The 102,718-nt window shown below is 54.2% G+C and overlaps 2 protein-coding genes across 9 annotated transcripts in view; both read left to right on the top strand.

Moving 5' to 3' along the window:
• MCOLN1 (mucolipin TRP cation channel 1) overlaps nt 1-15,096 on the top strand; it is a 38,804-nt gene extending 23,708 nt beyond the window's left edge. The window contains exon 14 of the mRNA XM_038378661.2: nt 5,049-15,096. Within this exon, the coding sequence (XP_038234589.1) occupies nt 5,049-5,085 (37 nt within the window). The 3' untranslated portion in view covers nt 5,086-15,096. The remainder of the gene's footprint in view (nt 1-5,048) is intronic.
• Nucleotides 15,097-23,482: 8,386 nt separating this feature from the next.
• Nucleotides 23,483-81,384, top strand: LOC119845724 (patatin-like phospholipase domain-containing protein 6). 8 transcript variants are annotated; one of them, XM_038378390.2, is made up of 37 exons: nt 23,487-23,605; nt 34,255-34,336; nt 35,090-35,158; nt 38,064-38,151; nt 38,651-38,733; nt 42,236-42,333; nt 42,782-42,922; nt 43,985-44,144; nt 44,529-44,609; nt 45,174-45,302; nt 45,394-45,474; nt 46,479-46,629; nt 46,970-47,053; nt 47,525-47,631; nt 48,159-48,350; nt 49,181-49,258; nt 52,505-52,710; nt 53,123-53,254; nt 53,838-53,961; nt 54,565-54,678; nt 62,178-62,253; nt 62,945-63,085; nt 63,169-63,232; nt 64,481-64,649; nt 67,178-67,360; nt 67,756-67,874; nt 68,289-68,445; nt 69,241-69,357; nt 69,564-69,633; nt 72,773-72,892; nt 73,454-73,570; nt 76,326-76,474; nt 76,988-77,140; nt 77,786-77,902; nt 78,473-78,569; nt 78,757-78,857; nt 79,739-81,384. In XM_038378390.2, the coding sequence occupies exons 1-37, from the start codon at nt 23,505-23,507 to the stop codon at nt 79,784-79,786; spliced, it is 4,299 nt and encodes a 1,432-aa protein (XP_038234318.1). In that variant the 5' UTR covers nt 23,487-23,504; the 3' UTR covers nt 79,787-81,384. The 8 variants fall into 8 exon arrangements, with proteins under 8 accessions (XP_038234322.1, XP_038234323.1, XP_043362745.1 ...); XM_038378391.2 differs by having other exon boundaries at nt 72,776-72,892; XM_038378392.2 differs by lacking the exon at nt 73,454-73,570.
• Nucleotides 81,385-102,718: the final 21,334 nt, after the last annotated feature.

The following is a 102,718-nucleotide window of genomic DNA, read 5'->3' on the forward strand; positions in this document are numbered from 1 at the left end:
ATATGGCTATAAAACCTTTTACTATTGGTTTTAATTCCCTTTGCAAGGTCCAACTCTACTAAACTTTTAGCCCGTCTCACTTTATCCCTACATGTTCTGACCTCAATTAGGTAGCTTTCCTTGCTGATCCCTCCCATCTTCCACTCCCTGTATGCTTTCTGCTTCTTCTTAATCACCTCTCTAAGATGCTTGCTCATCCAGCTTGGTCTACAACTCCTTCCTATGAATTTTTTCCCCTTTCTTGGGATACAGGCTTCCGATAGCTTCTGCAGCTTTGATTTAAAGTAATCCCAGGTCTTCTCCTACCTTTAGATCCATAAATTCTTCAGTCCAATCCACTTCCCTAACTAATTTCCTTAATTTTTGAAAGTCAGCCCTTTTGAAATCAAAAACCTTAGTTGAAGATTTATTTTTGTTAATCCTTCCATTTAGTTTGAACTGAATTAGCTCATGATCACTTGAGCCAAGATTGTCCCCTACAATCATTTCTTCTATGAGGTCCTTGCTACTCACCAAAATTAAATCTAAAATGGCATCCCCTCTAGTCGGTTCAGCAACTACTTGATGAAGGAATCCATCAGCTATCGCATCTAGGAAAATCTGAGCCCTATTATTATTACTAGCACTGGTCCTCCAGTCTATATCTGGGAAGTTAAAGTCTCCCATGATCACGCAGTTTCCATTAGTATTTACTTGATTAAAGACATTAAAAAGGGCTCTATCCATATCCAAATTAGATCCCGGAGGTCTATAGCACACCCCAAGCACTATTGTAGGAGAGGCTTTACTAGTTTTCTTCCCCAATGTAATTTTTGCCCACACGGACTCTCTTATCCATTGCATCGCTTCTTATTTCTTTACATTCTACCTCATCATTGATATACAATGCTACTCCACCCCCTTTACCTTTGTTTCTATCTTTCCTAAACAGCACATACCCTTCAATACCTGTAGTCCAGTCATGACTACTATTCCACCATGTTTCTGTTATCCCTATAATATCTGGTTTCACTTCCTGCACCAGTAGCTCTAGTTCCTCCATTTTGCTACCTAGGCTCCTCGCATTGGTGTATAAACATCTTAATTTTTGCTGTTTGGCCTCGCTCACATTTTGTACCCTATTAGGCACAGTCATTCTACAGCCAGTATAACCTATTAGATTAGTATCCACACCGCCCTCGCTCCTTATATACATTCTCCTACCCACAGCTGTATCCTTTCTTACTTCGTCTTCTTCCCTCTCAATGCTAAAATCTGGCGTGGAGATTTCCTGGACATCTCCCATCCATCTCCCCCTAATTCCTAGTTTAAAGCTCTCTTTATCAGTTGGTCCAGCCTCGATCCTAGAAGTCTATTTCCTTCCCTACTCAGATGAAGTCCATCCCGAGAGAACTGTCCTCTGTCCGTGAATGCCTCCCAGTGGCCATACATCCCAAAGCCCTCCTTATAGCACCACTGCCTAAGCCATCTGTTGACAGTCATAATCTGGTCACACCTTTGTTGCCCTTCTCTAGGAACAGGAAGGATCCCGCTAAAGATCACCTGAGCCTCAATTTCCTTAAGCGTCTTCCCCAGCCTAGCATTGTCTCCCTTAATACTTTCCAGCGAGAATCTAGCCGTATCATTTGTTCCCACATGAAGGATAATTAGGGGATTCTTTCCCGCTCCCTTTAGGATCCTTTTCAACCTCAGGTCTACATCCCATATCTTAGAACCCAGAAGACAGCACACCCTTCTATTCTCTGGATCAGCTCTAGTTACAGGCCTGTCTATTCTTCTCAATAAAGAGTCCCCGATCACATAGACCTGCCTTTTCCTGGTGACTGTGCTATTCTCGAGTCTCCCCTGTTCCCTCTGGCTGCAAGTTCTTTCCATTCCTATTTTCCCTTATAATCTTCTTCAACCCATCCTGTATCCTCCTGGGGCTCATATTTGGTCTAGTCTCCCTTGACTCTTCCACTTTTCCTATAGGACTAGCCTCTCTTCTCTTCTTCCTTACCCTTCCACCTTCAACAAGTACCTGCTGAGCCCCTTCTTCATTTTCCAACTCTGCAAACCTGTTCCTAAGCTCTTTCTCCTTCACTAGCCCGTCTTTTCCTCTGCCTGGTTCTTTTAGTCACATGTTTCCACTGACCACTTTCCTCACCCAGTCTCCCCTCAAAATTCCCCAGCCCTGCTTCCATCCGTGAGTCTGAGCTTTTCCCTTCAGATACCTCATATCTTTGCTCCATCATCTGCTCAAACCCCTTCCTAAACTCAGCGAGACTTTCCACCTGCATCTCCAAACCTCGGATCTTTTCCTCCATCAGCTCTATCAGATGACATTTCATGCAGAAAAAACTCTTACCGGTTCCCCTCTCCAGAATCATGTACATACCACAGCTTCCACATCCAGTCATCCTCAATGTGTCTTCCACTACAGGAGTCACTCCCACAGCTGCCTCTGTATTTGTCATCTCCTTCCCACCTAAATCCTGTTAATCTGGGAAACACAAGGCACACCAAAAAGACCACCCCCCCAGCAAAAGCAAACCCCAAACCAGCACCACAATCCAAACTCCCACTCAAACTCCCCTGTTTAGAGCTCTGTTGGCTAGCTCCTGTGCCGCTGCCTGACTGGCTGGCTACCTTTATAGGACCCCTAGTCAGAAGCCCCACCCCCTAATCAGGGCTCAGCTGCTCTCCCAGCACAAAGCCCCTACACACACACACACACACACACACACACACACACACACACACACACTAAAAATACAAAACCAAGTACAACTACCTTCTCCTCCAACAGAACTCCCACTCAAACTCCCCTGTTTAGAGCTCTGTTTGCTAGCTCCTGTGCCGCTGCATGTTACTAATGGTGGTATGTAATCTATCACTGAAAGAAGCCTCTGTACCAGATGATTGGAAGGTAGCTAATGTAACGCCGATTTCTAAAAAAAGGTTTACTGGCCAGGATCACTTCTGGAGCTTAACTTCAGCACTGGGCAAGTTGGTAGAAACTGTGGTAAAGAACAGAATTATCTGAGACACAGAAACATGATGTGTTGAGAGAGTGCCAACATGGCATTTGTAAATCGTGAGGCATGATTATGAGGGGTCAGCAAGCATGTGAATAAAGGCAAGCCAGTGGATAGTGTACTTGGATTTTCAGAAAGATTGACAAGGTCCCACCAATGGCTCTTAAGGGACTAAGTTGCTACGGGATAACAGGTAGGCACCCTCATCGATCAGTCACTGGTTAGACGATAGGAAGTCACGTGTGGGAATAAATGGTCAGTTTTCAAAATGGAGAGAGTTAAACAGGGTCCCCCAAGGATCTGTACTGGGACCTGTGGTGGTCAACGTATTCATTAATGATCTGGGAAAGACATTGAACAGTGAAGTGGCAAAGTTTGCAGATGATACAACATTATTCAAGATGGATAAATCCAAAGTAATATGCTGGAAAAAATAATCCCAACTACTTCTATATAGTGATGGGTTCTAAATTAGTTGTTACCACTCGAGAAAGAGTGAACCATGGATAGGTCTGAAAACTTCTGCTCAATGCACAGCAGCAGGCAAAAGTGCTAACAGTGTTAGGAATTATTAGGAAAGGAATAGAAAATAAGACCGAAAATATCATAATCTACTATATAAATCCAAGGTGTGCCCACACCTTGAATACTGTGTCCAGTTCTGGTTGCCTGATCTGAAAAAGGGTATAGTGGAACTGGAAAAGGTTCAGAGAAGGGCGAGAGAGATGATGAAGGCTATGGAATGGCTTGCATGCAAGGAGAGTCTAGAAAGATTAGGGTTATTCAGTTTATAAAAAAGATGATTATGGGGAGATATGACAAAGATCTATAAAAACCATGAAAGGTGTGGAAAAAGTGAATAGGGAAATATTATTTACACTTTTCCACAATACAAAAACCAGGGGTCACCCAATGAAATTAATAGGCAGCAGGTTTAGCATGAACAAGAGTGAGTATACTTTTTTCCTCACACAACACAATTGACCTGTGGAACTCATTGCCGTGGGCTGCTGTGATGGCCAAAAGTATAACTGGATTCAAAAAAGAACTAGATGAGTTTGTGGAGGATAGATCCATCAATGACTATTAGCCAAGATGGTCAGGGATAGAACCCATGCTTTGGGCAACCCTAAACCTCTGACTGCTAGAAACCAAGAGGGGAAGACTGAGTAGATCACTCCAACTGTCCCATTCTGTACATTTCCCCCTGGGGCTCTGGTACTGGCCACTATCCAAGACAGGATGCTGAGCTAGATGGATCATTGGTCTGACCTAGTATGGCTGTTCTTATGCTCTTTTGTCTCCTCGCTGACCTCTCCTTTGATAGCAGGAGACTGCAGGTTGGGACTGAAGCCCACTGGCAGAAGTGGGAGCAAAGGATTGAGATAGCAAGGGGCTGTTGGATGGGACTGAGGGGCACTGGCAGGGCTGGGATAGCCAGGGGCTGTAGGTCAGGACTGTGGGGCACCAGGAAGCCTGTAACCTTAACAAATGTATTAGTCCTTCACTTTCATGAGCTCCATATCAAACTACTGGCAGGAGCATACTTATAGCCTAGAGATGGGAGGCAGCTCTTGAGTCTTCCCCAGCTGGTCCCTAGGACTTGGGGTGGAAAGGGACATCTGGACAGATTGTTCTGTCTGGTTATAAAAGGGCCTCAAACATCAGGCTAAACAGCAGCAACCTGCTCAAGAACCTCCTGGCCCAGCCCTTTCTCTGCAGCAGGCATCACTGCGTAGGGAAGTCCTCAGTGCAAGGCGCTGTGCAGATCAGTTCCTGCTTGAGCTGTGCAGCTGGCGGCAGGCTAGTGGGAGGGACATGATGTTTCCAGGTGTTGCAACTGTTTCCTTATGGTGCAGGCTAGTCCTTGTGCAGCCTGAGCTCCACTGTACTGTAGGGCAGCCTCACGGCCGGCTCTGCTCTGCTCTGCGGCTGGATTCCCCCTGTCATCAGAGTGCCCACTGGTGCGTGTGTCAGAGGCCAGCATCTAGCTAGGGCTATACCACTCAGTTTCCTCTGCTCACCCTGCAGGGCTCCACTGCAGGACAACACGCTGGTGGTGAATTGACAATGCAGCTGCGGGAGAGCCTGATCTGTGTACCTGTGCGGGAGAGCACGCTCTGCTGTACTGCTGGGGAGCTGAGCCTGTACATGAAACTGCATGGAGGGCATTGGTCATGGGGACAATCTCAGCCCTGCGACCACACCCAATGGCAGCTGCCTCCCTGGCTGGACTCCAAGGACCGGTAGCAGGAGTGGGGCTATGTGGCCCCCAAGCAGAGACATGGGTGAGCTCTATCCACCAAGATGAACCCTGGATCTGCTGAGTCAGCCCTTAACCTATAATACCAGCTGGCTTTGCTCAGTATGTGCTGGCCACATGGGCTGGAACCTTGGGCCATAGTTTTTATGTAGCACCTTTTTTATTTATCTTCTGGCTTCTACCAGGCTGTGTGATCCTGGGGGGGGGGGGTGAAGCGGGGAGGAAAAGGGCTGAGGGACCCCCTTTGTCACTGCCACGGCAGTGCTACCCCTCAGCGGCACCCTCCCCTTTTTCCTCCCAGCCAGGGGCCCAGTATAAACTCAGCAGTCTCTGTAGCAGAATGAGTTCCTCTGATGGAGCTCTTCCTCCCTTAGGCAGGGAAAGCCCAGCTTTGCAGGGGGCTAGGAGAGTTCGGGAAAGATGCTGCTCTCCAGACCTTGTTTCTGCTCTTAACACCCCCCTATCCCAGTTGGGAACTGGTGCCATCCCCAGAGCCTGTGTCCTGGGTACTCTGTCATTCTGCATCTTGCTTTTTCCAGTCTCGGCTGTCTTCTCTGACTGCTGCAGAGGTGCCTCACTGAGGGCATCACTGAGTTGCGCTGTGCTAGGTGCTGTCTGCAGCCTGGACTCTTGATAGGTTGGCTTTAGTTTTGAAGGTGTTTTTTAAAATGTTTTCAAGCTGCCTCCCCCTCCTGCAACATGCAGTGCCGGGGAGGGGAAGGAACACCTGGGCTCTTCCTGCTGCCTCAAGATGTAGGAAAAAAAAAAAAATAAAATAAAGGCCCCAGTGGCTTTTTTAAAACATTTGTTACCTTTAGAAATAGTTTGCTCTCCCCTGTTCCTACTGGAGGTTTCCTTGGAGGAGCAGAGAGTTTGGCGGGGTATGGCTTCTGCCTGCCACTGAGGGAGGGCATGCTGGGGCCTTGCACAGACCTCTTCCACCTTGAGCGTCTGGCAAAGCCTTGGGTTCTGCACCAATCCCTTCCTATTCAAAGGGCTGTGGCTCTTGCTCTCTGATGTCACAATTCTGCTAGACCCCAAGCCCTTCAGAATCCTCCAGCGTAGAGGAGAGGGGAGCCCTGGTCTCTGGTGGAAAAAGCTGTGGGAAAGGACAGGTTCTTTCCGTGCCAGCAGCGGCATAGCCCCAGGGCCCTTTTCCAGTCCCTTGCAGTTTTAATACTTTTAAAATCATGTGTTTTTAGGAATCGCTGCAGTGAAGACGCCAATCTGTCCTGTGTGTTGTTTGCAGCCGGACACTAGTGTGTGCACTGAGAGTGGCTGCTGGCTAAGCCTCTGTGGACCGAGATCAGTCAGATCCTTCCCCCTAGGCCTAACTCTAACTCCAGGGAATAACTCTGCATCCTCCAGATCCAGGGCCTGCTGTTTGTTCTAAATCCCTCTCACATTGCCAGGGTCTCTAGCATCTCCATGAGCAAGCGGTGGCAGCAGAACCTGCCTCCCCTGCACACAGGCTCTCCACTCTGTTTGGCTTGTGCTGTTATTGGTGAGCACCCAGGTCAGGCAGTGTAACTGCCCCTCCCCAGAGGGCTGGTAAACAAAGGAAAGTGGACCAGGAGATCTCCCCTTCCCCACCCATTCTCTGGAGTGGACTCCTAACAGCTGCAGGTACAAAAACAAGTAGATGGAAAGGCGTGATCTGAAGGGGTGTTGTGTGGTGCTCACATAGTTACATGCTACAGTGAAAAGTGGGCTGTGACTGGGGAGGCAGAGCCTTTCCCTGCAGCTGGAGACTTTTCCTGTAATGGAGGAAGGGCATCAGCAGCAGGACACTACCCTGCTAAAAATAGCAGTGTAGACAGGGAGGCACAGCTTGGGCAAGTAAAGCTGTGTGGGGTATGTACTCAGTACAAGTGTCTTTACTCACCTAAGCCATGCCTCATGGTCTACACTATTTATAGCCACGTGAAGGGGGCTACATGCTGCTGAGAGATGGGGGCAATGTAGACATGCCTTTAATGGTTTTAAGCAGCCTCTGTTCCTTTAAGGCCATGTAGCTAAAAGCTCAGTGGGGGAAGACTGTGTCTCTGGTACCCAGCGGAAGCCCCCATAATCTATAACTGGGCACAGGGACCAGATCTCCTTAGGCTCCCCATCTCCCTTGCAGCATTGTTCAGCTTGAGCTCCAGGCCCTGGCTGCCTGTTATCGGTGCCAGAAAGTCAGGTCTGCCACCTGCCTTGTGCACTTGGCACTCATTGACCCACTGTGTGGAGAATGAGCTATGGGCTGCCCTCCACTCCCAACACCAAATGGAGCTTGTGTCCTATGCAGACTGGGAAGGCCCCCAGGGCTGGGCGTGCTGGAGCCCAGCTGGAGTCCCTGCGAAACGGGGTGTGGACAAATTGGCAGCAGCTGGGGACAGACTTGGCAGCATCCTGCCTCCATCTCCTGTGAAATCACAAGCCTGTCCACTCTGAATTCATTTACAGCTTGGAACTTTGCAAGAAAGGGCCTCCAGCAGGGTCAGGGCTGCGGGCTGGCAGCAGCACTAGGAGCATTTAAATCTTCCTCTGGCAGAGCCCCCAACTCAGGAAGCTGGCACCTCTTTGGGCTTTGGAGTGTGTTCACTTTGCGGTGTTGGGGTCAGTGTAACCAGCTTTGGAGCTGGTCTGCATCCCCTCTCCCTGGTCAGGGCTGTTAGTGCTGGTGATGTCAGTAGTACCTGCTCATCTGTTGAGGGAGATCCAGGTTCAAACAGGTCCTTGGGCTGCTGAATGCCACTGATATGAATCCCCATGAAGATGAGTGTGGCTGGGAGCCAGCCCTGGTGATGCTAGTTCAGACTGCGGCTCTCAACGAATTGCACTTCAATCAGATTGTTACCCAAACCCTGGTCAACTCCCACTGCAGCAGGCAGCTGGGTTCCTAGAGGCCTCCCTGCCTGATGGCTTCTCCCAGCAGTGCCATTGGTGCAGCATCTCAAGTGAGTTCCTCCCCCTTGCTTAGGGTGTGGCGCTCTTTCTATTGACTGGCAGGAGGCTGAGTGGCTTGTACATGTTTTGTTTGGCTTGGAGCATTGCCACCTGTGCTCAACTCCTGTGTCCCAGGACCGCAGCGGCTCTGTCCACGCTCTGTGACAACCCCGCACTCTGGACCATGGGCACTAGATCCAGGCTGCATGGTAAGAGGGTTCTCAAGTCTGGGGCTCCTTTCCCATGTGCATGCTCTGACCATTGCTGCTCTGTTGGGAGCAGAGTTAAGCTGACAGGAGCACTTTTGAACAGCTTCGCTGGCCCTTCCACTGTAGTGTCCGTTCCTCCCTGCTGAAGGGCCTGGTGCACAGCTGGCCTAGGCCCTAGTGACACTGCTCCCATGATCTCTCTCCTCTGTGGCTGGCAGAGGCCTGTGCTGCTGGAGCTGGCTGAAAGGCCTGTTTATGTTGCTCTGCATGTGTTGGACAGGACGGGTCAAGGGCATGTTTCATAACACAAGCAGCTGTTCCCCTCTGGAAGCTGGCACGGCGACAGCTCAGCATTATTAGTGTCCTTTCTCCCTCTTGGAAATCTCCACTTAATACTGGCCTCCTGCAGCCTGTGCTGTCCCTCGGCTGTCTGCATGGGCCACTGCTGTCAAGGGAGGAAGGGGGCCCTGTCTCTTCTAACAAGCCCCTTGCATTCAGCCCTCTCAGTAGCTCCCCGTTGCTGTCTGTCCCCCTCAGTGTAATGGGCTCATGTGCCAAACCCCTTCACCCCACTCTCTGGCTAGCAGGTGGCCCTGCTAATAGTGCCAGCAGCTGAGCCTGGGTCTGTGTTCCAGACTGTACAGGATGCATCTGTAATAGCCCTGCCCTGGTGCCAGGACTGCTGTGCTGGGGACAAACTGTTGCTACAGGTATCTCCCCTACACTCCCCAAGCACGGGCTGTCACTCTGTCTGCATTGCTGCTGGGGTGATGAGCTTATTACAAGCCTCTTTGCACTGATGAGTTGGTGCTGGGGGAAGATGAGGCATCTTTCAGTGATCCAGCTACAGAAAGTGATCCTGGCTGCTGCCTGCCTCTGTTTGCTCATGCAGCCCTTTCCTCTAGGGGTTGGCAGTGCTGCTGAATTGTGACTTTAGCATAAGCCTTGCAATATTGGGTGTGACTTCTCTCCCCCTCCCCCCCCAAACTCCCTGCATCATGTGCTGTCAGGGGACTCTCAGCTTTTGTTTTAAAGAAAGTTTCTAGCCTTCCTGGTTGTGAAGAAAAAGCCTAAAGGCTCAGAGACCAGCATGTTTGTGGAAAAACCCTAAGTCAGAACCCTCTTGATGTGGGGGGATAGACTGATGATTTTTGAAGGTGGGTGTATGTGGTGAGGGAGGAGGCCACGCTGGGCTGGGAATGGACCTTTTCATTAGTACATCACTACAAACTTATAAGAAGCTGTATCATGCACCTATGTCTTGGAGTGTCACCTACCACTGACCTTTCACCTGCTTTCCTGGTGATGCGGGACCAGAATGCTGTCTGTCACGGGCATGCACAGTCTCTGAGCAGGCACGCTGGGGGGCTGTAGAGCTGCCAGCACACTACGCCCTCGAGCCAGATAGGGCTATTTGGCTGCTATTGTAATGCTGCTACTATTACTACACCAACTGCGCCCAGTGGCTGAAGCCTTCAGGTGTGCAAGGTTGTACCTGCCCATGGACCTCTCTCACTTTTGTTTGTCTGGATTGGGCTGTGAAAGCTAAAGCAGCCCTTGCACTTCTGTTCATGGCAGTGGGCAGCACTAAGGCTGTGGGATTGGTGTAAATAGTGTGGTGGGATTGTCACTGGCAATTGATAGATAAAGGCAATCTTGGAGAAGGGGCTGTGTTCTCTGGTGGGTGTGTGCAGCTGCCCTGCTTCTTAAGGGCAAACTGCACCAACTTTGGCTTGTCTGCTTTTTAACCTAAAGCACTTTTCCCTTTTCTTCCTCTTCCCCTCCTCTTACATAATGTAAAAACATGGATGCAGCTAGGTAAGTTCTATGGTGCCCTGAAGCGCTGAGCAGAGGCCAATGGCAGTAACAAAGTATCTGCTGTCCAGGAGATGTTTACAGGCAGCTGCATCACTGTCTAACTACAGTAAACTGCCCTGTGCAACCCAGCACATGATCACCTATGACCTGCACCCAGTGCAGGCTGTGTCTGAGGCAGGAAAAAAGCCTCTGTCACCAAAGCAACTTTTGTTTGTCCCCCTCAAACAATAAGACCTATTTTAAAAATATCAACTTCGGGATCCCACAAAGCTTGTCTGATAAGGTCCCCTGTCCCTGAACATGTCAGCTTAGGTGTGTGGAAGCGTGGGGGTTTGTTGAGGGTGCTGGCTCTGGGGGCAGGTCATGACCCCTTTATGGAGGAAGCCATAGGGCCAAAGCAGCTCGGGACAAGACACCTCCTTGGCAACAAAGTAACATCTACAGCCTGAGGGCCTCTTACTTTCAAGGTAGTAACTAAAGAAGAGTTGCAGGTCAGTGGATAATCAGCTGAACGTGAGCTCCCTCTGTGCTACTCTGGCCAAAAGGACTACTGTAATCCTGAGATGCATAAATAGGGGCCTTTTAAGTAGGAGTAGACAGGATATTTTATGTCTGGATTTGGCAGTGGGGTGACTGCTGCTGGAATTGTGTGTCCAGTTGTGTCTACAGTTTAAGAAGGATGCTGATAAATTGGAGAAGGGAGGAGGAGAAGAACCATGAGAATGATTAAAGGATTAGAGAACATGCTACTGATAGACTCAAGGAGCTCAATCTTAACAGATGAATAAGGGGTGATTTGATTCCAGTCTAAAGTACCTACATGAGGAACAACTATTTAATAAGGAACTCTTAAGTCTAGCAAACAAAGGTATACCATGCTAAAATGGTTGGAAATAGAAGTTAAAAAAAAACCCAAAAAACAGGCAGCATATAAAGTAACTTTTTTTACAGTGACAGTAATTAATCATTGGAACAACTTACCAAGGGTTGTGGTGGAGTCTCCATCACTGGCAGTTGTTAACTCAAGGTTGCATGTTTTTCTTAAAGAATTGCTGTAGGAATTTTTTTGACATGTTCTTGGCTACTGCTCAGGATCTGCTACTGCCTGGTCCAGGGGTTGCAAATTAGGAGGGATGGGGTTTTGGGTTGAAAACACTCATGATTTTCTTCTTCCTTGCTTGGGGATACAGAGCACAGACATGAGCCCAAGGTGATACCAGAGTGGCCCATTTGATTTTTTTCATTGGCTTCTTCCTTGCTTATTTGCAATGACTTGGCTGTCCATGCACCTGTCACCGGTCCAGGGATGGTAGCGAATTAGGAGGGATGTGGCTTTGGGTTGAAAACACTATTTGCTGCTGCTTTGCTAATGTGCAGTTGATTTATTTGATGATTGAGGGCAAGTATGTGAAAAGGGAGATGAGACTTGGGGGTACAGAGCACAGACATGAGCCTAAGGTGATACCCGAGTGGTGAATTAGGAGGGATGGGGCTTTCTGAAAAATAAATATAGCGCTATGAAATGCTGCTGATGTTATGACCACCACTCAAAATGCAAATTTTTATTTATTACTTAATGTCAATATTTTAATCCAGTCACTGGTTTGAACATTTTTTTTTCTTTTTTGAGAGTCATATTTTCTCAAATTTTTACTTTACTGTAGCTGTATATAAAAATACCTATTTCATTTAACTGGTCTATCAATAGCAACCATTCGCCCCATTCTAATTTTTTGGTACTTAAAGATATTTTTGATGCATAGTCACCATTACAGAACCAAACCTGTGAGATGTCCCACTTTAGGGGTATTAAGATAACAGTCTGCTACGTGACATAATTCCACTCTTCCTGTTACCTTCACATACACCTAATGAGTCCATAGTACATGGGAGGAAGTTATTACCTGACTCCTTCATTAGAATAACTGCTGTTTGTCTTCTAAACGCAGTATTAGCCTCTTGTGTTGTTTCTACCATACTGATGTCTTTCTGCTGCAAATACATATCTGCAAACTAACAACACTTCTATTTAGGAAAAAAATCATAATTACCAGAGGTGAAAGTGGGCTGGTCCAGCATACCGGTAAGAACTGGCCACCGGTACCAGCCCGTACGCTGCTGATGTTATAGTGCTGCTGTGGCAGTGCTTTATGCTTTAATGTCACTGCCCTCTTTACCTCCCCCTGCATCAGCAGCCCTGCCATAGGGTCTGGCAGTACTTTTGGACGCTATCAGCAGGGCTGCTGACGGTGGGGGACAAAAGGGGCTGCCCTGGATTCCGGTGATTTACAAGGGCCTGGTGCTCCTAGCCACCGCAGCAGCAGCTTTCAGGAAGGGCTGGTGGGGGGGAATCTGGCCCCCACATCTTCTGCCAGAGACCCCACCCCTTCTGGGGGCCACGAGCCCACCCCACACACCTTGGCAAGGACGCCAGTGCAGTGCACACCAGTAATCTCTGGCATTTACTTTCAACCCAGATAATTACACATAAATAACAAATGATAATGGCAATTTGGTATTCAATACCTTTAATATGAGTGGTCCGCAAGTTGCGGCCATCACTTTGTCTGGTATGCTGAACAATTTTACTCTTCCAATCAGATGAGGATTTGCTAGTTAATCGTTTTGATGAAGTATCTGAAATTTTTAGAGTACATTAGCGGATTGCATAAATGAGCCACACACACACCCACCCACCCCCGGTTTCTGGACATAGATACAAATCCACTCTAATTATTGCAGTGACTTACTGCTTGTGTGTGTGTGTGTGTGTGTGTGTGTGTGTACACACAAGCTTTCATATTATTGTCTCACTCTTACACAATGTATCACCTGATTTGCTTTGCTGGCTAGATTGTCGGGCTCAACGGGTAGTGATCAATGGCTCCATGTCTAGTTGGCAGCCGGTATCAAGTGGAGTGCCCCAAGGGTCGGTCCTGGGGCCGGTTTTGTTCAATATCTTCATTAATGATCTGGAGGATGGTGTGGATTGCACTCTCAGCAAATTTGCGGATGATACTAAACTGGGAAGAGAGGTAAATACACTGGAGAGTAGGGATAGGATACAGAGGGACCTAGACAAATGAGAGGATCGGGCCAAAAGAAATCTGATGAGGTTCAACAAGGACAAGTGCAGAGTCCTGCACTTAGGACGGAAGAATCCCATGCACCGCTACAGACTAGGGACCAAATGGCTAGGCAGCAGTTCTTCAGAAAAGGACCTAGGCGTTACAGAGGACGAGAAGCTGGATATGAGTCAACAGTGTGCCCTTGTTGCCAAGAAGGCCAATGGCATTGGGATGTATAAGTAGGGGCATTGCCAGCAGATCGAGGGACATGATCGTTCCCCTCTATTTGACATTGGTGAAGCCTCATCTGGAGTACTGTGTCCAGTTTTGGGCTCCTCACTACAAGAAGGATGTGAAAAAATTGGAAAGCATCCAGCGGAGGGCAACAAAAATGATTAGGGAACTGGAACACATGACTTATGAGGAGAGGCTGAGGGAACTGGGATTGTTTAGTCTGCGGAAGAGAAGAGTGAGGGGGGGATTTGCTAGCTGCTTTCAACTACCTGAAAGGGGGTTCCAAAGAGGATGGATCTAGACTGTTCTCAGTGGTAGCAGATGACCGAACAAGGAGTTTGGTCTCAAGTTGTAGTGGGGAAGGTTTAGGTTGGATATCAGGAAAAACTTTTTCACTCAGAGGGTGGTGAAGCACTGGAATGCATTACCTAGGGAGATGGTGGAAACTCCATCCTTAGAGGTTTTAAGGCCCCGTTTGACAAAGCCCTGGCTAGGATGATTTAGTTGGGTATTGGTCCTGCTTTGAGCAGGGGGTTGGACTAGATGACCTCCCGAGGTCCCTTCCAACCCTGATATTCTATGAACACCATCCCCAACATCAAAGGTTATTTCCCCATCTTTAGAAGTCTTTCTTTTAACATAATGTCTTTGTTGTTGTTCTTGTGATTTAGAAATGTTACTTAGAGCCAGTGCACTGTCAGCATCATGTCTCAATTTCATATTTATGCTGTACTCTGGAGAAATCTTCCCCAAATGTATTCATATCTGGATTCTTTGTAAACAAATGGAGAAGGGGTTGTATTTGCAAAATGAAGACTCACTGAATGCCATGTGTATGTGAAAGATGCTGCTGGTAATAAGCTTACTGTGTAATTCTCTGAGACTTCTTCTGGGTCATCACAAAACATTAGTCGAAAGGGTGACATTTTTGTTGTTGCATGTACATTAGTTCGCAAAGAAAACAAAATGGGCTTAAGTAATTCATCCTAATTACTCCCATTGTCATCAACCATCTTCCGCAATGCTCTGTAACAAATGCTCATTGATTTGTTTTGTTTAAAAAAAAAAAAAAAAGAGTACGGTCTTCACTGAAACAGATTTTCATTAAGTATTATACCTTTTGGATTATGTATAAAGACTTTCAACATAACACATTGCTTTTGAAGACTTTTTTTAGTAAGTTGCATCTTCTGACATCGCACGCTCTACTTGCCATTAGTACTGTAATATTCCTACCAATTCACTTATCTTTTGATGGATTTATTAGCATTTTCAGCCAAGCCATTGGTTTGTGGGTGGTATGGGCTGGTGAAGCTATGTTTTACTCCCAATCTTTCACAAATATATAGATTAAACTGAAAGAAAATAAGTTACACCATAAACTTGCATATAGACTTGTGTTAAGGAATGTTCCTTCATGTATTTGCCACTACGTTTATGTGTAATTAGCAGCAGGAATAGCCCCTCTTTTAGTATTTGTATTCAAAACAAGTAGTTGTGGATTTCTTTGATGGATATGAAGACACCGAAAAATAATTTGACCAACAGCAGTTTATTTAAAAAAAAAAAAAGTATGGTGATTGAGATCAATGTGTGACTTTGACTACATAGTGAAAATAACTAGAAAAAAAACAGTCATTACCTTCTTGAATTCTGGACCAAGATCTGTCAATATCTGCTGTGGGCATCCACATCGAACAGCCATTTTGTACATGCATTTGTACACCTTAGATGCGGACTTACTTCTATGTGGAAAGGCTTCCACCCATCTTGAAAGATAATCTATGCCTGTCAGTATATACTGGTATCTATCCTTTGGTACTGGTAATGGTTCTATTAAATCTATTCCCACCAATTCCCAGATCCGAGTGACCAACATGCAAGGGTACCAGTTAGTCATACTTCACATGTTTCTAACTAAATGTTCTCAATAAACTCGTATATCATAAGCAGAGTACATAATGTAATATGGTTACAACAGCCATAGAATCAGACTGTAAAGCCCACTTTTAAATAAAGAAAAAACAAAAAAAAGTACAGGAATGGGTTAGGAAAAACAATACAAGAGTAAAGCTGAAGAAATATCCCCAGCCAGTGCAAAGGGCATTAGAGATAATTGCTGCACTATGCTGTGCCACTTGTATGCATTGCGCTTGTTTCCAAATCAAGGCCTCATTGTACAGCCCAAATAACAATGAATAATGATAAACAATAATGTCTGGTTCCAAAATTCACCTTTATGCTTTTCAAGGTGGTATCCAGATTTAATTTCTTTCCCTCTTTCTGGCAAGTCAGACCTCATGCAACGTATTTTGGATGGAACAATATGATATTAACATTTTGTTATGGAAATAGTATTGCAAGGGAACAATGTTCACATTTGCACACCAAATATATTTTTATATTTTTTATACATTTAGAACTTGTATTTCAATTGTAAATAGCATTCTTCAGGATTTAGTTTCATTAATTTACATACCCAATTGGCAATGTCTTTTGTCATCCCTGGCCAATAGTATTTTGATGTCAGAATATTCCTAGATGTCCAACCCATACACTGCTATGATACATTTTGAAGAGTTGCAGGTCTTCTTTCATGGTCTGCACAACGACAACCTTTTCTTTCTTTTGCCAAATGGAACAATGTCCCCTCTGTTGATCATAGAAGATGGAACACGGAGGATGATCAAAAAGAAAAGGAGTACTTGTGGCAGCTTAGAGACTAACAAATTTATTTGAGCATAAGCTTTTGTGAGCTACAGCTCACTTCATCGGATGCCTATGATGATGATCAAGGTTTCTCGGGGCCACGGGCCAGAGCAATTCCTGGGACCCTATCCACCCTGTCTACTTGCTGCACCACCCATGGCCCTACCCCTTTCAGCCTCTTCCCCAGGATCTCAGCCATATTCCACGTAGGCTCCCCGCCATTCTGCCTCCCACAACTCCTTTCCCAACCACCATCCTCTCCCACTTAGCCCCGGGACCGGAGAAGCTCTGTCTCTGTGTAATGACCCCATGGCTGTACCAGGGAGTGAGAGCTCCTCCAGTCCCAGGGCTGCAGCAGTGGTTCAGATGCTGGGCTTCTTTATGGGACCAGACGTGGGGTGCTACGGATTATCCTGCCCCACCTGGCACTTCTGCTGGAGATGGGGTCGGGCATCCGGGCTTCCCCTGCTGCCTCACGGCTTCTGCTAGGGCTGGGGTGGGGGCGATGTGGGAGGCCTTCCCTTGCCCCACTCACAGGGTGGAAGCCAGGGCCCCCCCCTTGACCTTGGCCCCTCAGCCTGGGCTCTGTAGTCATAGTGGCTAATCTGCCATTGAGGGAGACATGATGATGAAATCAAGTGTTGCACTTAAGCTATGACTGGTTACTTGCAAAGCCATTCATTAATTATAAGGCATATGCATATCAAAGACATCTATATACGCTATGGTTCGTAATGCCTTAAGTACAAGGGGGGAATTTCACTGTATGGTTATAACTAGCTGTTTTGTTTTTTTTAATTATAAATGATTGCTTAGTAAACATATAGTGATTGTTGTTGGTGCTTGCAGCAGAATGGATAACATACTTAAGAAATGAAGCAAAGTCATAGGGCTTTTTGGTAAAATTTATACTCATTTCTTGTGTAACTGCACAATGTGTTTGTTGCACCACCCGCATAGATAACAGAGGAGATTTTCTGGAAAATTTGAATAAAACTAGAGAGCCCAGTCCCATTGAAGGTAAGGTTATCACTCCAAATAATCCCAGTGTTGGGGGACCAGGACCAGGACCATCATTTACAGTCTGAAGTTTCCAGTGCAATGTGTCAGTATTATCTGAAAAAAAGTATTCCTTGTCTTAAAAAGAAAAGTTGACAGCAAATCGATGCAGGTTCAGTCTGCTTGCTTTATTGATTCCTTCAGGATATGTGCTACTCCTTAGATATGCCAAAACATTTGCAATTTTTTCCTCAAAAGATTTCCCTGAGAATTGTTTACAAGAGAAAACAGTTACTTAAGTGGAAATAGGGAATATCAATCCATATAAGACTCAAAGTTCAATTAGAAGATATGAGAGGTACATTGCAGACATATAAGCAGGGTAAACCTAAATCAACAATGCATCATTCATAAGCCAGTCACAAGGCAGACATTAATTGCAGGCATGTATATTTTGCAGATATAATTTTGAAGTATTGGTGGCTTGCAAAATATGGCTGTATTCGATCAATGCAGATTGAATGTTATTAGAGATAAGGATATCACCTACAAGACTGTAACCACGTTTAGACATAGTAACTCAGTCAGAAAATGTTACAGCACAAAAATGTCAATATAAAAAGATAACACAAGCAGAGTTGCTTGAAGATAATGGGTTCCAAAAACAAATGAATACACATGGAAACACTCTACTTACCTGCCATTACGTGTGTAGTACAGGTAATTTTTTGCTTGGTGCAACTTTCTGGGAGAAAATAGTTTTCTGAAATTCTGAAGAATCTGAAATAAAGAAACCCCTATAAACAATGTTTCCTCAAATTTTTGACAGGCCATGTGCACAAAAAATTTCTTCTGTGTAAATTGTTGTGCTTCTGTGCAAATTTTTGTGCATGTGGTGTTTTGCCATTTGCGCTGAGTTTAGGATCTGTGTGCACACACAGCTTAGAGGGAACAGTGCCTATAATATACACTTATCAGTATCACCTCATTTTCAGCTATGCCTTTCATCAGTCATGTTACTGTAATTTAACTAATCAATCGTAACATAATGTAACTTGATTATCTAACAAAACTAGATCTCACCACCTTAATTGGTTTTCACCCAGCAAAATCACTTATACATCAGCCAGAAAAAATCAAAGAACCATACAGAGACCATACAGATAAACAATAGAGAAATGGGGATCATAAAGACCAGACAATAAGTAAATCACCATGATTACAACCATGCAAACCATTTAAAAAATGACTACACAGTCATTGTTAAGAATCTTGATGAGTCATGCAGTTAGCCAGCAAGACCCTTAGTGTTTGGGTACTTTTAACAGATTTGCCCATTAGTTGGGGTATGCTCATTTATTGGGGTTACTTGTCTGGGTTTTTTCCCCCTGATAATTCTATTACTCTACTGCTTGTGTATAACAATTCTTAACAGAAGGTTAAGAAATATTCTATGAGTGAGAGAGAGAGAGAGAGAGAGAGACCCCTTGCTAAAGAAGGTTGGTCTGAAAAAGGAAAAGCTTGCGTGGGTTTGTGCCTCAGTTTCCCTACTCCACAGCAACTACTGAACAATTAACACATGATTAGGGCCACGCGCTGCCTGTGTTTCTTCACCAATTTGTTTCCAGATTTGCCCATTACTTTGGGGTATGCTCATTTATTAGGGTTACTCTTCTGGGGGTGGGGTGGTGGTTCTGTAATTTTATCAATGTACTGCTTGTGTGACTTGTGTTGTCATATGGAGCTCTACCCCCTCCTTCTGCAAGTCCCCTCCCAATGGAGCTATCCTGCAGAACCTAGGTTCCCCAGGGCTGGGTTCCTCCAGCCCCAGAACCAGATGAACACACACGCTAGCAGAGCAAGTCTGAGTGGACTGGGTCCAGCTGATCCCCTCATATGCCCCTGTAGTCAATGGGCTAGGTGAAGCAGCACTCTCAAGCTGAACCGCTTATCTGCCTGGGCCTGGTCTCAATATGCTGGGTTGAGAAGCACTTTCAGCTCCTTCTACACCCCCCATATGCCACAGGTTTAACACGTCCCTATCCCACTTTCACGTCACAATTGTACTGGCAGTAACCTACTTGATGAGCAAACCCCACAGTATTTTTGGGTGCTACAGGGATCTGTAGCTTAGGTAAAAGAAGCATTGTTGCAGAATTAAATGTGGAAGATACAAACACAAGAGTAAAGTTGAGAGAGAGTGTCAACCAGCTTAACCATAAAAGTTATTTATTGAATAATAGTGATAACTACTCAAGGAGAGCCTAAACAAAATAACAGTTACATTATTAAAGGTTAATACCTGAGGTAGAAAAGGAAACAGAGAGAGAGGGAGGGATCTCACCCACTCCAGGAAGCTTGAAGTCATCAGGGGTCCCAGGTGACAGTGGTAGCTCAGGGTCTTGGATCTGTCAGGAGTAGATGAAATCGCAGTGTATCTGAGGCAGAGTTTGGTCTGCATCAGAACACTTACTGGGGTATGAGTAGGGGTTTTTGTAGAGAAAATACAATGGTTGAAGGGAGGACACTAGATTTGTTTATGGGTAGACTGATGACTCAAGTGTTTTCTTTAGGCTAGACGAGGAGCTGATCACTCCTAGTATGGCTGATGTTCCTTCAGGAAGCTCGCAACGAAATTGGGCTGCTTCAGTATTTTGGACATCAATCAAGGATTCCTTACTAGAATTGGTCTGATAACTGCTGAGCTGGGTGTGTGCAGGCATAGGTTCATTAACATTTGGGGCACAGTTTTCCCATGATGCAGTTGTTTCCTGCTTTTTTGGTCCCAGAGTTCAGTGCCATTCTCTGTTCTCCATTCTGTATGCTAATGAGATGTCTCTTTTCCCCATCTTTCATGCAGATGAGGCTAGGGGAGTGGCCTCTGTTCTACATTCTGTATGCTAATGAAGATGGCTCTGTACTCTTGTCATGAGGGGTCTAGGTGTGTGTCACACCGCCATTCACGGATTGGTATCATCTGTGACTGCAGAGATGTTAACAGGGCATTGAGCATGAAATGATCTTTAACAATATGTTAGGTTTCAGAGTAGCAGCTGTATGAGTCTATTCGCAAAAAGAAAAGGAGTACTTGTGGCACCTTAGAGACTAACAAATTTATTTGAGCATAAGCTTTCGTGAGCTACAGCTCACTTCATCGAATGCATTCAGTAGAAAATACAGTGGGGAGATTGACCAATAAGAATCTGGTGTTGCATGTCCTCATAGTGCAATTATATTTGATTCTCCATTGTCAGTGCAGCTTTTATTTTGGTGAGTTTTGCACACAGATGCAGAAATGTGGACTTGTGCATCCAAAAGTTCTGCAGCCACTGCTCATGAGCCCAAGCCATCATTGTTGCAGAAGATTTCTGCCTTTGGGAAGGATGTAAGATGACACAATATAATACACTTACTGAATATTTGTGAATCAGCTTCTACACACAAGCAATGAAGTGTGAACATGGGACAATAAGGGTTGGATTCACAGGCAAGATAAATGCAGCGAAAGGCAATCCTCATTGCTGGATCAAATGCAAAGGAATTATTGAAAACAGTACAGGAAATCAGTCATACTGAAAATCACATGACCCAACAAAATAAAGTAGTGCTATAAAAAAAGATATAATTAAAAACTCCAAATTACAAATCAAAGTACAAAAACCATACCAAGTGCTATAATAGAAACACAGATGGAATTGCTAAAACCAATAACAACTTACATTTTTTTGATTAGCATAAGCTATTAAAATAAAAAATAAACAGCACAATGACATGCACTGATCAGTGATGATACAGATAAATGACAAAGTGTTCAGAGTAATAAGAGTAACAGAAATAACATTTTTAAAGGAGCAAAGCTATAATTAAAATGGATTACAAGGAAGAGAGTGCAGTTCAGGGAATCAAGCAGCTGATAAGACAAATTTGTGAACTCTTATGAGACTTCACATAGACAAATAGTTATAAGAGACTCTTTTGAATACTCAAAATGTGTGACGCAGAGTTTGAGGGAATGTAGAGAAATTATTTCACTGCATCAAGTCTCCTGTAGCAGTAAAGTAGCACCAGCTTTTTATATTTTTTGGTGGTGTCCAGAAAAGGTGCAAGGGAGTTTTGCTGTGGGAGGGAGCTTGGGGTCAGTACCATGTTTGCAGTGGTGCCATGGCAACAGGCCCACCCTGGGAAGTTGCCCATTACAGACCCCTCTTACCCATCCACACAGCCAGTTCTGGCCCCTCGCCTGGGGCAGTCCCGCACACAGGCCTTGCTGGGTGAGCCACTCTCAGGCAGCAGGTTTCACTCGCCTGTCGGGGGCTCATCACCCAGCAGCTGGGGTCCACCATGCGGGCTGGGCAAGGCTGCTGGGCTGGGTGGGATCTCCGGAGTCAGGTCACTGGGATCTGCCATGCTTCTTCGCACTGCTCCAGCTCTGAGCTGTCTCCGCTGCCTGGGATCTGTGGGGCCCCACCTGCTTCCCTGGGGGCAGAGCCACCTGGGACTGGTGCAGAGACCGGGCCAGTCTCAGCCTGTCACAGGAGACAGTGCTGAGGAGCTCAGGTGGGTCCTGCCAGGCATGTGGGTCCTGAGGGAGCCTGGCCTAGGCAGGCTCTGCTCCACTTCAGGTTGGCTGATTGCAGCACTCCCAAGGGGCTGGAGTTATCCTGCCCCAGGACCAGCCCTGGCTGCGCTGCCGGCTCAGCCTGGCAGACACAGTCACCTCCCATCAGAGCCAGCTATTGTGGACAGGGATCAGGGCATGGGAAAGCAGGATCTCTAAAGGGTCTGGGGGGGTGTATGCTGGGCAATGAGGGAGATCTGTGTGTGTTGGGCTGTGAAGTGGGGGAGATCTGTGTGTGTCAGGGCACTGGGAAGCGTGGGGGGTCTGTGCGGGGCATTGTGCAGTTGTGGCGGTGGGGCTATGGGGGGCACTGAGCAGTGAGGGGATCTGGGTGGGGGCTCTGGGCGGGAAGGTGCATGGCACTGTGCAGTTGTGGGAGGGCTGTGGGGGGTGTTTGGGTAGGGGAGTACTGGGCAGTGAGAGGATCTGTGAGGGGGTTTTGGGTGGGTGGAGGTGTGCTAGGCATCGTGGTCTGTGGGAGGGCACTGGGCATAGGCATTTGTGGGGGTCTCTGGGCAGTGTGGCACTGTGCGTCGGGGGTCAAAGCCGTGCTAGACAGGGGGTAGCATGGTGTGGCGTGGGCCCACCCACAAGGGGAAGAAGCATGATGGCAACGCAGGGCCCGGCAGGCCAGTGTCCATCCGGCAGCTGCTGGTTTGTAAACAGTGCCCTTGTACTGGGCTGGGTGGAGTGGGGCTGTCCCTGCTGTGCCATGACCCATCTCCCATTGCTCCCGGCCAGCCCCTCACTCTGAGGACTCTGCCCCCCCACCCCATGTCCCCTTAGCCCCCATGGGGGCCCACAAATATATTTAGCACCAGGCCCACAAAAGAGTAATCTGGCTGTGTTTGGGGTGCAGGATCTGGGACAGAGTTTGGGTGCAGGCTATGGGGAGTTTGGATGAGGGGTGCAGGCTCTGACCTGGGACAGAGGATTGGGGTATACAGGAGGGGGTGTGGGCTCTAGGAGGGGGTGTCCGTACAATATTTCACAGCATGAAGTCTCCTGGTCGTAGCAGTAACATAGCCCCGCAGCACTTGTATAAGATAGAGAGGAGCTGTGAAAAGAAAAGGAGGACTCGTGGCCCCTTAGAGACTAACAAATTTATTTGAGCATCAGCTTTCGTGAGCTACAGCTCACTTCATGGGATGCAGTGAGGTGTCTGAGCATTGAGTCTAGGAACTGGGAGGCCTGTGCCTTTAAGATCCCAGCCCCAGGAACCCGCCCTCTGCCTCGGGGCTGACCTACAGCCCTGCTGCTGTGAGAACTAGACAAGCCTCTGCACCCCCCACCCCCCTAGATTTGCACGCACAGCAGGTGGCTCATCCCATGGGGTCACGGTTACTCCCTCGGCCCCTCCCCGGACGGGGGTTTTGTCCCCCCACGGGGTCTGGCCGCGCCAACCCCCTGGGCTTTAACCTAGGCTCCCGCCCCCGAGTTTTCCCCTCCAGCCCCTCTACTGACGCTACCTACAGCTTGATCCCCCTGGACAGTAAATTTCTGGCCCCTGCTCAGACCCGGGCCCCCCGCTACGCTTTGCCCCCTCGATCCTCTCGAGCCCCTCCAAAGAGCGGGCAGCAAGGCGGGAGGCAAGTAAGGGCGGAGAGAGGGCAAGTGCAACAGTGAAGGTTACTGCGCATGCTCAGCGCGGGGGCGCATGCTCAGTGCAGCCGAAGTCGGGCATTGGACGAGGGAGCTTTGTGTGTCGTAGCGGGCTGGAGGCTGCGGCGGCCGCTGAGGTAGAGGGGAGGGGGGGTCCCGGGGGAGCTGCGTCTTCTGGGGTCCTCAGGGGGGCAACCCATGGGGTGGGAAGAGGGACGATGGGGGGCTGGCGGTGCGGACGGGGGAAGTGTGTGGGGTCGGTGAGTGGCCGTGCGGGAGGGGCGGGGGCGGGGGCGGGGCTGGGGTGGGGTGGGGGCGGGGGGGAGGGGCTGTGGCGGGGGCGGGGCCGGGGTGGGGTGGGGTGGGTGCGGGGGGGAGGGGCTGTGGCAGGCCGGGCCGGGGTGGGGTGGGTGCGGGGGGGAGGGGCGGGGGCGGGGCCGGGGTGGGGTGGGGGCGGGGGGGAGGGGCTGGGCTGGGCTGGGCTGGGCTGGGCCGGGCCGGGGTGGGGTGGGTGCGGGGGGGAGGGGCTGGGCTGGGCCGGGCCGGGGTGGGGTGGGTGCGGGGGGGAGGGGCTGGGCTGGGCTGGGCCGGGGTGGGGTGGGTGCGGGGGGGAGGGGCTGTGGCTGGGCTGGGCTGGGCCGGGGTGGGGTGGGTGCGGGGGGGAGGGGCTGTGGCAGGCCAGGCCGGGGTGGGGTGGGTGCGGGGGGCTGTGGCTGGCCTGGGCCGGGGTGGGGTGGGGTGGGTGCGGCGAGGAGGGGCTGTGGCAGGCCGGGCCGGGGTGGGGTGGGGTGGGTGCGGGGGGGAGGGGCTGGGCTGGGCTGGGCCGGGGTGGGGTGGGTGCGGGGGGGAGGGGCTGTGGCTGGGCTGGGCTGGGCCGGGGTGGGGTGGGTGCGGGGGGGAGGGGCTGGGCTGGGCTGGGCCGGGGTGGGGTGGGTGCGGGGGGGAGGGGCTGGGCTGGGCCGGGCCGGGGTGGGGTGGGTGCGGGGGGGAGGGGCTGGGCTGGGCTGGGCCGGGGTGGGGTGGGTGCGGGGGGGGAGGGGCTGTGGCTGGGCTGGGCTGGGCCGGGGTGGGGTGGGTGCGGGGGGGAGGGGCTGTGGCAGGCCAGGCCAGGCCGGGGTGGGGTGGGTGCGGGGGGCTGTGGCTGGCCTGGGCCGGGGTGGGGTGGGTGCGGGGGGGAGGGGCTGTGGCTGGGCTGGGCTGGGCCGGGGTGGGGTGGGTGCGGGGGGGAGGGGCTGTGGCTGGGCTGGGCCGGGCCGGGCCGGGCCGGGGTGGGGTGGGTGCGGCGAGGAGGGGCTGTGGCAGGCCGGGCCGGGGTGAGGTGGGTGCGGGGGGGAGGGGCTGTGGCTGGGCTGGGCTGGGCTGGGCCGGGGTGGGGTGGGTGCGGGGGGGAGGGGCTGTGGCTGGGCTGGGCCGGGGTGGGGTGGGTGCGGGGGGGAGGGGCTGTGGCAGGCCGGGCCGGGGTGGGGTGGGTGCGGGGGGGAGGGGCTGTGGCTGGGCTGGGCCGGGCCGGGGTGGGGTGGGTGCGGGGAGGAGGGGCTGTGGCAGGCCGGGCCGGGGTGGGGTGGGTGCGGGGGGGAGGGGCTGTGGCAGGCCGGGCCGGGGTGGGGTGGGTATGTGGTTGGCAGCACAGGCAGGCGCAGTGCGTGGGGTGAGTGTCTGGGCATGGGGGAAGGGCGGTTCATGGGGTGTGGTGCTAGGTATTGGGGTAGAGGGATGGGGTGCGGGAATATGTTGTTGCCTAGGGGTGTTGTCGCAGATGGTGGGGAGTTGGTGGGGGTAGGTGTGTGGGGAGGATGTAGTACTGGTTAGCAATAAGGGTTGGAGGCAATGCGTGACTGGCAGGGTGTAGGGGTAAATAGTTCGTTGGGGGCCAGTGTGGGAGGTATTAGTACCTGACTGGCTAGCAGTGTGTCTGATTGGAGGGCTTATTGGGCTGAGTAGTGTGTGCGCATGTAGGGGGTGATGAGCAGATTTTTTTGTCTGGGTCCATAGGGCTGGGTCACTGGCTCTGGGTGGGAGGCCAGGGTGCCTGCTTGTGCAATGAGGCAGTGGCTTACTGGGAGAGCTGGTGTTTTGTGTTCCTGATGTCACTGGCTGGTTTGGGTGCAGTGAGGCTGGGGTGTCTGGTGGTGGGCCCATTGATGGGGTTGGTTGGCAGCTAGTGTACGTTGGGGCAGTGGCCTGGGACATTGGCAGTGGCTGACTCGGGGCAGGCAGTAGTGCTGAATAGTTTTGTTGGGGCAGTACTAGGGAGCAGCCAGGAGGGGATAGGTCGCCAATTGGTGCTGCGTAGCTGGCTGAGGCTACTTACAGGGGGTGGTGGGCTCTGCTTGGTTCTGGGGGAGCCAGTGCTAGGTGCTTCAGAGAGGTGCTGGGGGAGCGGGTGGCGCTGGGCAGGTGGGGGAGGCACTGGGAGGGGCAGCTCAGGAATTGGGCTACAGTGGAACTTTGGTCAGCTGGCCAGCAGGTGTGGCTGGCACTGGCGCAGCAGCAGGAGTCCAGGGGTCACTGGCTACTAGATGCCATTGGCTCAGCACATGGCATGTATGGAGAATGCGCTGCCACGCAGGATGGACACATCTCTCTCTCTCTGTCCCTCATGATCCGTCTTCCCTGGGCTGCTGCTCTTATTAGCCCTGTAGCAGAATGCTCTCCAAGCCCCGCCTTGGGGCCTGCAGGCCCAGCTCAGTGTGACTGTCAAACAGCTCCAGGGCACTGATAAATCCCCCTTTGCAAGGATTTTTTCCTAGGCTCCGTGACCCACTCTCAACAGCGAGTAACTCATCATCTGCATCCTGTTGAGTTCTGGCAGCAGGATAGAGGCTCTGCTAAGCTGGGCACAGGCCAGAGAGTTGATTTCCAGGGGTGAGCACTTCTGTTCCCCCATCCTTGCACCAGTGCTCACTGTCACAGAGCAGTGTGATTGACAGCTCCTCTCATCCCAGGAGGAGCCAGCTGGTACACGTAGAGGGTGATGGGATCCATCCTTGAGTGAACGTGGGAGTGACTCATCATCAGCCCCACCATGTCTGGGAGGGATGATCTGTGAGGCTGTTACTCTCCGAAGTGCCCCCTGGGCCTGCAGCTAGACAGTGGCTCTGTGAGCTTGCAGGCAGCTGACATTGGTGCTGCCCTTCTAGCCCTTAGTGACACAGTGGGCCTGGCTAGTGGCTCTGAGAGTGAAGGAGCAGCCTGGCCAGTTGGAAGCTCGTCCATGAGATCTCTGTGCTTCTCTGAGCCATATGGCTCCTGATCATCATCAGCTCTCAAACACGCCAGCATGACCCCCGTTCTGAGTCCTGTAGGCCTAGGAGAGCGCCAAGCCCCTGCTGTGCCCAGTGATTCTGCTACAGAGAACGACAACCCCGCCCTCTCAATGCAGCTCTCCCTTCTCCTTCCCGGGAGCTGACCCTTTAAGCGCGCTTCCCTGGATTTGTATTAGGTGTGTTTTGTAGACTGGCTTCTCTGTGCCTCGGTTTCACAAATGACTCTGCCAGAGTCACAGAGGGAGTTGGTGGCAGCTGAGCATGAAAACCTGGAGTCCTGGCCCCCGCCCACCAGGTGATCGTGCTCCGCAACCCCCGGTGTCTTATTTGGTTTGACCTACATGCTTCCAATGAAGACTTGGCTGTTCACCTGCCTTTGTAGGGCAGTGTGCATGAAAGGCCAGGATTCTCTGAGCCTAGGACATGTAGCTGTTACCCTGAGTAATGGTGGGGCAGAAGGGGATTGAAGGCCAGAGCCTGAGAGGTGAGAGTCGAGAGGCTGCTCACCTGTGTCCACTGCTAACTCTCCCCTTTGAGCATATTGCTTTGGGCCAGGTCTGGCAGAGCTGCACCCAGTTCTGCACTCTGCAAGGGCTGGCCTAGCGATGGGTGTGTGATGCGATGAAAACCCTAATCTGAGCTGACAGTGCCCAGGAGACAGGCTCTGCAGCACCAACTGACTCCCGGGTGACCTCAACTCAGTTGCTCCTCTCAGTCACATGGGGCCAGTCATCCCCCCAGTAGGGGCACTGGGGTTCAGTAACTAGTTTGTGGTGGGTGTGGCATCTTTGATGAAAGGCCAAGTATTAATAATAGGTGCCCACCATATTGGCGAGCTGCCTGAGTGCCAGCGTCACAACAGTGCTGCTGCCTAGCTCTGCTGTGGGTCAAGGGCCAGGAAACTTACTAGGGAATGGGCACTCGTGCAGCCCATGGAGCTAACCTAGGGGCGGCTGTGTGGGAAGAGCCCAGCTGGGCTGTGCCAGGCACCCTGTGTCTTAGTGCATGTGCAGCAATGCTGATGCACTGACAGCCAGGTGAGAGCATAGCCTGGGTATTGGGGCTGCCGCTCACAGCTGGTGTGGACACGCTGCCTGCTTTGCTATGGGAGAGACATGCCTGGCACTTCCCATGCCAGACGCCCCGTGGCAGCTCTCAGCAGGAGCCCTGCCTTGAGACAGTGCTGCAGCTGCATTTCCTGCTCCTGCGGCTGCTGTAAGGTCAGATGCTGGTTCCTAATGGGGAGCATCGGGCAGGGCCTGTTCTGCTGGTGCCAGTCACCAGGGCAAAGTGTACTTGGCAAAGAACTGAAAAGAAAAAATGGCAGAATGAATGCCAAGCCTGATACCAGTGCTTCTGGGAATGCCAGCCTGGGCCCCCAACGACAGCTAAGGAGGGTGGCAGATCTCATGCCTTCAGAAGCCTGTGTGTGGCCAACTCCTGCTTCTGTCTGAACAGCGGCATGCAATGCTGTCAGCCCCTCTGGGGGTGCAGTCAGCGTCCATCTCACACATGTCTTGTGCCTGATCTGCCCAGCGTGGGGGCTGCGTCACTGGGGTGTTGAGTTCCCTCCTTTGCCAGGCACCAGCTCTCACTAAGGCTGTTGGCCCTCTGGAGCATCCTCCTTTGCATCTAGCTTGCAGCCGAAGGGACAGACCTTGTGCACAGGAGCAAGTTGACACCTCACTGCCTCCCACGGGGCATTGCCATCCTGTGCAGGGGTGAGGTCGCTCCCTGAGCAGTTCTCCTCACAGGTCGCTGCTCCCCACTTGGGAGTCTCTTTTTCACATAGCCCTTCTCAACTAATGTGTTGTGTGTGGACGCAGCCCTTAATCTGAGCAAAGACCTGGACCCTGCAGCTCCAGGCCAGGCCATGATTGAAGAGATGCCATCAGTGTGGGGCTCGCACCAGCTGCTGGGCAAGAGGGACCCTGGCTTTGATCCCATCTGGCAGTTCCTGTGGTCCTAGACAGCAGCAGGGGCAGGTTCAGGAGGCTGGGTGCTCTGCACTTGTCAGACTCTGCACTGAGCTCTGGGAGCGGGCGGAGAGAGTGGGTAGGTAGGTGGGTGTATGGGGGGGGGATGTCTACACTGCAGTGAAACCCACAGCTGGCCTGGGTCAGCTGACTTGGGCTGAGGGGCTATAAAACTGCTAGCTGGGGGACCTGTGCTCTGCTTCCCTGCAGAGAGGTGGGGGAAATCTCCTTCTTGGTTGTTAGGTGTGACTTCCCTGGCTTTTGGGGCTCCCTTTGTTTTTTCAGATCCTCCACTGACATGGGTCAGTTTCAACCAGTCCTAAATGAGCCATTCATTCAACTGCAGACAGCGTGACCCAACACCTCTTAAGAACGGCCATACAGGGTCAGACCAAAGGTCCATCCAGCCCGTATCCTGTCTTCCAGCAGTGCAGAGGTGCTGGAACTAGGAGTGCTGGGGGTGTGGCAGAACCCTCTTGCTTGAAGTGGTTTCCCTCTGAACAAAACTAAATGCAGTTTATGTGGCTTTCAGCACCTCCACTATAAAAATGGTGCCAATGTCCCTACAACAGTGGCCAGTGCCAGATGCTTCAGAGAGAATGACCAGAACAAGGCACTTTCGAGTGATCTATCCCCATCATCCAGTCCCAGGATCTGGCGTTTGGTGGTTTAGGGACACCTAGAGCATGGGGTTGCATCCCTGACCATCTTGGCTAATAGTCATTGATGGACCTGTCCTCCAGGAACTTCTCTCATTCTCTTTGAACCCAGCCATATTTTTGGCCTTCACAATATCCCCTGCCAATGAGTTCAATAGCTTGTCTGTGCACTGTGTGAAGAAGTACTTCCTTATGGTAGTTTTAACCCGCTGCCTATTAATTTCATTGGGTGACCCCTGGTTCTTCTGATATGTGAAGAGAGAAATCACGTTTCCTCCTTCATTCTTTTCACACCACTCATGATTTTATAGACCTCCCGTCGTTGTCGATTTTTCCAAGCTGAAAAGTCCCAGTCTTTTTAATCTCCCCTCATACGGGAAGCTGTTCTACCCCCTTCATCATTTTTCTTGCCCTTCTCGGTACCCTTTCCAATTCTAATACATCTTTTTTGAGATGGGTCAATCATCTGCACATAGTCTACAACTTGTGGGCATACTATGGATTTATATAGAGACATTATGACATCTTCTGTCTCAATATCTGTCCCTTTCCTAATGGTTGCTAACATTCTGTTTGCTTTTTTGACTGTTGCTGCACATTGAGCAGATGCTTTCAGAGAAGTATCCACAGTGACCCCAGGATCTTTCTTGAGTAGTAACAGCTCATCATTGATATGATAAACCCCCCTCATTTTATATGCATAGTTGGGATTATTTTTTCCAATGAGCATTACTTTGCACTTACCAACATGGAATTTCATCTGCCATTTTGTTGCCCAATCACCCAGTTGTCTGAGATTCTTGTGTAATTCTTCACGGTCTGCTTTGGACTTATCTGTCTTGAGTAAGTTTCTATCATTTGCACATTTTGCCACAACACCATTTACCCCCTTTTCCAGATCATTTATGAATATGTTGAACATCACTAGTCCCAGTACAGAACCCTGGGGGACACCACTATTTACCTCTCTCCATTCTGAATATGGACCATTTATTCCTATCCTTTGTTTCCTGTCTTTTAAGTTACTGATCCATGAGAGGACTTTCTCTCTTACCCCATGACTGCTTACTTTGCTTAGGACCCTCACCAAAGGCTCTTTGTCAAAGGCTTTCTGAAAGTCCAGGAACCTCATGTCTCCTGTTTTGCCCCATGAGCATTTTAACCCTTCTGGACCCATTGGATAACTGTGAAGTACAGAGGGAAACTGAGGCATGCATAGGATTAATTAAAAATATTACAGAAAATTCCCACTTTATTACGCTCTTATAGGTTTTAAACCTGATGCTGCACGTGGAAATGTGTCCAACTGTCTCTCAGGCGCGGGCCATGCCCCTTGTGTGCTCCTTTCTCCCCAATATGAATGAGGGAGGCAAGCTAGTGACAGAGGATGTGGAAAAAGCTAATGTACTCAATGCTTTTTTTGCCTCTGTTTTCACTAACAAGGTCAGCTCCCAGACTGCTGTGCTGGGCATCACAAAATGGGGAAGAGATGGCCAGCCCTCTGTAGAGATAGAGGTGGTTAGGGACTATTTAGAAAAGCTGGACGTGCACAAGTCCATGGGGCCGGACGAATTGCATCCGAGAGTGCTGAGGGAATTGGCGGCTGTGATTGCAGAGCCCTTGGCCATTGTCTTTGAAAACTCGTGGCGAACGGGGGAAGTCCCGGATGACTGGAAAAAGGCTAATGTAGTGCCCATCTTTAAAAAAGGGAAGAAGGAGGATCCTGGGAACTACAGGCCGGTCAGCCTCACCTCAGTCCCTGGAAAAATCATGGAGCAGGTCCTCAAAGAATCAATCCTGAAGCACTTAGAGGAGAGGAAAGTGATCAGGAACAGTCAGCATGGATTCACCAAGGGAAGGTCATGCCTGACTAATCTAATCGCCTTTTATGATGAGATTACTGGTTCTGTGGATGAAGGGAAAGCAGTGGATGTATTGTTTCTTGACTTTAGCAAAGCTTTTGACACGGTCTCCCACAGCATTCTTGTCAGCAAGTTAAGGAAGTATGGGCTGGATGAATGCACTATAAGGTGGGTAGAAAGCTGGCTAGATTGTCGGGCTCAACGGGTAGTGATCAATGGCTCCATGTCTAGTTGGCAGCCGGTGTCAAGTGGAGTGCCCCAGGGGTCGGTCCTGGGGCCCGTTTTGTTCAATATCTTCATAAATGATCTGGAGGATGGTGTGGATTGCACTCTCAGCAAATTTGCGGATGATACTAAACTGGGAGGAGTGGTAGATACGCTGGAGGGGAGGGATAGGATACAGAAGGACCTAGACAAATTGGAGGATTGGGCCAAAAGAAATCTAATGAGGTTCAATAAGGATAAGTGCAGGGTCCTGCACTTAGGATGGAAGAATCCAATGCACCGCTACAGACTAGGGACCGAATGGCTCGGCAGCAGTTCTGCGGAAAAGGACCTAGGGGTGACAGTGGACGAGAAGCTGGATATGAGTCAGCAGTGTGCCCTTGTTGCCAAGAAGGCCAATGGCATTTTGGGATGTATAAGTAGGGGCATAGCGAGCAGATCGAGGGACGTGATCGTTCCCCTCTATTCGACACTGGTGAGGCCTCATCTGGAGTACTGTGTCCAGTTTTGGGCCCCACACTACAAGAAGGATGTGGATAAATTGGAAAGAGTACAGCGAAGGGCAACAAAAATGATTAGGGGTCTAGAGCACATGACTTATGAGGAGAGGCTGAGGGAGCTGGGATTGTTTAGTCTGCAGAAGAGAAGAATGAGGGGGGATTTGATAGCTGCTTTCAACTACCTGAAAGGGGGTTTCAAAGAGGATGGCTCTAGACTGTTCTCAATGGTAGCAGATGACAGAACGAGGAGTAATGGTCTCAAGTTGCAATGGGGGAGGTTTAGATTGGATATTAGGAAAAACTTTTTCACTAAGAGGGTGGTGAAACACTGGAATGCGTTACCTAGGGAGGTGGTAGAATCTCCTTCCTTAGAGGTTTTTAAGGTCAGGCTTGACAAAGCCCTGGCTGGGATGATTTAACTGGGACTTGGTCCTGCTTTGAGCAGGGGGTTGGACTAGATGACCTTCTGGGGTCCCTTCCAACCCTGATATTCTATGATTCTATGATTCTATGAATATCATGCTTGTGACAGAGTGCTCCCAAGCAGGGCACAGCTGGGCACCTGGGAACAGAGCTGAGCCTCCCCTGAGCACAGCCAAGGTCACTGACTCTCAGGAGAACTGGTGGCTTTCTTAAAGTCTCAGCTCCTGGAGTCATGTGAATTTGTGAGAATTCCAGCTTTAGCTTAGCCAATGAAGTCAGTGTCTAGCGCTCATGGCTGGGGAGCACGGTCCAGCGGCTTCATGGAGGAATGAATAAAGAACCCAAACTGATCAGTTTTGTAATCCCATGATTTTGGGGGCCTCACATCTGCGCTTTGAAGCTGGCGACACTGCATAGATGGTGGATTCTATGTGCCTATGAGCTCCAAAGTACGCTAGTAACAACCAGCACAGAGATCTCCTCTGAAGTAGCTGATGCTGTTAATGAGGGGAGCTGCAAGGCTTAGCTGACCCACTGGGTTGGGGCAGGGCAGGCTGGAGAGAGTGAGCTGGCAAGTGGGGAAGACTGACTGGGCCGGGGGGAGGGAAGGCTGGCTGAGGGTGGCGGGGAAGAGGGTGGGGCAGCGGCAGCAGCAGGTGCTGGAAGGAGGGTGGCAGGCACTGGGTGGGAAGCCCCTTCCCCGGAGTCTGCCGCGCCCTTGCTCCTCCCCCTCCCCCCCGAGCCTTCTGCACACCACAAAACAGCGGGTCGTGGCGGGCAGAAGGCACAGGGATGGAGAGTTAGGCGCTGAACGGCCGTGTTGCGGGAGGCTGGGAGGCACTGGGGGCAGGCGGGGAGCTGACGGGGGGCTGCTGACGCGTTACTTGGCTCTTTGACAAGGCATATTGGTAAATTCTGGATCCTTCTCAGGCTCAGGCTGGTCACCCCCGGTCTATCTACACAGCAGCTAGGAGGTTGCTCCCGAGCCAGGTGGAGAGAGGCACAGTTTTATGCAAGCTAGCGCGCTAACAATAGCAGTGCGGCCCCAGTGTGCGGGTGGACGCCATAGTACAATCCCGCTCACCCCCAGGGAACATACTCAGATGGGAGTCAACCGTCTGCCATGGCCGTGCTGCTATTGGAAGCAGGATGACTCCTGTGTAGCAGTCTGCCCATGCTGGGAAGCAGCCCTTGCGTCTCAGTACAGGCCTGAGCCCCAGTGCCCAGCCCTGTCCTGAGCTGGAAATTGCCCACTTCCACAGTGCGAACTGGGACTCTCTCCTCCACACCCCGCACTCTGCACTGGCTGGCAGGGGCTTGGGGTCAGAGTCATGGTGCCTGTGTTCTTGGGCAAAGCATCTCCGGTCTGTGTCTGGTGATAGGCAAGGAGGTGACTTGGAGGGCAGGTGCAGAGGGCCCATCTGCCCTGGAATGGGGCAGGGACACCACTGGCTCAGGAGGTGAGTGGGCAGGGTCTGGACTCTGCTTGGGACTTTTCTCCTTGGCAGATGTCAAGCAGCAACACTCCTGCCCCAAACAGTGGGACTAGCACTGGTGGGGAGCCCCACAGGACCAGCTGCTCCCCAGGTGTCTGCAGTTCAGGTCAAGGGCAGTAGTGTGAGGATCATTGAGGGAAGGGCCAGCCCCATGTTGCCCTGTGACCTGTGCTCCCAGCCAGGAACCAGCAGGAGGTAACAGGCTGGCTGGGAGGGTGCTGTCTTGGGGAGGTGGGGTGAGGGGAATGGAGCCCTCTGTGAGGGAGGGAAACAATTGGGAGGGTGAGTGGGTGTGGTGCTGGGGGGTCATAGGAGCTGTGCATGGTGGACCCTGGTTTCCCCCAAAGGGCACAGCATAAACATCTCTACTTGTTCTCAGGCACCTTTCTGGGACAGGCCTGGGACCCGGGCCGGCAGCAGACATGGGGCAGAGTGAGTCCGAGCCCCAGGATGAGCAGGAGGTAGGTGCTGTCTAGTTCCTTGCTGGGGCCCCCGGCAGTTTGTCCTCTGCAGCGTGGCAGTCACTGGAGCGAGCGAGTTCCCAGCCTCTCAACCCATCGCTCCAGAGAGCTCCCCCTTCTGGTGCTGTCCACTGACTGGAAAAGGACCTGAAGAGACCCTCCCCACCAGCACCATTTCCTGGGGGCTGGGGACACTTCCCTAGTGCAGGGCACCTTGGCTGACATCCCAGTCAGAGTCCTCCCCAGGACCCCCACTTGCCCCAGCAGGGTGCCCCTCCTCTCTGACTTAGGAATGTTAAATCCAGCATCCAGGTCACGTTCCAGCTCCAAGGATCCCCCATCTCCCATGGGAACCTTCTTCCCAGATGTGGTCCTGAGTTTGGCAGAAGCCTCTCCAGAGCCCAGCGGCCCTCTGGGATGTGTCTGGGTAGGTGTGGCCTGCTGGGGCCTGCCCAGGACACAGTGTCCCAGGATTGCTGGAGTCTTGCCCTCCACTTCAACGTCCTTTCTACTTATGTGCCCCTTGAACAGCTGTCAGCCTCACTCCAGTGGTGGCTGCATTTCAGTGGTGGGCCAGTGGTCCCTACAGACACTGCACACTCAGCAAAGTGTGTTGGGATGGAAGGTGCTATAGACAGACCCTTATGCCTAGATGTTGGGTGAAGCAGCCATAGGGCTGGGCCCATGGGCTTTGATGGCAGCATCAGCCTGCCTGCTGGTGCTGAGGCTCTGTCTGCATCTCTCTCCACACAGGATGCAGCGCTCGCAGCCGTGCTGCCCAACTTTAAGCTCTTTGTGGAAGATCAGCTCCAGACCAGCATGGTGAGGAGGGACGGCTGGGGGGTTATACCTGGGAGGTGGGGCCAGGTTTGGTGTCTCCTGGAGGGATTGTGTTCCTGGGGGATATGGAGCAGTGTAGTGGTCTCTCCTGTGGGCAGTGGAAGAGCTGGCCCGTTGGCATAGCCCACGGTCCCCGGCCCAAGGCAGCACAGCTCCTGGTGGGATGGGAGGCTCTGGTACTTGCCCAGGAATGCGCTGGCACTTTTGGGGCTCAGCCATCCCTGGGCAAGTCTTGGCTGGTGGGTGGAGGGGCTGATGGGGTCAGACACTGTCCTTGGACTGAGGGAGGGGCTGGGAAAGAATTTCCCCCTGGTTTGAGCTGTGGGGAGCCTGCTGGCTTCCAGTTCCTCTAGTGCTGTGTGTGGCTGCCCTGCCCCAACCACACTGGTCCCTCCGTCAGCAGGGGTGGGGTGTGTGGCAGGCGGGAGTAGCTACTAGCCAAAGGGCAGGCTGTGGGGGGTTCTCCCTCCTCTCCCAAGACCTGGCCAGGTGCAGCCTTGCTGATGGAGCAGCCAGCCCAGCTACTGTACAGCCCTGGCACCCTGCAGTGCAGCCTCCCTCCCTGTGATGTGGCCCATGCAGTCGCAGCCTGTGCAGGTCAGTGCTTGGCTTGTGGTGCTGCACGATGTGCTGGGACCGGTTGTTACTGACTCACACGGTCTGGGGTCTGTGCTGCGCCGCGCCCTTTGCAGAGCATCCTGGGGTGAGCCCCCTAATGCATCAGATCCCAGGGGTCACATTGTCTTCGCAGGGCAAGCTCCACAGCCTCAGCACCTCCGAGTCTGGGCCTCTGGGCTCCAGCGTCCATTGCTGCTCACAGTGAGCCCACGTTTGGGGACATTTTCCCTGTCAGGGATTGCTGCATAAGCTAGTACCTGCAGTGACACTGCGCGGCCTTTCCAGAGCGGGGGTAATTACTAATCCCCTGCAATATGGTGTGGGGGACACTTAGGTTAGCATGAGACGGGTGAGCATGGGACAGTTTGTCTTGTTGGGAGCCAGAGCTGTGCCACTTCCTGATCCTTTGAGCTCCATCCTCGTGGTCTCCCATTTGGAGTCTCTGCTCCCAGAAGCACCCTCTCCTTCCCTGGTCTCCAGCCCGGCTGCATGCCCACACCCAGCCTGCCTCCGCTTAACTGTGAACGGCCCAGTCCTTGGGGCTCTGTTGTCTCTTTGTGATCCTCCACCACTGGGGCAGGAGTGACAAAATGGGAATTTTTTGTTATATTTTTTGAGTCCCGCTTGCCTCAGTTTCCTCTATATTTTGCATGACTACCCATTGGGGGGAAAGGATTGTTTGCTTTCAGGGCAGACTGAGAGACATGAGGGGGAAGGGTGTGTGTGTGTTCTTACTGTCTGAGTGGACTGAAGTGATCATTAGACAGGACTGGCTGAGGCCAACCCATACCAATGGAAAACCCCGGTCACTAGGACATGGACAACTGGCAACCAGTGCCCCACCGCCTCTGAGCAGGGAAGCTGAGCAGAGACCGAGGCCTGAGACCAAAGGACTGGGTGGCGGGAGGTGGGGGGAGAAGAGTGCTCTTCTGGAAGAGGCTGGGAGCTCTCACTGCTTGGCCCAAGGAAGGGAGTCGGAGACAGTTGGCATGGCATTGCTCTGGGCTGGCGGGAACTGCCTCTGCTTTAAGGCTTATGGTGACCTGAGCATTTCCCATGCTGGGTTCCAGCTGCCAAATCAACCTGCCCGGGTGAGTGTCTCTGGTGCATTGGTCCTGTGGAGTGGACTCTGCCAGGAATCTCTCTGTTGGACTCGCAGAGCAGAGCTCAGGGGGTGAAGCCGGGGTGCTGCCAGCGCCGCAGCAGTTCAGCCTCAGGAGGTGGTGAGGCTACCTGGCCTCCCCTGAAGGAACCTTGGCAGCAGAGGTGACACATGGGGGAAGCATGCCATATGCCCTGTGGGCTGCCGCACGGCCTCCCAATCCCTCACTGCGCCTTCTTCAGTGCCATGCAGGGCCACTTCCCAGCTCAGAACCAGCTCCTGCCCCCCTCCCCCACAACCCTCCTTGGCCAGCCCCACCTTTGGCCGCAGGCTCCTGGTCCTGCCTGGCCTTTGGCTGCGGGATCCACCCCCCCATACTTATTCCTGGCTCTGGGATGGACTCTGTGAGTTTGGACACTGGTGTTGGTGCAGCCCCTGCATACACACGTGCCCACACAGCTGCAGGGGGTTAAATGCCAAGGCTTCCCCGTCTCTCTGATGGGGGATCCCCACTTCGCTCCCAGCAGGGCGCTGTGGCTTGCAATGCACTTGGAGCCCCTCAGGGCCACACTGCCGGAGCAGGGCAAGCTGCTTGAGGGAGACACGCCCTAGGAGCCAGCCTCGGAGACCATCCCCGCTGACCTGAGCCCTCCCGGATTTCTGCAGGGCAGAGGCGATGCCTTTCTATTGCTTGGGCCAGGGTACAAATTAAAGGTTCTGGTGTGAACCCTGGTAGAAATTGGGCAGGGGGGGTGGCACATGATTGCACGTGCCCCCACCCATCTCTTCTGGAGGTTTCCACGTTGAAGGGCTTCCTCCAAGAGAGTGGTCCAAAGCTGGGGGCCTAGCACTGATCCTGTGGCTCCCTGAGAGGGGGATCGGTTCAGTTCATGTGAATGCTGGTCTCCAGGCAGGTGGCTTCTTGAGTTAGACACTTTGTGCCTTCCCTTTCCCACTCGCTGCATAGCAGGACAAAGCCCACAGGGAAACTGAGGCGTACGCTGCTCGTAAAAATATTGCCTGAATTTCCACGTCCACACAAGTGCTCCACAGGGTGAGGGCTACTCTCGCCTGCCCCGTTCAGTCCCCCAGAGCATGGCTGGTGCTGCCTTGGACCCACCTGCAGCCTGTCTGGAAGCCTGGTCTGGAACATGCCTCTTCCCATAGGTGCTGGGTGTCATGATTGGCGTTGGTGTTTCCATGTTGCTCATCGCCACCTTGATCCTGGTGCTGGTCCGTAGGCTGCGCCACAAGAGTAAGTGCCCAGCCCTGCAGGGAGCAAATCTGATCCCTTTCACAGCCATGGCTCTGGCACGCTGCTGCCCCTCAGGCCATCTTGGGCTTAGTGTCTGCATGCCTGTATAGGCAGTGAGACCGAACTAGCTAGAGCAGGGGGCTGGCAACCAGGACTCCTGGGTTCTCGCCTACTGACTCACTGCCCTGTGTCTCAGTTTCCCAACATACAAAGGGATTGTGAGGGGTATCCAGGGACTGGTTGGGAAGGGCATAAATCTCCTGGGGTTCTTTGCGGGCAGCCCAGCTTCCTGGGGCTGGAGTGGGGGTGGGGTCAGGCAGGACTCTGCCATCTGTACCCCCAAGGCCTCTGCACCTCTCCCTGGGCTGGGAGGTGGGTTGCAATGGGGAGTACAAGCAGGGAGTCAGATTGGTGGGGAAGGGGGCAGGCTCCAACCCTTGCAGGAGAGAGGCGCTGGGTTCCCTGCACTGGTAATCTTTCATGTCTCCCTCTCTTTCAGGGATTCAGGCTCAGGAGACGCCCAAGTATCGATTCCGCAAGCGGGACAAAGTGCTGTTCTATGGGCGCAAGATCATGCGCAAGGTATGGGGCTGGGGCAGAACACCATGCGCTGGCCAGGCTGGGGAGTTGATGCTGGCAGTGAAAGCGTTGATGGCTCTGCCAGCTCCAGTGTAGTGCTCCAATCCCTGTCCCCTCCCTGCCCAGGAGAAGGGCGTCTCTGGGGGTAGTTCAATTTCGCAGTTAGACACTGGTGTTGGACAGGGTGGTGGCTCCCGGCCAGTACGGCCAGGGGCTCCGAGCTGCAGAGATTGTTCTGCCACAGGGTGTTGAGCCCTGGCCTTGGCCTGTGCCCCTGTGAGCTGGCCCCATGGCACCTCTCCCAACCCGTGCTCCTTGCCTCCCGCTGCAGCTGAGGAGTAAAAGCTCTGGCAGGTGAATCATTGCAGGTGGGCCTGGTCTCCCGGTCATCCTGCCTGTCACAGAGCCACAGGGTCTAGCCTATGCCCCCCTGCCCACCCCCGTAACCAATCCCTTGGGAGTGACCCCTTCAGTGTGATGGGTCCCAAGGACCACACAGTTACACAGGGGAGGCCCAAAACTTGGTCCTTGGGTGCCAGCCCTGCCTGTCTCTCTGCAACAAATTTGGCTGAGCCAGTGTGATGGGTTGGATCACAGAAACCCCCTTGTGGTTGCCAACTGATGTGCCAAGACTACTTCTGCCCCTGCTTTGCTGCCCTGGCAACTTGGGACTTTAGTGCCCTACCCGGTTTGAGCCAGACCCACTAGCCTGCTGCAAACCCAGACCCAGGTCTGAACCACGTCCCCTAACAGCTGTAGGCTCAATTGAAAACAGGTTAGGAAGTGTTCCTGTCTTTAACACTCAGATGCTCAACTCCCAATGGGGTCCAAACTGCAAATAAATACATTTTACCCTGTATAAAGCTTATACAGGGTAAACTCGGAAATTGTTCACCCTCTGTAACACTGATAGACAGAGATGCTTAGCTGTCCCCTCCCCCTCCCCCGGTATGAATACATACTCTGGGTTAATTAATAAGTAAAAAGTGATTTTATTAAATACAGAAAATAGGATATAAGTGGTTCCAAGTAGTAACAGACAGAACAAAGTGAATTACCAAGTAAAGTAAAATAAAATAAAACATGCAAATCTATCTCGAATACAGTAACAACACTGAATGCAGATAAAATCTTACCCTCAGAGATGTTTCAATAAGTTTCTTTCACAGACTGGATGCCTTCCTAGTCTGGACACAATGCTTTCCCCCGGTACAGCCCTTTTTCCAGCTAAGGTGGTAGCTAGGGAATTTCTCATGATTGCAGCCCCCTTTGTTCTGTTCCACCCCCTTATATGGCTTTGGCACAAGGCGGGAATCTTTTGTCTCTCTGGGTCGTCCCGTCCCCGTCCAGTCCCCCTTCTAAATGGAAAAGCACAAAGTTTAAGATGGAGTTCAGTACCAGGTGACATGGTCACATTTCCTGTGAGACTCCAAGCCTTCATTCCTCCCAGCCTGACTCACAGGAAGCCCCCTGCCTGCAAACAGAGCCATCCACAGTCAATTGTCCTGGCTGATGGGAGCCATCAAGATTCCAAACCACCGTTAATGGCTCACTCTTCGCATAATTACAATAGGCCCTCAGAGTTGTATTTCATATTTCTAGTTTCAGATACAAGAGTGATACATTTATGCAAAGAGGATGCCCACACTCGGTAGATTGTAAGCTTTGTATTGATACCTTACAAGAGACCTTTTGCATGAAGCATATTCCAGTTACATTATATTCCTGCTCATTAGCATATTTTCATATAATCATGGAGAGTGCAACATCCCAGCCAGACTCCTGGGGGAGGCCTGTGCTGTGCCCTTTGGGGCACTGTGCTCAGTGAGACAGGAGCCTGTTCAAGCCAAGGGGACACTTTATTACTCAGCTCAAGGGCTCCCAAGAGATCCTAGCTTGGTAGTGGAGACCAAGTTCAGGCTGACCAGCGCCAGGCCTCCCTCAAGCCAAGCTGTTGTAGGAACCATTCCTTTCCCTGTCCCTTTGTCTGCCTCAGGTCAGCGCTGTGTGTCTGGGGACACATCGACACTGCAATGAAAAACCCACCGCTGCGAGGCTGGGCCCGGGCCAATTGAGTTGGGCTCACAGGGCTAAAAATCACAGTGTAGGCGTTTGGGCCAACGCTGGAGCCTGGGCTCTGAAACCCCACAAGTGGGGAGGGCCCCAGAGCATAGACTCCAGCCCAAAACATCTACCCTGCAATTTTTAGCCCCACAGCTTCAATTGGCTGACCTGGGTCAGCTGGGGTTGAGCCATAGGTCTTTTCTTGCAGTGTAGACATAGGCTCTCCCCACAGCTCAGCTCTCCCCCAGCCACCTGGTTTTGTTCTCTGGACCCAGCCACGCTGTGCTCACCTGCCTCTGAACCAGGTGTCTGTCTTCGGGCACTGAGGGTCTGCTGCTCAGATATGTTGATTCCAGTCCAGAAAGTCCTAGCAACTCTGTCTCAGATCCCTGGGCAGCTCTCCCATGGCCTAGGGAGAAAATGAATTCTTTCCCTCAGTGGGTAGTGGTGCCAAGGTGCTAGGTGCAGAATGATGCAGACAGCTCATAAACACCTTCCAGAGCTTTGTCACACTAAGTAACAGCAGTGGGGTTAGCAGACAGGGCAGGGCATGTGACCATCTGCCCAGGCGGCCAGGAGCTGGGCCCTGTCTGGAGGGAGGGACAGGCTCATCATGTGAGGCCCCCAAGAACCTGCCCCGAGGGGACAGTCTGGCTGGTGACAGGGACCTATCCACGCCCATGCTCCAAAGGTGGGGAGAGTGTTTTCAAAGCACTAACATCCCCAGCTTCTGCCAGCCCCTCTTCTCCCTGCTCCCCCCACCCAATTGGCCCTGCCTGGGGGCAAAGGTGGGACAGCACTGGCAGAGATGCGGAGTGGGGGTGTTCATGGATCAGTTTGGGATGCAGGGGCAAGTCTCCTGGTGCTGGTCCTCTCTGCAGGAAGCAGTGAGGGTGAGCTGGGGCAGAGCTGGGGGCGGGGAGTGAACTCTGTCTGGGAGCAATGACGGGAGATGGGCTCCTGCTGGGGGCATGCTGCAGCCCAGCTGGGTCATGTTGCCAGGAACTGGGGCACAGCAGCAGATAGCTCTGCCAGAGCTTGGGCCTTGGGAGGGTCCTGTAGGATCACTAATCCCAGAGATGTGAGCAGGACCCCATCCCCACCATTGGGAGTCCTGTCCAGCAGTCCCCGCTGAGCGGGTCGGGGTGAGGCAGCAGGGTGCTGGGCTTTCCCAAGGCCTCTGTCCCAGGCCCATCATCTGACTGCCTCTCAGGATTCAGGGGGGCAGGGAACCAGGCACGAGGAGTTGGGAGGGCTGGCACTGGGGCGGGGAGTCCTGCAGGAGAAGGCCAGTTCCATGAGGACTCACCTACTGTGTCTCCTGCCTGGCTCGCTGGCAGCATGTGGCTGGCTGAGTGCTGAATCTCCTCTCCCAGACCGCTGGCTCTAGCGGGCGCTGTCTGTGGGAGTGGCTGGTGGCTTACCTGGGCTGTCTCTGTAGGTGTCCCAGTCCACCTCCTCCCTTGTGGACACAACCATCTCCAGCACCTCCCGGCCCCGCATGAAGAAGAAGCTCAAGATGTTGAACATTGCCAAAAAGTAAGTGGGTTCGCTCGCCCTCCATGGTGTGAGACAACTGGGGCTGGCCCAGCCCTGCCATGAAGGGTAGTGGAGGCATCCATGGTTCCAGCCCTGCTGCGGGAGTGAGTACTATGTCTCCCCCCGAAGCCATTAGCACTAACTCTGACCTCTCCTTGCTCTGCAAAGCAGCTGCACCCCATCCTGTACACCAGCCTCGAGAACCCACCCCCAGAGCAGTTGACCAGCACGGGACCAGCCTGCGGCATGGTGCTGCTCAGATCTCTGGGTGGGGCCCTTGGGCCTCAGGCCCCGGGCATGAGCAAGTGCCATGGCTCAGGAACAAGTCCTGCCTCGATGCATGATGCAGATTCTTTCCTGCCCTGGGTGTGTGGGGGGGAATCTGCCCCTGCAGGCAGCTCTCTGGTTGGCCCCATCTATCCCCTCTCCTGTCTGTCCCTGTGCCCAGGATCTTGCGCATCAAGAAGGAGCTGCCCATCCTGCAGCTGAAGGAGCCACCGCCTTCGGTGCTGGAAGCGGATCTGACTGAGTTTGACGTGGCCAACTCCCACTTGCCGTCTGAGGTGCTGTACATGCTGAAGAACGTCCGGTGAGTGCCCCCATGCACCAGGGCCCCGAGCCCAGACTCAGCTGCAGCCACGTTTCCCCCTCCCCGCAAGCAAGCTTGAGCTAGGGTGGGCACCTCTGAGGTTCGAAATCCAGGAGAGCTGGGATGATCCTGAGCCCATGACCTGGCCAGCTGGCTGTGTGCATTGGAGCACTTTGTCCAACTGATTTCCCGGCATGGTCCTGGGAAAACCTGGACAGGAGGCCTGGACGTAGCGTGAGCCTGTCAGATCATCTAGAAAGATTGAGACCCACTGGACTTCATTTGCGGATCCCTCTGGAAATTTTGAATGGAGGTGCGGACACCTTGGGAAATCTGTCTGTACATACAGCTGAATTCTGTTCAGTCTATTTTTAACCTGTCCTTTGTGGACCCCTTAGGCATAGTGTGTGGACCCCAGGGGTCTGCGGACCACAGATTGAGAACCACTGGTCTAAGCTGTGCAGGCTCCAGCCCAGGCAGACCATAGGTGGGAGAGTTGCCAAGAATGCTCTGGAGCAGCAGGAATGGTGGCCCTGGTTCTCCAGTAGGGAGCACTCTTCCCTCTTGGCTGTTACAGAGCTAGTGCTCCCCAGGGTAGGGCAGCTGGAGTCAGACTGTCAGGTGAGAGCAAATGCCCTTGTGGGCTCGTGGTGGGGACTCAGCATAGCGTTAGTCCTGGCTGAATCCTGGCAGTGTTGCTGTGGGGCTATTGCATCAGACAGTCTCTTCCCCAGAAGTGGCTGTGTTTGGGGTCAGGGAGAGATCTCTGTCCCTAGGGGTGACAGCTTGTGGGCACTGGGATCCTGGAGGAGGGTAGTGTCACTGGAGGCTTGACCATCTGGGGCAGCTCCCACTCCCCCATGCATTGAGATGGGGGGTGGGAGGATGACTGACCGAGCCCACCTAGCCAGCTGGGCTCTGGGCAGGTGCTCTGGCCCATGTGATGCAGGAGCTTGGGCTGGGCCCCAAGGGCCCCTCATGACATGAGCCCCAAGTCACTGCCATGAGTTGCTGAAGGCTTTGCTCCCCATTCTGCCCACCATGACCCACCCTTCCTTGCAGGGTGCTGGGCCATTTTGAGAAGCCACTCTTCCTGGAGCTCTGTAAGCACATGATCTTCCAGCAGTTCCAACAGGGCGAGTACGTCTTCCGGCCCGGCCAGCCCGACACCAGCATCTACGTGGTGCAGGATGGCAAGCTGGAGCTCTTCCTGACCCAGCAGGTGAGGGGGGCATGTCCCAGCCCACCCTGCCGTGTCCATCTGCTGGAGGCACCTGCCTGCTCAGCAGCCACCAGCAACCCCTCCTGCCCCAAGCCAGCTGGGGAGGCTGGTTGTGGCCCCAGTGCTCTGCACCCCTTGGCTGGGTAGTTCCCTGCACCTGGGGACACCTTGGGGCAGAGGGGCATACGGGACACAATGGCTGAGGCCAGCTGCCTTCGGGATCACCGTGGCTGTAGGCATGGAGGCTCCCCAGGGGCAGCTTCCCTTCCAGGGAGGGGCTCATGGAGCAGGCCTCCACAGAATCTGGTGCCAAGCGAGTTTTGATGGCAGGGATGACTAGGGTGGGTGATGGGGTCCCCTAAGGAGGGCGTTGCTGTGTTGCAGGACGGGAAGGAGACCCTGGTGAAGGAAGTGTTCCCTGGGGACAGCGTGCACAGCCTGCTCAGCATTCTTGATGTCATCACGGTACCAGCCCTGTCCCTCCAACTCCTGTTGACCAGTTGGCCCCATCCCATCCATCCCACTCCCCTGCCCCTCTGCTGCTGGAGTGAACAGTTCAGCTCACTGAGTGATTGGCAGCCATCGGCTCCCCCCAGTTCTGCTCATGCCCCTCAATTCCAACCCGGAACCCCCTGCTCTCTTAACCCTGGGTCCTAACGAAAGGCTAAATCTGGGTAGGCCCTTTGGGATGTGTGCACTGACCCCCGCCCCCCCCATGATGGGTTTGCAGCCTGGGTCCCAGGTGGTGACATACCCTGCCCCATGCTTGCCACCTTGCCCCACATGAAGTCTAGAGGAGATTAATCATTCCTCCACAGGGCCTGGGTCTTGGCCTTGGCTGGCTGCTGGGCTCGGGTGAATGTGGCTGTAGGCTGCTCTCTGGACCTGGCCTGAAGCCATGGGGTAGCCCCCCAGATCCCAAGCTGTCCTTGCCAGTGCCCTACACTGGAAGACTGCTCTACCTGAAGGAGGAGGCCGAGACACCCCAGCCTTGGTGCAGGGACCTATGGGCATCCGGTTCTCACACAGGGGCACCAGCGGCCATACCGGACAGTGTCTGCGCGAGCGGGCGAGGACTCCACAGTGCTGCGGCTGCCGGTTGAGGCCTTCTCTGCGGTCTTCGAGAAGTACCCCGAGAGCCTGGTGCGGGTGGTGCAGGTAAGTGCGGCCTTGCCCCCCATCCCACGTGCTGACGCCCTCCCCTCCTCTGCATTGTGCCCCATGCTCAGACTCTCCCCTTTGCTTCCAGATCATCATGGTGCGTTTGCAGCGGGTCACCTTCCTGGCCCTGCACAACTACCTGGGGCTGACCAATGAACTCTTCAGCCATGTGAGTGATGGGCCCTGCCCTGAAGCTCCTCCTATGAGAGTGGTGGGTCCTGCACCAGAACCTTCGTCCTTCCCATCCCTGGTTCCTCCTGCCCATGGCAGTTTGGGCCAGACTTGGGCCAGTGTCCAAACCCTGGTCCCACTAGTGGGTCTGGAGGCCGGCACCCGGCTGGGTAGGGGACAGGAAGAGCTAGAACCTCCCGAGCAAAGTCCCTGTGTCTGCAAGGGGGGGATCCCGGTGCAGCAGGGATGGAGCAGAGCTTGACAGGGTACCCCCTGCTTGCAGCAAGTCACAGTGAGAGGCCTTAACACCCGGCCTAGCGGCTCTGGTGGGGTGGAGAATCCTGTGCCCAAGCAACCCCTCCCCCTGGCACAGACCTGCTCTGCCCCCCAGACTTGGCTGCTGGAGCAGCGTTTCCTGCCTTGCTGGGTGGAGCTCCTGGCTCAGGGTGGAGCCAAGGCCTCTGGGAACAGCCAGGTCCATCCTCTGATGTCTGAGGAACCAGCCCAGCATTCAGATGGGTCACTGGGCTGGCACTGTGACCCCCTACGCCCCAGCTGCCAGGGAGTCAGCAGCCCAAGAGCAAACTTTGCGGGGCTATCGTGTGGCTGCAGCACTTGGCGCTCTGGGCTCTGCGCTCTCCTTGCCTACAGTGGCACATCTGGCCCCTCCCACGTTTCGCAGCTCCATAGACACGGGTCTCCCCCACACAAGCCACGCGGCTGCTGGCGTGGAGCGTGTTCTCTCCTGGGCCATCAGCCAAGTGAGGGGCAGCCAAGCCGTACCTGTGCCCCTCCCCATCCGTGTCCTGCCCACTCTGCCACAGCTCTGCTCTGGGGTGGGGGCAGGACTCGCTGGGGGAGGTGTTGCCCCCTGTGTGATGGGGGAGGTCAGACAAGATGCTCTGAATGGCTCCTATTGGCCTTGAGTGGTGGGTGTGGCTGGTCCATGGGCTGGCATTGCCCAGCCTGGCCTGGTGTTGATGCCAGCTGTGTCTGTGGCAGGAGATGCAGCCCCTGCGGCTCTTCCCCCAGCCCAGCCAGGCCTCACGCACCAGCCCTGTCAGACACAACAAGCGCGTCATCAGCATCTCGTCCATCGACGACCATAAGGAGAGCTCTGGGAGGCAGCCAGATGCCAGCGCCAAGGACCTGGGTAAGGGTTGCCCTGGCTCAGAGAGGGGAACGCAGCAGCTGTGCTCCCCCTCAGAGCAACTGAGATGGGCATGGACCGGACGGGGTGAAAGAAGTCAAGAGTGCAGAAGAGCTCAGTACGGGGTGCTGTGCTGCAGGGATCGGGGTGGAGGCCCTGGCACTCCCCTTGCATTGAACTGGTCCACACCTGCCATATGCCATGACAGCTGTGGAGTGGCTCTCGTCGCCAATCCTGCCCCTGGAGGTGGCCTGGCTACAGGGTCCGACTCAGGGCAGGGGAGGCTCTGGACTCCGTGTGCTCGCTGTGCCAGTGTAACGGGATGTGTGTGTCAACCTCACAGCTGATCAGCTCAAGCTGGGGTCCCTGGAGCCCTCTGCAGTGCCACTGCTGAGCCGCTGCATCTCCATGCCAGTCGATATCTCAGGTAAGTGGAACTATCCCAGGATGGGACCAGGTTGGGGATGGGACCCATGGGATCCTGAGGCAGCAGGCGATGGTGGGGAAACTTCTGGCAACCGCCCTGCCCGGCTGCAGGGTGGGGTTGCTGCCTGGCCAGTGGGGATGGTGGTTGCTGCCCCAAGTGAGCTGGGGAGGGGTTAGACTGCTGGAAGCAGGCTCAAGGCACTCGTGGGTTTGGAACCAACTGGGAAGAGCCCAGAGGCCACAGGTGCCAAGGGACCAGGGGGCAGGCGGAAGGTATGAGATGTGCAGCCAGGACGTGGGCGTCCTAGGGAATGACAGTGAAGGAAAGTCAAGGGGCTAAGCTGACTAAGGCGCTGAGCAGCCTGGCCTTTGCAGAGATCTCTGTGGTGCTGGCTGTGTTGGGCACCCGGCGGGGAGGGGCGGGCATCGTGGCTCTGCAGTGAGCGCTGCCCCTGGCTTCTCTCCTGCACAGGCCTCCAGAAGGGTCCCCGCTCAGACTTCGACATGGCCTATGAGCGTGGCAGGATCTCGGTGTCCCTGCAGGAAGAGAGCACTGGCACCATGGCCTCCTTCTCCAGGGTAGGTCCCCCGCACACACCTCTCCGACTGGGCCAGCTCTTGGTGCCCTCCAACCAGCTGCAGAGCTGGGGCTGCTCCCTCCCAAGGCGCAAGGTGCCCAGCAGGGCCTGGTGTGGGGCAGAGGCTCCTCACAACGGGGTGTGAAGGCGCACTGCCCGCTGGGGGGTGGGGTCTGCCTGTGCTCCGTCACACTCCCTTGTCCAGGACAGCAGAGCTGGCCGTCAGGGAGCAGGTGGGCAATTCTTTGGGTAGCAGAAACAGCCTGGGGGCTGCCTCCAAGGGCAGCTTCACTTGGGGATACCCGCATAGAAGTGTGGGGGTTTGGCAGCCGGGCACAGAGTTGGAGGGGCGGGGGGGGGGGAAGAAGGGGAGTTGGCAGCTGGCAAAGGCCCAGGCAGAACTGAGTCACTGCAAAGGATGGGGAGGTACCCTCTGGGGTCTGGGCAGTGGCAGGGGACGGGGGCAGAGCCAGAGGCTGTGGCAGGGCAACCCTGCCACGCTTTGAGTGACCACCCCCGTCTCTGCAGTCTGCCTCCCAGGAGCCCAAGGAGCGCAGGTCAGTGATGGTGGAGGAGCAGCCACCTGGTACTTACCACTACAACTACTGCGAGGATGACTCGGCAGGCGGCGCCTGCCCCTTTGGGCCTTACCAGGGCCGCCAGACCAGTGCCATCTTCGAGGCTGCCAAGCAGGAGCTGGTGAAGCTCATGAAGATTGAGGTGAAGGGGCAGGGAGGGGCACAGCCACAGGGGGGCAAAGCAGGGTGGACTCCCAGGGTCTGGTGAGCGCAGGGCAGAGTGGTTCCCTGGGGTCTGCCTGGGAGATGAGGGGGCAGGGCTGGGTGGTTCCCCCAGGCAGGGTGAGTCCCCGGGCTGTGCCTGGGGGATGGGGGGGAAGGGCCGGGTGAGTCCCCGGGCTGTGCCTGGGGGATGGGGGGGAAGGGCCGGGTGAGTCCCTGGGCTGTGCCTGGGGGATGGGGGGGAAGGGCCGGGTGAGTCCCTGGGGGATGTGGGGGAAGGGCCGGGTGAGTCCCCGGGCTGTGCCTGGGAGCTCCAGCTGCCCTTAGGGAGCCTGGGGTTATTCTGGCTCTGGTGGCCATACCTGCCTCATGCCATTGGTTCTCCCTCTTCCAGAGCCATAGGTCCGCCAGATTGTGGCCAGTCCTGCTCTTGGCTGCATAGCCACTGCCTCCCAGCTTGGCCCTGGGCAGCTCCTGTGCATAGGCTCTGTGGAAGAGCTGGGCTGGGATGTTTGGCGCCTGGATTCTCAGTCCTTGCGGGAGGAGGGGTGGCCCAGGTTGGGATGGACAGCTGGGCTTTCAGGTGGGGAGGGCTGAGCTGCCCTGTCTATGCTTGGAGGGGCTGGCCAATCCATCAGGCCAGCACAGGGGCAGGAAAGGACTGGAGGGGAGGCCCCAGCATGGAGGGCAGCTCTGAGCAGCCCCCAGTTGGTGCGGCAGAGCTCAGCACTGCTAGGGCCCTGCCTGCCAGCCCCTCCGCCCCCATTGCTGGGTGCTCTGCCTGGTCCCTCACTGCTGCTCTCCCCACAGGACCCCTCCCTTCTCAACAACCGGGTGCTGCTGCACCATGCCAAGGCCGGGACAGTCATCGCCCGCCAGGGGGACCAGGTAGGTGCCAGGGGGGTGCCAGTGCCCAGCAGCCACGGGGTGAAATTGGAAGCAGGTGCTCTGAGCTGGTGCTGCTGTTGTCTCTTGGCAGATGAGGCCTGGTCCCCTCTGCGCTGTGGCAGCCCCAGTGTGGAGTGGGCAGGACATGCTGCCTGCTAGGGAGGGGGCACCTCACCCACTCTGCATTGGTGCTGTTGGCTGTGTGAGGAGCAGGGCAATGGGGCTGCCAAGCTGCGTGGAGTGGCTCACGAAGATGTGTGCCAACCTCAGGGCAGACTTACAAACCAGGGCACAAACCCCAACTGGCTATGTGCTCTGTAAAGATTTCACCAAGTAACAAGTGTGAACTCCTAAAGCACTATAACAGCCTTTCCATAGAATCACAGACAGTCCCGTGTAGCATCTGGATTTAGCTTGCCACCCAGGCAAGCCGGCCTTTGTGATAGATGAGCCCTTACACCAAGAATCACAGCAGTATTCAGGTTTCAGAGTAGCAGCTGTGTTAGTCTGTATTCGCAAAAAGAAAAGGAGGACTTGTGGCACCTTAGATACTAACAAATGTATTTGAGCATAAGCTTTCGTGAGCTACCGCTCACTTCATTGGATGCATTCAGTGGAAAATACAGTGGGGAGATTTATATACATAGAGAACATGAAACAATGGGTGTTACCATACACACTGTAACGAGAGTGATCACTTAAGGTAAGCTATTAGCAGCAGGAGAGCGGGGGGGGGGAGGGGGAACCTTTTGTAGTGATAATCAAGGTGGGCCATTCAGTCTCTTTGGTCACTCGATTACAGTCCTAAAAGTTGCAATTCTTCAACAAAAAAAACTTCTTCAAAAACAGACTCCAGCGAGAGACTGCTGAATTGGAATTAGTTTGCAAACTGGATACAATTAACTTAGGCTTGAATAAAGACTGGGAGTGGATGGGTCATTACACAAAGTAAAACTGTTTCCCCATGTTTAACACCCCCCCGCCCCCTTCCTCAGATGTTCTTGTCAACTGCTGGAAATGGCCGACCTTGATTATCACTACAAAAGGTCCCCCCCCGCCCCCGCTCTCCTGCTGGTGATGGCTTGTCTTAAGTGATCACTCTCCTTACAGTGTGTATGATAAACCCATTGTTTCATGTTCTCTGTGTGTGTGTATATAAATCTCTCCTCTGTTTTTTTTCCACCAAATGCATCCGATGAAGTGAGCTGTAGCTCACGAAAGCTTATGCTCTAACAAATTTGTTAGTCTCTAAGGTGCCACAAGTACTCCTTTTCTTTCTCCTTACAGTGTGTATGGTAACACCCATTGTTTCATGTTCTCTATGTATATGAAACTCCTCACTGTGTGTTTTCCACTGAATGCATCCGATGAAGTGAGCTGTAGCTCACGAAAGCTTATGCTCAAATAAATTTGTTAGTCTTTAAGGAGCCACAAGTCCTCCTTTTCTTTTAGCAGTATTCAGGTTACTCCTGGACCCAACGGATTAGTCACTTACCCCCGGTCAATTGTACCTCAGATCTCAAACCACAGACAATGCTTGTAGCCAATCCTGTAATAGTAACTAAAGATTTATTAACTAGGGAAAAGAAATGAGAGTTATTCACTAGGTGAAAGCGGATAACAGGTGCACACCAATGAGGTACAGTCAGGTTCCAAAAGGCAATAGAAGCTGCTGTAATGTGAAATCTCTATACCAGGGTTCTCACACTGGGAGCCGTGAACCCTGAAGGGGTTGCAAGCTTATTACCTGGGGGGGCGGGGGGGGATTGCAAGCTGTCAGCTTCCACCAGCATTTATAATAGTTTTAAATATAAAAATGTTTTTCATTTATAAGGGGGGTTGCACTTATAGGCTTGCTGTGTGAAAGGGGTCACTAATATAAAAGTTTGAGAACCACTGCTCTATACGACCTTTAGGGCTAACCCAAGCTAAGCTGCTTGTGGATCCCTTGCTTATGCTTAGAAATCTTGCCTTCCCTGAATGCCAACCCCTGTATGCAGATCTTTCTGGTCAGGCATTATTTCATTCCCCCAGAATTCAAACTGATGTAACGAGTGTCAGTCGGTGCTTGGCTCCCCTTCATGGGTGTGTCCAGGGGCGGGGGGGCATGGAATCAAGGAAGTTGAGTTGCACAATAAGAGGTATACAATGCAAACGCTTGATGTAACTTTATACCATGGGCTCCAGTGATGTGGTAAGTGAGATCAGCATCCGACAAGTATTTCAGCATTTCTAAACACCAAACACAATCTCATCAACTTCACATCTATTCTAACTGTGCGAACAGACCGGTGAGCCAGCCTGGTTCCCGGCTCTGCATTTGTCAGTGTTCAGTGAGGCCTGGGGGCCTTGGCATGAGTTGGCACCTGGTCTGCCAGTGTCACAGGGTTTTGCTGCTTTCTCAGCCTCTCACGCTGAGTCCCTCCTTGTGGAGGTCAATGGCACTGTGACCATACGTGCTGACTTCTGCTGGCACCGATGGGTGCTGCCCCCCTCTGCACCTGGCCCCGCCCTGACTCCACCCCCTCCCTGCCCCATTCCAACCCCTTCCCCAAATCCCCTGCCAACCCCCACCTCTTCCCCTGAGTGCACCACGTTCCCACTCCTCCCCCTCCCTCCTGGAGCTTGTTACACTGCAAAACAGCTGTTTTGCGGCAGCGAGCACTGGGAGGTAGGCAGAGGAGCGGGGATGCAACACGCTCGGGGAGGAGGCGGAGGTGAGGTGGGGCAGGGAGGGAAGCTCTGTCCTCTCCCCATGGGACGTGAAAGTCTTCCCTGCAGCTCCTACCAAATGGATCCAGGGGCTGCTGCCCCCAAGTGTCCTGTCCCGAGACCCCATCCCTTTCCTTTGCGCTTTGTTAGCCCATTACAGCGCCCTCACCAGGGGTTCCCTGTGCGCGACTCCTCCCCCTCAAAGGGCTGCATGCCTATTGGGCAGGTGGGATGGCAGCCCCCCCCTTCCCTCTCCCATGAGTGCTGGGATTTAGGCCTAGGAAGCATTAAACCCCTGCACAGCCGGAATGGGGAGGGGTTGGTTTTCATGGAGCTGGGGGAATTTATGCTGGACTGTGGCTCTGCCAAGGCTAGTGGGGTGCTCCAGAGAGTTCAGGCTCAGCCGGAGCTGTAGGCTGTCCCCCATGTCTCTTGGCAGCCTATCTGTGGGTGTGCAACTTGGGGGCAGGCCTGCCCCTTACCCTGGGGCTGGGGCTGACGTTCCTCTCTCTCCTCCACTCCACCCCCCAACAGGACGTCAGCCTTCACTTCGTGCTGTGGGGCTTCCTACACGTCTACCAGCGCATGATCGACAAGGCGGAGGATGTGTGCCTCTTCCTGACGCAGCCCGGCGAGATGGTGGGCCAGCTGGCGGTGCTGACCGGGGAGCCCCTCATCTTCACAATCAAGGCCAACCGTGACTGCACCTTCCTCAGGATCTCCAAGTCGGACTTCTACGAGTTGGTGTCCCCCTTCCCCTTCTCATCCTGTGGGCAGGCTCTGCCCACCCCACATCCATCTAGACTGGTGGCCCTGCCCTGGGCCAGATTGGGGCCAGTGCTCCCTAGAGGGGAAAGGCACTGTGTCCCATTCCCCACCCCATAAACCAGCCAGTCCCCTGCCCTGGGTTGGATTGGAGCTGCTGCCCCCTACAGGGGAAAGGCCCCATGTCCCAATCCTCCAATTGTGCACCTGTTCCATGGGCCTGGATTCTCCTGCCCTGGGCTGTGATCTGTCCTAGCGCCATGTTTTCTTGTCTGGCTCTGTTCCAGAGGAGGTGGGGTGACTCAGGGATGGGGCAGCTGCAGTCAGCAGCACACTGGCAGCAACGGTGCCACCTGTGCACTGACGAGCTACCTGTTCTCTCCCCAGGATCATGCGGGAACAGCCCAGTGTGGTGCTCAGTGTTGCCCATACTGTGGCCGCCCGCATGTCCCCATTCGTGCGCCAGATGGACTTTGCCATTGACTGGATGGCAGTGGAGGCCGGACGGGCCTTGTACAGGTGAGTGAGGCCTGTGCTAGGGGGGTGCTGGGAGACCCTGGCTGGGGAACCCCAGCTTCTCCTCCTAGCCCAGGGCACAGCTGGGACCAACTCTCCCTGCTGTGTTTAACCCCTTCCGCGCCAGGGTAATGGGCATCCGTTACTCTCAGCCTCGTCCATGCCCTTCCTGCAGCAAAAATGACTCTGGCATCCCAGCGCCCTGAGCAGGCACTGTCCAGGCCAGCAGCCAAGCTGTTTCCAGAGGGGCCAGGCGAGACCTGCCCAGGTGCCTGTGACCCCTCCATGAGACTCAGGTTTTCACCTGGGCTGACCTGACTTCAACCCCTTCCTGGCTGCAGGTGTTGGATTGGGAGCACCCCTGGTGCTCTGGGGATGGGGGCATCCCAGCCCAGGGTGGGTGCCAGCTGGGGCTCTCAGACTTGCTGCTCATTGCATGTGCTCTTCCTGGGGCAAACACCAGCTCAGCATCCAGACTCACCACTCATTGCATGCGCTCTCCCAGCCCAGCCTGTAGGGGGTGCTCTCCCTGGGGCAGGCACTGGCTCAGCTGGCTGATTCCCCACTTGCTGCGTGTGCTCTCCAGGCAGGGCGACAAGTCGGACTGCACCTACATCGTGCTGAATGGGCGCCTGCGCTCGGTCATCCAGAAAGGCAGCGGCAAGAAGGAGCTGGTCGGGGAGTACGGTCGTGGGGACCTCATTGGAGTGGTGAGCTTCCTCCCAGGGCACTGCTGGGGTGGGGGTGTCCCCACCTGACCAGACCCTATCACTACTTTGCACTCTCCCACCAAGGGAATGGGGCCAGTCTCTGCAGACAGCGCTGGGGTGCTGGGTGGGGTGGAGTGGATAGGTGGGGCCCCCTTAGGCTTGTTCTGGTGATGAGCGGCTGCAAGTGCTCAGGCCAGGCTGCTCCAAGGTTGCAGCCATGGGGTACAGTGTCCATTCCCTGCTTCTCCAGACCCTCCTGGCTTGGGTGTTAGGCAGATCATCACCCTCTGCTGCTAGCAAGTGGCACTCCATCTCCAGCCAGAGACTGTCCCTTATGCTCTCACACTGCTGGCTGCTCGTGGGACATGGCTTGGCCGAGTATTGGAGACTGGCAGAGGAGTCTCCTGGCTAGAGTGAGCGGGGTGGGGCTGGGCTTTTGGACTCCTGTGGTTCTCTTCCCAGCTTGGGGATGGCTAGAGAGCCAAGACGCCTGGGTTCTGTACCTCTCCGGGGCCTCTCCCTGTGATGCCAGGCAGCCCTTGGCTGGGAGGGCAAAGGACTCCCCTCCCCGGTCTGTAATGTGGCCTGTGTGCTCTTCTCTAGGTGGAAGCCCTGACCCGGCAGCCCCGAGCCACCACTGTCCATGCTGTGAGAGACACAGAACTGGCCAAGCTGCCTGAGGGCACCCTGAACAACATTAAGCGCAGATACCCACAGGTACCAGGGCAGGGTGGGTGCCATCCCTCTCTGCAGGAAACAGCCCCTCCCAGTGCCTCAGCTGGCCACAGCACTGTGGGTGCTGCTGTCCAGGCAAGGGCAGGCTGGGCTGGGGGCAAGTTGTGGTGAAGCAGGAGCTCTGTGCTCTTGTGGAGAAAGCTGCTCAAGAGCTAGGCCTGAGAATCACACCACCGCCACGAGGAGGCAGGTCTATATGACTGGGGTCTCCCCTACTAAGGAGGACAGACAGGCCTGTCACCAGAGCTGATCTGGAGCACAGAGGGGTGAGCTGTCTGCCAGGAGCTAAGATTCAGGATGTGGATCTGAGGCTGAAGAGGATTCTAATAGGAGCAGGAAAGAATCCACTGATTGTCCCTCATGTGAGAACAAATGACACTAGATTCTCGCATCAAGGGAGACTGTGCCAGGCTGGGGAAGATGCTTAAGGAAATGGAGGCTCCGGTGATCTTCAGTGGGATCCTCCCCTCCCTAGAGGAGGAGAGCGAAGGCAAGACAAGATTAGGATGATCAATAGATGACTCAGGCAGTGGTGCTAGGAGGAGGGCTTTGGGATGTTTGACTGCTGGGAGGCATTCATGAACAGAGGACTATTCTCATGGGATGGACCGAAACCTGAGTAGGGAGGGAAATAGCCTTTTGGGATGGAGTTGGTGCAACTGGTTAAAAGAGCTTTAAACCAGGAACTCGCAGGAGAGGTTGGGAGATGCTCATGTAATCTCCATGTCTGATTCTAATATTGACTTGGAGGAAAATCAAGAAAGAGAGGACACAGCAATGGAGAAGGGACCAGCAGTGGGTTGGAGAATGCACATTTAGAGGAAGGACAGTGCCGATACCATTTAGGAAGGCGATACTGGAAGCAGAATGACTGTACCCAATTGGGCAAGGAATGTGGGTGAAGCCAAGCAGCAACAATTAAGATGCCTGTACACCAATGCAAGGAAGCTGGGTAACAAAATGGAGGAACTAGAGCTACTGGTGCAGGAAGTGAAACCAGACACTGTAGGGATAACAGAAACCTGGTGGAATAGGCATGACTGGAGTACAGGGATTGAAGGGTATGTGCCGTTCAGGAAAGACAGAAACAAAGGCAAAGGTGGAGGAGTAGCACTGTGTGTTAATGATGAGGTAGACTGTAAAGAAATTAGAAGTGATGGATGGATAAGATCAAGTCTGTTTGGGCCAAAATCATTCTGGGGAAGAAGCTTCCAGAGGATCCCCTGGGACAGTGCTTGGGATGTGCTACAGACTCCCAGGATCCAATCTGGATAAAGACCTCTTTAATGTTTTTGATTAAATAAATACTACTGGGAATTGTGTGATTATGGGAGACTTTTTAATTTTCCAGAGATAAATTGGAGGACTAGTGCTACTAATAACAGCAGGGCCCAGGTTTTCCTGGATGTGATAGCTGACAGATTTCTTCACCAAACAGTCCCTGAACCTACACAACGTGATGTCATTTTAGATTTGGTATTGGTGAGCAGTGAGGCCCTCGTAGAAGAGCTGGTTGCAGGAGACAACTTTGGTTTGAGTGATCATGAGCTAATTCAGTTTAAACTACATGGAAGGATAAACAAAAATTGATCCGCACTGAGGGGCCTTGATTTCAAAAGGGCAAACTTTAAATAATGAAGGGAATTGGGGACGTGGGCTGGACTGCAGAACCCCAAGGATCTGAATGTGGAGGAGGCCTGGAATTACTTTGTCAGAGTTAAGAAGCTCTCTGAAGCCTGCATCCCAGGCAACAGGGCTATCCCTAGGCATACACGGCTGCGTAGGGCATCGTACGCGGCAACACCAGCCCCGGTGACTAGCCTATCCCTCGGCTGCCCCCTCCCCCCAACTGCAAGGGGCAGGGCCATCCCTAGGGAGGTGTGGGGCCCTGGACAACTCCCTCCCCCCGACCTATTACCTTTTCCCCCCTGCTCCAACCCCGGCCCGCCCCCATTCCCCCAGCAACCCCACACTCACTGGCAGCAGTGGGAAACGGAGCAACCTGGCCCCAGCCCGCTCCATTCCGCCAGCTCCCAGCTGTGTCGCTCTGCTTTCTGCCGCCGGTAAGGGCAGAAAGGTTGCCCCCGCACTCGCCGGCGACGGGAAGTGGAGCAATGCGGCCCCAGTCATGTCGCTCGAGACGGAGGGGAAGGTCCCCCTTGCACTTACCGGTGGCGGGAAGCGGAGTGCCGCAGCTGGGAGCTGGCAGAATGGAGCTGGCTTGGGCCGGGCTGCTCCACTTCCCACTACTGCCGATGAGTGGGGGGGGATCCCTTCCCCCAAGCCCCAACCCCCGAGTGACATGGCTGGGACAGGGGCGAGGGAAGCAGAGCGGGCTTCTCCTGGCCCCCCACTAATCTCCTGGGCCTGTGGGGCCCCCAAAAGTGCCCCCCCACAGCTCCTGCCTCCCAGACCCTGGGGGAGGAAAGGCCTGGGGCCCCACACAGCCCCTCCGTGGGGGGGCTGTGTAGGGCACCCAAATGGCTAGGGACGGTCCTGCCAGGCAAGGGGAACAATTTTGTGAGGAAGGGTTGTAGACCACGCTGGATGAACAAGCATCTCAAACAGGTGATTAAGAGAAAACAGAAAGCCTATAAAGAATGGATGATGGGAAGGAACAGCGAGGAAAGCGACCTCTGGGGGGTCAGAAAGTATAGGGGAGAAGTGAGAACTGCCGAAAGCCAAGCACAATTGGACCTTGCAAAGGAAATTAAAGCCAACAGCTAAAGGTTCTTTAGGCATATAAATAAGAAGAAAACAAGGAGAAGTGGAGCTGCTAAACATTGTGGATGGGGCAGAGATTAAAGATTACCTGGGCATGGCCCTGGCTCAACCCCAACTTCTAAACAAATACTTTGCCTTGGGTTATAATAAGGGTAATGAGTAGCTTAGGGGTAGCAGCAGTGTGAATAATGGGAATGAAGATATGGAATTAGAAATTACCACATCTGAGGTAGAAGTGAAACTCAAACAGTTTAAGGGGGGAGTGGGGAGGCAGATAATCTCCATCCAAGAATATTAAAGGAACCGGTACATGAAATTGCAAGCCCTAATAGCAAGAATTTTTAATGAATCTGTAAACTCTGAGATTGTCTGATTGGAGAATTGCTAATATAGTTTCTATTTTTAAGAAAGGAAAAAAGTGATACTGCAAACTACAGGCCTGTTTGACCTCAATTGTATGCAAGGTCTTGGAACAAATTTTGAAAGAGAAAGTAGTTAAGGACATAGAGGTTAATGGTAATTGGGATAAAATGGAAAATGGTTTTACAAAAGGTAGATCTTGCCAGACCAACCTGATCTCCTTCTCTGAGAAGATAACTGCTTTTTTTTTTTTAGACAAAGGAAATGCAGTAGATCTAATCTACCTGGATTTCAATAAGGCATTTGATGCAGTTCCGCATAGGAAATTAATTGTTAAAATGAGAACTGAAAGGTGGATAAGGAACTGGTTAAAGGGGAGACTACAACCGATCACACTGAAAGGTGAACAGTCAGGCTGGAGGGAGGTTATAATGGAGTTCCTCAGCGATCGGTCTTGGGACCAATCTTATTTAACATTTTAATTAATGACCTTGCTACAAAAAGTGAGAGTGTGCTAATAAAATTTGCAGATGATGCAAAGTTGGGAGATATTGCCAATACAGAGCAGGACTGGAATATCACACAAGAAGAGCTGGATAACCTTGAAAGCAGGAGTATTAGGAGTGGGATAAAAAAACAATGAGGAGTCCTTGTGGCACCTTAGAGAGTAACAAATTTATTTGAGAATAAGCTTTCATGGGCTAGAACCCACTTCATCAGATGCATGGAGCGAAAAACACAGTAGCAGGTGTATACACAGTACATGAGAGGATGGGAGTTGCCCTACCAAGTTGGGGGTCAGTGCTAACGAGACAATTCAATTAATAGTAGAATACCAAGGGAGGAAAAATCAGTTTTGTAGTGGTAATGAGAGTGGCCAATTTCAAACAGTTGAAAAGAAGGTGTGAGTAACAGTAGGGAGAAATTAGTATGGGGAAATTAGTTTTTGTAATAACTATCCACTCCCAGTCTTTATTCAGGCCTAATTTGATGGTGTCCAGTTTGCAAATTAATTCCAGTTCTGCAGTTTCTCGTTGGAGTCTGTTTTTGAAGTCTTTTTGTTGAAGAATTGCCACTTTTAAGTCTGTTGTTGAGTGACCAGGGAGATTGAAGTGTTCTCCTACTGGTTTTTGAATGTTACGATTCCTGATGTCAGATTTGTGTCCATTTATTCTTTTGGTAGAGATTGTCCGGTTTGGCCAATGTACATTGCAGAGGGGTATTGCTGGCACATGGTGGCATATATCACATTGGCAGATGTGCAGGTGAACGAGCCGCTGATGGTGTGGCTGATGTGATTAAGTCCTATGGTGGTGTCCCTCAAATAGCTATACGGATAGAGCTGGCACCGGGGTTTGTTGCAGGGTTTGGTTCCTGGGTTAGTGTTTTTGTTGTGTGGTGTGCAGTTGCTGGTGAGTGTTTGTTTGCTTCAGGTTGGGGGGCTGTCTGTAAGCAAGGACTGGCCTGTTTCCCAAGGTCTATGAGAGTGAGGGATCGTCCTTCAGGATAGGTTGTAGATCCTTGATGATGCGCTGGAGAGGTTTTTAGCTGGGGGCTGTAAGTGATGGCTAGTGGCGTTGTGTTACTTTCTTTGTTCGGCCTGTCCTGTAGTAGGTGACTTCTGGGTACCCTTCTGGCACTGTCAATCTGTTTCTTCACTTCTCCAGGTGGGTATTGTATTGTAGCTTTAAGAAAGCTTGATAAAGATTCTGTAGGTGTTTGTTTCTGTCTGAGAGATTGGAGCAAATGCGCTTGTATCTTAGAGTTTGGCTGTAGACAATGGATTGTGTGATGTGGTCTGGATGAAAGTTGGAGGCATGTAGGTAAGTATAGCGGTCAGTAGGTTTCCGGTATAGGGTGGTGGTTATGTGACCATCGCTTATTAGCACTGTAATGTCTGGGAAGTGGATCTCTTGTATGGACTGGTCCAGGCTGAGGTTGATGGTGGGATGGAAATTGTTGAAATCCAGGTGGAATTCCTCAAAGGCCTCCTTCCCATGGGTCCAGATGATGAAGATGTCATCAATGTAGATGTGCAATGTGCAAGTAGAGTAGGGGTGTTAGGAGACAAGAGCTGAGGAAGTGTTGTTCTAAGTCCGCCATAAAAATGTTGGCGTACTGTGGTGCCATGCAGGTACCCATAGCAGTCCCGCTGACTTGAAGGTATAAATTGTCCCCAAATGTGAAATAGTTGGGGGTGAGGACAAAGTCACAAAGTTCAGCCACCAGGTTTGCCGTGACATTATCGGGGATACTATTCGTGACGGCTTATTGTCTGTCTTTGTGTGGAATGTTGGTGTAGAGAGCTTCTACGTCCATAGTGGCTAGCATGGTGTTTCTGGATTGTAGTTTCCTCAGGAAGTCAATGGTATCTCAAAGACAGCTGGGAGTACTGGTAGCGTAGGGCCTGAGGTGGGATGAAATTTAATAGTGCAGATTGCAAGCTTGTTCACTTAGCGACTAACAAGAATTTTTGCTGTAAGCTAGGGATGTATCAGTTGGAAGTGACAGAGGAGGAGAAAGACATGGGTGTATTGGTTGCTCACGGGATGACTATGAGACACCAATGTGATGTGGCTGTGAAAAAGGCTAATGCAGTCCTAGGATGCATCAGATGTGGTATTTCCAGTAGTGACAGGTACATGTTAGTACCATTATACAAGACACTGGTGAGACCTCACCTGGAATACTGCTAGCAATTCTGGTCTCCCATGTTTAAGAAAGATTAATTCAAACTGGTACAGGTGCAAAGGAGAGCAACAAGGATGATCAGAAGAATGGAAAACCGACCTTGTGAGAGGAGACTCAAAGAACTTGGTTTGTGCAGCCTAGCCACACGAAGGCTGAAGAGAGATCTGATTGCTTTCTATGAATACATCAGAGGGATAAATACCAGAGAGGGGGAGGAGTTATTTAAATTAACGGCCTATGCAGACACAAGAACAAATGAATATAACCTGCCCATCAATAAATTTAGGCTTGAAATTAGATGAAGGTTTCGAACCATCAGAGAAGGGAAGGTCTGGAACAGCTTCCCAAGGGAAGCAGTGGGGGCAAAAAACCCTAACTGACTTCAAGACTGAGCTTGAGAAGTTACTGGAGGGGATGGGATGCCTATGATGGCATGTAGCTGAACTGCGACTGCTAGCAGCAAATATCCCGAATGGCTGGAAATGGGACACTAGATGGGGAGGGCTCTGAGTTATTACAGAGAATTCTTTCCCAGGTGTCTGGCTGCTGGGTCTTGCCCACATGCTCAGAGTCTAACTGATCACCAGATTTGGGATCGGGAAGGAAGTTTCTCCTGGGTCAGATTGGCAGAGACCCTGGGGAGTTTTCGCCTTCCTCTGCAGCATGGGACATGGGTCACTTGCAGGTTTAAACTAGTGTAAGTGTTGGATTCTCTGTAACTTGAAGTCTTTAAATCAGAATTTGAGGACTTCAGTAACTCAGCCAGAGGTTCTGGGTCTATTGCAGGAATGGGTGGATGAGGTTCTGTGGCCTGCAATATGCAAGAGCTCAGACTAGATGATCATGATGGTCCCTTCTGGTTTTAAAGGCTAAGTCTATGAGCTTCCAGATCTGGCTAGGCCCGTTCCCATCCAGCATCCCAGCTAGCTGAGGCCAGGGCCACATTGAAGCCCTGCTCAGGGATGGTGGCTGGCCAGGGAAGACCTGAGTGTGGCTATCTCTGTAGCAGGATGGGGCTGTTCTCTCTGTCCAGGCCATGAGGGAGCAACACCCACACCCCTCATGGGGGAGTGGGGTTGGAGTTTCTGAATCGCACAGTGTTCTCCAGTTCTGGCTGTCCCCTGGGTGGAACCTGTGACCTGACCTACTCAGCTGTGTCCCGTCCCCTCCACCCCACCCCGCCCCCGCATGGTGATTTGGCTCCGATTGTGCCTGGGAAGCATGAGGGGGCAGAGGACATCTTGGTTTAGCCTGGGCTGGGTTTGCCAGCCTCCTGCTGTGTCTAGCCTCTGCACTGATTAAGGGAGAGCTCTGGTCCCCGCGTCCCACTGCCATGATAACGCCAGCATTCTGGTGCCTGGGACATCCCCTTCCTGAGTCCCACAGTGCAGAGGAGTAGCATGTGGTTCTGGGCCCAGCCACCAGGGGGCGCAGGAAGCGTTTCACACCCTGTCCCTCCAGAGCAGACTGCACCCCATGCCATGTCCAAGCCAGGCAGGCCCCTGAGCCCTGCTCCCTGGTGTCCTGGCACTTGTTCTCCTCCCTGCCACAAACACATGCCTGGGCCCTAAGGGGTGGGCTGGCAGAAAGAGCATCCTTGGGATTCCTGGGAGGCTGGCTGGGCTGAGTCTTGCCCCTCTCCACATGCTCCACACTCATCCCAGGTCCCCTCTTCTCTGACCTGGGTTGGCTGCTGTTCCTGACAGGTCGTGACCCGCCTGATCCATTTGCTGAGCCAGAAGATCCTTGGGAACCTACAGCAACTGTGTGGGCCCTTCACAGGTAGGGGCTTTGGGGGGGGGGAGGGTTAAATTGCAGCTTGCCCAAATGGGGGTGCAGCCTGTCAGGGTTACAGAGGCCCCAGCGTGCCATGTGGGGCCCTCTGTCCCTAGCCTGTCCATCACCATGCAAGGGAGGTGGCTTAGTGCTGGCATTTCCCTGCTCCTCCCCCAGCCACAGTCAAGACCTGAGGAGCCACTGGCAGACCTGCTGAGGACTGACCCACCCTGGGGATTAAACCAGTGCTCCAGGACTAGGAGTAGGAGCTGCTATGGCTGGAGCTGAGAGCCAGGCTCCCTGGCTGGGGTGGGAACTGGCTCCTCTCCTTGTGGGCCTGGCCAGCGCTGATGCTGGGTGCCACAGGGCAGAGCTCCAGGCCGGGTCCTGCAGTTGGTCAGTTGATAGGGTTGCCAATCCTCCCGGTTTCGCCAGGAGTCTCCCAGAATCGGGCTCCATCTCCCGCAGGCTACTGAAGCCAAACCGGGAGATTTTAGTCTGGCAGGGCTAAGGCAGGCTCCTACCTGCCCTGGCTCCGCACTGCTCCCAGAAGCAACATGTCCCTGCGGCCCCTCTGGGGGGTCTCTGCCCCTGCCCCAAGCACTGACTTTGCAGCTGCCATTGGCCGGGAACTCTTGGTTGGTGGGTGTCTTGCCTTCTGGGCCCCTCAGACTGTTGGTCACTCTCTTGCCCACAGGCTCCAGTCTTGGTGTGGCCTCCAGCTCGGAGCTAACCAACCCAGCCAGTAACCTGTCCACGGTGGCAGTGCTGCCAGTGTGTGATGATGTGCCCATGGCAGCCTTCACGCTGGAGCTGGAACATGCCCTCAACACCATAGGTGAGTGAGGGCCAGGGCCTCACTCTCCTCTTGATCATGCTTGGGGTGCAGGCCCAGCATGATGGTCCTGTTCACTCTTCCAGGTCCCACCCTGCTTCTGACCAGTGACATCATCCGAGCACGGCTTGGTGCCTCAGCGCTGGACAGGTAGGGGATTGGCACAGGTGGTAGGTGGGCTGAAGGGGCTGGCTCCTAGTCCCTAATCTCTTTGTTCTCCATAAAACGGCCCCCCCACCACGTGGCACTGCAGGGCTGTGGTATGGGGCTTATGCCACTGGGGCACAGAAGGTGGGGTCTAGCGGGCTGATAGCAGGGCCTTCTCCAGGAGAGGGTGCAGCAAGAGATCCTTGTTGGAGATGGGCTGGAGCAATGGGCGGGCGGTGATGGGGAACGTAGCTTGGGGGCTACTCATTAGGAGCTTGGAATGGGGTGTCCTGCTGGTTGCTGGGGGGTAGAAGGGGATCCCTGTTGGAAGGGGTGTGACACGGGTCCTGGGAGAACCCCTTCAGTGAGCCAGACCCCCTAGGGGTCTCACTCTTCCTCCAGGGCAAAGTCACACAGCTTCACCACCTGCTTAGACTGGACCTCCTGAGCCTTCAGCACCCCTGCTTCATGCTGGGAGCTGCACTCAGCAAGTCCAACTGAGGGAGACTTGTACAATCTCAGGGAGCAATGTTGCTCCTCCTCCACCAGCATCCACAGGGACACCCAGCCAGCGCTGTCACACAGAAGAGCTTATTAGTTGGCTGGAACACAGCAAAGGAAGTCCTTGGCTAGTACAGAGAAAAGGAAGTTACAGCAGAGTCTATCTTGGTCAGCACAGAGCCCAGAGCTTTGTCCCTCTGATCGCTCTGTCCCAGTTCAGGTGTGCCCCCAACTGCTTCCCACAGCCCACACTTAACACCCGCATCTCCCCTCCCCCATTCTCTGTTCCCGATCTGGGGAGATGCAGCTCAGCCGAGAGGGGAAGTCCCTCGTCTTTGATTGCTAGGGATCCGTGTCTGGGCAACTGGATTTGCCATTGTCTTCTCAAGAGCTTGACTGATGTGGGACCTAGAGCCCCAGAGAGCTAGGAGCTATTCACACCTGTGTTTTTTAGCCTGGCCAGATAGCAAACAGACCTTCCTCACACACCACTAGGTAACAATGCAGCATACAGGGGAAATTGAGGCATATGTGGGCTTTATAAAAATATTACAAAAAACCTCCCATTTTGTCAGAGCGTGCAGCTGGGGAACTGCATGCTGGGAACTTGGGGGACGGGTCGGCAGTGGGGTAGAGGGAAGTGGGGACTGCATGGTGGGAGCTTGGAGGAGGGCCAGAAGCAGGGGTTGGAGCAATGGAGTGGGGCTGGACAGAGCTGGGGGCTGCCTGCTGACATCCCCTCCCTGGCAGCATCCAGGAGTACCGGCTGTCAGGCTGGCTGGCGCAGCAGGAGGACATCCACCGCATTGTGCTGTACCAGACCGACTGCACACTGACGCCCTGGACTGTGCGCTGCATCCGCCAAGCTGACTGCATCCTCATTGCTGGGCTCGGGGACCAGGAGCCAGCCCTAGGCAAGGTGAGGCTGGGGCCCGCTGTACTGTGCCTGGGGGAACGCTGCGTCCTGAGCCCAAGGGGGTGGCCAGCATGGTCTGGGATGCTGCATCAGTCTGTGGAGTGCAGCCTGGAAGAACCGTTGGGGCTCCCCTGTCCCTGCTCTCAGATGATAGAGAAATTAGTGTCGCTTTGTGAGCTGGACATATGCAAAAACAATCTGTTTTAATGTGACTTAGTGTAAATGTCTATATCTACAAGCAAAGACTGTTGGCCATGCTGACAGGGAAGCAGGGACTCTGAAAAAGACTTGGGGATCATAGTGGACAGTCAGCTGAACATGAGTGCCCAGCATAATGCTATGGCCAGAAGGGCTAATGTGATCCTGGGATGCATAAGTAGGAGAATCTCAAGTAGGAGGAGGGAGGTTTAACCTCGAATCTGGCACTGGTTCAACTGCTACTGGAATCCCGTGTCCAGCTCTGCAGCCAGCAATTCAGGAAGAATGTGGATAAATTGGAGAGGGGGCAGAGAAGAGCCATGAGATGAAAAGATTAGAAACCTACCTTGGAGTCAGACTCATGGGGCTCTATCTAGTTAGCATAACAAAGAGAGGGTTAAGGAGTGACTAGATCTCAGATCCTACTTGGGGAACAGATATTTGATACTGGGATCATCAGTCTAGCTGAGGAAGGTCTAATGTGATCCAATCGCTGATAGTTAAAGCTACAGCTCTGCACAGATACAAAAATATATATCTGCATCCGATCTGTGATCTACAAAAATTGTCCGTGAATATCTGCATCCATGACTGGGGATATCTGCAAATATCCACGGATATCCAGGGCTCTACTAACAGCTTCACAGGTCACCATGCAGCAGTGACACAGGGCTGTGCCAAGTCCCCGACCCCCAACTGCCCCACTTCTCCCCAGAGACCTCCTGCCCCACCGATGGCTCTGTCCCTGCTGCCCCTCCTGCCTAGGGTTGCCAATTTTGGTTGGATGTATTCCTGGAGATTTAATCACATGACATAATCTTTCATTAAAGATTAATCTTTAATTCCTGGAGACTCCAGGCCAATCCTGAAGGGTTGGCAACCCTACATCCTGCCCCACTCCAGGGAGGGAGGCTACAATCCTGAACCCTCATGCGCAGCGCCACCCTCCCAGTGGCTCGGACAACCCTATGCAGCCACGGCAGGTCCAGCGCACGCAGACCTGGCCAGGACAGACAGGCTGCTCTCCTCACAGCACCGCAGTTGCCACCTGCTCATTTAAAGTACAACCGCGCCTCTTTCAAATGGCGCTTGGCTTACTCCCTTCTGGGAGCTGTAGTTTATCTCCTCTGTCCAAGCAAGCTGGGGACAACAACTCCCAGAATGCTCAGCGGGCTAGGCCTATATGATTGAGAGAACTGAGCTGGAGCCTGAGGGCTGATAACAGCCCCTCCCTTTGGCTTAGCATGTGCTGCAGAGCCCTGCGCAGAAACAACATCTGTATCTGCCTCTGAGCCGCAAGCCGGAAAATGGTCCCCGGATATCCACATCCCCAGCTATAAAGCGGATATCCGCGGTTTTGCAGGGCTCTTCTTAAAGCTAGACAAAGTCAGAGAGGAGATAGACAGAGTAATTAACCATTGGAACAACTGACCAACGGTGGCAGTGGATTCTCCATCACTCGCCATTTTAAATTCAAGATGGGATGTTGTCTAAAACAGTGGTTCTCAACCAGGGGTACGTGCATAGGCACCAACTTCCCCTCTTTCCCTTGGATGCCCCACCCCTGCCCTGCCCCCATTCCAATTCCTTCTCCAAATCCCCACCTCCTCCCCTGAGCGTGTTGTGTTCCCGCTCCTCCCCCTCCTCCCACAGCCTGCTAATGCTGCCAAACAGCTCTTTGTCGGTGCCAGGTGGGAAGCGCTGGGAGGTAGGCAGAGCAGCAGGGATGTGGCAGGGACGCTCAGGGGAGGGGGCAGAGGACGAGGAGATGGGCGGGGGGAGAGGGGAGCTTGGCTGCCAGTGGTTGCAGAGCACCCACTAATATTTCCCCGTGGGTGCTCCAACCTGGAGCACCCACGGAGTCGGCACCTATGGATACATGTACCCCTGGGGGTACACAGGTCTTCCCAGGGTACATCAACTCATCTAGATATTTGCCTAGTTTTATAACAGGCAACATAAAAAGCACTAGCAAAGTCAGCACAAACTAAAATTTCATACAGGCAATGACTTGCTTATAGTGCTCTGTATACGCTACACTGAAATGTAAGTACAATATTTATATTCCAATTGATTTATAATTATATGATAAAAATGAGAAAGGAAGCAATTTTTCAGTAATAGTGAGGCTGTGACACTTCTGTATTTTTATGTCTGATTTTGTAAGCAAGTAGATTTGAAGTGAGGTGAAACCTGGGGTACGCAAGACAAATCAGACTCCTGAATGGGGTACAGCAGTCTGGAAAGGTTGAGAGCCAGTGGTCTAAAAGATCTGCTCTAGGAATCCACCGGGAAGTTGGCTCATTCTAGGGGCCCCTGTTCTGTCCTTGCAGCTGGAGCAGATGCTGGAGAACACAGCCGTGCGTGCCCTGAAGCAGCTGATTCTGCTGCACCGGGAGGACGGCCCCAGCCCCTCCCGCACCGTTGAGTGGCTCAACATGCGCAGCTGGTGCTCAGGACACCTTCACATCAAGTGCCCACGCCGTGTCTTCTCCCGCCGGAGCCCCAATAAGCTGGTACTGACCCTCTCGTCCCCAGGACCCTTTGGGCTGGTGCAGCATGGTGCCACATGGCGAAGCTGTCTGTGCTAAGGAAGACGACCCCATGGGGGTGGGCACAGAGCTGCTGTCTCAGAAAAGACCCCCCAGGCCAGTCTGGTGCCTCTGCTGCCTTCCATGGCATTAACCTGGGCAGAGCCTGATGCCAGCCTGGCATAGGTCTGTGATGGCATCAGACCTCTGGAGTACGGGGTACAGAGCCGGGGGTTCCCTGTTATAAGGGGGTGGGAGGGTGCTGTGTGTGTGGGAAGGAGTTGCTGTGGGGTGGGCTCTGGGGGTGCATTTGTGCTGTATGGGGGTTGCTAGCCTTTGGGGGGTGGCAGCCTGTCTGACTCTCGCTCCTGGCCCTGCAGAGGGAGATGTATGCGAAGGTCTTCGAGAAGGACGCTGACCGGCACAGCGACTTCTCCCGCCTGGCACGGGTCCTGACCGGCAACAGCATTGCCCTGGTGCTGGGAGGAGGAGGGGCCAGGTAGGGGCTCAGACAGGGCCTGGCTGGGGCATTGAATTCCCATGGGACTCCTTTGCACCCAGGCGCAAACCAGCCCCCAAAGGGGGGCCGTAGGCATTCACAACCCCAGCTTTACAGTGGGCCGGGGGGACAAACCCGGGGATAGAACCCAGGAGTCTTAGCTCCCAGCCCCATGTCCCTACTGGTACACAAACACTGCCTCTCAATAAGAGCCGTGGGAGTGGGGCTGGGAGAGTGACCCTGCTGCCCACCACCCTGCCTGGAGCAGTGCATGCTGGGAGCACCATTGCAGACCATCTGGTCTATTGGAGGCATGGCAGCTGTGTGGCAGGTTGCAGAGTTTGGGGCTGTGTGATGGGCCCTGGGACAGGCTCCCTGCCTGTCATTGGTCTCTGACCCCGCTCTCCCCCCCAGGGGCTGCTCCCACATCGGGGTGATCAAGGCCATGGAAGAAGCCGGGATCCCTATTGACCTGATCGGGGGCACGTCCATTGGCTCCTTCATCGGGGCTCTCTATGCTGAAGAGCGCAGTGCTGTGCGCACCAAGCAGCGTGCCCGTGAATGGGCCAAGGTGAGGGGCAAGGCCTGCTGTGGGGTGGGACAGACACAGGGTGGGTGTGCTGTGGGGCAGGGCCAGACTTGGGAGGGTGGGAGCTGGAGAACTTCCCAAACCAGCCCCTCCCAGAGCTGCCATCCCATGACCCAGCCTTCCCCACAGCCGCTGGCAGCCAGGCCCAGGGCTGCACTGGGAGCTGGGCATCATGGCCAGCAAGTGCAATACAGAGGTCCCAGCATGCACTGGGGCCTGATCTGTCTGCCTGAGGGGGGCCTAGAGAACCTCCATACTCTTTCTGCTGCAGGAATCTCTGCCCCCTGCCCATGCTGTGCAGATCTGCCCTGTGGGTTCAGAGGCAAGCCTGCAGGCTATGGGGGTTTGTCCTCCCTTTGGCCCTGGGACGTCTGCTTGACTTAGAGCAGAGAGCCTCATGGCGTGCCTCAGCATTGTGCTGCTAGGCACGGCAGCCTCTGTTGTGCATGCAGCAGGCTCGGGCAGCAGGAGGGTTCTGGTGGGAATCACAACATCCCCAGTAACAACCCGTCATGCTAGCTGGCACACAATGCTTTGGCTGGAGGACATGCCACACCCCCACCAGCAATTCCGCGGCTGGCATGCCAAGTGCAGGGGCTGCACCAGGGCACCATCCCGCTTCAGAGCCACATGCAGTGGGTGAGTGTCCTGCGAGCTTCAGGCTCGCTCTCGTCTCCCCCACATTCCTCCCTGCTTGTCCCCATGAGCCTGGACTCAGAACACTTCCTGTGCTGGGCCGTGCCTCCCACGTAGTGACCCCTCATCCTCCTCCTGCAGAGCATGAACTCCGTGTTTGAGACGGTTCTGGACCTCACCTACCCCATCACCTCCATGTTCTCTGGCTCAGCCTTCAACACTAGCATCAACAAGGTCTTCCAGGACAAGCAGATTGAGGTAGGTAGATCCAGGAAGCTGGGTGGGGGTCCTGGTGCAAAACACTCAAAGTATCCTCTTGCTGGGCAGCCCTGAGCAACGCCCCCTGCTGGCAGCGGTGTTCCCTGGAGCCTGGCCTTGTCCGAGGGGCATGGTGCCTTGCACAGCCCCCACAGCAGCATCCTGGGCTGTAACACGTCTCTAATTAGCCCTTTGTGCCCTTGCAGGATCTGTGGCTCCCCTACTTCAACGTGACGACGGACATCACAGCCTCGGCCATGCGGGTCCACAAGGACGGTAAGCGCCTGCACCCCACACCTGTGGCGTGTCCCAGGCTGCACAAGGTGCATGGCGCCCTGGCTGTTGGGGTCCAAATCCTCAGTATCCTGCTCATGTGAGGGCCCAGGGCCAGAGGCCTCTCCCTGCCCCCCACCCTGAGCCAGTAGCGCAGCATGTGGGATGGAGCCTGGTTGGTTGCTGAGAGTAATGGGCCTCACTGGCCTGTCTCAGCCCCTGCTGGCTCTCTCCAAAGAGCCCTGCTGTGTGTGTGCTTGACGAGTCCACATGACCAGGCCTGGGCTCAGCATAGGGAGGCCTACTCTGACTGAAGCTATTTCAGGAGATTTTTTTTTTCCAACATGACATAATGTAATTTCTTTAAAATAGCCTATCAGAATCTCCTGGATGGCTTTCAGTAGTCGCCGGGAGATCGATGCTGCTTCTGGGAGACTCCAGGCCAAAGCTGGAGGGTTGGCACCCCTAGCTGAGCATTGCCGCCCCTCAGGTGCTGACCCGATGTCTCTTAGGGATGGGAGCAGGTTATCGCCTGCTCTGGAGAGTGCCCCCTGTCCCCCAGGAAGCAGTGCTTGTAACCCCAGCCCACATCAGCTGGCATGGGCCACCCGACTGCCAAGCCATCCACTAACACAGCGAGGGACTGGGCTGGGCATGGCCATCTCGATGTTTTTGCACTTGTCCCCTTTGTCCCCACACCTGGCAGGGCCCCTCGGCACCCTGCCCTGCAGAGAAGGATAATGTTACAGGAAAGGGCTGAAAGGAGGGCAGGGGCTGTCAGGGCAGGGCTCCAGAGATCTAATTAGGAGTGATGGGCTGAAATAAAGAAGAGACCCCCCCCCCTTGTCTGCCCATACCCCTGCGAGAGAGCCAGGGCAGAAGCTGCTGTTGGTGGCACAGGGAGCGCTAGCTCTGCTGCCAGGGTTGTGCTAGAGGCAAAGCCAGGCTCTGGGCCACCCCCTCCTTCAGCAGCAGTGCTGTCCTGGGGAAGCAACCCCTGCTGCTCTTCCAGGGGCTAGGGCACCCTTATAGGGAGCATTCAGCCTGAATTGATTGGGGCCAAACACCAGACCCAGGGGGCTTCCCCCACCCATGACTCTGCCCTGGGCAGCAGAAGCTGCTGGCTCCCCCTAATCATCTGGCCTCAGGGCCCAGAATCCCCAAGCAGCCAGACACCATTCCTGTCTTTCTGGGGGCAGCAAGGGCCAGCCTGGGCCAGCAGACCCCAGGCCCAAGAGCTGCTGACGCTGCTCCTGGTCAGAGCTGGTCCCTCCCTTCCCCCCCTGCCTATTCCCACACTCTGCTGCCCACTTGGTCACTGTCTGGCTCTTCCCCTGTTCCCTGCTTGTAACAATTCTGCTGCTCACTAACCCCTGGTAACACCCCCCACCCCTGACTGTGTGGGGAAAACACAAGATGGGGCTATGGACACACTAACCTTGCTGCCCCCTGCCCCTCACATCTGGCCTGAGCAGCCCTCCTGTCATCTGACACCCCCATTGGGCCAGCTGGATGGCGTTAGCAGCAGCAGCAGCAGGGTCTGCTCTGGGTGAGTGGGGGGAGCTGTGGCAGCATTCTGTCCTTGCACTTGGGGGGGTGGTGGTGGTTGGGAGCTCTGGGTGGAGGCAGGTGGAGGAGAGGGCTTGCAATGGGGTGGGTGGGTGTGTGGTGAGGCTGGGGCTGAGGCAGACAAGGGGCAGTGTTCTGTTCTTGCACTCAGGTGGTGGTGGTTGGAGGCTTTTTGGGGAGGCAGGTGGAGTGGGGGTGCATGTGGCGGGCTGGGGTAGACAAGGGGCAGCGTTCTGTCCTTGCACTCAGGTGGTGGTGGTTGGAGGCTTTTTGGGGAGGCAGGTGGAGTGGGGGTGCGTGTGGCGGGGCTGGGGTGGACAAGGGGCAGCGTTCTGTCCTTGCACTTAGTGGTGGTGGTTGAGGGCTCCCTGGAGAGGTAGGTGGGGGGTGCTGCTGGTTCAAACTCAGTCTCTGCCCTTGATCCTCATCTTGTGCCTTGTCTGTCACAGGCGCCTGATCTCACCTGGGACATTGATCCATCCATGCCTGTCCACGGGGCGCCCCGGCAGCTGTAACTGCCTGGCTCTCACTCTGCCTGCTTATCTGTCCTAACGCCAATTAACCCCCACTCACCCCTAACTCACTGAGTCCAGGGGACAGGGAGATGGGTCAGGGAGGGGCAGGGCTGGCTCTGCTGTGTGTCTGTGTGTGCGTGAGTGCTCTCTTACTGGGGAGCTGCCAGGGGAAGGCCTTCTCCCTACCAGGACCCTGCTGTCCTACTCAGGGGTCCTCAGCTGGCATCCAGAGGCATCAGCTGAAGCCCTTCCCCCAAAGCCCATGGAATGGGGCCTCTGCCTCCTGCAGTGATTGGGGACTCCCTGCACCACCATCTCAGCGTGTGCCTCAATCTCCTCCTGGACCAGCAGTGCCCAGCCTGTGCTGCTGCCTCTGGCCCTGGCAGTCCTGTCCTGGCGTCTGTGCCCTGGGCGGTGAAGAGCTCTGTCTAAGGTGGAGGCTGCAGGCTGAGGCAAAGTCGTGCAAAGAGCTCCTGACAGCCAACTGAATTCATAGCCTGCACAGCCTCATTCCCCAGCTGGCCTGACCCCAGGGGTCCTGCAGCCCCTTGAGTGCTGGTCCCAACATGCCCATGTGCCTGTTGCCGGGCAGCCTTCTGCCGGCGAGCACACAGCAGCATCTTGTTGGGCCAGGGCCTGGCATTGCCCCATTGCGGGTAGAGCCAGCAGGGCGTTGGGGTAGGTAGAATAGCCCAGCCCAGTTGTCAATGTGGCCACCACTAGCTGGAGTGGGCTGAGGGCGACAGGAGTTCAGGGAATGGGTCCCTCCTCTGGTGGAGGGAAGTCGGGGGGCGGATTTCTGGGTATGTCACAAGGGTCTGTCCCTCTATTAGGCTGGGGGTGGCAAGGGACACCTGTTCCCATACCCAGCCTGACTCCTAGCACAGACTGCCCTGTGTCTGAGCCGGTGTGCCCTCTCCCTGCCAGGCTGAGGAGACCTCCCAGTACCCCTGCTCCAAAGCAGGCATCTGGATTTCTGAAGCTTCTGTCATGTCGTTTCCTGTCTTCTCTCCGTCTGTGCTGTCCCCATGCCCTGTGACTGTCTCCTCTCCCTCCAGCAGGCAGTGTGTGGCGCTCCGTCAGAGCCAGTGCATCTTACCCCCCCTACCTGCCTCCTCTCTGCGACCCCAAGGACAGCCACCTGCTTGTGGACGGCTGCTATGTTAACAATGTCCCAGGTCAGCATCATGCGCTCCTCGGGCCCTGGGCCATGGGGATGACCTGCGTGGCTTGGAAGGGAGGGCCAGGCTGGGCCAGGGTGGCAACTGGCTGCAACCCCTGCCCATCATACTCTGCCACGGCCGCCCCAAGTTGGGCTGCAGCCACTGCCTCCTTCCACGCCATAGCTTGTCCTTCCCTGGCAAGGGCTGGTTCTGACAGGCCTGAGGGCACAGGCTGGATCCCAGCACCCCGGCCAGACGTGTGCTGCTCAAGCTGAGAAATCTGCACCTCGTGGGGGGTGGCGCTGGGAGCCTCAGCCACCAGACCAGGTGCTCGGTCTCTCCTGAGGCCTTTGGGAATCAATCCAAGGCACCACCTGTTCCAGAGCAAGGGGAAGGACGGGCCCCCACCCCATGCTGAGCTCTAGGCAGTTGGCTAGTCTCTCGCTGGCTCCAAGGGCCATGCCTATTGCCACGCTGTGCAGATTCCCCAGCCTGGGTGCCAGGGCGCCCTCCCTTCCCCGGGGCTCCGGGCCTGCAAGAGGCCGTCTCCTGACTGCGTCTGTTCCTGCCGGTTAGGCTCGCTGTGGCGGTATGTGCGAGCGAGCATGACCCTTTCCGGGTATCTGCCGCCACTCTGTGACCCAAAGGATGGCAACTTACTGATGGACGGTGGCTACACCAACAACCTGCCAGGCAAGTACCTGCCGCTGATGGAGATGCTGCTCACAGACTGCGAAGCAGGCCACTGGGGGAGGCACCGCTGCTGCCAGAGTTTCCTGCCCCTGTTGCCTGGCTCTGCCTTGGCATGCATCTCCATCGCCACCCCCACTGGGGTCTCCGCAGCACTAGAGCCTCTTCATGGCTGAGCTGGGGCCCGGGCCTCTTGCCCTTCTGTGGGGGTGGAGGAATGTTATCTTTAAAACCAGCAACTCTCCCAAAGTGAGGATCCTGCTCAGGGAGTGGGGCTTCCCTCCCACCACCCTGCGGGGCTGGTGCAGCACCTGGGCCCATGGCCACCTGGGCAGGCTCATGTTATATGTGTGTGTAGGGGAGCAGCTCTTCCCCAATGGCTCCTTTACGTTTTTGCTGTCTGCTGTCCCTGGCATCCCAAGTGGGGAATGGGTCGGGGGTTCCCTGCTTTGCCTCCCCCTTGGAGTCAGGCTGAGGGCTGGACATTATGGAACCGCAGTGCTGGGCCCTGGCCTGGGTGAGGGCTTCTTAAACTGGAGCGAAGGCCACGGAAGAACCCCAGGCTGCTCCCCAACTGGAACCATGCCCAGCTCTTTACCCGTGGAGGTTTTGAGCTTTTCCCTCAGCCCCTGGCCCCACAAGCCCCCGAGCAGGGATGAGGGAGGCTTGTACCTGAGGCTCCAGAGCAAACAGCCTCAGGTCCCAAGGAACCAGGTTCCCTTTGCAGCTGCGTGGAGTCGCACTGAGCTCAGCCTCGTGCATCAGCACCTGCCGATCCATGCTGCAGCCACAGGGAGGGGCAGGGTCTGGCTGCTTGGAACTTAGCACCGGTCTTGTTGCTGATGCTCAGCAGAAGGAAACCAACCCTGGGCCGGGCGGGCTCCACGATTGGTGGTTCCCATCGCTACATGCAGGAGCTGGGCTGAGCGTGGGCCTGTCAGGCCCTGGAACGTCCCTGTTCCCCTTCAGCCCCAGTGAAGTGAGGCCTTGCCGGGGTCTCCTCCTACAGGGAGGGCCAGGTGGTTCTGTCTGTGGACTGAGAACGCCCCCAGCCTTCTTCACTGGGAGCAGCAGGAGCAAACAGCAGCAGGCACGTTCCTTGGTCCCGATTTCCCAGCTGCCTGTCCTGTCCCCTCAGAGCTCTGTCTCTGCTCCCCGTCACGGCCACCCCCACCACTACTACTGCCGCCAGCTGCTCGTGTTCAGGTCCTCACAGCTTCAACCAGTCCCCCCTCTGTCCTGGTGTCCCAGGGTGCCCATCGTGCTCAGGATGCCCCATGGTTGTACTAGGCCTCAGGCCTCCTCTTTGCAACGGCGAGCCCCACGACTCTGAGACTTCAGGCTCTAGCCCCCTCGCTTCTCGCTGGGGCTCCCCAGTGAGTCCAGCTGAGTATAGACCCCAGTGAGAGACTCTACCCCTTTGGCAACAATGCAGCCAGCAGGGATTGGCAGTGACACCGCACAGCCTGTTCAGATCACGCCCTCTTCATTAGTCACCTGGACTCCAGGACCGAGGGGCTCAAGTCTGTCTGAACTCAGAGTCTGTGTTAGCAGTAGCCTCTGCTCCAAACCGCCTGCATCCTCAATCTTCCGGCTGGGCAGCAGCCATCTTAACCCCCTCCACACACATACACCTGCTCTCTTTGTCTCCGCGGCTGTCCAGTGGGGCTCCCCTCAGCTCCCAGTCTGTGACAGTCACTGTCTGGTCAGGATGTCTCCGAGGCAACTTTGTCCATGTGGGGACAGTTCTTGATAGTTCATTCAAACCACCCCAGACTTGCTTCTCTAACATCCACAGGTCATCTCCCCGTCCCTGAGGAGTGATTAGCCCCTTCATACCCAGGGGGTGGCATTACACAATAGAGAAACTGAGTCACACACTTTCAAAAAAATATTACAGAAACTTACAGGGAAGCCTTCAGCCCACGCAGTTCAGCTTATGGTTGGCCTTTCCATGTGACCCACCCAGGGCCTTGGGCAATGGCTTCTGTTTAGTTACCTCACTACATAAAGAAGCTTAATTGCTCCTTCCATGGAGCCTAACAGAAGAGACTGCACCCATTGGCAGTCACAGACTTGGGTAAAGCCTTCTGCAGGTCTTTGGCAGACAGCCATTTACACACTGCTCCAGCAGCTGTGCTCTGCCCCTGGAGCTGCACTGGGCCCTCCCCAGCACTGCGATGGGCTGTCCCTGTCGCAGCTCGGAGTCCAGAGTTCAGTGTGGGACAGTCCTGCTGCAGCCTATCTGGCCGGGGTCCTTGCATGGGATGAGTTGCTGGTTCCTACTGCCCTCTGAATGTGCCATGGTGGGGGAGCTCCCAGGCAGAACAGAGCCAGCAGTGGGAGGCTGGGTGAGCTGGACCTGCACTTCCCCATCCCCCCTCTGACTGTCTGTGTGTGAAGATGTGGCCATGCTGGACCCTGCACTGGGAAGGTCCACGCCTGGCCAGTTGCGCAGTGCTAGTGGGAAGGGGTCCCTGGACTCCCTGGTGCTGCGGAGCCACCCCCACCTACCCCGCCTGCTCTCATGCTGTTCATGCCTCCCACGCAAATGGGGATGAGGGGAGAAAAGTGGTTGCTGCAAACCTGGCTTTGCTCCCCACCTCCTTCTTGTGGCTGGGGTTCTGCCCTGCTCCCCAGCTGTGTTTTGGGGGTTGGGGCGGGGAGCTGCCCTAATGGCAACAGGCAGGAGCATGGGGAGCCGGCAATGTCACTCCCTGCCGGGCCGCCGCCCCTGACGCGCTCTCTCTGACACCAGCGGACATTGCCCGGAACATGGGTGCCAAAACAGTGGTCGCCATCGACGTGGGCAGCCAGGACGAGACTGACCTCTGCAACTACGGCGACAGCCTCTCAGGCTGGTGGCTGCTGTGGAAACGCCTCAATCCCTGGACCCAGAAGGTTAAGGTGAGCCCTGCCCTGCCCTGGGGGCTTCCGTGCACGAGAGCCCCCTCCAAGGGGACCCTGCCCATCTCTCCTGCTGGCCACACTCATCCCATGCTGCAGGCTGGGGGGGGGGCATGTGAGGGGAGGCAGGTGGGCGCCACCCACCCAGGGCTGGGGCTTTTCACCATCCCTCTGCCCTCTACCCCAAGGGCAGCGACATCCCTCGGTGCTGGCAGGGTCCCTTCCCCACAGCCCCTGCCTCTCAGGGCTGCTCCTGCCTGAGCATGCGGGCCTGCCTTGGCAGCCAGGTGGCTTCCCTCAGGCTGGCTGGGCACAGTCACTCCTGATGCCCCAGTAGCAGTTGCTGGGATCCAGCTCCAGCCACTCAGCTGCACTGAGCCAGCTGGAGGGGAGTCAGACCTGCAGAAAGTAGGAGAGACTGTCCCTTTCAGCCTCCTGCCCCAGGATGCTGTCCCGGGTGGGGCTGATCCAGCCCCTTGCAGGACACTCCTGTTTTTCCCCACACACATACAGGTGCCCGACATGGCGGAGATCCAGTCGCGCCTGGCCTATGTGTCGTGTGTGCGCCAGCTGGAGGTAGTAAAGTCGAGCTCCTACTGCGAATACATTCGCCCACCCATCGACCGCTTCAAAACCATGGACTTTGGCAAGTTCGACGAGATCTACGTGAGTCCAGATGGCCTGGGCCGCAGGGGAGGGGAATGTGGGAGGCCCTGATTAGCCGAGGTGTCTGTGCTCAGCTAGGGACGGGGAGGTGGGAGGCCCTACTCTGGCCCCTGGGCTGCTCTGGCCTGGGGGTGAGAGGCCCCGATCTGGGGGGAGAAGGGACTGTGCTCGGGCAGGGGTGGGGCAGATGGGAGGCCCTGATCTGGAGGGCGGGGTGGGGTCTGTGCTTAGCAGGGTGTGGGAGGCTGGGGGCTGCACATGGCCGGGGAGGGTGGGAGGTCCCAGTCTGGGGGGCCAGCGGAGGGTCTGTGTTCGGCCGGGGGTGGGGCAGGTGGGAGGCCCTGATCGGGGGGGGGGTCTGTGCTCAGCAGGGTGTGGGAGGCTGGGGGCTGCACTTGGCTGGGGAGGGTGGGAGGCCCCGGTCTGGGCCATGAGCTGCCCAGGTAGGGGAAGGAGAGGCCCTGCTTGCGGGGATGGGTTGGAAATCTGATCCCCACCTTGTGGGGAGCAGCCCCCCAGCTGCATTAGAGCACCCAGGGCAAATCCATGTCTTGCTCTGCAGCGGGCGCAGCCTGGCCTGGCCAGTCCTCCCCGCAGCTGGCTGGGAGGAGTGGGCCCCTCATCCTGCCCATCCATCTCATGCAGGACGTGGGCTACCAGCACGGCAAGGTGGTGTTCAGCGGCTGGAGCCGTGGCGACATCATTGAGAAGATGGTGAAGGACCGGCGCTCGGCCGACTTCTACGAGAGCAAGCGCATGGATGTGAGTGAGGGGGCAGCAGTGGGGCATGGGCCAGCAGGGGATGGGTAGCTACAGTGGTGCCTTGTCATACTCCAGCCACTTAGCTCCCTTTTGTGCCAAGCTGATGTTCCTGGCTGTGGCAGCCCTGTGGCGCAGCACCAGTGCCTAAGGCAGGGGGAACAACCAATTCAGCTCTGGTGCCCCAAGGGGTAGGGCTGGAGTTCTCCAAGAGGAGTGTGGGGGGGCTTGGCAAGGAAGTGCCCTCCCCGCATCAGTGTAGACCCCAGTTTCAGTAGGAGTCGCTGTGAGGCTCTGGTCCCTTTGTCCTTAGACTGAGCAGGAACCCCCAGCCCCTTGGCGAAGTGGAGGATCTGCTCAGGGCTGGACTAGGAGCCACCTGCATGGGGTGAGAGCCTGACCCAAGAATTGACTTGCCCTTTGCCACAATGTCCCCCACTCCTTGTCCTCACCCACTGGAGCCCTCCTGAACCACCCGCTCTCTAGCTCAGCCCACATAGCACTTCCTCCCTGTGTCCCAGCCCCCCATGGCTACCTGATGGGGGCATCTCTAGCCTGGCTCTCACCCTCCAGGTGCTGACTTGCCCCAGCGCGGGGTTCACTGATCTGGCTGAGATTGTGTCTCGCATTGAGCCGGCCAAGAGCTACCTGTCCGATGGCTACGCTGATGGTGAGTGGGGGCAGGGGGGTGACGCAGGGCTCTCTGCCCATGTCACTCCAGTAGGATTCTGGGGCCCCAGCAAGGCTGTGGGACGGGGGCTAGGGCTGGGATAGAAGGGGGGACTGTGGGTCAGGAGTTAAGGGCAGCAGGGCCAGGCCAGGAGCAGCTGCCAGCCCCATGTGTGCTCCTATCCCAGGTGAGGAATCTGACTACCTGACGGAGTACGAGGAGGAAGGGCTGGACCCCGCACGGGGAGAGGAAGAGTTGTTAGCGCCGACTGAGTGGACCCGCACTGAGGTATTTGAGATTATAAGCTCTGGCCTCTGCTCCCTGGGGCGGGGGTGTGCTGTGCCCAGCTGCTTCTCCTGGGGCCCTCTCTAGATGGGGGAGCTGGCCGAGGTGGGGCTCCGTCTGGGTCACTGTTCTGGCCGCTGTAGGGAGCGCTGGTCCCAGATGCTGCTGCCCATGCTCCAGGGAGCAAGGGTGGGCCTGAATTCCCCAGCCCCTGGGACCGTGCCCCCCTTCCCTGCACAAACACTGTGGGCTCCCCACAGGGTGCTCTCCACAGCCCCCCACTCCTCTGGGGCAGAGGTTCCCATTCACACTCTCCATGCCAGCACCTGGGCTCCTTGCTCTCAGGCTGGCATCGTCGCACTCCGGAGTGCAGAGGGGCCAGATCCTGAGGGTGGGACTAAGAGTTGTGTGGGAGGGGGTGGGAAATGGACCTTCCCCTCTTGAGTAGGGGGACCAGCCCCACCCACCGCAATATGGGGCTTGTCTGGACTAGACAGTGCCCTAGAGGACCCTGGTGTGCTCGGGAGGAGGGGGGGCTCCTGGCCACGTGGCTTGTCCTTCTCACTAAACAGGCCTGAATTATCCCTGCCTCGGCCTGGGAAGAAGCAGGGCGATTGCCCTGGGGGCAGCTCTCCTGGGACACAGGGGTCTCACTCCGGACTTGATGGAGGGACGGGGGGGTGTTCTCCACTCCGCTCTGACTGGACTCTAGTCTGAGTTCACACTCGTCCTGCTGGTCCTTCCTGGCCCTGAGCTCTCTGGCCTGGGGCAAGGGCCCATCATGACAGCAGCACTGCTGCCCCCTCCTGCCCTTGGTGGCTGACTGGGCCCCATTCTCCCCGAGGGCTGGGTCTGTGCCATCACGCGCTGTCTTCTCCTTCCAGGATGAGGAGAAGAGTCTGCGGCACCGCAACTTCCCGCCCCAGGAGTGAGCCCAGCCGCCTGCTCCCGGACTGGGCCAGATGTGCCAGCCCTGGGCCTGCAGGTTCCTTGGAGACTGTAGCCTGCATGTAGCTGGGGCACTGGAGCCCATCCTGCGCTAGATCCCCCTGGCCTGCATCTGCTGCTGACGTCCTGAGGCCAGCCTGGTTCCACTCCGTTAATGGCCAGGGTTCTGCTGGGGTCAGCAGCCCTTCTACATCTTCCAGTCTGCAGTGGGACCTGGCCTGGACTCACCTCAGGGTGGAGTGGTGGCCACTAGGCCCAGCACTCTCCATCAGCCAGTACGTGCCCCAGGCCAGCGCTGCTGCAGTTCCGGGGGGCCCTCAGCTAACCGCTGTATCAGTTGCAGGCCTATGCTGCTCGCTCCAAGGCCCTGCATTGCTCCAGGGACAGCAGAGCCCAGTCCAGCAGCCTCTGCTGGTAGGGGGTGAGGATGAGGGCAGGATGCTGGGGCAGGACTACCCCAGCCCCCTCCCCGCCACACACACAAGGGACCATGGCCCTTCCGTGCTGCTCCCTGCGCTTGCCCTCTGCCTGCCTCATGGAGGGCCATGGGGTGCAGCTGGCAGCCAGGGCCATGCACCCTTCCCCTATGGCCCTGTGCCTGCACGCTCCTTGCTGGGTGCCAGGGCTCAGCTCCTGGCCATGTGCTGCATGACCCACTCAGGTGAGGGGGGTTTGCAAGAGGAGATGCCTGAAGGGTGAGGCAGATGCCTCCAAGCCCTTCTAGGTCCAACCCCAGCTTCTGCCGGCTTCTCTTCCCCTGGATTGACACCTGGGGTCCTGAACACCCCAGTGAGTCCAGAACCTGGGAGTCCTATGTCAGCCCTCTCTTCCCCCCCCCCCCCCCCCCCCGACTGAGTGCTTTGGTGAAAACACTGCCTTTCCCTCTTCCCCTACATGCACTGTGTATAGGGGCAGTGTCATTTCCCTCTTGCCCTCCTCCACGTTTCTGCTGTGGGACATACCCCTCAGCATCTCTCCTGCAGCTGCTTCTCCTTCCCAGCCCCACCTGCCACCCCTAGAGAGGGCCTGGGCTTCCTGGGGCCATGGGGGGCAGGACTGGGCCCTGCACTCAGGGATCAGCAGGGCCTGTTATAGCCCCAGCTTGCCTGGCCTGTAGGGGAAGCCAGGGGACCCAGGGCCAGGGTGCGGAGGGTGATTTAGGCCAGAGCCTTGCTCCCTGGCTGTGCGTAACTCTGCCAGGTCTGGCTGCTATTCCTGGGGCAGCCCCTTCCCCCAGGGAAGCATGTCCTGGGCTCAGCAGGCATGCCCCCCCAGCTCCTGGGTACCCCCACATTCCTGGCTGAGCTGCTGGGATGCTGTTTGCACCTCCCTCCAGGCAACCCATCACTGTCATGGAGCCCCCCACATCCCAGCTTCAGCCAGAGTGGGAGCAATATAACCCTAGATGCTATTTATTTTTGTTAAGTTATTGCTGAGGGTGGGAGCTGCAGGGGGGTCAGGGGCTGGCACAGAGAGGCCTGGGCACTGGGATTCTGTTTATTTTTTATTTAAAAGAAACCTGCTCGTGGCTGCCCGGCTGAGGCGGGGTCTGCCCATCCTGCCGGAATAAAAGCTTCCACTGCCCGGGGCTGACAGTCTCTCTTGGCCAACTCTGATCAGCCACCGGGCCCCTGGGGCGGCCGCCGGCTCAGCCTCCTCCAGGGGAGGGGCTTGGGAATAACAAGAGTGGGCCTTTGGCTGCACAGGCCCCAACTCAGCCCAGGCTGTCTCCTTCAGAAGAAAGCCAGGTGCTCAGGAGCTGCTGCCCCTGCTCTGGGCAGCGTGTAGTGCCACTGCTGGTGGGGCAGGGGTTGGCTTGTTTTCCCTCACATCGTGAGTCCTGTCCCACCACAGGTGGGTGCAGCCCCTGCCAAGCTGTGGGCCCACTGAGCCATGCATGGTTCCCTTCCCCTCATGGGAACCAGCATGTAGGAAATCGGGGCCTGGCCCCCCAACTCACTGCAGGGGCAGGTGCCTGGTAGGTCAGAGGAGGCTCCAACTCCATCCTCTGCTGCACTGGGGCTGAGCTCCTGTGCTTGGCAGGCTCTGTGCCTGCTCATGCCCTTCGCCCCCCCCCCCCCCCACGTGGTGCAGGATCCGCTCCCAGCAGATCCATGCTGTGTAGGACTCTCCCCCTTCCGCTCTGCCCACCTGGCTGCAGCTCCCGTGGGCCCTGCAGCCTGCATCCAGCAGCTGGGAAGGTGAATCTGCCCCTGTCCCCAGCACTGCAACTGCTCCCAACTGGGGAGCCCCAGGCCTGAATTCCCAGCAAAGCCCTGGGGGCTGCTCCTGTAGGCTTTGGCCCTGGTGCCAGCTTGAGCTGCAGGACACCCTGGCCTGGGACCAGCTGCAGCTTAGGGGGTGCACATCAGCACAGGCTCTTCGATGAGCTCTGCTGGCCAAGCCGTCGCTGTCACTTCCCAACCCAAGGACCAGGACCCATGTAGCCCCAGCTTCTGCAATTAACCTTGGTCTAGAAGCAGCAAGGAGAAATTGCAGCCCCCTGGTGGGCAGTTGGCCATGGCTGAGCAGGCCCCACACCACCATCTGCTGCTTGGCCTGGCTCTCCTCTGAGCTACTCCCCAGTTACTGCCCTTGGATCACTGCACTGGTGGCCTCCCACCTTTGCAGCGGTACCTCCCACCTGCTCCAAGGTCCTCCCTCTGGCCCAGGAGATGCAGCCCAGTCTGGCTCCCAGCAGGGGCCAGTGGGAGTTCAGGAGCTGCCCCCCGGCTTTGCTCTAGGAAGCCTCCACTATATGGCAAAACTCAGGCCTGCCCAGAGACCAAAACTGCAGAGTCCCCCCCTTACCCTGCAACCCCCAAGAGCCCCCTCTCCCAGGCACCAGCCCCCTAGCAGAGAGACGCCCCTCAGCTGGGCACCTGTGATGCTCACACTAAATCCAGTGCCAAGGCACCCATGCAGCATGCAGGCCCCATCACCGGGAATCGATGCTCCAGGGGTTAACGGCCAGGGTGCCTGCTGCCGGTGACCAGGCCCACAGTAGCATGCAGCAGAGCTGGTGCCCCTCAGCCTGCTGCCTAGCAGGGAGTGTTCAGGTCTAGGGAGCTGGAACTATGAGGAGCTGGAGCTCCTCAGAAAGCCAAGACCCAGTCGCTGCCCCTCTCCACAGACCCCCTGGCCTGAAGCCATCTCCCCTCTGCTCATTGTCGGCTCGCCTTGCTGGCACCAGGCAGTATCGGCCACTCAGCACCGGCTGCCTGGCCATGCTGCTGCAGCCATGTCCCACCCCACAGGGGGCAGATGAGTCATAAAGCTGATCTGGGGCTCTGGGCCCATAAGCAAGGCCCTGAGTACCCAGGCCTGCTGCAGGCCGTTCTGCAGCAGCTTTAGACACTTCCAGGCAGAGGAAACGCAGAGCCTGTGCAGGGCCACAGCGTGCTAGTGATTGCCAAGGGCCACAGGCAGCTGACGACAGCGTCCTCATGCAGGCTGGTCTCACAGCACAGCAGGATTGAGACCAGAGCCAACCTAGCCCATCCCACGTGGGGGCTGGAGAAACTGGGGTGGAAGAGAGGGCACGCTTTGGGACTGCAGCGGGACAGAAACCTCCAGCTGCGGTGCTAAGAGGCTGGGAAGCGAAACAGTTACTGACATTGCAAAGGATCATGCCCTGCTGCGATGAGGGAGGCAGTTAGCTCCTCTCAGAGTGACTGGCGCAGACCAGGGAGGTGGCACTGCCCATGTTCACACTCAATGTAGTGGCAACAAAAGCCCCCAAAGAGACATTTCTCCAAAATGGAGCCAGGATGCTGCAGCACAAATGAAGCCATAGCAACACCGGCTGCCTGTGCCCAGCTGGCATTCCCCTCGGGAGCGCTTGGTGCAGTCAGGCCATGGGGCCCAGGGCCTGCCCACTGCAGACATGACACAGGGCCCCTGGGAAGTTCACAGGTTTATTTTCACTTTGTTACAAAACATTTTAGAAAATTCATTAGAAGCTGCTCCCGCAGCCAGCCCCCCCATCCCTCCACCCAGCCCCTCCCATTTCCCACAAGCCTGCCATTGAGTGCTGACGTCCCCCTGCTTCTGTTCCCCTGCCCCGCACACATCTGGGCAGCTGCAGGGTAGGCTTTGGCTTGGCTAGGCCACATGGCAGGGCCCAGGGGGTTGGAGCAGCAGCCCGGGCAGCACCAGCCAGCAAAAGAGGAGAAAAATGGGGTCAGGTACTGCCTGGGCACAGCCCCCATTCCCAGGGCCCCACCCTGCAGGAAGCTCTGCCCCCATGTTTGCTACCTGGGGCTGGAGAAACCATGACTGGTGGCAGCATCTTCACTCACACTCAGTACCTGGACAAGCAATGCAGGCCTGGCCCAGCCACCCCCATTTCTGGGCAGTGGGCGGTGGAGTGGCCATGTACAAGTATGGACTCTGGTCAGGGCCAGACCAGGCCAGGACCATCCCAGCATGAGGGGTTGGGAGTCACCAGATGCCAGTGATGTCCTGGGGACTGGGATGTCACTCAGCAGCATGCACCCGCTGGGCAGCAGGAGGTTGGAGCTGCGGGCGTTGCCACAACCGCATTGCCCGCAGCAGAAGGGGCACGCTTCTGGCATGGGAGCACTGGTGGCAAAGCAGGGCTGAGCAGTGGCATGAGGTTTCTCGCCCGTGTGCCACCGGCGGTGCTCCACCAGGCTGGCAAGCTGAGCAAAGTGGCAACTGCACTGGGAACGGGTAGGGGCGCTCTCCACTGTGTGCACGCTGGTGCGCAGCCAGGGCTGAACAAAGGCTTGGCCCCACTAGCTGCAGCGGAATGGCTGCTCCCCACTGTGTGTGCGCCTGTGCTCCCGTAGGTGTGCCAGCTGGGCAAAGCACCGCCCACACTCGGCACAGGTGTGGTTTCGGGCACCTGTGTGACCCCGCTGGTGCCGCAGAAGGTTGGCACGGTCAGCAAAGGCATGGCCGCAGTCAGGGCAGGTGTGGGGGCGCTGGCCAGCGTGGACTCTGTGCTGGTGCAGGCGCAGGTAGGAGCTCCGTGTATAGCTGCGCCCACACTCCCCACAGCGGTAGGGGCGCTCGCCCGTGTGCACCAGCTAGTGCCGCAGCAACATGGCACTCAGGACAAAGGCTTTGCCGCAGACCGGGCAGGGGAAGGGGCGTTCACCTGTGTGCGCTAGCCGGTGCCGGAGCAGGTGGGCTCGCTGGCGGAAGCGGCGAGGGCAGTCAGAGCAGGCGTGGGGGCGTTCGACACTGTGTGTCTGCAAGTGCCGCGCCAGCGTGGAGCGCAGCCCGAAGCTCTTGCCGCAGTGACCACAGGTGTGAGGGTGCTGGCTGGCATGGGCGCCCTGCTGGTGCTGCGTCAGGTGGGCACTCTGCCGGAAGCTCTGCCCGCACTCCCCACAGCAGTAGGGACGCTCACCGGTGTGCACTCGCTGATGCACCAGCAGTGCCGAGCTACCAGCGAAGGCCTTGCCGCACACCAGGCAAGGGAAGGGGCGCTCACCTGTGTGCGCCCGTTGGTGCGTGGCCAGCGCCGTGCAGTCACAAAAGCCTTTGCTGCAAGCGGTGCAGACGCTGACAAGGCACCAGCTCGCATGGAGGAGCTGGTGCCTTGTCAGCGTGGCGCTCTGCCGGAAACTCTTCCCACACTCACTGCATTTAAAGGGCCACCTGACTGTGGGGTCTCTGTGCCGCACCGACTCTGCATCAGCGCTACCTCCCGGCACAGCCTCCTCCTCCCTGGCACTGCCTCCTTGCACAGCTTCCTCTGCCCCCGCAGCAGGGTCTTTGTGCCACGCTCCCCCCACCAGCTCCACATCAGTGCTGGTGCTGCCCCTTCCCGGTGCAGCATCCTCTCCCCAGCCACACTCGCCAGCCTCTCACCTGCAGGAACAAATGGGCAATCAGGCCTGAGCGGTCCCCACATGAGGCCAGCTAGGACAGGGCCCCTAAGGCACCACCCACGTGGCCCCGCCCCTCCCTGGAGCCGGTTTCCGAGCTGGGGTTGAAGGGGGCGGTCGCACCTCTTGAAGCTTTTTCAGGCTGCTGCAGACTCAGGCAGGCGTCAGCACCACCCAGCTCAGGTTCACAAGCCTTTCTTTGCCTCTGTGTAGGCTGGAAATATTATTTGCTTTTTCAGCGAGAGCCAAGACATGGCTCTCATCTGGTTCTCGGCCCTGGCGCAGGTGGTGGGATGGGTGCAGTGGTGCACACAGATCAGGGAGAGGGTGGTGACAACCTCTGAGAGGAGCTGGGCAGGAGAGCTTGCAGGGGTGGCTGTGGGGGGTCCCAGCTGCCCCCACCCCTCTCAGCTGGGCTTATTTATCCCTCACCTGTTTGGGGGCTCGGCCAGCTCTCATCGTCCTCGCCTTTGCTGAGATCTGGGACTTGCAGCTCTTCCCCTCGCTCCATCCAGTATTGGGATTGGGGCCCTGCTGGGAGAGAACAGAGCAGGTGGGATCCAGCAAAATACCCGCCCAGGTCAGCGTTCATCTGCCACTCTGGGCTGGCATGGACAGAACAGCCAGGAAACACCCGTGGAAACACAGGAGGGTCAATTCAGACACAAACAATCAGAGTGGAATGGAGACATCCTACGGACTCCCCGAGCCATGGTGCCAGCGAGGCCCCACAGCCGCTACTAACACAGGGGTATAAAAGCCCCCTGCCAGATTCAGACTTGAACCAAACTGGCTCCGTGCAGCGCCAGGACAGCCTCTGAACAGAACTGGTGGAAAACAGTTGGCCTGGCTAATGCCACCCTGTGTGGTGAACACCAACTCCGTGCAAAGGAGCAAGCCAGGGAAGCGCCCACATCCCGTGAGCCAACAGCCCTACCGGGGACCCCACAGCTTGGGGCAGAGAGCCAGCAATCCCCTCGGTCACAAGGGGGTGGCAGAGACTCCTGCACTTTCCAGAGCAGACCGTGTACTCAGGTCCTGCAGGGGAAACAGACCACGGCCCTCCCGAAAGAGCCCCAAACCAGCCTCAGAGTACACAGCCTGGCCATCAGAGCCCTAAGCGTGCTCCTGCTGGAAACATTTGACAGCATCACATCACTGGATTCAACCTAGGGAGGAAGCGCCTCACACTAATGAGGAAACCCCCCCTCACTCCACAGCACACCCAGGGACCCCTGCCGCTGGGATAGCACCCCAGCTCCTTGGCACAAGGATCGTCTTTATTCTGTGCTTGTGCAGGGCCCGGCGCCATAAGGACTGATCTCCAAATGGCTCCGAGTACTACCACGGGCCAAAGAGCAATCACCAGCTGGTGCTGCCCTTGCAAAGCAACACCCCTCCCGATTCCCCCAATCATAGAATTGGAAGGGACCTCGGGAGGTCATCTAGTCCAGTTCCCTGCACTCATGGCAGGAGTGAGCGTTATCCCTGACAGGAGTTTGTCTAACCTGCTCCTAAAAATCTGCAGGTTTCAGAGTAGCAGCCGTGTTACTCTGTATTCGCAAAAAGAAAAAGGAGTACTTGTGGCACCTTTCCTTTTCTTTTTGCGAATACAGACTAACACGGCTGCTACTCTGAAACCTGTCATTATGCAAGGCACTGAATTTAGCCGTATAGAGTAGAAATCTGTCAACTTCATGAAAAAACTAATACAGATACAGACAGACATCATCTTCCTCTCCAAATGCAAACAGATGGACATCATACCAAAAGGACGGAAGGTAAAAAATCCATTACAATCTACATACCACACAGACTATGCTGACAGCTTGTGCCACACACTCTCAAAGAAACTGCGGAACCACCTGATCAACATCCTCTACAGCAAACAGGGAAAGATTAAGAATGAGCTCTCAAAACTGGATACTCTCATAAAGAACCAACCTTCCACACAAACTTCCTCGTGGCTGGACTTTAGGAAAACTAGACAAGCCATTTACAACACACACTTTGCTTCTCTACAAAATTTGTTAGTCTCTAAGGTGCCACAAGTACTCCTTTTTTAAAAAAAAATCTGCAGTGATGGAGATTCCACAGCCTCCCTAGGCAATTTATTCCAGTGCTCAACTACCCTGACAGGTAGGAAGATTTTCCTAATGTCCAACCTAAACCGCCCCGCTGCAGTTTAAGCCCATTGCTGCTTTATCCTCAGGGTTAAGGAGAACAATTTACCTCCCTCCTCCTGGTAACAGCCTTTTATGTACTCGAAGATTGGTAGCATGTCCCCCCTCAGTCTTTTCTTCTCCAGACTAAACAAACCCAGTTTTTTCAATCTTCCCTCATAAGTCATGTTTTTTAGACCTTTAATCATTTTTGTTGCTTGTCATAAATATAAAGGGAAGGGTAAACACCTTTAAATCCCTCCTGGCCAGAGGAAAAACCTGTAAAGGGTTAAGAAGCTAAAATAACCTCGCTGGCACCTGACCAAAATGACCAATGAGGAGACAAGATATTTTCAAAGCTGGAGTGGGGAGAACAAAGGGTTCTCTCCGTCTGTGTTGTCTTTTGCTGGGACCAGAGCAGGAATGCAGGTCAGAACTCCTGTAAAAGGTTAATAAGCAATCTCGTTAGATGTTTTGTTTAAATGGCTGATAAAATAAGTTGGGCTGAATGGAATGTATATTCCGGTTTTTGTGTCTTTTTGTAACTTAAGGTTTTGCCTAGAGGGATTCTCTATTTTTTGTATCTGATTACCCTGTAAGGTATTTACCAGCCTGATTTTACAGAGGTGATTCTTTTACTTTTTCTTCAATTAAAATCTTCTTTTAAGAACATGAATGCTTTTTTCATTGTTTTTAAGATCCAAGGGTTTGGGTCTGTGTTCACCTATGCAAATTGGTGAGGATTTTTATCAAGCCTTCCCCAGGAAAGGGAGTGTAGGGCTTGGGGGGGTATATTGGGGGGAACGAAGTTTCCAAGTGGGCTCTTTCCCGGTTATATTTGTTAGATGCTTGGTGGTGGCAGCAATAAAGTCCAGGGATAAAAGGTACCTTGGGGAAGTTTTAACCTAAGCTGGTAAAAATAAGCTTAGGGGGTTTTTCATGCAGGTCCCCACATCTGTACCCTAGAGTTCAGAGTGGGGAAGGAACCTTGACATTGCTTTTCTCCATTTTGTCCACATCTTTTCTGAAAGGTGGTGCTCAGAACTGGACACAATACTCAATTGAGGGCATATCAATGTGGAGTAGAGCATAAGAATTACTTCTTGAGTCTTGCTTACAACACTCCTGCTAATACATCCCAGAACGATGTTTGTTTGCTTTTTTTGCAACAGTGTTACATAGTTGATTCGTATTTAGCTTGTGATCCATTCTGACCCCCAAATCCCTTTCCGCAGTATTCCTTCCTAGGCAGTCATTTCCCAGTTTGTATGTGTGCAACTGATTATTCCTTCCTAAGGGGAGTACTTTGTATTTGTTTGTATTGAATTTCATCCTATTTACTTAGACTATTTCTCCAGATCATTTTGAATTTTAATTCTAACCCTTCTCTGCTTGGTATCATCCACAAACATTATTAGGGTACTTTCTGCACCATCATCTAAGTCACTGAAGATATTGAACAGAACCAGACAGAACTCTAACCCTAATCCAGAACTGATCCTCCCCACCCCCCAAACACACACACACACACACACACACCCACCCACCCACCCCTGGACAGACACCGGTCACATCGCCCCCACCCCCCATACCCCTGCACAGACACCAGTCACACACACCCCTCATGCATATACACAGACCCTTTTCTGGGGCAGGGAGTGGCAAAGCCTCCAGCAGAGGATCTCAGAGGGTCTGGTAAACCCCTTCTGGAGACATTATACACTAGTTACAAATGAAGGAGTTTGTTGTTTGGTAAATTAAGAACAGAAAATGGCAATATTTAAATTTGTTTCATTGTGTTAATGAAAAACACATTAAAGTTGTGTGTTTTGCATGTTACACGACAAAATTCATATGAAGACAATGCTTGGGCATAGATGGCTCTCAAATAACCATGTTTATTAAAGAAAAGGAGTACTTGTGGCAACTTAGAGACTAACAAATTTATTTGAGCATATGCTTTCGTGAGCTACAGCTCACTTCATCGGATGCATTGGGTGGAAAATACAGTGGGGAGATTTATATATACACACACAGAGAACATGAAACAATGGGTTTTATCATACACACTGTAAGGAGAGTGATCACTTAAGATGAGCTATTACCAGCAGGAAGGGGGGAGGGAAGGAGGAAAACCTTTTGTGGTGATAATCAAGGTGGGCCATTTCCAGCAGTTAACAAGAATGTCAGAGGAACAGTGGGGGGTGGGGTGGGGGGAGAAATAACTTGGGGAAATCCATTGTTTCATGTTCTCTGTGTGTGTATATATATACTCCCCACTGTATTTTCCACCCAATGCATCCAATGAAGTGAGCTGTAGTTCACAAAAGCTTATGCTCAAATAAATTTGTTAGTTTCTAAGGTGCCACAAGTACTCCTTTTCTTTTTTGCGAATACAGACTAACACGGCTGCTACTCTGAAACATGTTTATTAACTATGTGCAAACATCCAAGATCTAGTTTAACCTATCCTGTGGTTCTGACTGATTTTTGATGGCTTCTAAAATATAGACAACAGTGAATAGCGCTACAGTGCTCACAAACTCTGTCTTCTAGCCCTAATCCCATCTCTATGGGGTCAGATCTCTGAATCCTTCTTCAGCTTCGAGTTTGTCTCAAAGCAGTAGAGTGCTCACAAACTACTTAAAGAAATACTATCCTAGTCCTAGATACTAGACTAAGTTAAACTCGCTAGCATCCTTAGTGTTTTCGGGAGACTCGTACAGCAGCAATGTGACTTGGTATGCGTTAATAGAGTTTGGAAAACTATCATATGGCTAGAATATGGCTCCTTTCCTTTTACATTCCCCAAACGCCATCATAGAAATAAGAAAAGGAGTACCCGTGGCACCTTAGAGACTAACAAATTTATTAGAGCATAAGCTTTCGTGAGCTACAGCATCCGATGAAGTGAGCTGTAGCTCACGAAAGCTTATGCTCTAATAAATTTGTTAGTCTCTAAGGTGCCACGGGTACTCCTTTTCTTTTTGCGAATACAGACTAACACGGCTGCTACTCTGAAACCTGTCATCATAGAAATGCCAGCTCTCAGTTTGACCAAGTTTGTGGAAATATACAAAATGGTTCTCACTGTCGTATGTTATCCCGACAGCTTTGAAGCTATTATGTCACCTTTGCTTTAATACATGCTACTGTTTATGCAAATAATTTTGATGATTTCTATTGAACTAATCAATAGTTAAAACATTATTTTAAATATTAATGCTACATTCAAGTTACATGGAAAAGTGCTACAGAGAGGGCAGACTAAGAATTTTTGTGTGGGACAGTGGTGTAGTCATGCAGAATTTACATACTGCTTGCTATTTTAACTGAAATTTACAGCTCAAGCACTGGGGTAACAGTTTAAGTCAGTGGCTCTCAACCTTTCCAGACTAATGGACCCCTTTCAGGAGTCTGATTTGTCTTGTGTACCCCCAAGTTTCACCTTACTTAAGCTACTTGCTTACAAAATCAGACATAAAAATACAAAAAAGTGTCACAGCCAAACTATTACTGAAAAATTGCTGTCTAATTTTTGCCATATAATTATAAAATAAATCAATTGGAATAGAAATATTGTACTTACATATCAATGTACGATATATAGAGCAGTCTAAACAAGTCATTGTATGAAATTTTAGTTTGTATTGACTTCACTAGTGCTTTTTATGTAGCCTGTTGTAAAACTAGGCAAATATCTAGATGAGTTAATGTACCCCTTGGAAGACCTCTGCGTACCTCCAGTGTACACGTACCCCTGGTTGAGAACCACTTACGTGATTCTCAAGTGTAGGGACTGAGAACAGCCAAAGGAAAGGTTACAATTTTATTATTTTCTGTTTGTTTATTTTGGGTAAAGGAGACAGAACAAAAGTAAAGCAAAAACAGGAGCATCAGCAGAGCAACTGCAAAGCTAGAGCTGGCCAAACTGGAGAGTGACAAATCAAGACAGAAGCATGAACGCCAGAGCTGTTTAGCTGAGCCGGAAGCCAAAGAGCGTGAACACCAAAACTGGGAAGCAGGAGCCCCAGGAGCGGGAGGCAGAAAAGCAGCAGCAAGAAGAAGCGCACTGATGGGGTGTGCAAGCAGAAGCAGCCACACCCCAATGATCCATGGCCCTTCCTTCGCCACCAGGCTCAGTGTCACCTTCCTCACAGCTTGACTAAATGTTGAGGTGTAACCTTCAGAAGGAACCATTGCAAAGGTTCCCTGGACTATAAAAGAGAGGGGCAAAGACCCGCAAATGATCTCTTTCATCTAAGAACTCAAAGGAGCCAGCACTTTGGCTTCTAGAGGAGATTCTGACTGAGGGTGGGTGGGACAGCCACCATCCTGCTGGAAGACTTTGAGTGAGAAAAGCCATCTTGAACAAAGACTGTATCTTGCTAGGTTCAGTTTTAGTCACTGGAAAGCATTTCACTTTTATCGGTTTGAAACCACTTCTGACTATCTCTTATACCTGAACTCACATCAAATCCTATCTTCTTTTGTTACTAAACTTGTTTTACTTTTGAGCTAAACAGTGCTGTGTTTGAATAAAAGTGTAAGCTAACTCCACTGAATGTGGCAAGCTGTGCATTTTGTCTCTTTCGAGGAGGAAACAGACCTTATTATTCCCCTGAATGCTGCAGGAGAGGGCTGGACATCGCAGAGCACATAGGTTTGAGATGGGAGGTGTGCTGGGGTCACCTGCTAACATCAGCCAGGTCAGGAAGCCAAGAGTATGTCTGTGAGAAGTGGTGGCAGGCTGCTGGATGCAAAATGGCTGAATCAGAGCTGTACATGAATGAGAGAGGTAAATAGTGGTGCCCCCCAGGGGTCTATACTGGGCCCAGTCCTATTCGACATATTCATAAATGATCTGGAAAAAGGGGTAAACAGTGAAGTGGCAAAATTTGCAGATGACACAAAACTACTCAAGACAGTTAAGTGCCAGGCAGACTGCAAAGAGCTACAAAAGGATCTCTCAAAACTGGGTGACTGGGCAACAAAATGGCAGATGAAATTCAATGTTTATAAATGCAAAGTGATACACACTGGAAAACAATCCCAACTATACATATAAAATGATGGGGTCTAAATTAGCTATTACCAGTCAGATCTTGGAGTCATTGTGGATAGTTCTCCGAAAACATCCACTCAATGTGCAGCAGCAGTCAACAAAGCAAACAGAATGTTGGGAATCATTAAGAAAGGGACAGATAATATCATATTGCTTCTACATAAATCTATGTTTCGCCCACATCTTGAATACTGCATGCAGATGTGGTTGCCCCATCTCTAAAAAGATATATTGGAATTGGAAAAGGTTCAGAAAAGGGCAACAAAAATGATTAGGGGTATAGAATGGCTGCCATATGGGAGCAATTAATAAGACTGGGAATTTTCAGCTTGAAAAAGAAAGGACTACGGGGGGGATATGACAGAGGTCTATAAAATTATAACTGGTGTGGAGAAAGTAAATAAGGAAGTGTTATTTACGCCTTCTCATAACACAAGAACTAAGGGTCACCAAGTGAAATTAATAGGCAGCAGATTTAAAACCAAGTATTTTTTCACACAATACACAGTCAACCTGTGGAACTTCTTGCCGGAAGTTCTTGTGAAGGCCAAGACTATAACAGGATTAAAAAAAGAACTAAATAGGTCCATCAATGACTATTAGCCAGGAAGGGCAGGGATGGTGCCCCTAGCCTGTTTGCCAGAAGCTGTCTGGGGCACCTGGCATTGGCCACTGTTAGAAGACAGGATACTGGGCCAGATGGACTTTTGGTCTGACCCAATATGGCTGTTCATATGTTTTTATGTTCTCATGTACAGTACACAGAACACAGTGCATGCTGGTTGAAGGCTGTGTACCCCCAGGCAGGAAGCTGCAGTAGCAGAAGCATTTTGGGGCACTTAGGGTTATAATACCAGCAGTGACACAACATCTCACTGAGCTGAAATGCACTCCAGAATGTGGCACTAATAGATATTTGAAGCCGCATTGTAAATATGAATGCCATATTCAGGTTACATGAAAAATGCTCCAGAGAGGTCAAATGAAGCATTTTTGTGGGGTAGGGGCGTTTCAGTTTTGTCTGAATGGCCAGTGAATGGTATTTGAAAAGAGGCAGGTCACTACTTTGAGATGCATTAACCAAGACACATCTTGTTTTCTTTCAATTTACTTGCCATCATGCACAGAATTCTCCCATGGAAATAGTTAAGGGCCAAAGACTTTAATCTTTCTGTGATCAGACTTAACTGCAAGTCTAACAAGTGATATGCATGGCTCACCAGTAATGTAATGATGTGCACATTCTTGACATAATCTATTAAGCTTGTTCACTTTGTCTCAAGAAGTTGCTACTTTCAAAATATTTGAAATAAATGTTGCTGTTAGTGCTGGCCACCGGTAACCCCTATATTTAAGGGTTAGTGAGGATTTGTATGATAAGACCCTGTTTTGCACAAAAAGAAAGGTTCTTCGAGACTTTCTGCATGGAATTGCTGCATCATTTGGTTCTCTCTGCCTCTGCATAAAGAGGATTTTCTGGTCCTCACACAACCAAACACTGCATTAAACTTCCACATGGAGGGGGAAATGTTGCCCCCCCCTCTTTTATAGCCCAGTGAACTTTTGAAATGCATTTTCAAAGTTCAGTGCACTGTGAGGAGAGGTTTCAGGGAGTCTGATGATGAAGATTCATGCTGTTTCCTTCCCGCTGGTGCGTTCCACTGAGCAAATTACTCTGTTTACCCACAGCTCAGCCTTGTCTGGTTCAAATACATTTTAGTAACATCACAGCAGGACAAAGTTCCTCCTCTGCCTTGGTGGGTCCTGTGCTTATTGGCAGATTTGCTTGCCTCAGAGGTTCACAGCAAGCCTCAGTTTGGCCACTTCTACTAGAGGCTCAAACCTGCCGTTCACTCAGCTAACCTCATCACTGGCCAGTGTGGGGGAAACAGAGAACAATCCCCTCAGTCTGTGTCCCACCTAGTGGGTCAGGGATAGGCCAGAGCCCTTTCCAATTTAGACCTTCCCTTCTGGTGTTTCTCACAGACCAGACCAACTCCTCCTGTGTTGGATCAGGAGATGGGGGGAACCCAGGCCCACCCTCTGCTCTGGGTTCTAGCCCAGGGCCCTGTGGATAGCAGCTGTCTACAGCGTCCCGTATATCAGCTGCACAACAGCTACAACTCCCTGGGCTACTTCCCCATGGCCTTCCCCCAGCACCTTCTTTATCCTCACAGCAGGATCTTCCTCCTGAAGCCTGACCACGCTTGAACTCTTCACTCCTCCAGCAACACACCTTCTCATTCCCTGCTCCTGGCATGCCCCCCTACTAACTGATGGGAGGTCCTTTTTAAACCAGGTCTCCTGGTTAGCCTGCCTGCCATAATTTAGTCTAGTAAATTCTTAATTGGCTCCAGGTGTCTTAATTAGCTTGCCTGTCTTAATTGGTTCTAGCAGGTTCCTGATTGCTCTAGGGTAGTTTCTGTCCTAGTAATTCAGGGAACAGAAACCTGTTCACCCAGCGGCCAGTAGATCTGCTTCTGACCCCTCTGTAGAACCCAATGGGCCCAGAGGAAGAAGGGAGGCTACTGCTACTGCTACTGCTGCTGCTGGGCCTTGGGCTCTTGCTGCTGCTACCACCGCTCCAGCTACTTCCCTGGCTGGGCTGGGCCAGACACCATCCACCCCCCTTCTCTGCTACCTGGTTGCTGACTAGCTGCTGCTCCAGCTGCAGCCTGTTGGGGGGGGGGGGAGTGAGGGACCCCTACCCCAGCTGTTGCTACTGCTGCTGTGGACACCGTCACCACCTGTGTGGGGTCCTGCCTGCCTGGCCACCGGGCTGCTGCTGCCTGGGAGCTGCTGGATCCTGAAGGAGGAGGGGATGGGGCCATCTACTGCTGGGGGAGCACACAGAGACTCTGCAGACCACTGTAGAGGGGGTCTTCAGGCTGAGTAACTTTTCAACTGTGCTCTTGTGGAGGGGGTTTTGACTGTGTTTGTGGGGACACCAGGGGTATGGTGTGGAGCCTGCCCCCCAGTCCATCTGCATGTCCTCCCCCCCCCCCCCCCCAACTCACCACCACTGTTGTCATTACTGCCCTCTCCACCACCCCCAGCGGACACTTACTATCTGCCTCCGGCTCCTGCCTCTGGGACTCTGCTGCTTGCTGGGCTGGCTGCGCCCTTTCCCCACCTTTTGGGCCTGATGCAGTAGCCAGCCCGCACTGACTCTCTTTGCAAGTGTATGTGCCCCCCATCCCCCTGGACTGGACCCCTTTAGTAAGCCCCCAGCTTTGTCCCTTGTTACCTGCCCCATTTGCCCCTTGCAGCCTTTTTGCCTCCCCTTTACCCCAGCTTCAGTTTGTTTGCCTGCCCCGCCCTGTTCCCTCTGCAGCTTTTGTTTTTTTTGCCCTGCCCCGGCCTCTGAAGCTAGCTCCTCGGTTCCCTGTCCTGCCTTCAGCCTGCTTCTCCCCCCTCCCCATGGGGTACCCTCTCCCTGATTGGCCCCTTACTCAGTGTGCCCATGCCCCTGCCCATGAGCTTGTGCCCTTCCCCTGTTTGACTTTGCCCTTATCTCACTGCACCCCCCCAACGTTATTACCTCCCTCCCCTAGTGCAGCTCGAGGAGCCAGATTCCTATCCTTAGTCGGTGACTGTCCCCTACGAGCCCTTGATAGCCCCCCTGTCCAGCCTACCCCCTTTGGCACCCTTCCCCCCTGCCCGCAGCCTAGCGGGGAGGAGCGGTCGACCTGCTTCCCCTTTCCCCTCCCTCCCCGCTTATTATGGCGGGGGTAACGACAGGTGGGGCCCCTCCAGCAGCCCCGGATACCCCTACCCTGCCTGCCCCTCCTTTCCCCCCCAGCCTCTACCTCAACTGCCGCTGCCAAACCTCCTGCTACCGCCCCTGCCGGGGCACCGGCAGCGGCGGGCACTGGGGTGACCTCCGCTGCTGCCACGTCCCTTGCCCCCTCGGATTCCGCGGGAGCCCCCCAGCCAGCAGGAAGAGTCAGGGTAAGAAGAAGGGGAAGGGCCCCCCCAAAAAGACCAGGCCCTCCATGGCAGGGACTACCCCCACTGCCGTGGCCCTGTCACCAGCCACGGCATCCCTACCCGCTGCTCCCTCCACCGGCTCTGTGGGTGTCCCTTCCCCGGCCCCTAGGGCATACGCCCAGGTGGCAGCGGCCCCCCCGCCTGCTGCTACATCATCTCTCCCGCCCACCGCCTCCGCTACCAGCTATAGCAGCTGGGGCCCCTTTCCCACCATGACCAGGAAGCACGGTGTCCATTGCCTCCTGGTGCCCATCTCGCCACACGTGGAGATGTATGTGCGGGCGTTGGCGAGGGTGGTGGGGCCCACGGCCATTGTGGAAGCCTCCAAAATGTACAGGAAGGTCGTCGTCTTCTTAGCATCGGAGGCTGCTGCCCAGGAGGCGGTGGAGAAGGGCCTGGCAGTGGGGGGCGTATTCATCCCCCTGGAGCCCCTGGATGACCTGGACATCCGCCTCGTCCTGACCTCAGTCCCTCCCTTCCTTCCCAATGCCGCCCTGTTACCCACCCTCTCGACCCTGGGGAAGCCCCTTTCCGTCCTGAGCCCCCTCTCACTGGGCTGCAAGGACCCCACCCTCCGTCACGTCCTCTCATTCCGCCGGCAAGTGCAGCTTCAACTGCCGCCGGCGGCGCGTGACGGAGAGGTTCTTGAGGGGTCTTTTTTGGTCCCCTACCAGGGGGCCCATTACCGGGTGCACTATTCCATGGGGGAAGCCCGGTGCTACCTCTGCCGGGTGATGGGGCGCATCCGGAGGGACTGCCCCTTGGCCCGGCAAGGAGGGGCATCCAAGACCCCCGAGCCCCAGCGGGTCACCGGCCTCGTCATCGCCGGCGCCCCTGGTTACCCGGCGCCCGGAGCCACCTCTCCTCCTACTCAGTCATCACTGCTCCTGCTTGGGCCCAAGGGGCACTCCCCACAGCACGCCCAGACGAGCGGGAGAGCCCCGCCTCTGCAGTCTGGTGGGGCCCCTAGAGGAGGGTGTGGCAGGGATACCACCAAGCATGGGAGAGGGCCCACCCCAGGGGGACTCTTCCCTCCCTCATGCCACCCCACCGCGCCTCCCACAGTCCCTGAGCCATCACCCCTGCTCCCCGACCCAACCCCTGTTAGCAGGCCCCCTAATGATGCAATGGAGGGCTGGGGCCAAGTCCAGGGGAAGCAGGGCAAGCAGAAGGCTCGAGTTCCGCTCCCTTCCACCGATGCAGAAGCCCCCAGGAAGACCAGAAAAGGGGGCATGGATGCCAAGCCCTCTGCCTTGCCCACGGGCACGTTCCATCCCCCGGTACCGGTTGGGGAAGACATAGCAGCACAGGAGGGCAGTACCGTCCCTCCATTGGAGCCCCTTCCCTCCAAGGCCCCCGATGGAGCCCCTCCTGCCCCGTTACCATCCGGAGCCCCGAGGCGAGCGCCACTTCGGGCATTGGTGGGGAGACCTCCGGGGTGGTGGAAGGTGAGCTTCCTTCCATCTACGAGGAGATCGAGGCCCTGGGTCTGACCCCGGTCACCCAGGGGGAAGATGGCCCTCTGCCAGCGGGCCTTGATCTGAGCAACCTTCTCCATGCTCCCTCCCCCTAACTGCTGCTTGTGCTTCCACCTCCGAGGGTTCCCTGGGCTCCTCCATCTGCCCAGCCGTGGGTGACACCATGCTATCGGCCGCTGAGCCCATTGAGGTGATGGCTGGTGCTGTGCAGCTGGGACCCAAGCCCCACGGGCTGTCCCTTGTGGGCATGGGGCAACTGACCTCCGTCCCAGGCGGGGACCCCACTGAAGATGCCATGGCTATTACGCTGGCCGTGGTGCCAGAGCCCAGCATCATGGAGGGCCCCCTTCCTACCCCCCAGTACATAAACTGCAAGGGGTACTTCTCAATGGTGCTGCAAGCACTGGTGGATCATAAGGGATGTTTCACCGACATCAACGTGGGATGGCCAGGAAAGGTGCATGACGCTCATGTCTTCAGGAACGCTGGTCTGTTTGAACAGCTGCAGGAAGGGACTTACTTCCCAGACCAGAAAATTTCTGTTGAGGATGTTGAAATGCCTGTAGTTATCCTCGGGGACCCAGCCTACCCCTTAATGCCATGGCTCATGAAGCCGTACACAGGCAGCCTGGACAGTAGTCAGGAGCTGTTCAAGTATAGGCTGAGCAAGTGCTGAATGGTGGTAGAATGTGCATTTGGACGTTTAAAAGCTCGCTGGTGCTGTTTGCTGACTAGGTTAGACCTCAGCGAAACCAATATTCCCATTGACAGGTTTCAGAGTAGCATCCGTGTTAGTCTGTATCCTCAAAAAGAAAAGGAGTCCTGTGGCACCTTAGAGACTAACAAATTTATTTGAGCATAAGCTTTCATGAGCTACAGCATCCGATTCATCGTGCATCCGATGAATTGAGCTGTAGCTCACAAAAGCTTATGCTCAAATAAATTTGCTAGTCTCTATAGTACTCCTTTTCTTTTTGCGAATATTCCCATTGTAATTGCTGCTTGCTGTGTGCTCCACAATATCTGTGGCAGTAAGGGGGAGATATTTATGGTGTGGTGGGAGGTTAAGGCAGATCATCTGGCAGCCAATTTCACGCAGCCAGATACTAATGTGATTAGAAGAGCACAGCTAGGCATGCTGCACATCAGAGAAGCTTTGAAAACCAGTTTTGTGACTAGCCAGGGTATGGTGTGAAAGTTCTGTTTGTTTCTCCTTGATCCAAACCTAGCCCCTTTGTTGACTCTAATTCCCTATAAGCCAACCGCCCTTGCCCCTTCAATCACAGCTTGAAGAGGGAATAAAGTCACTATTATTATTATACCATGCATTCTTTATTAGTTGATTAAAAACACAGGGAGATAAATCACAAGTAGCCCAGGTGGCGTGGGGAAGGAGGGACAGACAAGGCCACAGTATACATCAATACTGAGGATATGCCAGCCTTCTGCTGCTTGGGCAATCCTCTGGGGTAGAGTGGACGGGTTCCCGGAGCCTCCCACCCTTTCCCCCCACCATTCTTGGGCATCTGGGTGAGGAGGCTATGGAACTTGGGAAGGAGGGAGGACAGTTACACAGAGGATGCAGCAGTGGTCTGTGCTCTTGCTGCCTTTCCTGCATCAGATTCACCAGACACCTGAGTATGTCAGTTTGCTCCCCCATTAGCTTGAGCATGGCATCCTGCCTGCTCTCGTCGCACGCCTCCCTCTTCTCATTGCATTCAGTGAATGCTTTCTGGGACTCTGCCATTGTTTGCCTCCACGCATTCAGCTGTGCCCTATCAGTGTGGGAGGACTGCATAAGCTCTGAAAACGTGTCGTCCTGAGTGTGTTTTTTTTTTTTTTTTTGCCTTCTCATCTGGGACAGCCTCTGGGATGGAGATGACGGGGGGGGGCATAGAAACATTTGCACTTGCAGGAGGACAAAAAGGGAGAGTAACATATATATTTTAAATTCTAGAGAACAAAGGGGAGACTCTTTCTCAGTGAAACAAGTAATTCATAGTACATTTAAAAGGAGGGCCTGCGGTTTCCATGTGGATGCGCAGCACAACCTACCCCCCACCCCCCGCAATTCTCTGGGATGATCGCTTCCCCAACCACCCACCCCCGTGTGGCTCTGATCAGGGCTGAGCCCTTTAAGCCAAACAAACGCAAACTGCCTGTAGTAAGATGAGACCCTGAAACATAAACCCTTGGTATCAGAGGCCTGGTATGAGACCTAAGGCCTGAGCTAAAGTAATGGTCAAGACTTTGCTAACATAAAGAAAAGTTAAGCTGTGAGCCAGAGGCAGGCCCTGCTCACAGAAGCTGGCAAGGAAAAGGCTGATGTTGCATAAACATATGCTGTTGCACAAACATATATCTAAAGTGTCTTGGATACCAGAACTATATACAAATAGTACAAGAACATTCTTATACCATCCACATAGATAACAAGGACAGGGCAAAAGACTAGTATGATGGATAGAGTTGTTTTGTTCGAACCAACATGTACAAGGTGAGAGGCGGCACCTCACTACGTAAAAGGGTAGTGCATAGTTACGTAAAGGGGTTGCTCCTCAATACGTCAGGAGTGTTATGTAACTTGTTTGTACCTGTGTATAAGAATGCATCCCTGGGACGGTGTCTTTGTCCGGCCTAGGGGGCAGTGGAAAGTCCCGCCACTGATTGAGCTGAGTGTATTGCCAGGGAGCGCAAATTCATAGTATGTCCTGTAGAGTCTATGGGAAACTATCACTGTGCTTCGTTTGAGCAATAAACCTGGCTGACTTGCCTTCGTACCTTACTAGAGTCTGTGGTCATTGGGGGTTCTCTCGGGGTCTGCTGTGTTAGCTATCTGCGCAGAGCTGGGACAGCACACAGAGGGAACACGCACGCCGCCGACTGTGATCATCACCGAACACGAGCAGAGCACCACACCGGTAGCTTCTGACAACACAGCCCAGTGTGAACGGACTTTTCCAGTAGCTGTACTGGCCGCGAATGCATCCCAAGTCTTCAGGGCAAAGGAATCATTAAACACACTTTCTTTTAAACCCCGTATCACATTACAAAGGTAAACTCACCAGAAGTCCCTTCTCCGGGGACATCTTGGCAGGGTGTGGAAGGTATCGGCTCCAGGGTGATGAACGTTCCTGGCTGCCAGGGAGAATGGATACAACACTTGCTGGCTGTGCACTGTCCTCCTCCTCCTCCACAAAATCATCCTCCCTGCTCCGTGAGACTCCATGGACAGTGGTGGGGTACTGGTAGTACCTCCCCCCACCCCGAGAGTTGCATGCAGCTCATCATAGCAGCATGTATGGGACTGTGACCCAGAGCGACTGTTCGCCTCTTTTGTCTTTTAGTAGGCTTGCCTCACCCCCTCCTTAATTTTCACACGGCACTGCTGTGTGTCTCTGGAGTAGCCTCTGTCGGACCGGGAGATTTTTGCATATATGTTGGCGTTCCTTTTTTTTTTTTTTTTTGAATGGAGTTCTGCCTGCACAGATTTTTCTCCCCATACTGCGATCAGATCCCATACCTCCCATTTGGTCCATGCTGGAGCTCTTTTGCGAATCTGGGACTGCATGGTCACCTGTGCTGGTGAGCTCGTCACACTGGCCAAACAGGCAATGAAGCAGCAACACCCCCTGGCTCATCTCCGCCTGCAGGCACCGCCCCCACAGCTCCCATTGGTCGCTCCCCCCCTCCAGCACCAGCGGGGATCCTGGGCCACATCTGCCACCAGCTCTCCCGCGAGCATCCGCAATGCACCCGGATCCTCCCCTGAGCACCCATGGCATCTCCAGGCCGCCCCTCCTGGGCACCCACGGCACCCCTGGGCTGCCAACCAGCCCTTCCTCGTGCCCAGCTTTCCTGGCCAGTTAGCCGCCACTAGCTGCGAACTCAAGCTATGAAAGCAAGCTATGGACTCAAGCTACGTTCAGGACTGGTAACTATACAAAGCAGAACATTTGATGTGTGTGTTTGTGTGTGTGTATAGGTATTAGCTATTGGTTATAAATCAAATTGTGTTATCATAATAAATGTGGCATATTGCCTTGTCCCCTGAAAAGATCCTGTGTAGTTTTATCTGCATAACAAAAGCAACGAGCAACAGGGGGAAAGAAGAAGAAGAGGGTTGGATGGGGGCGGGGCCTCAAGGGAATTCATGGGGTGGGGCCTCAGGGGAAGAGTGTCTGGTTTTTAAGTATTACCAAGTTGGCAACCCTACTCTGGCAGCACTGTGTTTCCCCCACCTATTGGCTGCTCCATGAGTTAGGAGGGAATTGTCCCTAACCTGGGCTGAACCAAACAAGTGCATTATGGGCATTTCTTGCCTTCTACTTAAGGCCCAGGGACAGTCTAGGGGGGGAAT

The sequence above is a fragment of the Dermochelys coriacea genome, chromosome 20, assembly GCF_009764565.3.
Source record: "Dermochelys coriacea isolate rDerCor1 chromosome 20, rDerCor1.pri.v4, whole genome shotgun sequence".
Lineage (NCBI taxonomy): Eukaryota > Metazoa > Chordata > Testudines > Dermochelyidae > Dermochelys > Dermochelys coriacea.

Excerpts from the sequence above, each read along its gene's own strand:
- LOC119845724 (XM_038378390.2), top strand. The coding sequence starts at position 23,505 with ATGCTCAGCGCGGGGGCGCATGCTCAGTGCAGCCGAAGTCGGGCATTG. Across the intron at positions 53,255-53,837 it reads GCCGGACGGGCCTTGTACAG|GCAGGGCGACAAGTCGGACT; the intron begins GTGAGTGAGGCC and ends TGTGCTCTCCAG. Across the intron at positions 67,361-67,755 it reads GCCGGAGCCCCAATAAGCTG|AGGGAGATGTATGCGAAGGT; the intron begins GTACTGACCCTC and ends CTGGCCCTGCAG.